We start from the raw sequence: 103016 nt of genomic DNA on the forward strand, positions 1-103016 counted from the left end.
TCCTCCCCAACCCCCCTCTCGCGGCTGTTCCCCCTCTCGGCTCGCCTCTTCCTCACCCGTCCCCCACCCCTAAATCTGGACCCTCCTCTCTACCTTAGGTGGCCCCCCAGAGCTGTCGAGTCCCAACCCCGAACAGTCCTTCGGACGAAGAAAAGGGGGACTTGTGGCACCTTAGAGACTAACCAATTTATTTGAGCATGAGCTTTCGTGAGCTACACCTCACTTCATCGGATGCATACCGTGGAAACTGCAGCAGACTTTATATATACACAGAGAATATGAAACAATACCTCCTCCCACCCCACTGTCCTGCTGGTAATAGCTTATCTAAAGTGATCATCAGGTGGGCCATTTCCAGCACAAATCCAGGTTTTCTCACCCTCCACCCCCCCACACAAATTCACTCTCCTGCTGGTGATAGCCCATCCAAAGTGACAACTCTTTACACAATGTGCATGATAATAAAGTTGGGCCATTTCCTGCACAAATCCAGGTTCTCTCACCCCCACCCCCATACACACACAAACTCACTCTCCTGCTGGTAATAGCTCATCCAAAGTGACCATTCTCCCTACAATGTGCATAAGGTGGGCCATTTCCAGCACAAATCCAGGTTTTCTCACAACCCCCCCACCCCCATACACACACAAACTCACTCTCCTGCTGGTAATAGCTCTCCAAGTTTAAATCCAAGTTAAGCCTCACCGCGCCCCCGCGAGACAGGCTGGTGCCATTATCCCTCTTGTACAGAGGGGGAACTGGGACACAAAGAGACTAAGGGCTGGAAATGTGAAGGTCTTCGGCTACCTAAAGAAATAAAAAGGCGTTGCTGAGAGAGGGGAGTGGGGGAGTATGGTGGGGGAGGAGGGTGTTGAGGATGGGAACCGAGAAGGTTATAGGGTCTTGTTGGGGACACTGGGCATGGCGACTAGGTAATTCGAGGGGATGGAAGGCCACGAGTGTCGATGAAGCCCCCTCACACTTGGCCCAAGTATCCTTGTCCCCCCCCGCCTCCGCCTCGAGGCACTCGCAGCAGTTATGCTGAGGATCTGCAACAATATGTTGCAGAGTCAGACTGCCTGAAACTAAACAAGGCCAAACAGGGCAGATATGGAAGAACAATGCTGAATAAAGCAGCTTTATGTATAGTTTAACAAATGATACAAAAAACAAGGGAACTAGCTGGTAACTGGATTGGCTGGCTATGTGGATACTTAGGGCTGCTTGCCATTGAATAAGTATGCTGAAGAAAGCATGTATAAAAACCTGTGTAACTTCTTGCTCTGGGTACAGGATTTGAGATTGTAATCTTCCTGTACCTTTTTGAAGCTTCAAATAAACTTTTCTGCTTCTCCACCCCGTTGTGATTATTGGGTGAAGCACACCGGGTAGCAAACCTCCTCCCTCCCCCCACCACTGTTGCTCGCCTCTGGCACTGGGTGCCGGCAACATTCTGATCCCAAACCCAGCAAAGTCAATGGCTTTTCTATAGGGAAGTGAAGGGAGCTTGAAAATCATCACTCCTGTTGGGCCTTATGGGCCTAGGCGCTTTTGAGAATCACACCAGGTGCCTATCTGCATCTGCAAGCACCTACATACCTTTACAAATCTGGCCCTAAATGACTTGCCCAGGGTCACACAGGAAGTCTACGGCAGAGCGGGAATTGCCACCGGGTCTCCCAGGCTAACATGCTAACCACTGGACCATCCTCCATGTCTTCCTTACTAATTCCCATTCAAGATCCCTCTGCTTCCCCCTCTCACTATGGGGCTGATCTAAAGTCCATTGACTTCACTGAGTTTGGGATCAGACCCTATAACCATCTCGCTTCCCATCCTCAACAATCCTCTTCCCCCACTCTAATCCCCCCACTCCCCTCTTTCAGGCACTCCCCTTCATTTTCCTAGTGTTGGAACAATGCTCTGGAAACGTAAAGGGCTATAAGACTGCTAAGCATCATTATTATTCCTTCCTCCATCTCTCTGCTGCTCTCCCACCACCAGACCCATCAGAGAGCAGTGTCCCCTTGTTGCTGAGGCCTCCAGCATTTCAAATCACTCACAAAAAAATACGTTTAGGCGACAGTATAAATGGTGTGATTTGCAGCACAAGAGGCTGCTGCACCCCGAAGCATTAGGAATAAGCCCCTTCCCCCACTTCCTGACTCCTACCAGTTCAGTGTCCCTGCAAAATGCACTGGGCGATCGTTCTGGTCACAAGAGATGACTATATATTTCCAGGCGCTCTTTTCCGCCATGTACTCGCAGTCATTAGGGTATTCCCCAGAGAGTCTGCAATTAGTGACCCTGAATTTATGAATACTTTTTTTATACTCCTGGCCCTTTATGACATGCACTTTCCCCATAGTGCATGTGGCATCGATAACCTCCTCGCGAGCATGAATGAATGTGTTGAGTTTTTTACAGCCATCTCTAGTCATTGCGATCCGCTTGTTTCTCATTTCACTGTTACATCTGTTGTGGTCTATAGTGTCCAGTAGGGTCAAATGTTTCCGTCTGAAGGCCAGGGGGTTCTGAGCGCGAGAGATGCTGATGACAGACGTAGCAATGAATAACAGACATATCAGAGACATTCCCTTCAAAGCCATGTTGCTTAGCTGGACCTAGGTTAAAAACAAAGACACAAAGGGATGGAGACCCAAGGAAGGACTCCATAGATTTATAGATTTTAAGGCCAGACGAGGCTGTCTTTCATCTAGTCTGACCTCCTGCATTGCAGAGGCCATACAATTTCACCCAGTGATTTTTGCATCAAACATTTAACTTGTCGTTAAACTAAAAGCTTATCTTTTGGAAATCTGATCTTGATGTAAAGATCTTAAGTGATACAGAATCTACCACATCCTTTGATAACTTGCCCCAAAGGTTAATTACCCTCCGTTAAAAATGTCCACCTTTGACTTCCCACTAGCCTTAAAATGTCTCGCTGCTGCTACACCAGTGCAGCTTCACTGGCAACAGCAGGGGCAGTAGACAAGGCCGTGGCAGCCACAGGCAAGTTGACCATGGCGTTATTGAGTACTGCTGTCGGCAAAGTTCGATGATAGAGTGGCAAAATCCCCAGCACCTTGTTCACACTCAGGCTCCCATCCATCACTGCTACCTGAAATAGTAGGAAATTCCTTGGATAAAAAGCCGAGTATTGTCCTAGCTGCAGAATATTATTTGCTGAGCACCAGTGCTTGGTGCTGTACATAGGAGACAGTCTATGCTCCACGTGGCTTACAGTCTGAGACTGGCATTGCTAATACAGTATTGCTGGCCATGTTAGTGCCTAAATAGAGAGACATAATACAGAGCAAACACAGCAATGGAGGCCGGGGATTCCTAACTCATGGGGACTAGTATCTGTTAGATATTTTTCTGGCTATGTCTTTCTAAGCAGCTCAGCTTTCCAAACTGCTACAACCAGACATAACTAGAACGTCTCATAGGGGGGTTATCCATAACTCTACTGTTTTTATGTCCCCATAGTTTTTTTTTTTCTGCTGTATGACAACTTTGTTTTGCAACTGCAAATGTTTGTATAATAAACGTGTATTTAAAGGCTCTCTGCCTGATGTCTAAAGGTGTACACGTCAGATTGCTTCCTGCAGGTGTATTATATCATCATCATCATTGCAAATCTCAAAGGAACACGGCCTGCTGGCAAATCGAGCACCACCCAGATTGATCTCTGGCAAGGTGCTCTGATTGCATATTCAGTTTGTTTATGTCCATCACTGGCAATCTTCTCCCACCACCAGGGCTGGGCTAAGTGTTAATTGCAGAACTGCCTGTGTCCTAAGCAGGGGAGCATTTATTAGTAGGGCTTCTGATTTTCAGACTTAACCGATAAACACCCCCATGCTAGATATACTGTATATGAAATCAGTGTTTATCCAATAAACACCAGAAATGGTTACTCAATGTGTGTTGACTTCACTCCTTTCCCCACCATGCAGTTTGTTTATACAGGTGAAGTCTCTGCTCCCTGGCTTGTATCTAATGGCTTGTCTACACAGAGCAGTAATGTGGACTACAGGGGTGTGATTTCCAAAGTGCACTGACATGTTGTGTATTAATTGGTCCATTTAGACTCTGCTGGTGCATACTAAAGGTTCCCTAGTGTACTTTAACCTTGTGCTATTTGAAACACTACTACGCATATATCCAAAAAGAAAGCCCTTAACTAAAATGCAGCCACCTCCAGCCTGAAGCATGGTAGCTACTTCACAGTGCACAACTCTATACAATGTACACAAGTCAAACCGCAGGGAGCAATTTAGGCCTCCATCCTGCAAAGGCTTAGGTCTGTCCTTAGCTGTTATGCACTCTGATGTGTTCCATCAACATCAGTGAGATTATTCACAGCATACAAAGTTAAGCACATGCATTTATCTTTGGAGCCTTAGGTTGGCAGTTTGGGATTATCTGAGCTGGAACTTGGCCATGGACACCCCTGTTCTTGTGACAAGTGAAACAGGATCTATGAAACGAGCACATATCCAGGACCTCTGTGTTGTATGAAAGTTAAAAGGATAATTGCTCTCACATTTAAATGGAATTTAGCTGAAAGAAATACAGTATATAACTTCCCAGGATACAATGTTTAGCAGGAAAAGGTAGAAATGGTTTGAACTATTTTAGACTTTTAGAGCCTGTCGGGCGAGATGAGCGGAGCATGGGGAACAGATTTTCAGAAGTTTCAAATTACTTTCTTCGTCTTCGTCTTCTTCTTCTTCAAAATTAGCTTTAAAATAAAGCAATTTTAGCTTTGGCACCTAGGGGCCAGACAGCATCAATGACTCAGGCCTCCTGAGTCTGTTCTATTTGCTAGAAGCACCTGGGGTTGTTTAAAGAGCAAAGACATGTAACTGACTGTGCGCCTGTATCCGAATTAGAACTCTTTTGCCCCGGTAACAGTGCAGGATTCTCTGACGGGTGCAGGGATTCTGAGTGGTGCTGGAGAGAGCTGTCTGAGAACTCCATAAGCTGCTGATTTTGATCTCTATCATCCTGCTGCTGGCTGCCGAGTGCTGTGTAAAATCTGGTCCTTACTTAGGTGCCTAAATGGGAGCTGAGCAGTTTGGAAAATCTGGCCCAATCCCAAGAGCATGTCACATGGAGAACTTCCAACGGACATGGACAATTCTTTGGGTAGAGTGCTTTGGTCCCAGCTTTACATAGTAAGGCTGGGAGCACAGAAGAAAATGCAGTTCACTGAGGGGAGAGAAAGTTGTCCAGACAGAGAGACAACACAAACCTCACTTTAATTAAATATTCTAGTCACTGCTTGTTCTACAGAAATGCTTTCACTTCCTTCTGGGCTGCGGCCATAGGATCTGCCTCCTGCTATGCCTCGAAGGAAAGAAACAACCCAACTTGTTTACCAGTCTCCTCAATCAGATCTGCTGCAATCAGAAAACTCTTTTCTTTCTCCATTTAAAAAACAGACAGAAACTCAAGTTACTTACAAGTTACGTTGTTCTTCTCCAGCTGTTGAGGGTGATCTGAAATAACAAACACATTAAGGTTTAAAAGAAAATTGTACAAACGGCTTATTTTTCCTCCAACTCATTATTTTTGAACTTGCTTTTATTTTGCTCTAGTCTTACATAGTCTTAAACTAAATCTTTGAAGTATTTTGAAGAGATCTAATCCTTAAGTTAATATATTCATAGTGATTTAAAAGAAATCAGAAACCCTTATTCCCAGTGGAGTGGGGTTTGCACTCTGAATCAATATTGTCCTAACCTTTAATTTATTAAAGATACAGATTGGGTACAGACTAAACTTCTTTGCTCAGTTTTTCTTTTAAAGTTCTCTTACCAGCTTTGAAATGGGACTTGAAATGGATTGACAGGCTTTTGTCTGTAGCGTCACACAAGCTTCTGCATCCTCTGCTGAAATGCTGTTTTGTAACTTCTGTGAGCAAAGTGAGTCAGTTAATTGGCACAGATATTCCTGTGCCCTCCGCTACAGAAGTATACTAAAAGGACTATATTTTCTCTTTCTCCAGCCGTGGAAGAACGCTACTCTTCCAAAGCTTTCATGAATCAGATCCTTGGTCCTTTTTATAGTTCACCCATTTAAAGTGCACTTTGGGAGGGACAGGAAGGGAATATAAAGTTAAATCTATGGTTAGAGGGATTTCCCTCAACCCTCCAACTTCCCTGGTTCTTGTCACGCAGACAGCAAGCAGCAAAAGACCAGAAGTCCAAAGTGCAGACAATGAGATCTTTATTGGGGTTAGTTTCCAAGCAAGCATGTTCTGAAGCCCTTCACACCAGTTGGGCTTATGTCTATATGCTGATAGAGTCTGTTCCCCAGTGTCGCCCTTCCCAGCTCTAATAGGGCAGAGCATTTACCCCGCCCATATCGCCCTTTCCAGCTCTGACGCCACAGAGCCTTGCCTATGTCCCTGTTCCCATTCCTGTTCCCCCGCCCCCTTAGCAAACATGATTCCAATTTCCCTTCCCTTCCACTTCCTGTTTGACCCCAGTTTATATAGTAATATTCTCAGCTATAACTTAACCAATCATTTTACTGAAATCTATCTAACCAGTCCTAACATATTGTAACATAATTCTCTAACCAATTATATCCCACTACCCTAATTAACTTACACCTAGCGAAATTAATTATACATTAGACAGAAATAATTAGAGAACCAGACAGATTAACAATAGAAAAATGGGGGCCATAAAGATAAAATATACAGAAATGAGGGTTTCACAACCACAACCATTGATAAGTGATTTCTTGCCAGACATAGGGTGACCAGATAGCAACTGTGAAAAAACAGGACAGGGGGTGGGGGTAATAGGTGCCTATATAAGAAAAAGTCCCCAAAAAACTGGACTGTCCCTTTAAAAACGGGACATCTGGTCACCCTAGCCAGACAGGATGCTATCAAATGAAGTTTTCTTTAACCATCTTTATCTGGTGGTGATGGGCACGATCAGGATTGTATTCCTAAGAGCCCAATACCACCTTATTTCAATGTGACTGGTTTGGGATGTAACCGTGCCCCTGCTGCTTAGCCAAAGGCCTTAGCCTAAGAACAAGGCCCCAGACTCTCCTAGTGAGAGAAGGCCCTTACACAGGCAGACTGCGATTTTGATTCTTTGTTTTATAGCGCTGTAACTAGCTAAGTGATAAAAATACACCTAAGTTCTTAAAGTATAGGCCTTTACAGGCAGGCCTGAATATCTGTATTCTAACATCTACAAAGATCAATCTAGGACCAAGAATCCAGATCCAATTTATAATATACAAATAGAGCAATGGCCACATTTTGACCCAGCCTTAATTGGACTTTCATTTCTTTGCCCACAAGTTTGCAAGTGCAAACTACTCAAAGAGAAGTTATCAATGGTTCACTGTCAAACTGGGGGGATGTATCTAATGGGGTCATGCAAGGATCTGTCCTGAGGCCGGTACTATTCAATATTTTCATTAATGACTTGGATAATGGAGTGGAGGGTATGCTTATAAAATTTGCAGGTGACACCAAGCTGGGAGGGGTTGCAAGCACTTTGGAGGACAGTGTTAGAATTCAAACCAACCTTGACAAATTGGAGAATTGGTCTGAAATAAAGAAGATGCAATTCAATAAAGACAAGCGCAAAATACTGTACGTTGCGGGGAAAAAGCAAATGCACAACTACAAAATGGGGAATAACTGGCTAGACGTAGTACTGCTGAAAAGGACCTGGGGCTGGATCACAAATGGAACAAGAGTCAACAGTGTGATGCAGTTGTAAAAAAGGCTAATATCATTCCCGGGTGTATTAATAGGAGTGTCATTTAAGACCTGGGAAGTAACTATCCCACTCTACTCAACACTGATGTGGCCTCAGCTGGAGGACTGTATCCACTTCTGGATGTCGCTTTAAGAAAAGATGTGAACAAATTGGAGAGTCCAGAGGAGAACAACAAAAATGAAAAAAGGTTTTGAAAACCTGACCTATGAGGAATGGTTTTAAAAACTGGCCATGTTTAGTTTTGAGAAAAGAAGACTGGGGGGACCTAAAAACAGTCTGCAAATACATTAGGGGCATGTTAAGAGGATGGTGATCAATTATTCTCCATGTCCACTGGAGGTCGGAGAAGAGGTAATGGGTTTAATCTGCAGCAAGGGAGATTTAGGTTAGATTTGGTGGGGGGGCGGGGGGGAGGGTTGGAAATTAACCATAAGGGTAGCTAGGCTCTGGAAGAGGCTTCCTATGGGGGGTGTGGAATCCGAGTTATTGGAGGATTCTAAGAACAGGTTGGACAAACACCTGTCAAGGATGGTCTAGGACCCTGCCCCAGTGCAAAGGGCTGAACTAGATGAGCTCTCAAGGCCCCTTCCAGCCCTGCATTGCTGTGATTCTAAACATCACTAGCTGAGGCTCCTGGGCAGTCCCAGGGGGAGCCTGGAGGTCCCAAAGGCCTGGATTGCCACAGGATGGTGCTACACTCCATGCACGCCCATACCTGCAGGTTAGTGCAGTCAGCTACCCCTTCCCCAGGATAGAGTCTTAAGCCTGGTCTACACCACAAAGCTGGGTCGACATTTGCTGCGTTAAGTCGAGTTAATAATGTATGTGTCTACACTTCCGAGTCGCTTCCGCCGACCTACAGGGCTTGTAGAGTTGACTTCTGTACTCCACCTCTGCGTGAGGCGTAGTGCTTCAGTTGACATCCATACATTGACATGGGGATAGTGTAGACACTGTGCTGTGTAATTCGAATCAAGTGGCCTCCAGGAGGTGTCCCACAGTGCTCCACTGTGACCACTCTGGAGACCACTTTCAATTCCACTGCACTTCAGCCAGGTACACAGGAAACAGCCGACCCCCTGTTAACGCCCCGGGAACTTTTGAACTTTCATGTCCTGTTTGATCAGTGTGGAGAGCTCAACAGCACAGCTGACCATGGATGCTCAAGGCCACAAACATCTCCAGCATGGAGCACCCAGGAGGTGGTGGATCTTATTGCTGCGTGGGGAGAAGAGTCTATGCAGGCAGAGTTCCGATCCTGCAGAAAAAACACGAACATTTATGCCAAAATCGCGCAGGGCATGGGGGAGAAGGGCTACACCAGGGACACACAGCAGTGCCACGTGACAATAAAGAAGCTTTCGGCAAGCGTACCAGAAGACTGAACAGTTGCTCTGGTTCTGAGCCACAGATATGTGGCTTCTATGAGGAGCTGCATGCGATTCTAGGTGGCAACCCCGCCACTATGCTCCGTGTATACCTCCCAGGGGCCCCAGGCGACCTCGGGCAACAAGGAGGAGGACATTGTTGGTGAGGAACAGCAGGAGGAGGAGGAGAATGCGTGTCAGGCAAGCAGAGGATCCATTTTCCCCAACATCCAAGAACTTTTTTTTAACTCTGGAGCCCATCCCCTCACAGGAGCAATTGTCGGCGGAGTGTGATGCCGGGGATACATGCTCTCATTTTTATTAACTCTTCTGGCATCATTGCGGCGCGCAGCATTGCAGCATAAGGACCAGATCTGTACCCAGACGCTTGCAGCATCTGCTCCCTTTCCACATCTGTTACCCTCAGGAGAGTGATACTGCATACGGTCACCTAGGGGAAATGAGGGGAGGTTTTAAATGCTAGTCCGTAAACCGCAATCAATTCAATAAATAATCCACCCGTTTGCTGAATTATGGGTCACACAACCACACTTTCCTGAGCGTGCCCTGGTCGTGGTTGGAAGGGATCACCCCATATTGCAGCCAGCATTTTAAAAAACCAGGGGCGACACTTCCTGTTCGTCTCCCTTCAATCCCAACCAGGTGCTGCTTCTGTAACAATCAAACTATTTGCGGGGCTTTATGCCGGTGCCTGTCCTCAAGCACCATCCCGGTTTCTATGGGAAAGGGGGCTGTGCTGAGGTTGGAACCATTGATCCCAAGGATGTCTTAACAAAAGCCGCTGCACAGGATCTCCCGTCCCTGCCTCGTGGCCTCACTTACCATGGTTGCAGCAACAAACTGACTCTTGCAGTAGCCAGGGGTTCTGCTTACGTTGTGGCTTGCAGGGAAATGCACTGAGCATGGGCAGTGGGTATCATAGGCAAGGGGAGGCTGTGCCGCCCCAAACAGCCTACCGTGGCCCTGCCCCCAGGCCAGCGTGCCTCCTGCGGGGACTCGGGGCCGTTGGTGCTGGGCCGCGTTGCCTGCCTGGTGTTCCGGGGCTGGCCACCCGAGCACCAGGACTGGGGGCCACCCGGAGCCCCGGGGCTGGTGGCGCAGTGACCGTGGTGCCTGGCCACCTGAGCACCAGGGCTGGGGGCGTAACGACTGTGCCGCCCAGCTGCCTGAGCCCCAGGGCTGGGGACCACCTAGGGCTGGGGGGGGCGCGGCGAGGGGGATCAGGGATGGGGCAGGGGTGTGGGAGGGGCTCAGCGGTGCTGGCTCTGGGCGGCGCTTACCTCAAGCAGCTCCCAGAAGCAGTGGCATGTCCCTCCTCCGGCTCCCACGCGGAGGTGTGGCGAGGCGGCCGTGCGCGCTGCCCCCGCAGCTCCCACTGGCTGCAGTTCCCGGCCAATGGGAGCTGCAGAACTGGGACGTATAGGAGCTGGAGGGGGGACATGCCATTGCTTCCGGGAGCTGCACGGAACCAGGGCAGGCAGGGAGCCTGCCTTAGCCCCGCTGCGCCACCAACCAGACTTTCAACGGTCAGCGGTGCCGATCAGCAGGACTGGCCAGGGTCTCTTTTGGACCGGGCGTTTCGGTCAAAAACCAGACACCTGGCAACCCTAGACGTAGGAAACAAGGGGTGCGAAAAAGGCTTGGTTTGTTTGCCGTTTATTTCAGGGAGGGAGGGAGGGCGGTGGGTGCATCGTGGCAGGCTAATGCCATGTTCCATTTCCACCTGTGCAAACGTTTTGGTCTCATGGGGCATTGCAAGCCCAACCCAACCTGGCACTTGGCTCCGGGCACTGTGGGCTACCTAGGGAGGATGCACTCTGCCGACGCAACGAGCATAATGGGGACGTGCAAAATCGACTTGCTTCCATCGGAGGCTCGATGTCGACTTAACTAAAATCGACCTAATGCTGTAGCGTGGAGTGGTAGAATCCGCGCCCCCCTCCTTTGCACAGTGGTAGAGTTCCACCAACCCTCGCCCCCTCCGAACGGCAACTACTTGGTACGTTCCCCATCCCCCCCCCCCAGTGCAGCCGGGTGGTAGGCGCTGCGCTCGCGGATTGGCAGCGCGGGCCCGCAGTCGGCGCGAGGGTTGTTCGGGCCTCGGCCTCCTTCCCTCTCGCGCCCCGGCAGCGGCGGCCGGGATGGCTTCCGGTAAGCGCCTCGCTCCGCGGGGGCGGGCCTGGCCGCCGCCAGGTTGGACTCGCCGCCCCCCGGGGCCTCATCTTCCCCCCTGGGAAGCCTTGGGGCAGCCCCGCCCCTCCGTGGGGGCCGCGTTGGGGGCAGCCCCCCCTGCGTCCTCCCCGTTGGGGGCAGCCCTACCCCCCTGCGTCGGGGAGAGGGGTTTGCCTCTCCCCTGGGGGCAGCCCCGCCCCCACCCCCCTGCGCCTACTCCCCTGGGGCAGCCCCGCCCCCACCCCCCCGCGTCCTCCCCTCTGGGGGCAGCGTTGGGGGCAGCCCCGCCCCCACCCCCCTGCGTCCTCCCCTCTGGGGGCAGCGTTGGGGGCAGCCCCGCCCCCACCCCCCTGCGTCCTCCCCTCTGGGGGCAGCGTTGGGGGCAGCCCCCCTGCGTCCTCCCCTCTGGGGGCAGCGTTGGGGGTAGCCCCACCCCCACCCCCCCGCGTCCTCCCCGTTGGGGGCAGCCCTACCCCCCTGCGTCGGGGAGAGGGGTTTGCCTCTCCCCTGGAGGCAGCGTTGGGGGCAGCCCCGCCCCCACCCCCCTGCGTCGTCCCCTCTGGGGGCAGCGTTGGGGGCAGCCCCGACCCCTCCTCCTGCGCCTCCCCCCTGGGGGCAGCGTTGGGGGCAGCCCTACCCCCCTGCGTCGGGGAGGGGGGGTTGCCTCTCTTCTCTCTAGGGAGTGTGGACATGGGGCGGCTCCCTGACTCATGGGGGCTCCTGTCTCCCATTCAGTGGGTGGGTGCCCCCGTGGTGGTGAGCAGGGGCCCCCTTATGTGCCGTCGCTGGACTAGGGCCCTGGGCACCCTTTGGGGGGTGATAGCGCAGCCCTGGAAGGTATATGTCCCCGTCAGTGGCCGTGAGGGTGTCCCTGGGGGTTGTATGGTTCCTGGCACCCACTGGAACAGGGTGGAAATGGCTCCTGCTTCTAGCTCTGATTGCGGCTGGGTGACCCTGGCATCTCGCTTTCCGTAGGTCTGCGGGCCTGCAGCCACCACATAGCCCAAGGGTCTGTTGCCTTTTCCTTGCCCCCAGCAGAAAGTTGAGAGAGGGGCCTTTATACCCTACATGGCGTGATATACAAAGAGCACCTGCCTCCACGTGGTGAGGCTCTTTGTAGATGGGGTGGGGAGTAGAGGCTGTGCTGTCACAGCATTAACTGGCCCATAGTCTCCATGGGGCTTCCTTGAGAACACACCAGTCCCTTTGCATCTGTCAGCGCGCAAATGTCTTTGACTTCTGGTACTGATCTCTTGGGAAAGTGTCCTGTCGTCACAGGATCCATGGTACCTAGAATGGATTGTAGATGGAGGGTTGTGGGGGTGGGGAGACAATGTGAAAATAACATTGCTGTTTCTGCTTGTTTATAAAAATCAACCCTATTTTAAGCTCTGCAGCAATAGCAGCTGAGGGAGAAGATAGAAGTCCTGTTGCAGGTGCTTCCGAGGGTCAGCCTTACTTTGTCAGGGTTGAGCTGTTACAGTGCTGTCTCAGGCTGTGACATTTTGGATGACAGAATGGCTAAGAAAGGCATGAGATGTTCAGTGTCTTGTGGAAAGGCACAGAGGACAGTCTTTCACCATAAAGAAAAGATTTCAAAAGCGGCCTAAAAATTGAGAATGAGATTGGTCTCAGGAGATTTGGCAGCAAAATTGTAGCAGTTTTCTTCTCACACCCCAAAAGGTTTAGCAGCTTGGAATTTGAGAATAGGCTTTTCCATTTTTTCCTGCGTTACTCAAACTCACGATTCTTCATATAAAAAGATAAAATTTAGAGGCAGAGATGTCTCATGCTAATAATTCAAGTAACTTGAATTCAAGGAAAACTGCTGAGGAAGCTGCTTTATTGATAGGCACTGCCTGTGTCCCAGCCAAAGCCCCTGGGGACTTCTTACAGGTTTTTTAAAAATAGCATATACAGTAACTCCCAAAATAACCATCTAAACTCTCCAAAAATACTCAAAAATATTAGTGCCTATCAAAGTAAACCACATAACTGATTAGTCTACAAATTTCATAAGTTTATGGAGGATAGGTCCATCAGTGGTTATTAGCCCAGACAGTCAGGGACACAATCCTGTGCTCCAGGTGTCCCTAAAACCTCTGACTGCCAGAAGCTGCGACTGGATCAGAGGAGATGGACCATTCAAACTTTCTCTGTTCTGTTCATTCCCTCTGAAGCCTCTGACACCAGCCACTATCAGAGAGAGGATACGGGGCTAGATGGACCATTGGTCTGACCCAGTATATCTATTTCTATTCAGTGTAAAAAAGGACACTCAAAACATTAGAAAAAGTATACAAAAATACTTTTCTTTTTTTTAAAAATGTATTCTCTTATCTTACATACTCCTTGTCCAGTTACCCTCAGTCTTTTTGGAAAAGTCCCACTTTTGCAGAAGCTCACAAGTGAAAAATTAGGAGGATAAAAGACAAGTTAATAACTTAAAGCTGGCTACGTTCTTAACTGATATGGTACTCTTTGGTTCAGTGCTTCAATTCATTTTGAAACTGATATCTCATGAAAGCTGTTAGACATTCAGGTTAAAAATTTATTAAAAATACCCTTACCTGTTTAATATTAACCTCTATTAAATCATTAAAACTAAAAAATCTTAAAATTGAATTAATCTTCACCTTTATGGTGATTGTTTCCCTTTTGCATTTGTCAGCTTGGACAAGAAAAGAAACATGCGAATTTCACTCTGTTTTAGGTCACAGTTTCAGAGAGGTAGTCATGTTAGTCTGTATCAGCAAAAACAACAAGGAGTCCTTGTGGCACCTTAGAGACTAACAAATTTATTTGGGCATAAGCTTTCATGGGCTATAACCCACTTTATCAGATGCATGGAGTGGAAAATACAGTAGGCAGGTATAAATATGCAGCATGTGAAAAGATGGGAGTTGCCTTACCAAGTGTGGGGGTCAGTGCTAATGAGGCCAATTCAATTAGGGTGGATGTGGCCCATTCACAACAGTTGACAAGAAGGTGTGAGTATCAACAGAGGGAAAAGTATTTTTTGTAGTGACCCAGCCACTCCCAGTCTTTATTCAGGCCTAATTCGATAGTGTCAAAACTTGACAAAGTTAATAGTGGACTGTGAAAGTAGGCCTGGCTGTGTAGGGCGATATAAATAGTTGTTGTTTTTTTAATATACACAGAAACCATAGTTATGTTCTAATTTTTCATCTCTGGAGACTTAAATTTGGGTTGGATTGCAGGTGAATTGAGGAAGTACTTAAAAAAAGTAATTACACAAATTATTAGAATTTTGGTTGTGACTGGTAGTGTAGTTTCTAAAGGGACCAAAGTTGGCATGGCAATGGGTAAGTGACTACTGGAACATATGTAGATGACTTGTAAAGTTCAGTCTCTAACTCCGTGGTGGGCAGCCTGTGGGCTGCATGCGGCCCATCAAGGTAATCTGATTGCGGGTGGCAAGACATTTTGCTGACGTTGACCGCGCGCAGGCACAGCCCACCGCAGCTCCCGATGACCGTAGTCACCATTGACCACCACTGCTCTAACAGATACCATTTCACCAGGTCTATGAAGAGTTTTTGACATTTACACATTGTAAATGGTATCAGCCATTAAAATGTAAAAAGCCAAGGAAATCCACCTTTATCTTTATTTGAGCTCATGCTCAAATAAATTGGTTAGTCTCTAAGGTGCCACAAGTACTCCTTTTCTTTTTGCCACCTTTATCCGTAACTGTTGTAGAGGAACATGGTAGGCCTAATCTATCAGGGAAAGGCAATTCACACTTCAGAATATTAAATCCCTGATACCTAGGCAATGGGCATGCTCACCCTAATGTTGCTCTCTGATAGCTTTTAAAGTCTAGATTCGTAGACCTGATGTGGTAATAGTATATTCTGGGGAGCTTCAGGTGCAGATTTTGCTGCTCAGGATCCTTACTAAGATGTCTTACAAAGTACAGGTTTAACTTGATCTTAATTACTGTGGTTCTGAGAAATTTTTTTCCCTCAAAAGCCACATTCTTTTAATGTACTTGTGTTGTCTGAATCTGTTTGCCTGCTATCAGAAAGATTCCATCATTTGTAAGTAGAGTAGTAAAGTCTTGACCTTTGTTCGGACAACTTGCATCCTTTGTAAATGAACAACCAAAACTGGGGTTTCTGTCTGGCTTGTGCTGGTGATTATAATTTTTCTGCCACTGCCAAAAGGCAGGGAAATGTCATGGGGGAAGGTGCGGGGGTCTTTCTTTCCACTAATGCTCCCCCAAATTCCACGTTACCCTCTGCTCCTTTGCCAAGAAAAGCTCTCTAACCTAACCCATTGTCTTAAAATGGACATCAGATAAAACTGACAGATTTGGCTTTGTCTGTTTACTTTATTTTAAGATGTTTATGATGTATTCTTAATTGATAATGGTATTTCGTTCTCTAGCCATCAGAGGGTGCCTGTTCATTAGTCATGTGATCCTTGAGACTTAAAGTGGTGTCAAAGTAAATCTATATTTCAAAACGCAAGATGAAAGTAGTTACAAGTGCTGCACTTGCCTGAGTCCCACTATTAGTTCTGCTGTTTTACAAACAGAGATTAAAAAATGATTTTCTCTCACCTGTTTTCTCTTGGAGACCAAAGGGGAAACAGGCTGACTATAAAACAAAAATACTAAACTGATAAATACTGTCCAATGCACAAAATAACCCGAGAAAATATTTTTTTTCTCTGTTTCATTTACAATAATTTTAGGAGCTACTTCTGAAAGTAATAGATAAAAGATTTTCAAAGAAATGTCTTTGTTTTTAAACTTGATGTCCTTTAATGACTTCAGTTTGACACATTACTGTTTTGGTGACTGTCCATTTTGACTACTCTAAAAACTGTGTAATAAACATATCATGCATTCATAGGTTGACTTTTTTTATGTAAAACTCATTTCTTTGAATTCATTGAAAATCTGTAAATGACTTAGAAGAAATTCTGGATTAACCGTTAACTTCTGCCTTTGGTTCTTACCATCTTAACTCTATTTACAAGACTTTTTCTTGTCAGTCTTTACCTAGGTGCTCTAGAATTGAGGTCTCATTTGGGTGAATCAGAAGCGCTCCGTGCTTCTTACTAAAATACCTTCTTTTTTTTTCTTGTTTTTTTTTTAAAATAGATTCTGGAAGTTACAGTCAATCTGGGGGCCAGCAGCAGAGGTATGTATGACATAACATATGAAGTACTTTTGAAAGTGTGTGTGGATGATGCCATAAATATACACAAGTATTTTTTTCTTTTTGTTACTTTCTTAAGGTGTTTGTGGGGTAGTCAGAGATATGGTAAGTAGTAAGACTTTGAGCAAAATAGGTAGTCAGAAGTGTCAAGTAAAATAAATGTTCTTCCCAAAACTAGTTGAAAGAAGTTAAAACCTACCTTTGTGCTCCCTGAAATTGATAAATTCATAGCTAAGAATGTTTAAAAGCTGATTCATAAAATAGCCACAGGTGTTTTCCATGTGACAATCTATCCCATGCATTTTAAATATACAGGGCTGCTTCACAATCTCTTGTATGTGTTTTGTTATTGGACAAGTGGCTCTTAAGCTCTTTTGTTCCCAGAATGCCTCTTCTAACCAATTGTAGGGATTTGTCTCTCTGCTGCACATAGAATGTAAATACAGTAGCTGGTTTGTGTGTTATAACTCTAAAACCCCAGTTCTACAATTGGATCTACACAGGCAGACCTTTATGCCCATACATAGTTCCAGTGAATTTGCTGGGGCTCTCCCCATGGAGATCAAATAGCAGGATATAGGTGTAAATCTGGTTTTCACCATGAGAAACTGATGTTTAAAAGTGTTGTATTGAAATAGGAAAAATGGACTACAACTGGGTTTATGCACATTTGCAGAAATTACATTAATTCTGGAATCTAGGCAGTATTACAATAATCTGAATTGTGAGAAAGATATTATCGATAATAGTATTCCTTCACAAAAGTATTCAAATCCTGGATACACCTGACTGTTTTAGTGAAAGTGTCTACAGTACGTGTGTGTACATTAACACATGGTTAAATAGGTCATAGCAATGTATGTTATACACAGCTGAACAGTACCTTATTTTAGTGCATAACTTGTCTGTGAAGTTCATGATGGATTCAGTAAAATGGGACAATATCAAGTAAATATAGTCTGAAGCTGGTGCAGTTTTTCATGAGGATGAACTACAATATTGTTAGACTCCTCAGCAAATTATCAGAGGAATAGTAATTGATTAAAAGGCAACTGACTTAAAATCTGTTAGTATGCTTTTTGTGTTTTTGTATTTGACCTTTTTAAGTGTTCTTTAATTTTGAATAATTTGGGTTCATATAAGATTCATTTTCATTATAGGATATTCTGGAAAATTACAATAAGGCTCAGCTCCTATATCCTAAAATCTATACTTGAAACAGAATCTGAGTTTAAATTCTCCAGCTTTTGTCTACCAAATCTTTCATCTTAGTCATCCATTATTTTATCTCTGCATTTCTAATCTGCTTATCACTGTAGGCACATAGGTTAAATACATAAAAAGACAAATATTTAAATTAGAAATATTCCCAAATCACAGTAAGTACAAGAAACTTGCAGTTTACATAGCATAGTTTACTATATACTTTTCCTTATACTGTGTATTTTATTTTATCTAATACTTGATACAAGTTTACTTAAAAAATTCTATATTTTACAGCTATTCATCATATGGCAGTCAAGGCAATCAAAATTATGGACAGGCACCACAGGTAGGTTGAAATACAATTTGTGCTTCTTAATTTTTTTTTTTTTTTCCCCCGAGTAAGAGATGATTGTTTTGTTGACTTGTCTGCATTAAGAAATAGCCCAATTTCAGTCATCAGTGGAATAGAGCTGCACTGATGCAGGCCCCCGGTCTAGACAAGGAAAGACATTATTTCCTCTAGTGGATCTGACCTCTGCTTGAAATCTTTCTCTAAATTACAGGGTTATTCTGGCTATGGGCAGAGTGGGGAGAGTTCCTCTTATGGACAGAACTATGGAAGTTATCAAGGAAACTATGGACAAAGTCAAACAGGTTGGCTAGCTTGCTGAATTTCCTGTCTAGTAAATATTCATGGTTTGATTACATAAAAAATTCTCCTGTTCAATTTTCAGGTTATGGACAAGCTTCACAACAAGGATATGGCAGAGGATCTGGTTATGAAAATAAGAATCAGAGCTCATATGGCCAACAGTCTTATGGCAATCAGGAGCAACAAAAAGAATCATCTGGAGGGTAAGGAAATAAAGTTAACCATGTAAGTTTCAAGCACTGTCTGCCATAGATACCTTGTTAAGTAGCTATATTTGGAAACTTATTAGAGCAATCTTTAAGAACATCCTCCAACTCCCAGCTCTGGAAGCTTTTAAATGGAAATGTAATTTTCTGATAAATGGGTTAAACAGTCATACTAGCAATTGTCTGGTCTTCTAACGATTCTCTGTCCTGATATTTGTGGCTTCCTTATTGCTTATATTGTTGACACCATGGATAGTGTTTAATTTAAACTAAAGATTATTTACCAATACAATATGATCTAAATACTCTACATAGAACATCAATAGACATTTGAGGTATTTGACTTTCTTAAAGGCTGCCTACTTTCACTGTAAAATACTTTGCACGACTCCTCTGGAGAGGAGCTGGAAGGTGTCACTAATCTTATAGTCACAGATACAAATGCTTGATTATACAGAATTGTATGTAAACCAATTCAGTGCCAGGACACTGTAGGACAATCTAGATATTTGACAACTGAAGACTTTAAATACCAATTGCCTGCTGTTTTTCCCTGTTCAGGCGGCTTGATTTAGGAATAAGGGAGGGAAAGCAGACTGCAGTAGGGGTCTGATGTTTGTCTCAACAGCAGGAAGCTTTAGCAATCATGAAGTGGATAAAGACCATCTTTTTGTTGTGGTTTAACTACTGTTTATTTACAAAAAGAAAAGGAGGACTTGTGGCACCTTAGAGACTAACCAATTTATTAGAGCATAAGCTTTCGTGAGCTACAGCTCACTTCCTCAGATGCATATCGTGGAAACTGCAGCAGGCTTTATATATACACAGAGAATATGAAACAATACCTATTCCCACCCCACTGTCCTGCTGGTAATAGCTTATCTATTACCAGCAGGACAGTGGGGTGGGAATAGGTATTGTTTCATATTCTCTGTGTATATATAAAGCCTGCTGCAGTTTCCACGATATGCATCTGAGGAAGTGAGCTGTAGCTCACGAAAGCTTATGCTCTAATAAATTGGTTAGTCTCTAAGGTGCCACAAGTCCTCCTTTTCTTTTTGCGAATATATACTGTTTATTTAGGAAGTTTTAACAGGTTTACAAATCTTTCACATGTAAATATCAGAAACAAAACCATTAAAGCTGACCTTTTTGTTTAAGGAGACACTATACAAATAATATACTCCTTAGAGCTCTCTGGTTACCAGGGTGTTGCCATATTACAGTGAGCATCATAACACCATTCAAGCCTGCTTGAACATGTTGTTTCTAGTGATTATTTTTTTATTAAAGTGATTGTTTAAATGTGTAATCAGGCATGCCTGTCAAATATAAATTTTCCAAAAAAACTGGACAAATGTGCTGTTTTCTGTACTGAATAGTCCCAGTCTTTAAACTTCTCTGGTTCATGATGTGGGTTAAGAGCTGGATTATTTGTAATTGGTGTAGTTGGCAAGGGAAAAGAACTTCTCTCTAGTTCTATTCCAGACTCATAGAGGAGCCTTTGCTAAAGGATGTGTGTACATTTCTGGAGGGTGTGAATTTTTTATTAATCCATGGTAGCCTAGCAGTATTTACACTGCCACAATTTTTTTTCTTCAGTAAAGACCCACTGTTGGCTGGGTTAGAGCACCTCTAATCTGCTACTGCTTTGAGCTGGCTGCTTAATGGATCTGTCCACGGTATCTGCACTCACTCTTGGTCTTTTCTTATTCCGTATAAATGCTAACATCCTCCATGGTATTTCTGCTACAGTTTTATCTGGAATGACTACAAGAAGATTTTGAAAGAAGAAAGAGATCCCTTTGCAAAATACTCATTTTGACTGTGGCTCTTCTCCCCAACTAAGAAATTGCATACTGCCCCCAGTACTCCAGATCTTTTCATTTGCTGAAATAGTGGTTTGACATTTAAGTGTCGAGTTCTTCTAGGGTGTTTGAGATTTGAATCCCCAGGTATCTTATAAAATTGGTTGCCCATTTGTACCCAGATGTTTTCTGGAAGAATGACTTTTCAGAGTTTGGGAAATTTATAGCTAGAACTTCATATTTGATATAATTTACTTTGTCTTTCTTTGGGAAAGCATCTGGATTCAATCTTCTTATCCCGAATAGCACGGAGGACCAAATTCATCCTCTGTGTAACTCTTTTGATTTTGATGGAGTTACTCTGAGGCTGATTGTGGTCCAGGATCTTGGTGGAAGTAGGTGTAAACCAGGCGGAACAGTCCTTGCATTCGCTGTCTGGATTTTCACTATGATTGCTAAAGTCATCAATAGAAAACAATAAAACAAAACCCATGTTTCCTATGGTGTTAATAGCATTTTCTGTTGGTTTGTTTCTGCTGTTAAACAGATGATGTGATGATAATACATGCGTTTCTGCTCCCCTGCATCTGAAGCCACACCTAGCGAAGTCAAACAGTGTGGTATTTCTGTATAAATAAAGGTGGTGGTTTGTGGGTTTGTATTTTGTTTTTGAGTCCTGAAGGAAATCAAGACTAGGAAGTCTGATCAGAATCATCATGCATTTTTAGCCATTATTCTGCTCTCTCTATACTGGGAATATAAACTCTCTTTACTGTCTAATAATTAAATTATTATTCCTCTTTATTTTCAGTGGAAGAGCCTCTTCATATGAACCCAAGTCAAGCTATGACCAGCAGTCGAGCTATGGTCAGCAGCAAGGATCGTATGACCAACAGTCAGACTATGGCCAGCAGCAGGGCTCATGTGACCAGCAGTCAAGCTATGATCAGCAACAAGGTTCATATGGTCAGCATCAGAAATCCTATCAATCACAGCAAAAGGAAAGCTACAGTCACAACATGCAAGGTAGAGCATGCAGAATGAGTATAGTAATCTTTAGCCAAGTTAAATTGAAGAACTTCGTTCTGTTTTGTGATATGAAATGTTTTGGGTTTCTGCATACAGATTATTATTTGGGGGAGATGGAAAGCAGTGAAAGTCTTTTTCTCCAATTTGGTGAGTGTTTCTTGTAGAATGATGGAGATGGAGAACTCTTACTACCTACTCATGACTTGGTGGGGTCAAAAATTGTGTCCGCATCTATGCATGAGTTTTCTGATCCCTGAAACTTTTTTCACCTTTTTCTTCCTTATGTGTGGGAAGAAAGGTTTTCACTTTAGATTTGAGGGTGGGTGCCCTGATCAACACTAATGTTGTAAGAATCTTCATCCCAAGCCTGCAGCTGCCTTAGTTAAATTAAACAATATCAGGTGATTGGCATGCCCTTTTTCAGCCCCCTTGATGTTTCTTTCCTTTGGAGTGTTTATATTTTTAAGAGGAGGGAGGGAAGTGAATGCCTATAAAGGAAAAAGAAAAGGAGTACTTGTGGCACCTTAGAGACTAACCAGTTTATTTGAGCATGAGCTCACGAAAGCTCATGCTCAAATAAATTGGTTAGTCTCTAAGGTACCACAAGTACTCCTTTTCTTTTTGCGAATACAGACTAACACAGCTGTTACTCTGAAACCTGCCTATAAAGGGTGAGTCCCACCAGAAAGGCTTTCCATCCTTTCCAATGTCTAGGAGCACAGTTGCCTTTTGAGGGGGAAAAAATGAAGATATTTAGAGAGAGTGCAGATTTGCTGCCCTGTGTCACTTCTTTGTTAAGACTGGCTGGATGTGGAGGTCTGGCTGTGTGCATGGAAGATCAAAGCTCTGTACAGGAAGTTGACAGGCAGATGAAATGACTTTCCCTGCATGTAAAGAATGTTTGTTGTCCCTCCTCTCCTTAAAGTATGTTTGAAAAGAAGAGAGGGGCTCTGAAAGGGAGCTGCGTCCTATGGGCAGAATCTATGAGAAGGAAGCTGTTCCTGTTCAAGTTCTGCCACTTTGTCAAAGCTGCTAAGGAAAAGGAACCTGTAGTTTCCTGAGGCTTTTGCTCCCTCTGTTTACTGTCTCCCATCAGCTTGCAGCAGCTTAGTTACATCCTTCTGCCCTGGTGGCTGTCACTGCAGGTTCTCTTCTTTACTACACTCTTTTCCAGATTAGATACAAGTGGGGAGTGAAGCAAGATGGTGAGTCTGAAGCAGCATGGGGGGAGGAGGAGAATAAGAGACTTTGCAGCTGCAGGTGGAGTAAAGGCAGAAAAAGTGAGAGACTTGATAGGGGGAGAAAGGCTTTCTCTCTCCTTCAGTGGTATTGTGGAAGCTGCAGGGCCAGAGCTGACTATCGCTGGTTCCATATTCCAGGGCTTTGTGGTCTTATTTGCCTACCTGTATTGGAGGGTTACTGGGAAGTGGAGGGAAGAAATATCTCCATATGCACAGGCACTAGGCACCTTGGAATCTGTCTTTACCTCCCTGGACAGTGGTCTGATCTGCTTTACTTATCTGTCACAGCACCAATGTCTCAGCTTCTGTCTTGACAAACAAGTGATGTGAAGATTAAAACGTAGCCTTTAACCGAACTATTTACATGTCTGTCTTTTTCAGGGTAGGAGAAACTCAGCTGGGATTTTAGGCGCTATGGATTTATTTTCTGCAAAATGTGATGTACCAGAATATGGTGGCATCCACATTCTAAGGAATATCACGTCCCATAGTAATCTAGGGAGATAAATCAGAACTTGATTTAGGCCTTGTGATTGTGTGGAACAGATGCAAGAAAAGAGCTTAAAACACGAAAGTCTTATTTTTTAATTGGAAAATTTAAGCAATGGGTTTAGTATAAACTTGCCATTCAATTTACACATACTTTGTGGTTCTCTAGATGGTCGACGTGAAAAGAGTAGGTATGGAGAAGATAATAGAGGATACGGCGGTTCACAGGGAGGAGGTAGAGGGGGATATGAAATGGATGGAAGAGGTCATATGTCTGGATTAACGTAAGTGATCTAATCCCAATACCTGCAAATGTATTTGTAATATCTTGCTATTTAGTTGCTTTGGTTTCAGTGTTTAAGATAACACAATTCAGATCTTTGAGCACAGAAAACAGAAGGTTGTTGCTTCCTAAAATTACGCTGATCAGCCTGCACTGAAATACTAAAGATTTAGCCCAGGGAACATTACTTATATTGGAATAGGACAAGACTTAAAGTGATGATCATAAAGACACTTGGCTACATTTTATATCTAATGGCTGTGATATAAGGCTTCTCAAAGAGACCACTCTTTGACATCAAGTATTTTACATGCTATAAACCAAGATTCTTTCTAGATGCCTTTAAAAAAAAAAAAAAAAAGAGAGAGAGGCTCAAAAATAGAATTTAGAGCCAAGGTTCTAATGGCAGATAACCCTCAGGCAGGAAAGCATTTTCCGTATATGGTGACTTATTACAGTAATATCACCAAGTCTTAGAGTGCTTTGTAAAGCACACTGAAATCTATTGATATAAAGAAGGCCAGTATTATTACAGATGATATGCAAGGTTTGGCTAATGTCTTTAATAAAGCAGAAAGACTCAGATTACTCGATCTTGACTACTTTTTCCCCCCAGTATTTCCTCTGAAGTAGTGACTGAATAAACAAACATGAACCTGAAGGAGTTCAACAGCTTAGCTACGTTTTTCTGTCACTGTTTTAGCTATCAAACTAAAACGATGATGGCCTTCTAATTCAGTTTATTTGCCTTTACTAGATGTCAGGTTTTTATACTTACTGTAAATGTTTCTACAGCTGATTTAGGCCTTGATCCTACAAAGACAGACTTATGAACATGCTTAACTGTATATATGTATAGCGTTCATGCACATGCATGAATTTGCAGGATTGGGGGCCTTTGTTTTAAAATCCATTTAAACTGCCCAAACTACATATAAAGTTAGCAAAGATGCAAAGAAGCTGTTAATTTATACCTGCTACCTACAGTTCTGAGTTGCAGTTCTACGGATGTAAAGCAAGACAGTGTCAAATAGAAATTAAAGCTGCCAGCAACCCATGAACTGTTGTTTATTAACACCACCATTCCACTGCCACATGGGGCTGCTTTGAGTTAGTGCTAGATCTGCTGAGGTGGAATGAGAAGTAGATATCCTATTGTTTGTGGGGAGCCGTCGAGGTTTAAGTAAAATAACCATGTCTCATAGTGACAGGTTTCAGAGTAGCAGCCGTGTTAGCCTGTATTCGCAAAAAGAAAAGGAGGATTTGTGGCACCTTAGAGACTAACCAATTTATTTGAGCATAAGCTTTCGTGAGCTACAGCTCACTCCGATGAAGTGAGGTGCCACAAGTACTCCTTTGCATGTCTCATAATGTTGTAGGACTGCCTTTCACATGCGAATTTAGTATTTCTCTGAATGGATATTTTGTAGAATGCTTTCCATAGATTCTCTTGTAATATTAGACTGTTAGTGCTCACTTTTATATTATGAAAATGATTCAGTGTTTCTCACAGTTGAAATAAAAATGAGATCATGTCATTTAACTTGGTTATAACATGGTTTACTCTGATCCCATCCATATAGGAATGTCCAAATCATGTTCTAACTAGGTTGGTCCTACATTATTCTTCTTTGTAACCAGTTCGATAACGTATATGGATCTTGAATATTTTGACTTGGTATATGGTATCAAAGTTACTAGAAACTCATTTTAGATGGATCTTAGAAGTGAGTGAACTCTGTGCTCCTTCATAATTGGCAGCTTTTGTATCGTGTAAGCTTCACAGGCAGCAAACCCTCTTCAGATGTTCAATTTCAGTTAGAATTGAGGTTTTTAAGAATATTGTAGCTGCTTCATTGTGGGTAAGGGTCTTTATAACTCCCGTGATAAAACCAGATTTTTTTGTCTTTGTCGTTGAGCCTCTTTTAGTGAAGAAATTTTAAAGTAAGCATCAAAAGACATACAACTGGTGGACAATGTCCATTCAAAACAAACTTGGTGTGTTTTTTGCAAGGTGGTGAAACAGAAGCCAGGAAAATAAATTTAAATAAATCACTCCCGCATTACTGCTGTTTCAACAGATGTGTAAATAATCATGTTGGCATGTAAATATAGTTGATCCCATTGCTTGACATCCACTTCCAGGAAAGGAAAAGAGTGTGGATGGGGGTTGAAAAATGTGAAGGAATGTATTAGTGGGAGGGGAATGGAGCCATTTTTAATGATTCTGTTTTCCTCTGTTCAGCACAGCACAGCGATGGTGTTTAAGCTTAATGACTCAAACTAAAATATGTCCTAGAATTTTTCAGCCTAGATACAGTTGTCTTCTATTTTGATTAAGGTTTCTACTCCTAAAAAGTCAATTTTTACTCCACATTCAAACGCTTCTTGACCAAGTTCTAACAAAAGCTTGAGTTGTTTGCAATCACAAAATTAATGTGGTGGAAGGAGAACAACTTTAATAAGGAAACAGATCCCTGCTTTTAGTCCTGAGAACAATATTTGCCGCCCCCCCCCCCCAAATCAGCCCAAACCTAAAAGCAACTTGTGCACATATGCTGAGGCTACTTCTGATGGTTATTTGTTACACAGTGTTTGACTGCGATAGTGTTTTTCACGGTAACACTTAAATGTGATATTTCCGGTAATATCAGGAAGTATTTAACTCTAAAGGCTTGTCTAAACACAGTTTTTGTACTGATATAACTATATAGGTTTAAACATTTGCAGTTAGTGGTCTAAAAAAAAGTTAGACCAGCCCTTAAGTTGCACTAAACATTTCCAGCTTAAAAATTTAAATATGTTTCTTTAAAGATGCTGTAACGTTTGTCTGAAGTGCCTTCTTTGCACTTTTCCTGGATGTTGCATGAAATCATTAGCTAATCTGAGACTACAATGGATGAATGTCCTTTGCATGTTAGCTGTTCATAAAGATGTTCTAGCTTCCCTGATGGTAACAGTGACAGGCGGGTGGTCCAGCCACGGGTGTTCTTACCACTTAGTCCAGGTCCGAATTTTTCGGTCAGGGTATAGTCAAGGTCCAGACTTCAGAGAAAATAATAAAAAAGTAATAATGATAAATAAAAAGATTTTGGGGTCTGTTCAAAGGGGTCTTGCGGTCCAGCTTTGGCCCATGGTCCACTCGTTGACTACCCCTGACTTAGTCTAACCCTACTGTGAGCCATGATGAGCAACAGAGTCGTTAAAATGCCAGCAACAGTTAGTGCCTTTGCTGGCACTGTCCTGACGTTCTTTGCTAGCATTTTTTTTAACAAGGGAGGATTGCTAGGTGTGGAGTCATCTGTATTTGTGTGATTCCAGGCTTTTGTATGGGACAAAACCAAATTATTTATTGTTTCCATAAGCATTTTGGACAAAAGTAGCTGAAAATATAGATGCTTCTTAAAATGTGTAATATTGTCCTGACACTTAATGAATGAATTAATTGCTTTCAAGATAATGTGCAGGGATTCCCAAAAATGTACCTTACTTAATGCCTACAGCATTCAGTTCACTTCCTGTGCATGTGCAGAGCCCAGCAGCTTTGGGGGAAAGTGCTTTATATGAAAATTGCTGCTCAAATCCAGTAACCCATATTCAAATTCAGTAGTTAACTTCTGCCCCAAATGCTTGCATCGTGGTAAGTAACCAGTGGTCTGATAATTGCTTTTTTTATTTTTAAAAATGGTTTTGAGCTGGATCTCTTGGAACTCTAGATGCAAAATAACAATCCATCCAAACTTCCATTTTTGTTGTTTTTTAAAATAGACTGCTGAGATCCTTTGTGCCAGACTTTAGCTAAGAACAAACGTTAAATCTATACTATAAAACCATTTAAAAAAAAAAAAGTTGACAACTGAAACCAAACAAAACCCTCACCTGTCGCTTGAGATGCACTGATTTGAGGGAGAGGTCACGCTGGCACTTGCGTAGTGACTGTTCTATATGCCCTTTCCCCTCCCGTCCACCCATTCTGTACTCTTACGGTTAGAACACAGCACTAGGACTGAGGAGTCCTGAGTTCTGTTTTCGGCTCTGCCTCCAGCTTGTTTTTCTTCTTTGAGCAAATCACTTTTCCTCTCTCTGGAAAATAGAGAATGTGTGTCTCAGGTTGTTGTGGTACTTAATCCTCTTCTGCAAAATGTCTCGAGCCCATTAGATGAAAGGTGCTATGAAAGTGTGTGTGTGTGGGGGGGTGTACCTAAAATCCAGAAAAAGTCACTCAATTAGTGCAGTGTCAGTGGAGCGACCATAATTGTTCTGTCCCCTTGTATCAGAATCTGTGGACTCAGTGGGTAAAGTTCTGCCTTCAGATTACACTGAAAATTGGGCTACACCCATGCAGCTTCTTCTGCAACGTAAAACAGAATTTGTTCCACTCAGTCATTGAGTTATCACACTGCTAAACATAGGATTTTCTTGGTTGTGTGTGATTAAATCTAAACCTGATTTTAACTTTATTATATTACAAGTGAAAAGTATGCATTGCTGCTTATTTGTTATATTTAGTTCCTTTGTGTGGGGACTCAGCCTAATCTAATACCAAGAAATTGTCATACAGCTAAAGTGGCTTGTATTATCATGCCATCTGTGTTTAGAATTGATATTACGTTATTAGGTTTCTGTACGTTCATGTTCAGGCTTTACAAAGTTTGGAAGAAAATAAACAGGGACACAGGTTTATGGAGTTCAGTGAATAAATAACTGTTTGTATGGAACTTCATAAGATAACAATAGTGATTTCTCATTTCTTTGTATCCCCATTACACTTCCAAGTAGGTCACTTCCTGCAGCTGTGTTTCTTTATACTAGCATAAATTTAATACTTTGATAAAAGTAAAATCCATAGTTAGCAGAATCTGTGTCTTTAGTACTGTGCTAAATAGTCAGTTCTCATTTCAGTTATATTTGGAAAGCTATGTCCTTGCATGTAACTCCCATTGTGCTCAATGAGAAGTCTAGGTGCATATTGGAGGGAAGAATTTGGCCTTTGGCTTTTAATGCTACTTGTTCCAATATCTGCAGCTTTTTTCTATTTGAAAGGAACATTTATAGCTTGAAGCCCTCTAAAGACAATACAAGTATGCATCATTGATAAAAAGGGAGTAGTAAAGCTATTTGAAGAATTTTAGCTGAAAGATGCTGCTTGCTTCAACCATGATCTTGGGAACACTGGTGATACCTGTACTCCTAAGATTCTAGCAGCTGTTATTCCTGATGTGACAGGTTTGGTCACAGAGACCCCCTTGGGACTCTCACCTGATGTGCTGAAATTACCTCTGAGCCCGGTTTCCCTGCCAGCCTGGGACTTCCAGAACCCTGCCTTGTTGAGCCAGACACACTAGCCTGCTGCAACACAGACCCAGGGTCTGGACCACGCCCCCAAAGCTGCAGACTTAACTGAAAACATCTCCAGCACCCAGACATCCAGTTCCCAATGGGATCCAAACCCCAAATAAATCTGTTTTACTCTGTATAAAGCTTATATAGGGTAAATTCATAAATTGTTCACCCTCTGTCACTGATAGAGATGCACAGCTGTTTGCTCCCCCAGCATTAATCACTTACTTTGGGTTTATTAATAAACAAAAGTGATATTAAGTATAAAAAATAGGATTTAAATGGTTTCAAGTAATAACAGACCAAAGTAAGTCACGAAGAGAAAATAAAACAAAACACACAAGTCTAAGCCTAATACATTAACTGATTACAGGTAATATCTCTCCCTCAAAGATGTTCCATATAAGCTTCTTTCACAGACTATACTCCTTCCTAGTTTGGGCCCAATCCTTTCACCTGGTACAGTCATTAGTTCCAGCAGACATTTGAGGTGGTAAGTAGGGGTTTTCTCATGACTGGCAGCCCACTTTGGCAGCCTGCTCCACCCCCTTTTATAGCTCTGTCACAAGGCGGGAATCTTTTCTCTCTGGGTCTCCACCCCTCTCAGGGCCAGATTAACATTTTGTGGGCCTGGTGCCAAACATATTTGTGGGCCCCGCTTAGGGTCAATCGAGCATGCGTGGGGCCAGGTCCCCAGAGCGAGGGACCAGCAAGAGGCAATGGGGCATGGCATGTCAGGGCTGCCCCACTCCGCCCAGCCCAGTGCGAGGGCACTATTTACAAACAGGCAGTTGCCAGATGCACAGTGGCCCACCCGGCCCTGTGCTGCCAGCATGCCCCCTTCCCCTCAGGGGTGGGCCCATGCCATGCCACGCAGCCCCGCTGCTGAACACCAGAATACCTTCCCCTCCACCCCCCGGATTCCCTATGGCCAGAGTATCCCCACCGCCCCAGACCCGGGGGCTCAGGGCACAGTGCAAGCAGAGCAGGCCAGGGCCCCTTCTGAGTATGAGCCCGGCTCCATGACGCTACTGCCCCTCCTTGTAAATGGAAAAGTACCAGATTTAAGATGGATTTCATTATCAGGTGACATGGTCACATGTCACTGTAAGACCCCTAGTCTCTATTCTTCCTTGGTTGGCCCACACGTACACAGGAAGGTTTGCAGATAAATAAACCATTTACAACCAATTGTCCTTAGTCAATGGGAGCCATCAAGGTTCTAAACCACCATTAATGGCCCACACTTTGCATAATGACAATAGGACCTCAGAGTTATACTTCATATTTCTAGCTTCAGATAGAAGAATGATACATGCATACAAATCGGAGGAATATATTTAGTAGTTTATAACCTTCATTATGATACCTTACAAGAGACCTTTTGCATAAAGCATATTCCGTTAAATCATATTCACACTCATAAGCATATTTCAATAAAACGTATGGAGTGCAATGTCACGCCAGTCTATGCCAATAGGTTTGAAAATAAATGAAGATGAGTGGATACCAGCTTACAAGAAAAATCTAATGACAGCATTTTTGTGGCATTAGGGTTAATTTTTGTGAATGGTGATTAGGATTCACTTTGGCTGCCTAGAATTCAATTTTTTGCATTGGTGATATGGCTGAATTTTTTGCTAGTTTTCTGACTGATTAAAGGATGTTTTAAAAACCGGAACTCAAGCCGATTATCTGTCATATTCAGTCTATATATAAAGCTTCTAAAAGGCAGTATACAGTGTGATACTAGTTATGTTACACACATCCCAGGACAGGGGTGTGTATTCTGTTGCATCCATGTATTGCCAAACAGTCCAGTTGCTGAGACTGTTTTCTTAACTAGGTCTTCATGGTAAATGTGAGGCTGCACAGCATCAGCTGTTTAGAGCAAACAGGTCTATGTGACTTTTCCCTCACTTAGTGCAGAATTTTGGATCGATATCCATGCGCCTCTTCTCTTTCTTAAGAAACCTAAACTCATGTTGGGAAGGTGAGAAATAAGATGTTTAAGTCTCTGGGTCCCCAGCAGCTATTTGCAACGATCTCAGGGGAAAATGTAATACTAAAGTACATGTGAAAGAGGAAAATCTGTCACTTACATTCATCCAAGAGGTCTGCCATCTAACTAATACAGATACATTAGTTCAGTTGGTCACATGAGACATAGCGGAGAATAACCAACACTGAAGCACATTAGGACAACAATACACTTCTACAGAATACACCTCTACCCCAATATAACGCGGTCCTCAGGAGACCAAAAAATCTTACCACGTTATAGGTGAGACCGTGTTATATCGAACTTGCTTTGCCCCCCCCCCCGGTTCCTTGTTCCCTGACTGCCCCCTCCAGAGACCCCTGTCCCTAATCACCCAAAGGACCCCACCCCCTACCCAACCCCCGGCTCCCTGTCCCCTGACTGCTCCGATCTCTAGCCACACACCCCCGCCCCCTGACAGGCACTTACTGGCAGTGGTGGGAAGCGGAGCAATGTGGCCCCTGGCCACTCCACTCCGCCACCTCCCAGCCACGGTGCTCCGCTTCCCGCCGCCGGTGAGTGTGGGGAGGTTGGGGAAAGGACGCCCTCCGCACTCACCAGAGGCGGGAAGCGGAGTGACGCGGCCACAGTCCGCTCCACTTTCTTTGCCCCAGCCCCAGCTGTGTCGCGGGAGGGCGGGGGGTTGGGGAAAGGTCTCGCACTCACCTGCGGCAGGAAGCAGAGCGCCGTGGCTGGGAGCTGGCGGAGTGGAGCGGGCTGGGGCCGGGCTGCTCCGCTTCTGCCGGTGAGTGTCGGGGGGGATCCCTTCCCCCAAAACCCCTCCCCCAAGTGACATGGCTGGGGCTGGGGCAAGGGAAGCTGAGCGGGCTGCTCCCAGCCCCCCAAAATCCCCTGGGCTACTCTGGGACTGCGGGGCCCAAAAGGGCCCCCCCCACAGCTTCTGACTCCCAGACCCTGCAGGGGGGAGCCCCTGACCGCCCCTGAGACCCTCTGCCCCTTATCCAACCGCTCGGCCCCGGCTCGGCACCCTTAATACGCTGCTCAGAGCAGTGTGTCGGAGCTTTACCGCGTTGTATGCGATGCCATGTTCTATCGGGTCACGTTATATTGGGGTAGAGGTGTATAGTAAAAATATAAACAGTCTATAAGTTGCAAAAAGTGATCTCTGTTGGGTAGTAATGCTTTCGGCCTGTGGCTTCAGGCATTACATATCCAGCTCAGTCACCTTGAATCCTGGGGCATACATTTTTTACTCACAGTGTTCATTTTCCATAACATCCTGATTGTTTACTGTAAATAAGTGTCTTATTTCTCTATCTACATCTTTCATGTTGTATATTTACAAACCAGAAAAAATGCACGTTCTGAATCGTGCAGTCCTGGTGAACTGGGGAAGGAATCCAGAGTTTGAAATCTTGAAGACAAAATTTGCGTGACTGATTCATTCACTATAAATCAGTGTACCTAGTTCTGAGCTAATATGCCAATGGGGCAAAGTTTTTAACTGACATTTAATAAGAAGGGTACAAGGAAACCTGTTGGTCGGTTCTTAGGGGATTGAAGTGAATTGTGGGTGGCAGAAGTGTGTTTGCAATAGAATTTTTGTGATCACCATTCTTGTTTTATCATCAGTCTTTAAAATTATCCATCCTTTAGCAGAGGCTACTGTAAATAGTGTTTGGAACCCATACATTTTTATCTTTCATGCAGCTGAATATAATTGCATATGAATGTCTGCCATTTAGTGTTTCAAATAACTTTGTGTATATATAACATTTGAAAGTCAACAGCAAGTTCATGAAAATAGATCCTAGCTGAAGGTAATATTCCATGAATGTAAATATAACAGCAGTTGCTGCAAGGTTTTGTCATGATATAACAGCTGTTTTCCTTGTATGGTAATAAGTCTTTAAAGCTAGCTTACATAATGATTAATGAAATCCTGGCCCTTGTTTTAGACAGACTTACCGTCACCTCACAGAAAACTTTTGACTTTTTAAAATTGTAAATTACATCTTGCATTCATGACTTCACATTTGTTGTAACAGAAAATGTATATACAGTATCCTAAAGAAATGAATCCCATATTGATGCTTCATAGCCTTGTGACGGGTTGGATCACAAACCCCCTGGGGGCTGCCAACTGATGTGCCAAGACTACTTCTGCCCCTGCTTTCCCTGCCAGCTTGGGACTCCAACACCCTGTCTTGTTGAGCCAGACACACCAGTCTGCTCCAACACAGACCCAGGTTCTGAACCATGTGCCCCAAAGCTGCAGACTTAACTGAAAGCAACTTAAGAAGTGTTCCTGTCTTTAACACTCAGATCTCAACTCTCAATGGGGTCCAAACCCCAAATAAATCCGTTTTACCCTGTATAAAGCTTATACAGGGTAAACTCATAAATTGTTTGCCCTCTATAACACTGATAGAGAGAGATCCACAGCTGTCGTTCCCCCCCCCCCGGCCCCCTGGCCCAGTATTAATACATACTCTGGGTTAATTAATAAGTAAAAAGTGATTTTATTAAATATAGAAAGTAGGATTTAAATGGTTACAAGTAGTAACAGACAGAACGAAGTGAATTACCAAGCAAAATAAAATAGAACACGCAAATCTATGTCTAAGAAAACTGAATACAGATAAAAACCTCACCCTTAGAGGAATTCCAGTAAACTTCCTTTTACAGACTAGTCTCCTTCTAGTCTGGGTCCAGCAATCTCTCACACTCCCTTTAGTTACTGTCTTTGTTCCAGTTTCTTCCAGGTATCCTTGGGGGTGGAGAGGTTATCTCTTTAGCCAGATGAAGACCAAAATGGAGGGGTCTCCCACGGGCTTAAATAGACTTTCTCTCTCTCTTCTACACCTGTGTAGAATCCAGCTACAAAATGGAGTTTTGGTGTCACATGGGCAAGTCACATGTACACGTATGACTGAGTTTCTTATCAGCCAAGCCACCTTCCTGGGAAAGCTCAGATGTGGATTGGCATTTTCAAGTTCATTGTTGGCTTAAGTGGTTCTTGATTGGGCATTTAACTTGCACATTCCTTTCTCAAGAAGCTGACCAAATGCTCTACTAAGGCTACTTAGAAATCAGGCAAGTATACAGCCAATATTCATAACTTCAAGTACAAAAATGATACATGCATACAAATAGGAGGAATGTATTCAGTAGATCATAACCTTTAGGGATGTTACATGGCATATGTAGCATAAAACATATTCCAGTTATGTCATATATACATTCATAAGCATATTTCCATTAAGCCTTATGGGGTGCAACGTCACAAGCCTATTTTACTAATGTCCCTTGTTTTGAGCTCTTGTCCCACACCTGGACTTTGACAAGTTGAGAGATTGGAGTTAATTAGGAGTCCCTCCAGATTTTAATCATAAACAAACTACTGCAGTGGCTGGTGCATTAGCTGTGGGGCAGAACCTCCAAGGGTTAGGCAAGGAGTGCTAGTTGAGGATTTTTACTTGTACTCTCTTTATCTTAGTTACTCTGCATAAGAGTTCCCACAATGAGAAATGAACTTTCCAGTTTACTGCTGGTAACTGCTGTGGAAAACCTGCGCTCCCACACAAGCCGGCAGTCTTGTAAACTTGGAAAGGCTTGGCTGTTAACTTTAAAAATGCTGCTGATCTTTTTCTAAAGGCCTTGAATATTGAGTGTTTTAATCCTTGCACCTGGATTTAGTTGTTAATGTTAAATGTGGGAAATATCAATACCATGAACCACACATTAAATAGAATAAGTGTGGGAGATATCAGGCTTTTACTTCCATTAAATTTGGAATGGGACTTCAAAACAACTAAACTCCCCTCATTCCCTGGCAATCTGTGTGTGTAAGCTATTAACTTGGTCTACGTTTTGTGCCACAGGTTTCAGAATGAATTAATTAAAAGTTCACGACCTCTGCTATTGAAGCTCATTCTCATACACACACTTTATCATTAATGTCAAATGCTAGCAGTACATTGTTGTACAGATTCCCAGATCCTCACACATCCTACTTCACAGTGTGCTTAGTAATACTAATTTATCCAAATTTACTTGAATGCATAAGAATAGAGATTAATTAATTTCAGTTCACAAGTGGTAATTAACTATCCATGCAGCTGCTAGATTGGAATAAAGCCCACTAATTTTTATAAAAAGTATGCCTCTGTTTTAAATCCCAGTTTTAAATAGCATTCGTTTGGCTTGTGAGCTGGAAAAGGGTTTTTTAATTAGTGTATACACCCACCTTTGTTTCAGCAATTCTTTTGGAGATTAGTTTCTGGGATTCTTACCCTAGGAGATTAGCTATCTGAAAGAATAATCTTTGAACACAAATAAATAGTGTGCAAAACATAGAGGTGATGCTTTAGCCAATAGACAATAACTTTTGATCAGATAAGTGTAGATTGAGCCTTAGGCTCAGCACGTAGAGACTTGAGGAAGAAATCATTTCTTCAATTTTTCCTCTGCAGTGGTGGTGACCGTGGTGGCTTCAAAAATTTTGGTGGTAAGTGCCAAGTATCCAAAATGTTTCAGTGGAAATTCTGTATAAATCTAAAAGCCACCAATATCTTATTACTATCCAGTAGAAGCATTCTAGCGTTTCTGTTTTTCTGGGGCTGGTGTGTTTGTGTGCTTTAAGTCAATCTTTTAACAATAAACTGGATTTCTACTCTGTCAAATTGCATGAAAGAAATTGTGGAGATTTACAACCTTCACCGGATTTTGGGTTTTTTGTTACAAATGCTGCTTTGAAAGGTACTAGTGACAAAATAATTGTGGAAAACTGCTTGGTCGTCTGACAACCAGCATTTGCAAGATAAACACCAGCATAATGCTAATGTGGCAGATGCCATATACTGCAAGCTAAAGAACGTGTTAACATTCTGCAGATGCCTGCTATTGAACATTTTAATCTAAATATTCTCCAGATCTCTGGTTAGTGACATAGATTTTAGATACATTGCATATGTAGCTTGAATATCTTCTTATCTTATTTAACAAGCTTTTTTAAAAGGCTGTTCTTGCTAAAGTAGCCTTTCTTTCATTTTTTTTACCCATTCTACAGGTCAAAGGGATTATGGACAGAAATCAGATGCTGGTAAGAAAACAAGCATTGTGTGGATTGCAGCTCTTCATCCTTCATAGCATTTGTAACATATGCCAGCACTTTGGAGAATCTTGACCAATTAGAGAACTGATCTGAAAACAACAAGATGACTTTCAATAAAGACAAGTGCAAAGTACTACACTTAGGAAGGAAAAATCAAATGTGCGCGTACAAAATGGGGAATAACTGGCTACAGGGTAGTATTGCTAAAAGGGATCTGGGGGTGATAGTGGAACACAAGTTGAACATGAGTTATCAATGTGATGCAGTTGTGAAAAATGCTAATATCATTGTGGAGTATATTAACAGGCGTGCCGAATGTAAGACATGAGGTAATTGTCTCCCTTTATTTGGCACTCATGAGGCTTCAGCTGGAGAACTGTGTCCAGTTCTGGGTGACACTTTAGGAAAGATATGGACAAATTGGGAATAGTCAGAGGAGAGCAATAAAAAGTTTAGGAAATCTGACCTATGAAGAAAGCAGGTCCCCCCAGTTTTTTTAACCTAAGTCTTCAAGTATGTTAAGGGACGTTATAAAGAGGATGGTAATCACTTGTTGCTCATGTTCACTGAATGTAGGACAAGAAGTAATGGGCTTAATTTGCAGCAAGGAACATTTTGGTTAGATATTAGGAAAAACTTTTTAACTGTTAGGGTAATTAGGCTTTAGAATGGGCTTCCGAGGGAGGTTGTGGAATCTTCCTCATTGGAGGTTTTTAAGAACAGGTTGGACAAACACCTGTCAGGATGATATAGGTTTACTTGGTCCTGCCTCAGTGCAGGGGGGTTGGACCTGTTGAGTTTTCTAGGTCCCTTGCAACCTTGCATTTCTATGATTTGATGTACTTCAAAATGCATGCCTGGAAAGAGGTGGGGTGGCTGGGATTTTTGTGTGATTCAGATGTAGTTTAACCAGGTGGGCTTTCTTCTGAGATAGATCAGCTCTGTTAAATACTGGTGCATGTCACTATACAAGCGTATTCTTTTAATGTTTAACGCATTGCTCAGCAAGTAAAAGTCAAGTTTTGTCTAGTGAATTCTGGATCGACTTGAGTCAAGTAACTGATGATGATCTTGTTTTCCTTGAAGATGCTGAATATAGATAATTTTCTGATTTAGATTATTTTGGCAACATTCTTTTAATTTGTATACTTGTTTCACCATAGTCCTTCACTAAAACTTGAAGGACTTTTCAAAAGCTGAATTACTCTTTACAATTGCTATTCACTTTTTGCACTCTGTCTTGGATATGAAAGTAGACTAATCTGTTTCACACTTATTTTTGGTTTCATTTTTCTGATTCTTTTATGCTGATACAGTGCTTTTGTGTCTTCCGTGGTATTTCAGTTAAATTTTATAGGTCTCTTTTTTATTTAAAATCTATGCATTTGGGGCCTACTCTACTTGAATGTCCTAGGTGCAGAGAAAAGTTGTCAGATAGTCAATGTAATCATTCTGTGACGTACTGTAGCATCCTAAGGCTATCTTTCTGTACTTCTGAAGCTGTTGGTGTTAGCGCTAACAGAACGACCTCAGACTTCTCTCCCTTCGTTAATATGAGAGCTCCCAATCCGCCAGGTATCCAAGGAAATGTTGCAGGACCACAGATATGAGTCTAAAATGATGCAGGTTTTCTCTGACCTCAGATGAAGTAACATTTTTAACGGCTGCAGCATGTAACATCTGCTTCTGGCTAATCCGTACAAAAGCATTTGGTAAAAAAACTTACTTTTTTTAATAGATACAGAATCTGACAACTCTGATAACAACACCATCTTTGTGCAAGGACTTGGAGAAGGTGTTTCGACAGATCAAGTGGCTGATTATTTCAAGCAAATAGGTATTATAAAGGTGTGTGTGGTGACAGATCATTCGGAAACCTGTTTCAGAGTAGCAGCCGTGTTAGTCTGTATTCACAAAAAGAAAAGGAGGACTTGTGGCACCTTAGAGACTAACCAATTTATTTGAGCATAAGCTTTCGTGAGCTACAGCATCCGATGAAGTGAGCTGTAGCTCACGAAAGCTTATGCTCAAATAAATTGGTTAGTCTCTAAGGTGCCACAAGTACTCTTTTTCTTATTAGGAAACCTGTAGATCGAATATGTTGGAAGTGTCTTGAATAGCAGCATGTTTCCTCCCTTTTATTTCCCAGAAATTGTAGATCTTTCTTTTATCCTACTGGGTCGCAGATGACAGTTTACAGAAAAAGAAATTGCTGGTCCTACCAACTTACTAGCACAGATGTCAGCTGCCGTTTCTCTTTTTTCTATTCCTAATTCTCTAATCAATTCCCTTACCACATATCCCTATCAGTAGAAAATCTCAAATGCTCCAACAAGTAATTATGCTCCATGACCCACTCACTCAGGGCTTTTCTTCCTATCCCCAGAAATCCAAATCAGAGCTCTCATTCACTGTACTTGACCTCAACTAATGTCCAAACAAGGCCTGGGGCCACTTCATTTTAAGGTTCATGCTGTGAGCTGGAGGGCAGTCAGTATTCTTCCATCAACCACTTTGTTTCTGTAAGCTAGCCCCCAGGAATCTCCTCTGTGAACACTAATTAATTATAATAGCTCTTACTGTTAACTGGCTCAAGCAGTTTTCTCCATTAACTGAATGTTGAGGAAATACACCTTTTTTTCCCCCCCCAGACTAACAAAAAGACTGGCAAGCTTATGATAAATCTATATACAGATAAGGATACAGGCAAACCAAAGGGAGAAGCAACAGTATCTTTTGATGACCCTCCTTCTGCTAAAGCAGCCATTGACTGGTTTGATGGTAAGATTGCCTGTTCTTCCTTTTGTGCGTGAAACTTAGCAATCAGTAGAGACTGCATATTAATGTTCACATGTAGACTGCATGCCACTCTTTAAATTCATTTCAAGCAGACTCCTGTTTTTTCTCTGATGTACTAGTTGCGACGAAAACCATTATTTATGGGGCTGCATGTCAGTTGTCCCTGTATCCAGTTTAGCTAATGTGAGGGTGGGTTTTTCTGATGTGATTCAAGACCATGCATCTTCATGTGCAGCCCATGAAACTAGAATATCGCAGTAAGCAGGAGAATACAAACTGATGTGTGGTGTGGGAGGTATCATGGTGTTGGTGGCAGTGCCTAGAAACCCCAGACAAGGTTAAGAGCTCATTGTGGTAGACACTCTACAAACACAGTGAAAGAAGTCTTGTGCACTAAAGAACTGACAAAGAGCAGGAGGGGAAGCAGAGGCACAGAACAGTGATCTGCCCAAAGCAAGACAGCCTGGAAGATGGAAATGGAACCCAGGTCTCCAGGCTTCCAGTTTTGTTGCCCTGTCCATTAGACCACACTGCCTCCAAAAGTACTTCAAACCAAATTAAATTGAGCCCTATCATGATTCTTTTTGTAACATCTTCCCTTCATTTATGCTCCTATTTTTCCTTCATGTGGATGTTTTCTTTAACATTTATCTGTGAGAACATAAACTTGGGCACTGCAGTAACCAATGTATATAGCTAGTTTGAGCATACAGCGTATGGTGCTAGCTTATTATTCCTTAAACGCTTTATAACGGGTGTTAATTGCATCTTACAATTAAAACCATATATTAGCAAAACAAGTCCTTCAAAATAAGATTTTGAAAAACAATATTTTGCCCCATAGCTAGAAATTATCGCATAGCCAGTTGAAAGCTTGATCAGAAGCTTTGGGCTGTGCCCTGAAGTTCTGAAAACTGTCTGTCTGTAATGGAGAGGGGGAGCAGGTTCCAAAAACATGCTTCTGTCAGTCTTGAAGAGTTCCACTGCAGAAAAAAGGACAGTTATACTGCTTTATCGTAACAACAAGTTTAAACAATATTAGTCCCCATTCTAATGGCTTTGTGTTTCCACTGACACTTGGCATACATAGACCTAAGCATCAAAGAGCGAGGGATGTGCTTAGGCTTGGAGTTCATGTAATGGTAAGCAAAAAGAAATTGACTAGCAAATTGTTTTTAATGCCTTATTTTTTGCTACTGTGTTTCAAATTGATTGATCTTAAGGACATTACTATGGTTGCTGTATGATGCACCCTAACAGTAATAGGCCCCATAGTGTCCTGTGATAAAACTTTAACTTTTTATAATACATGCTGGTTGCAACCTTACAATAAACACGTGCCTGTCTTTTTCCCACGTGGGGATATATTGGTTCCATACTATATATTGATATGGAAACTTGCTGTCTGATTGGCAGGATCAAGATTCTTACATATTTAAACTGCCCTGTAATAAGCTATACTGATGTCAAGCATAGCAGGGAAATGTGTTACGTGTTTGCATCATGTGACCTTAATTTAAATTGCAACTTGTAGATCATACTTTGATTTAAATACGCATCTCTTTGTGATAGCATATTATATCAAGAACAGATGTAAATACAAATCTGTATCTCCTTACAGTTTGCCATCTGTGCGTTGATGTGATACGATGCTACAACTCATATTTTCAAAAGCATTTTGATTTACCGGGATGTTTTTTCTCATACTGCTGGTGTTGAATTTAACAATGCAAGTTACGGTCCCTTTGGATCTTGCTGTTCATTATTGAGCTCCTGTGAGTTGTTCCTCTTTCTCTGTCCCCCTTTAGGAAAGGAATTCCATGGCAACGTTATCAAAGTTTCGTTTGCAACCAGGAGGCCTGAATTTCTGAGAGGAGGTGGAGCAGGTGGTGGTGGCAGCGGACGTCGAGGTGGTAGTAAAACTGAGAGGGTCTTTCCTTGTGCATGTTAAATGCTTTAGCTTGTGATCTCTCTTTTTTTTTTTAAATTATTATTAAGAGGACTAACCTTATGGCAGTAATTTGTTAAATAATGAAGTGTGGGCTCTGGGAAGGCATGGTGGAAGAGATTTCTGGCACTTAGGGGGTTAGTAGGGATGGCACCAGCATGTGGGAGTTCAGGAAAACTGAAGTCTGTAGTCCACTCTTCTGGACTGGACTATAACTAGTTCTATATGTTCCCAATGCGGAGATGCTCTCTGGTTCAGTGCTCATTCTGGCTTATAAAGAAATGGTGAAGTAGCAACTTCAAGGCTGGGCGTGTATAATTACACAACACTGCGTTCTCAGCGATTGTTTTAGGATGCATTGTCTGGGATTTGCAAAGGGAGTGCAGGGAGTTGGGCACCCAACTCCTGCTCAAAGTTAATGGAAGATGGGTGCCCAACTCCCATAGCCCTCTTTGAAAATCCCAGACCCTTCGCATAGTACAGCCTTATCAAATGAGTCTGCTGGATATTGATCTTACTACACTTCCTTTAACATGAGGGTTTTACACATTGTGACTCTTGTGAACAAACACTAGTTTTTAGGCCAAGAATTTTAGGTGGCTGATAAACAGATCATTTTTAAGAACTCCATTTTGTGTAAAAGGTCAGGACTCTGATGCCAAAAGCAAGGACAGAATCCTGATGCGTGTATTGGAATAACCCTGGTGTACATGGTCAGGGAGAGCATATATTTAGTTTATTCTGTGACTTGATCTGTTCATGTGTGGTTGGAGTTGGATGTGTATTAGAATTTCAATGAAACTTCAGTAATGCGTGTGACAGAGTTCAAGCTGATTAATTATAAATCTATCAGCTGGTAAAGTACTTGTAGTGCTGAAAAGGGAAGAAGTAGAAAATACATGGAGCGGACTTTCCTGGCCACCAGGTGCTGCTCCTGCACAATATTTCCCCTTCTGCGTGAGCTGAAATAAGCACATTCATACTTGAAGCTCTATAGCTGCCCAAATACATACACTGGGGGAGACTTGAGTCCTACAGTTCAGAGGTTTGACAGATGTTTAAACTCTAATAGAGCGTTTGCAGTACCTTTAAATATTAAATGTTTTCTCTTTTGGCTAATTACATTTTAGCATTTCATAAGAAATTCTAAAGTGCTCAGTTTGTAAATTACACTTTGTTGTTATTTACAGGCTGTCATCCATTTCCAGAGTTCCTAATTCACTGAAACTATAATCTTAGAAGGTGGCTGATTAAATCAACTATCTCTTATTGCTCTACCAAGAAACTGAGTCTGTCACTTGGGGCCTGAAGTCAGTGATAGTCTGCAAATAAATGTCTCGTGTGTAGATTACAGGAGCACTTCCCCTGCTTTATTCTAATTATAATTCTATCCACAGGTTCACGAGGTGGATTTGGAAGAGGTGGAGGCTTCCAGGGTAGAAGTGGGGATCCCAAAAATGGTGATTGGATTTGTCCTAACCCGTAAGTGTTGTTTTAGTTTGGTAGCAGTGTTTCATGTATGTACATTCAGTTGTTGAGAAAACTCCGTCTGAGGAATTTTTGTCTCTTTCAGGAGCTGTGGTAATATGAACTTCGCTCGCAGGAATTCCTGCAATCAGTGCAATGAGCCCAGACCGGAAGATTCACGTCCATCAGGAGGAGGTGTGTAAGAGATCAGCACAAGTGTAATGAGTTGCTTCTGACGGTTTTAGTTACATTTGTGGCCTTTTAACAACATGGTTTTGATCTTGCATTTCTCCCTTGCAGACTTTCGTGGGAGAGGTGGTTTTGGAGGTGAAAGAGGATACAGAGGGCGCGGTAGCAGAGGGGGTGACCGAGGTGGTGGCTATGGTGGTAAAATGGGAGGAAGGTAAGCATTATCTTTGCTACTTTGTCAGTACGTGTGGGATGTAGATTTTAGGAGTGTGGGCTTTTCTTTGACTAATAGAACATGTGATTGGCTGGAACAGTCCGGGGGGAGTCATGGATCATGAAGTAACAGTATTAAGCACATGTATTTTTCGTAGTATAACTGTGTGTTCATAATGTAGATTCCTTTTGCTAAAGGACATACAAACACAGGTCACTAATAATAATTTCTGCTAGGCAGATGTCAGCTATCAGCAGTTGGCAATGCGCACAGTAGAAGGGGAGGGTAAAGAAGGAATTTGCACAAGTTGGTGTGGGGAAGTAACAGTATTAAGCACATGTATTTTTCGTAGTATAACTGTGTGTTCATAATGTAGATTCCTTTTGCTAAAGGACATACAAACACAGGTCACTAATAATAATTTCTGCTAGGCAGATGTCAGCTATCAGCAGTTGGCAATGCGCACAGTAGAAGGGGAGGGTAAAGAAGGAATTTGCACAAGTTGGTGTGGGGAAGGATGGAGTTTTACTGTGACTCACTAGACTCTCAGATTTTTTTCTTTCAGAAATGACTTCAGAAATGACCAGCGCAACAGGCCATATTAGAGACCCTTGTGAATGTTCTTTTTGTCTCTTTGATGCAGTCAGTAGTGAAATTGCCGGAGTTTTGCCTGCTGCTTTACCCATGGCCGCTTTTGGATGGCGAATGACATGAAATTGGATTTTTATTTTGGTGGGAGGGACTGGGGAAGTTTTTTTGTTTGTTTTTTTTTTGGGGTTTTTTTATTTTTTTATTTTTTTTAGCAAGTCCACTGAAATTTCATCTTTAATTTCCAACATTCTCCTGTTTTCTCCCCCTGAGCTCTTCAGCCGGCTATAAGAAGGAACAGAAGGAACTGTAAAATATTGCCAATATCGAAAGTGTTTTGTAATACAACAATAAAAGCTGATTGTTTTATTTGTGAAATCTTACATTGTTTTTCCAATTACTTCATAACTTTAAGCCCCATCCTTTCTCTCCACATTCCCCGTCTTTTTGTGGTGCAACCTGTGTAACAAATAAGAGTCTTGCTTACAAATGACGTTACGCTTTATGTTCCTAGCTCCATGAAGTGCTCTTAGAACCTCTTTGGTTTAGTCCAAAGGTGGGCAAATTTTTTGGCCCAAGGGACACATCTGGATATGGAAATTGTATGGCAGGCCATGAATGCTCACGAAATTGGGGGTTGGGGTGCGGAAGGGGGTGAGGGCTCTGGCTGGGGGTGTGGGCTCTGGGGTGGGGCCAGAAATGAGGAGTTCAAGGTGTAGGAGAGGGTTCCAGGCTGGGGCAGGGGATTGGGGTGAGGGAGATGAGGGCTCTGGGGTGGGGCTAGGGATGAGGGACTGGGGGTACAGGAGGGTGCTCTGGACTGGGACCGAAGGGTTTGGCCGGTTGGAGGGGGATCAGGGATGGGGCAGGGGGTTGGGGTGCAGGAGGGGGTCAGGGGTGCAGGCTCCAGGTACTTACTTACTTGGCACTTACCTCAATCAGCTCCCAGAAGCAGCAGCATGTCTCCCGTCTGGCTCCTAGGCAGAGGCGCGGCCAGGCAGCTCTGCTTTGCCCTATCCTCAGGTGCTGCCCCTGCAGCTCCCGTTGGCCGTGGTTCCTGGCCAGTGGGAGCTGTGGGGGCGGTGTGTGGAGCCCCTTGGCTGCTCCTACACATAGGAGCCGGAGTGGGGACATGCCACTGCTTCTGGGAGCCATGCGGAGTGGGGCAAGCCCCCAACCCTGCTCCCCGGCTGTAGCTCGAGGGCCAGATTAAAACATCTGGAGGGCCGGATGCGGCCCCCGGGCCGTAGTTTGCCCTCCCCTGGTTTAGTCCTGGAGAAGCTACTTGCCATCCATGTCTTTGGCCCCAGAGCTAGCAGCGTAGCTCAGTGGCAGATCCACAACTCCCCTACTTTGCACTTTCCTTCCCTCCTTGCTGAGCAGAAGCTCAAGTCAGCCCTCACCTGGGAGCGTCTGCTACTCTTCGGAATTCACTGCGGTCCCTCTGGGAAACCGTAAGGTGCCAGTGTGTCCCCATGCTGTTTGGGACTTGATCAAACTAAGGGAATGTTAAGTCAAAAGCTGGGACAGGATGGCTCAAAAGAGAAGTAAATAGCTACGTACCGCTTCACCTCTGAGTCACTGCTGTTGAAACCAATGCGGTGGTGAACAAAAGTAAAGAGGCAGATATTCCATAGCCTCTTTAAGGATGAGTTGGGCTCTCAGCCCACCTAGTAGAGGGGTAACCCAGATAATTCAAGCCACAGCGGGCACTCAGCAGGGAAGCCATCGTTTGAAGGAGCAAGGGAGAAAGCCTCCTAAAGGTGGTCCCTCCAAATCAAGGCTGCAGCAGATTGGTGGGTTGCTGAGAGAGTCTTGCACTGCTGCTTTGTGAATAACATTCCTGATCTTTAGTGCTCATCTTACACCAGCATTACATCCAGCATCCTAAAGTAAAGGTAGGACAGCTGATAGTCTAAGGCCTCCTGCAGGGCAAAATATTATCACTGTGGGCTATGAGGGCCAGTTTTGATCCTAATAACTGGATGGGTGGCTGATCCGTGTCTGTAGTCAGTTTGCCTTGTTCAATTCTGCATGGACTTGGGAAAAACAACAAAAGGCTTTTAGTTAGTTTAGTAAACACTGACATATGGCATGGTGCACATTCTGTGTTTGTAATCTTAGGATAACCTCCCAGTAACAGTAGAATATTGACAGGATCAGCCTCCTCGTCTTGTAGATCAATTGGGTATGATGCAGTTTTGCTGTGTGAGGATCTTTGAGGCATCATCTCAAAAACAGACCTCTTGTCAATTCTGCATGGGTACTAAAGATACCACGACTCTTAGATCTAACCGATGCCTTTCAGTGTCCGTTTTTAGAGCAGAATGGTTGCTGGACATTTTCTATGTCCCCAAGGGATGTGTCCCCAAGCCTCTGTTTGCCAGAAGGTAGGAATGGGTGACAGGGGATGGATCACTTGATGATGACCTGTTCTGTTCATTCCCTCTGGGGCACCTGGCACTGGCCACTGCCAGAAGAGAGGCTTCAGAGTAGCAGCTGTGTTGGTCTGTATCCGCAAAAAGAACAGGAGGACTTGTGGCACCTTCGAGACTAACAAATGTATTAGAGCATAAGTTTTCGTGGGCTACAGCCCACTTGATCGGATGCATGGAATGGAACATATATATTGTGGAGGGGGAGGTAACGTAAAACTAAATGAGCGCTTCCCATTTTCACCCCTTTAGGTGTTACGTATTTCCCCTGAACCACATCAAGACTGGAGCCGGTGAGCACCAATCTGCTTTGGTGTTTCTGTGCAGGCGGCGTTGCCATGTTAGTCAAACAGACGTTTGCTCTATGGCTTCTTGTAGATTGTAGATGTACTTTTTTGGTTTAGGCCTTAAGTATGCAACACCATTCAGCTAGGCAGTCTGTATTGTAAATTCCTATGCTCATGTGATTGCAATCTTGTTGCAGCATAACCGCCCCCCCCCTTAAAAAAAAAATACCCTGAACAAACTGAGGTTTCCTAGTTTGTAAATTGCCTTGGCTTTGACTGGCGAGGGCCAGTCCAAAATACACAGGCAGAGTTGTTTATTACCCACAGAGCTCCATAGCTGTGCACTGTGATTTTGCCTTCCTGATAGATGGAATCCTGGTCGCAGAGAGCTTACCATCTCAAGCCCTCGGGCTCTATGTGGATGCATGGATCCACGTGCACAATTCTCCATGCAGGATTGGGGCCTCAAATGAACACGAGCCGAGGCTGATGAGCAGCTGGATTAGTGGGAGGACAACATAATTATAAAGTCACGCGGAAGGTGAGTTCACATATCTAGAGTTTAGCGAGAAGTTTGTCACGTCAAATAAAACCCCCCTTCGGTATAGAATGGCTTGAATCAAGTCAAATACGCCACTAGCAAGAATAAAACTTAAATCTTCCCCTTCTCCCCACCGCACATGCTCACCTGGCTAGGCAGTGCTGTTTGCCCCTTGGGCTAGTTTAGGGGCAAGCAGCACACCTGGCCAAGGGGAGCAATGGGGAGGAAAATAGAATATCAGGGCTGACGGAGAAGATGGAGGAAGATTGATCTCTGCACCAGCACCTCCTCACTCAGGTAGAAAGTGCTGCCTTGGAAGAGCCAAAGCAAGGACAGTGAATTGCAGGAAGTGGCACAAAGGGCCTTGGTCACTTATCTAAGCAGGGGAAACTGAACAGGGTGTTAGTTCTTTGGGCATAAAAACGCTTCCAAATTGCATGAGTGTATCTTAATAGCCACCCTCCCCCGCACCACCTTTTGAGATTTAAAACCACTGCTACCTGCCTTTTTCATTTCAAATCAGGTGCAGTCTCAATAGCTCCCACTGAGACCTAAGCGCTTTCCCTTAGTTAAGAGCATCTGTGCTTTCAAATGGCCTGATGCTGTGTATGCAGGATGATGAATCTTAATGCTGCCTTGGGTGCCTGAAGTCCATCTGTCTTACTAAGCAGGTAAATGACCAATTAAACTGGCCAGGCCAACCACTGGAGCTTTATTCTTCCCACTGTTGCAATGAAAACTTCATGTCGCTTGGGTTGGGTTTAGCATTGCTGGCTGCACCACTAATTTTGCTACCAATGTTTTGCACCTTTCTCATGAAATGAATGACACTTTTTGCTGAATGCTGTGTCTTGTGGGAAACTTGCTGGCCAGCCAGGGAAGGGTAGCATTAGCCCTAATGACAGATCCACTCTCTTAGCTGGTCTTACTTAGATACAGCATTAAAGACAGTGGCGTGTTTGTTTTTTATTGTGGTGTTTTTGGGTCTTGTAACCAGTGCAAAAGCCCAGATGAAAGTTTAAGTATGACAGCACTCCTACCAGGTCCATCAGTGGATACTGGATGAAGATCAGTGGAACAAGATTTAATGAGGCAGGAATTGGCATCTGGTTTTTGAGCTAAAAGGAAAATGAATAGCTGGGAGCTGCCCAGGAGCTGTGTCCAGACTTGTGCTTTCCAGACAAGGTAAGGACAGCTGCTAACTCTTTGCCTTCCAATTAAGCAGGTTACTGCTCTTTGACCCTATAGTGTCTTGCACTTAGGCTAGAAAGCTGCCTGCATTTACTCCCAGAATTACGGCGCAGTTGCAAATCTAAATCAGTGCAACTCCTAAAGTGTTCAGTGGAGGGTTTCTGGTTTTATATGGACTTATGTAAATAAAGATAAGATGCTTTTATAATACCCTGCCTTCCTGTAGCAATTTTCATCAGTAGACTTCACAGCAACTTTACAAAGGAGATTAGTATATTATCACCATTTTACAGCTGAGGAAACTGATGTACTGAGAGGAGACCTGACTTGGCCGAAGTGACCCAACAAGTGACTAGCTGAGCCAGGAATAGAGTACAGGTCTCCTGAGTTCTAGTTGGCTGTGCTGTCCGTTAGGCCAGCCTGCTGTAAGATGGAAAGCTTTCTGTCCTGGCAAGTTTATAATTAATGCAGCCAAAAGGAGAAACAGGCCAACAGCTCCTGTACAGATCATGTAGGGAAAGACTGGCGGAATAAATGGGTTTGAGGGCTGTGGGGTAAGGATTAATTCTTCCCCCTTCATTCCCCCAATCCCTACATGTACAGCACCTAACACAAGAGATGTAAAGACTTTGCCATTTTTAAAAAGGCCAGCAGGGGTGTTGTTTCGGAAGGTCTTGTTATGAAACAGTGACAAATTATTTATAAAAATGCATCTGGCACTTGCCAGGAGGAATAACAAGTTTATAAAATAACTACATACCACAGAGAGATGCCAGCACAGAAAGCGGGGATGCAGTAATTCCAGAATTTGTAATGCCACAAAAATAGCTAAGAATTCAACACAAGGCCAAGCAATTTCAGTGCTGTCTCCCGCTGGTAATAGCTTATCTAAAGTGATCACTCTCCTTACAATGTGTATGATAATCAAGTTGGGCCATTTCCAGCTATGGCCCAACTTGATTATCATACACATTGTAAGGAGAGTGATCACTTTAGATAAGCTATTACCAGTGGGAGAGTGGGGTGGGAGGAGGTATTGTTTCATGGTCTCTGTGTATATAATGTCTTCTGCAGTTTCCACTTTATGCATCCGATGAAGTGAGCTGTAGTTCACGAAAGCTTATGCTCAAATAAATTGGTTAGTCTCTAAGGTGCCACACGTCCTCCTTTTCTTTTTGACTTCAGTGTAGCTAGGATTGCATCCAGTAGAAACACCAAGATTAGCCCAGACACAGGTATCTATTATGTTTCCACCAGTAGGCGGCACCTGCTCCTGCCCCAATTTTGGTTGCCCTCAGTTTCATTATACAAGCTTGGCAACAACACAGCAGTCCAAATTCACTCTCGGGTGCGAGCAGGCTTTTTTTTAAAAAAAAAAAACCAACTCCTCAATTTTTAGTTCTGACACCCTTCTGTAATTCAAACAAGGCCCTGATCCCGCATAACTGCAGGCCCGCCGAAAAGTTCCTTTGGCTCCAAGGAAGTGAGACTCAGCGCGTAAAGTGAAGCATGCGTATAAACCCTTGCAGGATCAGGGGCCTAAGCTTGCGATGTGTTTTACTTATTTTTACGCACGCATAACTCAAATAGCTTTAATTTAAAAATAGTCTTCTGGGAACTGTGTGGTTCAGGAGATGGAAGATACACACTGTCTTTCCCACTCAGCTCGATGGGTCAACTCAAGCCATGTCAGTGCTAACCCAAGGTTACACTGGGTATGGGTAAGGCCCCTCGTTTTTGGGTTACCAATTTTTACCTTGGGTTTTACAAAACCCGCTATTGGGTTGTACTGATTTCCCCCTGAATTTTGGCCACTCAAGTACATGGAAAATACTGATCACGTTAAGGAAATCCAATCCATTACATTAGGTAGGTGTGCTTATGTTAATAAATTAGTCTAAGTACAAATGCAAGGTTGTCTGTTAAAGTAAGGTACGGTAGTGGAAGATACGCACCTGTGCAGGTGGGTACTTGAGTCATAAAAACAGAAGTGCAGTAACTCCCTGGAGCCGGCTATCCGCTGTGGAAGGAGAGATGGGGGCTCAGTAACCTGGTCAGGTTGCTGAACTGAAGTGGGCCCAGAAATGGAAGAGTTGGAGGAGGTAGCATGAGGAGATGACTCCCTTTCTGCTTCTGGGCCCACTTGTCTCTCTTTGTTGTTTTTCTTCTGGCCTCCCATCCCCCAGTGTTAATCCTGATATTTACCCAGAGAACTATGCAGTTAATTTTGTCCTGTTTTTAAAAAAAATTTATGATAAACACTGATAAATTCCTGGGAAATTTTAAGCAAAATAAAGCCTGAAAATGACCTCCTGAGCTCCCTTACAACCCTGATATTCTATGATTCTATGAACACCTTCCACTTGATTTTTTTTTTAATTGCATTAAAATTGCCTTGAACCTTTCCTATTGCTAAACAGCTGTTAACCATTCTGTTGGTGGATGGGAGAAAGGCCAGCTTTGAAAAGCGGCTGCTATGTAGGAGCTCCTTTTCATCAAGATTTTTCTTATGTGCATGAGACCAATGGGAAAACGTTATCACAATGCAACGGGAAGTTACATATCTAATCCCTGCGCATCAATTCCATCTGCCAGAAGGCCCGGCAAAGAGTAATTCTTGTTGTCATTTTGTTATCAAGATAACAAACAGAGGAGCCTGGAATGCTTGGCCGATAGTGATTCATAATGTTGGTTTATAAACTTTTCCTGAACTCACCTCCGCCGGAAACAGACGATGATTTATTTGCTGCTCGGCACTGCTACGCCATCACCCCCCGTATATTTTCATAAACCTTTACGGCTGCAGAGCTGCTGCTGTAGTGATGTATTTTACCCTCCATTACGTTTTTTAGGCTACAATTACAATACTCGAGGCTGCAGTTCAGGCTAAGCACTGGGATGCGAGCCACCTTAGAATCAGAGGTTCAAATTCTGGAAGTCTCATCACCTGCTGGGGGAGAAAAGGAGAATTTGAAGTCCCTGCAGTTACGATCTTCCAGAAACAAGGCCCTGTATGGATGTTCAAGAAGTTGTGGTGCTGTTGTACGGTGTCTGTGGCCAAACTTCCCCTCCCGGTGCTGCTCTATAGCGTGTTGGTTGCCTGGCTGCTGTTCTCCTCCCAAGAGGTGGCTGCATTTCCATGCTAGGTTAATTGCAATACTCTTTGGGATTTTGTGTGATGAAAACGGTTTAAAGCCTTGAACCTGAGTCTCTCTCAGTTTGGGGAAGAAGGAAAAGTGGCAGGGTTCAAATTCCTGGATGTAATTCCCACCCTACATTGCAGTTCTGAGTTTGATCCTGAACCTGAAAGGGTCTTTAGTTCAGGTCTAAGTTCAGCTGTGTCCAAATTCTTGAAAGAACTATCGCTCTCACAGGAGCGGCTGAACTCACGTTTCTGGTTTTAGGGGCCAAAATCTCTTGAGCAGCAGCTTTTCAGACCTGGGCTTTCTAGAATCCAGACTTGAGCCTGGGCCCTGACTCAGCCTTGAGCTCAAGGCCGGCTCCTTGACCCAGCTTCGGCATGGGTCAGACACCAGCCTCCTAAAAATCACAAAAAGAAAAGGAGTACTTGTGGCACCTTAGAGACTAACCAATTTGTGCCACAAGTCCTCCTTTTCTTTTTGCGAATACAGACTAACACGGCTGTTACTCTGAAACCTAAAAATCACAGAAAGGAAACTCAGGAAATGCAGTTAGAAGGTTCAAACATTTCTTGAGTCATTAGGGGGCCCTGGTTCAGGTGCTTTTCCAGACACCTCTGCGCAGCGGGGTAATGTGAGGATGGAGTTTCCTGCTTTGTTTGGACCTAAGCCAGTCACTTTCCCATAGTTGTATTCTCAAGTGAAACAGCAGATGGACGGTTACTTCCTCAAGCCATCTCACACACTGATGCGTGTGTAGGAGACTTTTTTTTTCCTGCTAAAGGGACTGTTGCTTAGAAGTGCCCTGAGGAACATTCTCATCTTGTATCCGCTTGGCTGTGCCGGTAAACGGACACCAAATATTCCACTGAACCACCCCCTCCCGCATCTTGGCCCCGGTCTCTTATGATATCCCACCTCGCCCCTCCAGGCATTCAGGCTCATTGCCCTGATATCTGAGCATCTGCCCCAACTCCAGCCTTGCCACTCCCTTCGTTTCCTGTCTTTGGGCCGGCTATCGCTCAGCCTCCAATATCCTGCAGCACCAGGGTCTCCCCTCTCTCTTCCTTTAAATCACTTCTGTAGCCTGCAAGCTGGCAATCTGTATGACAGACAAACATCAGGCAAGGCGTGCTGGGAGAATCAGAGGCTGGCTATTGTTTTCAGTTGGGATGGGCGTTGATGTGGCCTATATAAACTGGTGCTACTTTGGCATCAATCGTAGGTGGCCTAACTCTGAGTCCTTCTCCTGAGACTGACTTATGGGCCTTGGAACCCCTTCAAACTGAGCTGGGCCTCCCTGTATTCTCCATCCAAATGAGTTTCTAGGAGCTGCAATTGTGCAGAAATCTTGGGAAGCGAGCCCACTGTCTGCAGGGCGGGACGGGGTACATGGGAGCAGGACAGGCTCAGCGGGAGTCAGCATGGGGAGGACTGGAAAAGGGGGGAAAAGAAAAAATTTGAGTGAGTTAGTTGCAATGAGCCTGTGGGTTCGTCTACACTGCAGCCGGGCACAGGGGGCCACAATGGGGTAACCGCCCCCAGGATGGACCTAGGGTTTCAAACAGGATTGGCCTCAGGGTGGTTAGCCCCTCTGGCTCCCTGTGCAGCTGTTACCATGCTGTGATTTTTAGCATGCTGGCTTAGTCAGACCTAACTCAGAGTATGTCTCTCCAAGGGGGGCGTGACACCCCCAGCTGCGGTGTAGACATACTCTGAGTTGCAAAAGACACACAAGAGTTAGACTTTTGATCAGGGCTTCTTAACCCCATGTCGCTGTTGTTCCCGGGTTACTAGTCCGTGGTGGATAAAAGTCGGAACAAAGGGCTGGGTAAAGTCTTGAAAGCAGGTTAGGAATTCCTTGAGATGAAGGATGGTCTCATGGGTAAGAGACTCAATGGACTGCATTCAACTTTCAGCTCTGACCTCCTTGGGCTGGTCATTAAAAAATAATAATTTCCCGGTGCCTCAGTTTCCCCATCTGTAAAAGGGGCTGATAAAACTTCCTCTTCCTCTTTATACTGTAAATGCATCAGGATTGTCTCCTGCTATACGTGTGTACAGCACGTACTGCAAGGGGGTCTCAGCGTCAGAGACTTCAGCTGCTATAGAAATACACAAATAATAATGATGTAAGGCTGGAGCGTGGTGTGAATTCCGGTAGCTTGCTACTAGCTCTCTGCAGTGCCCCTAGGTCTGGAGGGGCCGGGATTGGGTCTGGTTTTATTTAACATCTTCATTAATGAGCTGGAAGGGGTTGGAGCCATGCCTAGCTTAAATGAACACATCTGCAGATGAGCCACGTGGGCCAGAGCAATACACCAAAATCTTGGTGCAAACTGCCCTGGAAAGGGGCTGCCTGGAGGGGGAGCGTCTGCCAGACTGTTCTGTTGAGGAAGTGGGGGGCAAGGTGAAATGGGCACAGTGTTGCTCCCCCACAAAGCTCGTGGCTGTCTGCAGAGCCAGGGCAGGGCCCTGTGCCACCAGAGGAGAGCTAGGCCATGTTTTTAGCCCAAAGCTTTTTGCAGATTCACCTACCCCACAGTGTGTTGTGAATTTGTGTCCATGGTGCCCAATTGTTTTCCGTGCCCCCCCCCCCACCTTGAAAGAAAGAAAAGAAAACCGCTCAAGGGTTTGATTTTGCCATTCAAAATGTCTCTCTATTTCAAAATTTCCTTTAATTTTGTTAAAGGATCACGATTGAAAGTCACCACGCAACATTCCGGTTGATCTCAAACAAAATGTGTCAACCTTTTGATTCAAAAATATCCCTGCTTGGGTTTGACCTCAAACCATGTATAATATATATATATTTGTTTAAAATTTCAGAATTGCCAGGGACCCAAAACATCCCTTCTTGGCCCAGCTCTGTTCCGGGTCCATCCTGTCTCCTTTTATCCCCCAGAGACCAGGCGGCCGGGGCAATATCTTGGACTGGGCCAACAAAGACAGGCTGGCCAGCTCACACCCAGCTCTTCTTCGGGTCTAGACTGGGAAGCTGGGGGGAAAGGGGTTGGCAGAACTAACCAGCCGCTTGAGGACAAGTGCCCTGCAGAGGAGCTGGGTGCATCGGCCAGCAGGGGCCGGGCCGGGCCGGGCCCTGGCACCTTCCAGAGGTCGCCTCTCATCCCCTTCCGTTCATCCCAGCTCCGAGGAGCCCGGCGGGGCACCGGGGGGGCTGCCAGGACGGGGGAGCGGGGCCCCCAGAGCGGCGAGGCGGGTTTATGGGGCGCAGCGGCTGAAGCCGGGGGGAACTCGGCCAAAGTTTGGGGGCACAGACCCAGCAGAATCGTGGCCAGCGGAGAGTTTCCAGCTGGTCCCCGCAAGCTGCTGCCGGCGGATCTGCCGGAGCCCCGGGGCCGGGACCAGCCCCCAGCGGGGGCGGCGAGCCGAGCGCCCCGCCCAGGCAGCTCGCCTCGGCCGGGCGTGCCGAGCCCTGCCCCAGCTGGCGAGCCCGGCCGGGCTGCTCCCGGGGCCAGGCGCCAGAGCGGCCGGCGGAGCGCACGGGGATGGAGGCGGCGGCTGCCGCCCTGGCCGCCCTGGCCCTGGGGCTCCTGCTGCTGGCGGCGCCCGGCCCGGGGGCCAGCCTGGAGCGGGGGGCCGCCGAGGTGAGGGGCTGGGGCGAGGCGGGGGGAGCTGCCCAGCCCGGGGGGAACTCCGGGGTGCGCGGGGCAGGGCGCCCTGGGGAGGGGCAGAGGGATCCCGGGGGGCTGCAGGGATCCCGGGGGGCTCTGGGGGGGGGGCTGCGGGGATCCCGGGGGGCTCTGGGGGGCTGTGGGGATCCCGGGGGGCCCATGGGGAGATCCCGCTATCCCTCGCCCTAGAACAACACGGGGCTACGTGAGAGACCGACTGAAATCGGCTCTAAGGGAAATGGGGGGATTCCTTTATCTGGGTCATTTTGCCATTTTATTTGGGTTTCAGTTTATTTTTGTCTTTATGGCACTGAAGGGGGGTCTCCCCTCCTGTTCATTCTGGAGAATTTAGGTGTCAGATTTTGGCACAGAACAAAGGGAGCCTTTAGGGCTTTGAGGTTCCTCTCATGGGGGCTCTGATTCAGTGAAGATTTACACAGATGCATAATTTTCAAACCATGGGTAGAGTGCCATTGGGTTAACTGGGATTGCTCATGGTTATAAAAAATCAAGCACGTGCATAAAACCAGGCAGCAGCATGGTTTTAAAGTATAACCTACAAGATCTGGGAGAAGCTGTTTCCACCCCCACCCCGTTCCCCCCAATTATTATCTGCATTCCCAACCCCAACTGCTCCAGAACCCTGAGCCCAGCTCTTAAAATTGTGAGACTGGCATAAAATCATGAGATTTACAAATAAATAAATAATTTTGGATTCTTTTTATTCCCCTCTGGGTTTTGAGCCTTAAGGTGTGTGTGTGTGTGTGTGTGACATTTTTAAGCACCTCCCCTCAGTCCTGAGGGTTAGAAAAACAGGAAGGATGGACCAGTGTTTAGGGCCTGGGACTTGGGAATCCTCTATTCAAATCCCTGCTCTGCCACTGACTTCCTGTGTGGCCTTGGGCATGTAGTTGCTCTCTGCCTCAGTTCCGCATCTGTAAAATGGGGATAATAGCACTGCGTCACGGCAGGTTGGAAGGATGAATATGTTCAAGTGTGACATGCTCAGATACTACAGTCCCACAGGCCACGTAAGTACTGTCAACGTTTATTTTTGTTTTTACATGAAAGTGGAGATGAGCGCTTTGAGATCTGCTGATGAAATGTGTTATCTAAGAGCTAGGTGGTGGTGGTATCAATAATAATAATTATCCTGAATTAATCACGACTCTAGAAGCTGAAGTTTTAAGAAAAAACATCGAATTTGGCGAGACTTGTCATTAAAACCACAGGAGTAGGTAACACTGGACTACATAAACTAGACGCACGAGTTTGTGTGCAAATTGCTAATTGTTTTATTCCCTGGCTTGGCCTTTGGTTTTCTTTGTGTTAGTGGTGACTGTGATGGCAATAAAAAATAAAGTTGAAAAGCTACATCTGAAATATCTGAATGTTGAACCATTATTATCCCCTCTATGCACATGGAGAAAAGGAGGGTGTGGATTCAGATTGGATTCGAATTTGGGAGAGTTGGCTCCCAGTCCCATGCTGAGGGCACTGGCCAACGTTTAGCTGATTCAGGGAAGCACTTTGCCAATTCTCCTTGCAGTCAGCGGGACTTTCTTAAAACAGTGGGGTGTGTGCTTCGGTCCCATTGGCATCAATTAAAGTTAAGCACATGCTTAAAGGTAAGCACGTGCGGAAGTGTTTTCCGGAATCTGGCTCTCTGTGTACAATACATTAAATGACAAAATCCCTGTAGCTTGATGAAGGAAATACCATGAAGCCATTAGAAATAGGCAGAAAGATTGTTTAGAAAAGAAAGACAGAGAAAGGGTTGGAATACTTGTGGCACCTTAGAGACTAACCAATTTATTTGAGCATAAGCTTTCGTGAGCTACAGCTCACTTCATCGGATGCATAAAGGGTTGTTGGAGAAGTGAGAGAGAATGTAAGGCATAGCTGAAACCTCACTGAGGAATTTTTTATACCTCCTCCCCCCATATCACTGTGGTGTCTGGCTCCCATTTCTCTCCCCCTTCACATGCTCATTCTTGAGCACAAACTGAATGTACTTCCCTAGGAGTATTTATATGTGCTGAGAAATCCACCAAAATATTCCTAAATCTGCCTTCACTTGGTATAGTAGCTCCTCCAACGTAGCCACTCAGTCTGTGTGTGTAAAATTGAGCTTGCCAGCACGGGCAGGAGTGAATTTTGTATTTTTGTTTATCGAGTGCTGGGATTAGCCTGCTGTGTTGTGAGAGGTAGTGTGCATTCCCTCTCCCTTGTTGTATTGTGCGGCTTCAGCGGAATTGGTGCTGCCTTTAAAGGAACTAAACACGAGGGCTGTCCACTAATCGCAGTTAATGCCAGCGATTAACGCAAAACAAATTAACGAGATTTAAAAAATAAATAGCAGTTTTAATCGCACTGTTAAAGAGTAATAGAATACCAATTTAAATGTATTGTAAATGTTTCTGGATGTTTTTCTACCTTTTCAAATGTATTGATTTCAATTACAACACAGAATGTGAAGTGTACAGTGCCCACTTTATATTGGGTGACCAGACAGCAACTGTGGAAAAAACGGGATGGGGTGGGGGGCAATAGATGGCTATATAAGAAAAAGTCCCAAAAAAACAGGACTGTTCCTTTAAAAATGGGACATCTGGTCACCCTAACTTTATATTATTATTTTTTTATTACAAATATTTGCACGGTAAAAAAGATAATGATGCAAAGCCGTGTAAACTGACGCACCTTCATTTTCATCATCTGACTTAGATGCTGCCAACAGAAATTAACTCTCTTTTTTTTAACAAGCATCATCAGCATGGAAGTGTGTCCTCTGGAATGGTGATTGAAGCATGAAGGGGCATGCAAATGTTTAGCATATCTGGCATGTAAATACCTTGCAATGCCGTCTACAATAGTGCCATGTGAATGCCTGTTCTCTTTTTCAGGTGAAATTGTAAATAAGAAGCAGGCAGCATTATCTCCCGTAAAAATGTAAAGAAACTTGTTTGTCTTAGTGATTGGCTGAACAAGTAGTAGGACTGAGTGGACTTGTAGGCTCTAAAGTTTTACATTGTTTTGTTTTTGAGCGCAGTTAGGTAAAAAACCAGTTACATTTGTCAGTTTCAGTTTCACTTTCACAATAAAGAGATTGCACTACAGTACTTGTATGAGGTGAACTGAAAAATATTATTTCAGTAGTTTATCTTTTTCACAGTGCAAATATTTGTCATCAGTAAGAATAATATAAAGTGAACACAGCATACTTTGCATTCTGTGTTGTAATCAATTTATTTGAAAACGGAGGAAAAACATCCAAAATATTTATCATAAATTTAAATTGGTATTCTGCTATTGTTTAAAACTGTGATTAATCATGACTTTTTTTAATCTTACAATTAATTGTGATTTTTTTTTAAAAATTGTTTGGCAACCCTACCCAAAACCTCACTCTTGTGGGGCTAACCTCGCACTCCTACCACAGCAGGAAATAGGTGATGTTGGAGTGGCAGAAATCAAATATGTCCCACTTTAGTGAACTGTGGATCTATCACGTTGCCCACATCAGAGACTTTTCATCAGAGCAAGGCTGGGAAGGGTTAGGTTTTATCAGCACACGTCAATAAATGTCAATTTCAGCATATACACCCAAAGGGAGGGGGAAAATGCTTGGATGATATTTGAAATTTACAGATAGGCAAAGAAAGAAAAATGCTGCTTGAAAACTAAGACCTTCTGGGGAAAGCACTGGATTTGGATGCATTAGTTTACACTCCCAGCTTGGCCACCGACTGTCCTTGTGCAAATCACTTAGGCCTGCTCTCCGTTTAAAGATTAGATGGATTTAGCTCCACGCTCTGAGAAATTTCACACCCTGAGTCCTAATCCATGGGGAAAGACACAACTAGGTCGGTGGAAGAATTCTTCTGTAAATCTAGCTACCGCCTCGCAGTGGTGGAATAACGACCTCAACGGGAAAACCCCTTCTGTCGCTGTCGGAAACATCTACACCATGGCAGCCCAGCTGCAGCCCCGTAGCTGTCCAGACATGGGCTCTCTGGGCCAGGGACTATCTCTTGCCAAGTATCTACGCAGGGTCTCGCCCAGTGGGATGCTGGTCTGTAGGTGCTATTGTATTTCTGCTAAGAGTGACACCCCCACAAACTTTCCTTGTGAAAGATTTAAATTAAACTGTTTTTAAAAATTCTGCTGCTGGAATAATTCCTTCAATTTGGCTCCAGTATATTTCCCCCCTTAACAGGAGGAAAAGCAGCACTGGGGTGGAGGGAGAGGTCATGAGTCGATTTCCTGTAAGGAATAACCGTCATCATTTTATTGATCCTGTAATCTAAGGAGGAATAAAAGGCTCATTAGATCATAGCTGCTAACAATGGCTAGTGATCACACCAAGGTGTCAAAGTTCAAAGATTTTAAGTGGGGGGGGGGGAGGAGGGATAGCTCGGTGGTTTGAGCGTTGGCTTGCTAAACCCAGGGTTGTGAGTTCAATCCCTGAGGGGGCCATTTAGGGATCTGGGGCAAAAATTGGGGATCGGTCCTGCTTTGAGCAGGGGGTGGGACTAGTTGACCTCCTGAGGTCCCTTCCAACCCTGATGTTCTACGATTCTACGAACGTGAACCTCCATGTGGATAATTGCGACGCAATTACATGAGTCACAGATGTGAATGTGCAGCGTGAACAATCAAACTTTCTTTACAGCTGGGTCATGAAACAATCATTGCTTGTTGCTGAAAAGAACGCCCTGGAGTCAAATGTTTGAAAGCTTCTGGGACCAGTCAGATTTCGCTTTCCTGACTTTTATTCTGACTAATGGTGACGGATTCTATTTTTTCCCTCTCTTGATATCCCTTTAAAAACAAAACCAAGCCCCCCCTTCCCCCAAACATTAATACTTTTTAAAAAGAGCAGCGGGTGAAAACTGGTTCGGCAGGTATTTGGGTGTTTGTTGGGTCAGAGCCTCATTCTGAACGCTGGCAAAACTCCCCCAGGCTCCTTAACCCATCTGGTTTCACTTGCACCACAGCGACTCCTGCCTCTCCCGGGGGCGAGCGAGATGACCATTGGGCCACCGAGCGGGGAATGCAGGCTCAGTCCCAAGTCTTTGCAGTCGCTCAGGGCAAAGCCGAGAAGGCTGTCTGCGTTTACAACGGCAGTTATTTTCCCAGCATCTGTGCTGAGTGAAGGGAGTCTACGGTAGCCAGAACGTGGAGGCCAGAAGACGAAAGGAGGGGGGAGGCATACAGTTCACGAGCAAAGGGGAAATTCTAGTTTATGCTGATGTGAAATTTATTTATTTAATATTGAAGCAACTGAGAAGAATCTCTTTGATTGCTCAGTGGAAAATAACACGGCACAGATGAGACACAGGTCTGAAACTGTGTGCATTTCAAGCTCCTCGTGGTGGTTAGATGTATCTAATTTTTATAGGGATATACTATGTATTATTGGTGTTCCAGCACCACCCGGGCTCTGCTTGGCGCTTTCCAAACAAGCAGGAAGCCACTGGGCCAGGTTGGTATAATGCCGTTGCAGGTCTGGTCCACTGAAATTGATGAAGATACTCCATTTACACCAGCTGAAGATCTAGCCCACAGTCCCTGCCCAGAAAAGGCAGGTCAAGAAGACAAACAAAGCATGAAGAGCTTGGAAAAGGCTTAAAATATACAGTCAAAATGTAAACAGCTTACATGTTCTATCTTTGTTCCAATCATTCTGTTGTCTGTTGGTTAATTTCATGTTGGAGTGGGTCTTGAGGGACATGCAGGAGAGGGCATTCCTTATGGAGGAATTTCATATGCAGGGGTGGCATGGGAGGAAGAGTAAAGCAGGGTGTTGGTTTAACCGATCTCGGACCTCGTTTTCCGTTGAACTTGGTTCGTGTACCTTTTCAGTGATGGAGGAAACTAGGGCTGTACTTGAAGTATCGTATGTGTGTTTGAAAAAAGATCCATGAGGACTCACTCCAAGAGGTTGTGCCATCCAGAGTGCAGCTTGGGAGTGTGGGAAATAGACAAACAAGAAGTCTTTGCATCCCCCTAGACCACATGTTTAGAAAGCAGTGAATAGTTTAGGGTGATGCAGGTAGCATGGATCCTACCATCACAGTGTTTATCCTCCTATAGCGCTCTTCACCCAAGCATCTTGCCATGCTTTGTAAACGTTAATTAAATCCTTATCAGTTCTGTGAAGTAGGTAAGTATCGTTATCCCTGTTGGAGGGAAACTGAGGCATGGGAGTTAAGGGCCTTCATTTCAGAGGTGATGAGCACCTGCAGCTCCCATTGACTTTCAGTGATGCTATTGGCCCTCTGCGTGTCTTCGCAACCCCTAAGCAGGGGTGCTGGAAGTAGGGGTGCTGGGGGGGCTGCCGCACCCCCTGGCTTGAAGAGGTTTCCATCATATCCAGGGTTTACAGATGGGTTCAATGGCTCTCAGCCCCACCCCCCACTGTACAAATTGTTTACTGTGCTAGCCATTGGTAATGCTGACCTTGCAGGAAGGAACTTATTGGTTTAACTGCTGAATTGGAATGCATGTGGATTTGCTTGCGTGGCAGCCACTTTATCCACTGTGACGGGGAAAGGGAGATACAAAAATAGGTTCTTTGTAGATTTCTGAGTTGTGCCAGGTGGGACCGATAGCCGGAGAGAGGCTGAGGTCCAAAGGACGTGGCATCCAGCTGAAACTATCATTCAAATGAGGGAGAAGGGCCTTCGAAGTGTTTCTGATCTAAAACAATTATGGTCTGCCTGAAGTCCCGCTGTCTTGGGGTTAAGGATTCAACCTGCAACTAAAATCTGTTGCTTCTAATTGTGGTTTCCAAGGGGAGGAAATTCAAACGGTGTTTGGTTCTTGCCTATGGACACTTTCAAGTGAGGAAACACCTTGCCCTCGGCCTGAAGTGTCCATAGGGATGTTTTCCCCGGCGGGAACTCTTGCTCTCTTGGAGTGTTATCCGAAGCGAGGCCAGGACGTTGCAGCTTTGTCTTCCCTTCCAGCTGCAGGCAACCAGGGCCAAGCTTCATGCAAGTCATTCATGGGAACAGCAGTGGGTGGGCTGTCTGCTCCAGGGCTGAAGCCTCTGCCATAAAGCCCTAATTGGCTTCAATGGGCTTTGGGTCAGGTCCTGACCAGGAAAGCAGGATCTGTATCATAGGTACTTACAAGGCCCCCATTGCCTTAGTACTCGAGTCTCCAGATCCTCAAAGGTATGAAAGTGCCAACTGCCAAGTTCCCATTGAAATCAATGGTCGTTAGGTGCCTATATACCTTTGAGGATCTGGGCCTGAGTGCTTCATGCTCTTCGGTGTATTTATCTTCACAGCACCCCTGTGGGGCAGGGCAGGGCTGTTCTCCTTGTCCTATGGATAAGGAACCGAGGCACAGAGAGGCTACACCATTTCACTTCCCTGCCTCAGTTTCCCTGTCTGCCAAATGGGATAATACAGGCCACCTTTTAGGGGTGTGCTCCTTTGTCAGTGAGCATCCGTGTCAGGGCCCGAAAGGGTCAAATACCTTTGCCACTTTCACCCAATGAATCCCTTCCCCCACAGCATCCTCAGCCCTGTGCATAGTAAGTCCTTCCTGCCCTGGCTTGACCTGCTCCCTGGGGCACTTGCTGCCTTCTGTGAGTCTGGCTTTGAACCAGCCAGAAGAATTTCCCTCTTGTTTTGCTCCATTCTCCGGTGCAGAGGGAGTGCTGGGCATGTTTTCCTTTAATGCTCAACTATTCATTTCCTGCTGCTTTTTATATTGCATGGAAAATAGAATTTTCCCTTCTGTGGCAGCGGACGGGGTGGGGTGGGGGCTAAAACTTTCCTAGCATTGCGAAACTTTTAATGATGGCTTCTAGCTCTGCCTAGTAACTTTAAACTGTAGCTGTAATGAGATTTAATCATCTTGTTTTGATCAAGTGACATAAAATCCCCCTATTTGTATTCTCCGGGGTGGGGGTTCAGAGCTGTGGCAATTCTAGAGGCTGTGTTGTCTATTGGTTAGAGCAGAGGTGGCTGAGAGTCAGGATTCTTGGTTCCATTGTTATAGTCAAAGGTCTCTGGTGCAGGGACCTTGCCCCCAATCCCAAAGGTATTTAGGCACCTGCATTCCATTGATTTCAGTGGGAATTAGGTGCCTAAATACCTTTGGGGACCTGGATCCTTGTCGTGTTCAATATCTATAATTGCCATGCAGAGCCAGAGAACTATACACGCAAAGCAGAACTCACCCCTTTGTGGATGGCCAGCATAAAACCTATATCCATTTCACTACTAGAGGTTTGTATCTGCATCTGATCCATGATCCGCGAAAAAGGTCCGCAAATATCTGTGGATTTGCAGGGCTGTATTCGCTACCTCTCCGCGCAGGAGTGAATGTCACCCACAAGGAATAATCATGCTCTATTCAGGGTCTGTGCAATTGATTACATAACTGGTCCCCAGAGTAATAATGGAAACCATTAAAAAAAAATACCCAAATAAACATTCCCCTGCTGTGTTTACAACCCAAATATTGCCTCCCATGAGAGCTGGCAAGTGAAACTGGCCAGAAACTAAAGGCAAGGTGACAAGCCTAGTTTCATTTTCAAAGCGGAGTGAAATCCAGAACATTTTAAGGGCTTGTATGTGCTGGGAAGCTAATTCAGATTAGGCACAGTATGAATTTAAAGCAGCACAGCTATTCCTGATTAACCCCACTTTGTGGATTAAACTGATTTGGAATATGGCACTCTGGAATAAAAGCATCCAAACCGAGAGTTAATCAGGAATAGCGATTCCGGAGTAACTCTCCATAGAGACAAGCGCTTCACACACAGCATGAGACCTTGTTGACACACACAATTACTCCAGAATAGTGACTGTGCTTTAAATTCACACCCTACCTAAATTGCAGTTAACTTTCAACAACAGACAAGCCCTTTGTAGAGAAAAATACATTAGATTTCCCCCCCTCCCCGTTTTAAGAATTTGAGGTATTATTAAAGCACACACACGGGAATGTGCTTAAAACGTGACTTTTTTTTAAAACTGAGTTTCCCTTTGAATGTTTGTAAAGGGCTTTTAGACTCTCTGATTGGAAATATGTTGTGGCATAACAATATTGTAATAAGACCGTGCACTTTTTGTATCGGGGGCGTCGGCTTTCCATTTGTGCTGCATTGCACCTTTGGGTGCAATGAAACAGTTGGAAATAAGACCAGCAAGCACCATACAAGTAACTGGTGGTGATCTAAGTTCATCTGTGGAGTAACAAACACAAAGGCATAGGTGTTAAAGAGGGGAGGGGAGGGGAGAGAAACAGTCTTATTCCTCAGACATTTTTTTTTTCTATGCTGTGTGGTTTTAGCCGTGTCAGTCCTAGGATCTTAGAGAGACAAGGTGAGTGAGGTGATGGTTTTGTTGGACCAACTTCTGTTGCTGAGAGAGAGAAGCTTTCCAGCGAGACAGATCTCTTCTTGAAGCTCGGCTCTCTCACCAACAGAAGTTGGGCCAATAAAAGAGATCACCGCGTTGTGTCTCTAACGTTTTGTGTGTGTTTGGCTATACCAGGTGTTGTATATCACAGCTGGAAAGACACAGTCTCTGGCAGGGCTATATGATGAAATCTGTGGTCCGCCTGCATTCCCCCCCCCCTCAACTCAGGTGTATTTACTCCAGGAATGCTGATAAGGAAAGGGGAGTACCGGAGAGAACAGAGATGGAACAGTGCAGTGCCTCTGGGGGTCTGCTGGTCTCTGCTGAGTCTTGGCTAGAAGCTGGATTAATGAGAAATGAGCTCTCTTTGTAGCATGCTAGGATAGCATGCTAACGGAAACGGCTTGGCTTTCCCTGAAAGCAATTGCTCACAAAGACCGAGCCAAACAGCAAAGTCACCCGAATTAATCAGAAGCGCGAGGGCTGCGTGCAGTGAGATGAGATTCAGTGCTAATGAATTTAAAGTCAGACACCTAGGAACAATAATTGGAAACCTTAGGACCTGAGTGCCTCACTACCATGGATGGATTTGTCCTCACAACCTCCCTGGGAGGCCGGGCAGGATGCCCATTGTACAGATGGTGAATTGAGGCACGGGGACACCATGGTCTTGTCTACACTGAAAAATGTTTCTGTTTCAGGTATGCTGGTATAGTTAAAGGGGCAAAAACCCTGAGGCTAGATGCACTTGTGGTCTAAAAGCTTTTGTATCCGTATAGCCTTTTCTGATTCAGCAGAGCAAAATGATCGATTCTGGTATAACTGGGTCTGTGCAAAGGCTTTTAGTGACGTAACTCTGTCCGCAACAGACTCTGTTTAAGTCAGATTTGAGTTAATGGTAGTATCAGTCAAGTTGCTGTGTTAATCACCCCCCCCCACCCTGTAAGTCCGTGGCAGAGCTGAGAATTGAACCCAGATCTCGTGGCGAAAGCTCTAGCCTGTCTTAGACACGCTGTAGTGAAGGACAGTGCTGGAGAAGAAGGCCTCCGAGAAGACAGTCTGAAGGAATTGAGATTATAGCCTGGGAAGGAGAAGACTGAAGGAAGGCAGCTATAAACAATTCTGAGGAGTGAAGGGAGGGAACTGTTCGTCTCACAGAATAATAGAAGCAGCAGGCTAAATGTGATGGAGGAAGAAATCCCAGATCTGCTGGTAGCCATAGCAACTGGAGCCTGGAATGGACTCGCCAAAGGGAGTTGCGACAACTAGGCCCTGATCCTGCTCACCTTGAATTCAGTGTCAAAGCTCCCATTGCGGGTGCAGGGTTATGGCCTGTCATGGCAGACACCAAAAAGGATGGGATGTTAATGCAACAGAGTGTAACTTGCCTGTGCAGGAACTGTGGAGGTGTAAGGTAAAATAGTAGTTAAAAGCCATTGTTATGTTTGACAGCATACACATAAAGAAGTGAGATAAAACCGTAAATACTCTGCTGAAAGGTTGCAATGTAACATAACTTTATTTCTCAGAATTCAGAGAGAACTACATAAGAACCCAAAAATAGGAGAGACAAAACAGGCTGCTCCCTGGGGGCAGGGAGGCATAACTTTCCAGCCTGACTCTCATCACAAGCTTCACTGCAGAGCCCTCTAGCCTGCAAGCAAGACCAGGAGCCCCTTCTCCCCTTAAAATGATAGCTTGCAAATCCAACATGGTCCTCAGGACACCACAAATATATAGTTTAAAACAAAATATCTACATCCACCCTGCTTAACCCACCCACCCAAATGTATTGGTGACACCTTGGATCATGAAAACAGCCCAGTTGGTCTCACTTCAGTTTCCCATCAGTTACGCTCTCTGGTTCTCATTGCTAGCCGGGGAGGTTGGTTGTCGAATGAAACTGTTTCCACTGGGATGGGAGACAATTTCCTGAGAACTTTTCTATGCATCTTGTATGTTGGACCAAGTCTGACCTGACGAGGTCCCTTTATTTAAATAATTAATAATTAAAGAACAATCTGGAAAACAGAACTCCCTGCTGCAGAGCAGAGAATGCCATGAGATCATGTTCCCTCTCCAGTGATGCACCCAGTTCCTTTGCAGCAGAAGACCTTGCGCACACAACTTTACTGTGGCCACAAATCTCTCCTGTGCTCGATCCTTTCCCCCACTGAAGGCCATGGGAGTCTTGCCATTGACTTTGTAGGGCGCAGAATGGAGCTGATCAACATCCAGCGTCTTTCTCGTCCCTCAGAGGCTTAGAACCATTTCAGGACGCTTGGTGAACTTTGGCTGTGGGCTGTGTGGTCGGCAGGCTATGCCCAGAGCTCTCTGTTTGAGAGGCACGTCGCAGTGTTTCCAAAAACTCAGTGACTCTCAAAAATGTGTATTGTATTGGCAGTGTATTGTAACAAACGGGCGCATGTATGTGACAGTGCAAAAACTACTGCCCTCTGCTGGCTGGAATCAGAATGGCCCAATAATGTCATGAGGCCTATATGCCAGCAGAGAAAGAAGAGTCCCTTTTAGCTCAAAGTGGTAGAGGCTGATGCTTTTGGGATGGGAAGATCTCAGTTCTGTGACTTCTGTCCCCACGAAAATCACAAGTAAGCAACATCCACGCAACTGTGTACTCCTAGGTGGGCCTGGTTTTGCTGCACTATTTCCAGACGTGAACGTTGTGTCCCAAGCAATCAAGTGCAGATGAGCGACTGTTAATATTTTCAGGCTTTTTTTTCCCCCCAGTTGGGCTTCAGCTATGACTTAGTTTTCTCTCTTCCTGTTTTTCCTTTGATGGCAGATGTTCCTGGAGAAGTATGGCTACTTTGATGAGCCAGCTCCTAGTGGACCCACATCTGCACAGTTCGCAGAAGCAATGAGGTAAGAATCTTCCTTCGTGTAGAAATTTCAAATGCAGCAGACCAAGATCCCCATCCAGCCCCCGGCTTCTGGGTTGTGTGAGCTGCCCCCTGACCTTAGATGGGGTTGCCAACTTTCTACTCGCACAAAACTGAACATCCTGGCCCCACCCCTTTTCCGAGGCCCCACCCCCCGCTCACTCCACCCCCACACCCTGCTGTCGCTTGCTCTCCTCTCCCTCAATCACTCGCTCATTTTCACCGGGCTGGCTCAGGGGGCTCGGGTGCGGGAGGGGTTGAGGGCTCCGGCTGGGGGGTGCGGGCTCCGGAGCGGGGCCAGAAATGAGTTCAGAGTGCGGGAGGGGGCTCCAGGCTGAGGCAGTGGGTTAGGGTATGGGGGGGCATGAGGGCTCCAGCTGGGGGTGCAGACTCTGGGGTGGGGCTGGGGATGAAGGATTTCCAGTGTAGGAGAGTGCTCTGGGCTGGGACCGACAGGTTCAGAGGGCAGGAGGGGGCTCTGGGCTGGGGCAGGGGGCTGGAGTGTGGGGGGTGTGAGGGTTCCAGCTGGGGGTGCAGGCTCTGGGGTGGGACTGGGGTTGAGGGGTTTGGAGGGCAGGAGGGGGATGAGGGCTGAGGCAGGGGGTTGGGGCACGGGGTGGGTATCAGGCATGCAAGCTCTGGGCGGCACTTACCTCAAGCAGCCGCCAAGTCCCCCCACTTCCATCTCCTACGCGGAGGCGCTGCCAGGTGGTTCTCTGCGCTGCCCCGTCCACAGGTGCTGCCCCCGCAGTTCCCATTGGGGGGACAACATGGCAGCTGCTTCCCAGGAGCCGCGCGGCGTGGAGGTTAGCAGGGAGGCCACCAACTGGAAAAGTCGTTGATCGGAGCTGCCAGGATCCCTTTTTGACCGGGTGAAAATCGGACACCTAACCTTAAAGTCTCTTCCCAGCAAAGGTCTTTTGCTATGCTCTGTCTCTCTTATGAGCAGACAAAAGCACAGCTGGTTGTTCTAAAATACACAGTCGCATGCCCAGCGCCATTCAGCCCAGTATCTCACTGCACTGATTAGTTTTCCTTTTATGGCCTGGTTAGAATAATATCTGCAGCAATGCTGCAGTTCATGGCTGGCTGGAAGATTTCATGAATGCCTGGGATGACAGCCACACTTATAACAACAACACCACCGGGTCCTTCTATGGTGCTTTTCATCAGTGGATCTCAAAGCACATTACAAAGGAGGCCCCCTTTGTATCATCACCCCCATTTTGCAAATGGGTAAACTGAGGCACGAGACATGAGTTGCCCAAGGTCACCCAGAAGGTCAGGGATAGAACCCAGGTCTCCTGAGCGCTAGTCAGGTGCTCTGTTCCCTAGGACGCACCGTCTATGTTCTCTCCTACGCTGGCGTAGAGGGGCCATAGATTTCGAGGCCGGAAGGCCCATCGTGATTGAAGGGTATCATAGAATCATAGAAGATCGGGGTTGGAAGGGACCTCAGGAGGTCATCTAGTCCCACCCCCTGCTCAGAGCAGGACCAGTCCCCAACAAAAAGATTGTTGTCTCCAGGAAGCTGTGCTCCTCCTGGGGCTTTAGTTAACTGATTAATGCCAGGGGTGGGCCTCCCACCCCAGTGCATCCTCATGGATTGCGTTTGGTGCCGTGGAGATTTGCCCTTTCCGAGGGAGCCTGGCTCCGGAGAGTTTACCCTCCCTTCCCCAAGTGCCCAGCCTATGAGCATCGGCGAGAGGGGAGTTTCACACTGGTAAAATGGCACATGTTAGAGGAGGGATCGCGTGGCCACCAGTGGCCAAAGCAAACGCTATATCGACCCCTGGCTGTATTACGTTAACAGCCCCAGGAGCCTGTAGTGCAGCAGAGACCGCAGGAGTGCTGGGAGTTGTATGTGCCAGGGCCCAATGCCCTGACAGGGGACAGGGCTACAAAAGGTTCATGCCCCGTCACACGGCAGACTCCTGTTCCAGCTCCCCTGGGCCACGCTCTGATCTCAGAGACACCTGTGTGCACTCGGGTGACTGCACTGACTTCAATGCGTGTACCCCCGTCTAATTAAGGTCCAATCAATCCTGGGCCTCCCCTGCTAAGACTGCCCGCCAGAGCCAGGTGTGCTTCTCGTCTGTCTGCTGGGAGCTGAATGTGGAGACCTGCCTGTGAGAAACTGAACTGGGATGCACTGACTCATCTTAGCAAGGCAGGCAGTGTGGTGCAGCGGTTAGAGCACAGGCCTGGGAGTCAGGAGGCCTGGGTTCTAGTCCAGGCTCTGCTGTTGTGTTCCCTGCTCTGTGCCTCAGTTTCCCATCTGTGCAGTGTGGGTAACCACATCTATAAACAGCTTTCAGATCTGTGGATGACACGTGCTGCATCCTGCTCGCAGTACAACGAGAGCTTTGCCGTGGGACTGGGATCTGGTCCTAGAGGTGTAGAGTACTATCATTTCCCATAATGCACCAATGCCAGTGGCTATTCCGTGTGAACCAGTGATTGAGGGCTGGTCGTGCTATCATCCTGCGTGGCCATTCAGTTCCCCACCGTCTGCGCTGCCTCCGATGTTTCCCCTTCTTTCCCAGGGAGTTCCAGTGGGTGACCCACCTGCCTCTCAGCGGGGTCCTGGATACTTCCACGGTCCGCCAGATGAACCTGCCACGGTGTGGTGTGAGTGATGCAGAAAGCCACGCTGCCTGGGCTGAGCGGGTACATGCCCTGCTCTCCGGCAGACGGGCCAAGACGAGACGCGGGAAGCGCTACGCACAGCAGGGTAGGTGCTTTCACTGGTCACGGAGATTTTCATGGGCTGAGCGCAATAATGCAGGCTGCTGGCCAATTCAACCTGGCTACATGCTTCTGAACTTTTACATACTGTGACTTGATTCCCAGCACTCCCATCACTTGGCTGAGGCGCTGGTAGCTAATCCAAGGAAAACAAGAGCAGGAGAAGACCTAGTAAGTTACCTCGTCCTGCTGCTGCCTAGGATGGATTGTTCCTAGAAGCTGCCTGAAGATGGGCCCTTCTGCTGAGTTTTACCCATTCTTTTGCACAATCTGACCTCAGCAACAATTAGAGCCGATTGGAAACTGAAATTTCTGTTCCACTGGAAATTCTGAAATTTAGATTCTTTTTAGGGCTGTCAAGCGAATAAAAAAATTAATCGCGCTGTTAAACAATAACAGAATACCATTTATTTAAACATTTTTGAATGTTTTCTACATTTTCAAATATATTGATTTCAATTACAACACAGAATACAAAGTGTACGTGCTCACTTTATATTTATTTTTGATGACAAATATTTGCCCTATAAAAAACAAACAGTATTTTTCAATTCACCTCATACAAGTACGGAAGTGCCATCTCTTTCTCATGAAAGTGGAACTTACATACAAGTACGGAAGTGCCATCTCTTTCTCATGAAAGTGGAACTTACAAATGTAGAATTATGTCCAAAAAAACCCCCCTGCATTCAAAAATAAAACAATGTAAAACTTTAGAACCTACAAGTCCACTCAGTCCTACTTCAGCCAGTCGCTCAGACAAACAAATTTGGTTACAATTTGCAGGAGATAATGCTTCCTGCTTCTTGTTTACAGTGTCACCTGAAAGTGAGAACAGGCTCATGGCACTGTTGTAGCCGGCATCGCAAGATATTTACGTGCCAGACACCCTAAAGATTCATATGTCCCTTCATGCTTCAACCACTATTCCAGAAGACATGTGTCCATGCTGATGACGGGTTCTGCTCGATAACGATCCAAAGCAGTGCGGACCGACGCATGTTCATTTTCATCATCTGAGTCAGATGCCACCAGTAGAAGGTTGATTTTCTTTTTTGGTGGTTTGGGTTCTGCAGTTTCTGCATCTGAGTGTTGCTCTTTTAAGACTTCTGAAAGCATGCTCCTCACCTCGTCCTTCTCAGATTTTGGAAGGCACTTTAGATTCTTAAACCTTGGGTCGAGTGCTGTAGCTATTTTTATACATCTCGCATTGGTACCGTCTTTGCGTTTTGTCAAATCTGCTGTGAAAGTGTTCTTAAAATGACCGTGTGCTGGGTCATCATCCGAGATGGCTAGAACATGAACTATATGGCAGAATGTGGGTAAAACAGAGCAGGGGACACACAATTCTCCCCCAAGGAGTTCAGTCACAAATGTAATTAACGCATTATTTGTTTAACGAGCATCATCAGCATGGAAACATGTCCTCTGGAATGGTGGCCGAAGCATGAAGAAGCACATGAATGTTTATCATATCTGGCACGTAGATACCTTGCAACGCCAGTTACAAAAGTGCCGTGCGAATGCCTGTTCTCACTTTCAGGTGACATAGTAAATAAGAAGCGGGCAGCATTATCTACTGTAAATGTAAACTAACTTGTTTGTCTTAGTGATTGGCTGCACAGGAAGTAGGCCTGAGTGGACTTGTAGGCTCTGAAGTTTTACGTTGTTTTGTTTTTGAGCGCAGTTATGTAACAACAACAAAAATCTACCCTTGTAAGTTGCGCTTTCATGATCAAGAGATGACACTATAGTACTTGTATGACGTGAACTGAAAAATACTATTTCTTTTGTTTATCATTTTTACAGTCAAATATTTGTCATTAAAAATAACATAAAGTGAGCACTGTATACTTTGTATTCTGTGTTGTAATAGAAATCAATGTATTTGAAAATGTAGAAAAACATCCAAAAATATTTAATAAATATCAATTGGTATTCTACTGTTTAACAGTGCGCTTAATCGTGATTAATTTTTTTGAGTTAATTGTGTGAGTTAACTGTGATTAATCAACAGCCCAAATTCTTTTTTTCATTGTCCTGAATCATAATGAAAAGCCAAACTTTCCCATGGAACAAAAATTCCAAAAAATTTCTATTTGGGAGCATCAAATTCTTCCATTTCACTGATGTTGAAACACTTCATTTTGGTAGTGTCCAAATGTTATAATGTAATTAAAAGTATTATAATAAATACTGTATATATTATAGTATTAAAAGAATATTTAATGCAATATAAATGTCTAAACAAATCGAAATGATAAATCTTAAATGAAACTTTTGCATCTTATCAAAATGCAACATTTTGACTTTCTCGAAATGAGAGCCCATAAGAATTTGTTTCAACATATTCCTTATTGAAATGGACATGGTCCCATGAAATATTTTGATTTTGACAAAGCTGCATTTTCCAATAGAAAACTCTTCTGTTGGAAATATTTTAACCAGGTCTAGCAACCCTGAGATCCTGTTATTTATTCCAGATCATCTCCGCATGTCCTGCTAGGTCTGTTTTAAATTACTTTGGCAGCCACTACAAGCGTCCAGCTCTAGGCGTGGCCAGGGCAGTTGGATGTATCTTTTATTTAGTTCTTTTCCTGGCTTTACTGCAGTAATGTTATCCTTGGAGAAGATGGGGCAAGAAGATAGAATTATCTTTTCTCCCTTTCAAGGACATTTGAATGCATCTGTCTGTTTAAACATAATTTCACCCATTGGAACTTAACGTCTCTGATCAACATCAAGGAAATAGCTGCCCGAAATTAAAATTGTGTGACTGGGATCCAGGCTTGTTAGTGAGAAGGAAATTTTGGAAAACATGTATCTGCCTGTTCCAGCCTTTTGGAGGTTAATGGCTGAGCCACTGCTGAGTTGATCCCAGCACTAGGATTGTTTGGAAGGAATCGCACTGAACGTTGATTCTGAAAATTGTCCCAAGTTTCTCTCCACAGACAATAGCTTGCAAAGACACTGCTGTAAATGACTCTTATTCGGCATTGCTCTCAGTATTGCAAGTTCATGCTGTGCGGGTTCTATTCTATTCTCTCTCTTTTACTGTTGTATCTGAGCATCTTCCAATTGTGCATTAAGTAACATGGGCAACCTCTGGCATGCGTAGTTCATTCCTCCCTGGGGGAGCCGTGTGTGTGCTGTGGAGTGTCTTGTTTGGATAGGGTTTGGTTTTGCTTTAAATGTCCAAGCAAATGTGTTTGTACCTGAGAAGATAGGTCAGAGGAGTGTGCCTGGCACTTGGAGTGGAAGCTGGTAAAGTTTGTGAGGGTCCTGTGGGAGTTAGGATTTAAAATTTTTATTAAAGCTAATGTTAAAAGAAATTAGATAGTACATTAGTTGGGAAAAGAGTGTCTGTACATCTGGGTATAGTGCTTAGATTATTCACAAATACAAAGTTAGTTTTTTGAATGTCATATGCTACGTAGAGTACATAATCAGCAATAACCCAAATTTAGGTGAATAGATTTAACAATACAGTTTAGATATTAGCATCCGAATACTCAGGTACATCACTCATGAAAAGGTGCACAGAGATTTGGTTGCGCAAAGCAAAATATATCAGTGAGTGGAGATTGTCCCTCAGTAATTTGAGAATTAGGTTGGTTGTCCATTTAGAAAATACAATCCATGGGGAAAGTCTTTGTTACTTTCCTGACCGTGCTTCTCATTGGCACTCTGGCTCATCCCTCCTGGTATTGCTGATGTCCAGTGATGTGTTCTATGTAGATGTCCACCTGATGGCATCTGACACCATGAGTTGCCGTATTGGCCGAGTGTAGCGTGGACCGATTCCGCATTCTCTCAGCACTTGTTTGTTACCGGGGGTCCCATGTGCCTAAGGCTCCGAGTGTGTGTCTCAACCTGGTAACCCTTAGCTCTCAAGGTTTTGGCCAGAGGGGAATATTTCTCTACCTTTCGAGCTCGGGCATCGTCCTGTTCTCAAAGGGCACTGTGGTGTCCACCAGGGGGGAGGGATAGCTCAGTGGTTTGAGCATTGGCCTGCTAAACCCAGGGTTGTGAGTTCAATCCTTGAGGGGGCTGTTTAGGGATCTGGAGCAAAAATTGGGGATTGGTCCTGCTTCAAGCAGGGGATTGGACTAGATGACCTCCTGAGGTCCCTTCCAACCCTAACCTTCTATGAATCTATTCTATGAATCTATGATGATCTTCTTCTGGTCCTCATTGGTGATGACGCTGTCCGGTCGCAGTTGGCTGTCGGTTCTGGGGATATACTCTTACACTGGCCCCTGAGGATGCTCTGTCTCCTGCACATGTGAGTTTGACCCTTATAACAGAAAGTCCCTCGGTGCTTGAGGCATGGAGCTGTCGACTCTGGACCCCGTCCTGAAGTTTGGTGATTCTTTTTTTTTTTAAAGCAAGATAACTAATGCACTGGTGCCATCTCATCGTGAAATCCAAGTGGAGCTAAGGCACAGGTAGATTTCCCCACAGTGTAGCTTTCAAGATCAACACCCAGAGATGACCTTGCTGGGCTACATCACAATGGCCTTATCTGCGTTAGGATTATGATGGCCTATTTATCTCACTGTAACATAAACATCTTTTCTGGCAGGGAAGACAGAGCACCTTGGTCCAGGTCATTGAGTGCCTTGAAGATAAGGACCAAGACCTCTTATTGTTTCTAGCTTGCTCAGGGAAGATTGCTTGGAGGAGGGGAAATTAAGGCAGGCTGGACACCTCTCTGGGACTGACGGCTACTTAGGCCAGGTTAGGAGGCTCTCTTTTAGGGCAGCTTATAACAAAACCACGTTCCTTAAAACTGGACACATGACCCTGCCAGTAATAACAATGGGCACAATTTGCAAATTAAGGGTCGGGCAGCTCCATCCGTATTTGGGCACCTAAATCAAAGTGCCTTGATTTTCAAAGTTGCTGAACAACTGCAGTTCCCGTTGAAATTAGCGGGCGTTCCAGATTGGCATCGGCTCTGAAACTCAGGATGCTTTGCCCTAGGTGCCTGTGTTCGAACGTAGGGGTTTGCACCTTGGTAGTGCCTCCCATTGGAGACTCTCAAAGCGCCTTGCGAGGAGGAAAGCGTGATCACCAGTCTGGGTGTATATCTGTCCATTGAGTCAATTGCTTCAGACTTTCTCGTCATAGATTTGTTGCTACAGGGCCGGATTTGCCTCTGAGCTGGGCACGCCTAATGCCAGGCTAGTCAGCACCGTCACACCCATTTACCCGGCCCCTCAGCTGCCTTCCAAATATGCCGGTCAGTAACGTGCTTTGTGGTGAGAGCGGGCTGGGCGCAGCTGTGCCTGGGACATGGGAAAAGTTAATGAGCGATTAGGTAAGTGCCAGTGACAAGTCTGCATCTGTTTTAGCGGCTGAGGTTGGTGGCGGGGTGGGGAATGTTCCCCAGAGTCAGCACTTCCCCCCCCCGGGCCGCGCAGGATTGTTACACGCAGCTGGTTTCCCTCCAACAAAAACGGGACTCTTCTTCGCATCTTTCCTACAAACTCTACCTTGGCAGGGCTCCAGGGAGATAAGACCCAGCGTTTGTAGGCGGGGGGCGGGGAAGCGAACAGGATATATAGGCAAAGCAGGTTTACAGAGGAGACCGAGGCAGGCAGGGCCACATGGGCTGCGGAGGAGAAGGTGCTGGAACTGGTGGAGCAGAAGGGAGGGAGTGCTAAAGATTAGGGAGCAGGGAGAGCTGTAGAGAGACCAGGAGATAGACAAGAGCAGCCCCCTGCGGTCGAGGGGGGTGATTTGGAACAGGATCCTGGACTGACTCGAGAGCCACGGGGTTGGTCTGGGGAGGGTGCTGTGTGCTGGGCTACTCTGCCCGCATCGGAAGCAGAGCAGCAGCGTTCTGCCAGAGGCCGGAGAGCAGGGGCTCGGGGAGGCTGCGGAGAATCCCGACCCTCGGTCCCCTGCTCTAAGCCTTGCTTAATGCACCCTCCCTGTTCTGGCTCGCCCAGCCCTGTTCTGTCCCAGGAAACCTGGGCCGGGCGTCCTTGCTGCCGGGATGAGGCAGCAAGACCTGGTGGAACTGGATAAGGTTCAGAGAAGGGCAAGAAAGATGATCAAGGCTATGGAATGGCTTCTGTAGGAGGAGAGACTAAAAAGATGAAGGCTCTTCACCTTGGAAAAGCGGTGGCCACAGGGGGGAGATGTTCGAGGTCTATAAATCCACGAACGGTGTAGAAAAAGTATATGGAGAAGTGTTATTTACCCCTTCACCCAGTGCAAAAACCAGGGGGCACCTGATGAAATTAATAGGCCGCAGATTTAATGCAAACGAGAAGTACTTGTTCACACAAGGCACAACTAACCTGTGGAACTCCTTGCCAGGGGATGTTGTGAAGGCCACAAGAATAACTGTGTTCAAAAAAGAACTGGATACGTTCATGGAGGATAGGTCCATCAATAGCCATGGTGATCAGGGACAGAACCCCATGCTCAAGGTGACCCTAAGCCTCTGACTGCCAGAAACAGGGAGTGGAAGATGGTGGATCACTCCAGAATTGCCCTGTTCGGTGCGCTCCCCCTGAAGCTGTGGCATGGGACACGGTCAGAGACAGGACACTGGGCTAGGCAGAACATGGTCTGACCCAGTATGGCAACTCTTATGTTCTTATGATGCCCCTTGCACTGTTTTACGTGACTTCTCTCCCTTTGTCTTCCTTGGGCAGGGTCAATGTTCAGTGACAGAGCCCTCGCAGCATTCACAACAGTGCCTCTCTCTGGTACAGACACCCAGGGTTAATCTGGGCATCCTGAAGCTGTACGTGGCAGCTGTTGATCCTTTCCTGATGCTGGTTTCCAGTGCATCTATTTCTACCCTATCCATGGTGATGACAAGCTGAAGTGACATATGATGTGTGTGCATGCATGTGAAATGTCCAGTCCGGTGACAGGTTAAATCATTTTGTCTGGCCAGAGTGTTGGCAGCAGGACTCACTGCGGCTGGGAAGTGGTCTCTTGCATCCTCAAAAGTCTTGGGACACTTTACAGATCATGTATAACAATCTTTCCATTCTTCACTGAAATGCAGCCACCTCTGGGGTGAAAGGCAGCAGCCATCATGGTGTGCAGGGAGAGGAAGGATTGGCAGGGAACCCTTACACGTATGAGATCTTCAGTGTACATGGAGACTAGAGAGGAGCTTATCTGACCGACCCACGCGCAGGGAGCTGCAGGGAATCCCAGTGTATCTGCCTTGTAGTGATGAACGTGCCAGGCACTTCTAGGCACTTCACATCTGGAGCTAAGCCCCCCAGCCCCGATGTGGATCGGGAATTGGAAGGCTGCAGAATCCATGGTGCCTTGAGAGGAAAACCTGGCACAGAGAGGTGCGTTCTTCCCTTGCCAAAGGGCGTGTGAACCCGGTTGGCCTGGCGGGGGCGATGTAAATGAGAGGCTTTTTGGTTGCTGGGAGCTGTGTCTCTCTGTGTCTGGGGACAGCTGGGCCCTGCTGGCTCCAGAGCGAAGCCAGCAGGATGGGCTGTGAATTGTGCAAACATCACATAACCTGCTGGGCTCTGTGAGTGCCCCAGAAACTTGGGGCCTGATCCTGCCTGGTGCTGGCCGCCCCGTGGACTTTGCAGTGGTGAAAGCAGAGTAAAAGAGGAGGGGTGTGGGTGGGTCACTGCTCCCCCAAGCCAGGGAGAGGCTACTGCTGTTAGCTGGGCCTCCCCCTACTCCTGCTTACTCTAACCCCTGCTGCAGCGGTGGCCCCGAGGATCAAATTCTGCCCTTGGTGGTGCACATGGAGTCAATGGGCGTGAGGGGTGTGCATCTGAGACCAGAGTCTGACCGCTGGGGTCTAATCCATCCACTGAAGCCAGTGGCCTCTCTCCAGGGATGGACTTGGCCCAGGGACATCTAAGGGCGCAACGGAGATGAAACCCACAAGAGAAGAGAAATGCAGCTCGGGAGAAATCATCTCTCTGAAGCCATAAACCATCTTCCCTTCCCACCCCCGTATGAGTCATTCCAGGGAGAGGGGGTTGGGGAGGAAGAGTCCCTAAGCGAGGCAGTCCAAGTTTGAGGGGGTGAAGCTTCCAGCGTGCCTGGGAATGGAGGAAGTGGGCAAGGGGAGACATGGATTCCTCAGCTGGCTCTTCACGTCCTGTCAGGCCAGCTTCCCCGAGGGGGCGAATTGGGTAGAATGGACCAAAGCCAGGGAGGATGCTCTAGTTCCAACAGTTAGTTTGGGGCAGTTCTTCTGGCCTGTGTTATACAGGCCTGATGGTCAAGTGGTCCCTTCTGGCTTTAGAATCTACGAAATATGCTGACGTGTGGGCGGGGAAGGGGAAGAGAAGCTGAACACTCCTGCCACGTGATCGTCCCAGGGGAAATGCCGAGAGTGGCTGTGGCAGGACAAAGAGCGATTAGGCCCAGTGGCTGGGAAGCCAGACCCTTCAGAAGCTTTCTGCTGAGCTCATTGTTTATCCTGCTTTCAACAGGAAGCAATCTGTCTGAGCCGGGGTGAGCTTTGTTGGAAAAAGGGGAATAGCCGTGATGGGATCTTCTATTAGGTGACAGTCTCACCCGTGTGCTCTGCAATGCGAGCTCCCGACTACAACATGCTAGTTCCCTGCTGTGGATAAAACACTGTTGCATATTGTAGTGTAGACTGGACCTAACCACGTTTTAACCCCAGTCCAAACTGGGGTCAGACCAGGGTTGGTTCTATGCAGCAAGATGGAGCCATGTTTTGATCATGGCAGGGGACGAGCATGCTGCTGCTTGTGGCCATGCTAATTTAGGCACCGGATGATCATAGAGGCAAGCACGCTGCAGACTGCATCTGCCCCTGAATCCTTCCCTGCTTTTTTCCGCCCCTGCCTCTAGCCCTATAGAATCCTTACCCTGCTGAGTTGGGGCTGGCAGTGAGGGAAACGTAACTGAGCCACTGTTCACTTCAGACAGGCTGCAGCATCTGTAGGTCCTGGCTTGGCTGCTGCAATGAGAACAGGGCCGCATCTTCCAGGCACTTCCCCATAGTGTTCCCTGATGTCTGGTGCAGTGTTCCTTGATGTTTTGAGCCCCAGCCATGGTTTGCCTTTACAATAGGGGACTGAGCTTGTTAGAAAGACATGTCCTGTCACCTGCTTTAATCGCCAGCCCCAGACGTTTATCTGGCTGTGCCCAGGACAGGAGAAGAGTGTGCCTCGAGGTATCTGCAACGAAGCCCTGAAACAGCCTCTGCAGGCTTTGGAAACGCTGGCCCATCAATGGGGATTAGCTGCGAAAAAGCCCTGCAAAAGCAGAGCCGAGCCAGGATAAACAGCAGGAAATGGGCACCCCACCGGGGAAAGACCCATCCGTCCAGGCTGCAGTTGCCTTTTCCTAGACCCCAGCGCTCGCTCTGCTTTAGCTGCGGGCTGCTCTGGCCCCAGAATGTGCAGATGCAGGGCCTGGTTCAGATTTTATTCTGCTGAACTCATTGGCTTCACTGGAGTCTCTCCTGATTCGCACCAGTGCAAGTGAGATCCAAATCGTGCCTGCAGCCTTTAGGAGCAAGAGGGGGCCTCATCGATGTGCCTGGTGTCTGCGCAGTTGGAAGGGGCTGATGCTAAGGGATGAGAGGGACATATTCCCCACCACAGGCTGAACTGGCTGCTTCCACCCTGCAGGGCCGGGGAGTGAACAACCGGACTCGGAATCTGGTTAACACTCTCTGGTTAAATGCCAGGGGCCTGATCAGCTGTTGCCCTGCACCCTTGCATTGTCACTTACCCCAGGGAGTGTAAAATGCTACCACTCTGATCTGGTATGTTGCATGCACTTCACACTCACTTTGGACCAGCGCAGATGAAGACACAAAGTGCAGGGCCCCTGGAAAATTGAGCCCTATGTCTTTTTAAAAGGTCCTTCCCTACATCACAGACACTGCCTGGGGTTAGACCAAGTGAACAACGGTTTAAATGCTTTGTCCCGTTTGTTCCCTTTGTACATTTAACTCTCCTGGGCCAACGAAATCCAGCCCCAGCTGGTTTAATTTTAGTGTTGAGTCAGTTACACTTTCTGGTTCTCAGTACCAGCATCTTGTTGCAACCATGGGTTACAAATGCTGCAGGGCAAGATTTAAATCTGGATTTAAAATCTTCAAGGATCAAGGCCCAGATCCTCAAACTCCCATGGGAGTTAGGTGCCTAAAATACCTCTGAGGACTGAGCCCCAGTTCCCATTGTTGTACCAAGGTGAATAATAAGCTGTTCCACTAAGGGAATTTCTCTGGCTGTGACTGGGGCAGATTCAGCCCAATGTTGCAAACGTCTCTAACTTATGGTTTTGTAAGCTTCTTTCCCTGTCCTTCCCCACCCTTGAGCATTTGGATTAAACTCTCTGCTGATGTCTCTTTACAGTATCTTCTCAGGGTTATACAATCCATCAGAGTCCTGCATGACGTCTGTTCTCAGCCCGAAGGCTCAGGAAAGTCCACTTCAGTGTTTAAAAATCCCTTGCTCTCAATTGCATTTGACAATTTATACCAGGTGTGAAATGCTTTGTGCCTATGTCCGCTTTCCAACCATTAGAGGTGCAGCCATTCCCCTGGGTGATGCCCCATAAGGCAGAGTTATGTGAAGCATTTCCAAATGCACGGTTCCCATGTCCTGCATCCAGCTGGCCGGCTGGTTATTAGTGCTGGCACATGTTATAGCCTAGGCCACTCGGACCTTATGTAAATCACATGAGGAACCAGAAATTTCTTTTTCCTCCCCCCCATAACTGCCAGTAAATGCTTCTCATCCTTTGGCTTTTGCGTGTGTGTGTGCAGAACTCCTCGGTTGTCTGGGAGTAATGAGCCAGACCCGCAGCTGGTGCAGCAGGCTGGCTCCATTGATGTTCATAGGTCCATTTACTTAATGGTGCTACACTGCTTTTCTGAGAGGAAGGATGGCCTAGTGGTTAGGGAACTAGCCTAGAATTTGGGAGACCTAGGTTCAGTTCTCTATCCTGCTACAGACTTCGTGTGTGACCTTGGGCCAATCATTTACCCTCTCTGTGTCAGTTCCCCATGGATAAAATGGTGATTCTCGCACTGCTGTCCCTCATGGGTGGGTTGTGAAGATAAATGTATTGTGAGATGCTCAACCACTACAGTACAGGGTGGCTGGCTCAATGGCTCAGTATGTGGATAAAACACTATGAAACAACGTTGCAATGGACAATGTAAAGTGTCTTGTAATCGAACCAGAAGAACTCCTGGTGCCAAATTTAGAACATGCTCATAGATTCCAAGGCCAGAAAGGACCATTGTGATCATCTAGTCTGACCACCCATATAACCCAGGCCAGAGGACGGCCCCAGAATTATTCCTACAGCAGATCTCTTAGAAAAACATCCAATCTTGATTTAAAAATTTGCAGTGATGGAGAATCCACCACAACCCTTCGTAAATGGATCCTGTGGTTAATTCCCCTCACTGCTAAAAATTGACACCTTATTTCCAGTCTGAATTTGTCTAGCTTCAACTTCTAGCCGTTGGATAGTTTTGTATCTTTCTCTGCTAGGTTGACAAGCTCAAGAATTGTAGTTCTAAGTATAACGAGAATGTGGAACCGCTGAGGTTCCAGGTCCACCTGGTGCTGGCAAAAAGCAAGTTTGAGCCTGCTGAATGCTTTAGCTATTTCTTACCCACAGCCATCCTAGTATTGTAATAGGGCAAGGAGAATAGCGTTCACATAGGCCTCTTTGGGCCACATCCCCTGCTGCTGTAAATCACTGAAGCTCCTCTACAATCTAGTTTATTTAGCACAGTTTCCACTATGTTAGAAATGTAATAAAAAAAAATCCCTTAGAAAAACAAAGGTTAAAACTCAGCGTGGGGGCGGAGGAATGTTCATGAGACTGCCCAAAACGTCAGGCAATGTGTCTTCATGGAAATCTGAACCCCAGTAGGACTCCCCCACTCCAATGCCACTTTCCCCCAGAGATCCTGGTCACTACAGCTGGTGGTTCGGATACTAAACGGCTCTGTTTTCCCCACAATGGAGTGGAAACATGGAGGTTACCGAGTGCTTTATGTTGGATATGTAGAAACCAATGCCCCTAAAATTAGCATTGACTTTTGAAATAATAGCAACCCTTAGCTCTTATCGAGAGCTTTGCACCAGTAGATCTCAAAGGGCTTCACTAAGGAGGTGAGTCTCATTGTCCCCACTGTACAGATATCAGCCGTAACTTATCACTTGTATGAGGGTAGCTCGGGGAGGTCCTGGTCAGGGATCAGGGCCCCAGTGTACTGCACAGGTGTATAATGAAAAGATAGTCCCTGCCCCGAGGAGTTTACGGTCTAAGCATGTATCAAGCGACAAAGGGTAAACACAGAAGAGGAGGAGAAGGCGAGGTGATGGTGAAAGGATCCTGTCTGATATAACAGGGCAGCGGTTGGACCACTCTCTGCCTCGGTAAAGGGGCTGGGCAATGATACTTACCTGCCTTGGAAAGCACTGTTGGATCCGTGGTTTAAACACGTTACACGAGTGCTCGTGCGCTGGTGGTGGATGGGTGTAAACGCTCCCCTGCTGCTTCTCAGCCTCAGCCAGCCGTCTGGGTTTGAAAAGCAGCATTGTAGCCTTATGACACCGGAGCCGATCTTCGCCACGTGGCCCGGCGGGGGGTGCAAGGGGAAACCCGCTCTGCAGAATTGGGTTTCAGCTCCACCGGTCAATCCCAAGAGCTGCCACTCCCAGCCTCCGTGACCTGAGCTCAGCGGCTGCTGGTTCACCTTTTCACATTGTTCCTTCCTGGGGACGCATTTCAACCCCACCCACGTGCTGCCCAGGAGCGTTGCCACCGAAGCCTGGCTTTCCGTGTGGACAGTTCAGCGACGTGTGCCTGAAATCTTGCATTCCTTTTGGGCTGCCTTACCAGCCACCCCCAGCCTTGCCCCTGTGTTTGAGGTCATTCCCCTTCCCACATCTTTGCTATTTCTTTCCGCCTGCAGGGCAGTTGTTTTCAGCAGCAACCTTGTTTTCATTCACTGAAACCCACAGGTAGTAAAGCTAGTTATGGGGCAAGATCGGCAGCTCGTGCAAATCGGTATAGATCCATTGACTTCAACAGAGCTGCACCCATCCACACCAGCTGAGGATCTGGCCCTCTACGTGCATTTACTCCGCTTGGCTCTGGGGGGGAAACGCCCTCCTTCAGGCTGTGGGTCCCACTTTCTTTCCTAACTAGATCAAAACACCCCTTGGCTTCAAAATGCTCAGCTCTCCAGCAATTCAGTGGTGGTGATTGTTCCCTTGTCTGGCAAACCTTTGTGGGTGGTAGGCAATGGAGATCCTTGCTGCCGAGAAGAGATTCAGTGGGCCAAATCCTGCTGTCAGTTTTACTGGTGTAAATTCAGAGTAACTCCATTCAAGGCAGTGGAATTATTCCAGATTTTTTCTTCTCGTCACTGAGATTTGAATTTTGCCTGGTGTGTGAACTGGAGGAGGTGTGTTGAGCTGAAAGAACCTTCAGATCAACAGGGCTGGATTCTGATCTCATTTACACCAATGCGAAACCAGAGTCACTCCATTAAAGGAACCTACTCCAGATTAACTCTGTTGTACCTGAGATCAGGATCTGTAGGATTTCTGAATGCACTGTTCAGTGGAGGTGAAGTATAGCCCATTGGATAGGGTGTTGGGTCAGGAGACAGGACACTTGCTTCTATTCCTAGCTCTAACATGGCCAGATCACTTTTCTTCTCAGTGCATCCGTTTCCCCATGTGTAAAATGGGTATAATGATCCCAGCCTTCCTTTGGAAGGTGCAGTGAGATCTGTGGATGGGAAGCACAATGGAGGCATAAAACAAAACCCTCCCTCTTTCAGGTGGAAAGTGGTACAAGCGGCACCTGACCTACCGGATCGTGAACTGGCCTTGGTATCTGCCCCAGCGCCAGGTGCGGCTGGCGGTGAAGGCAGCTTTCGATCTCTGGAGCAACGTCTCATCCTTGGTATTCTGGGAGGTGCTGGACAGCCCTGCTGACATCCGCCTGGCTTTCTTCCACGGCGACCACAACGATGGACTCAGCAACGCCTTCGATGGGCCAGGTGCTAATCGCTCCCTCATCGTAAGCTTCTCTTTTACACCGGGGGCTCTTACCAGGCAGCAAGCAAGGGAGGGAGGGGTAGGAAGGGGAAGAGGCTTGTGATGCTCCAGTACCACCCCCATGAGCAGATCGGCTTAGTGTCGTTGGCCAGGAATAGCACACGATGGCTGAAGGGGAAGGATGGGCCTGACTAATATCATTCTGGGCTGTCCTATGTAAGACGTGGGTGGTCATTGTCCTTCTATGCTTGGTACTGGTGAGGCCTCAGCTGGACCACTGTGTCCAATTCTGAGTGCTGCACTTCATGATAGATGGGGACAAATTGGAGAGAGTCCAGAGGAGAGCAACAAACATGATCAAAGGTTTAGAAAACCTGACTTGTGAGCAAAGGCTAAAATAACTGGGCATGTTTAGTCTTGAGAAAAGACTGACCTGATAACAGTCTTCACATATGTTAAGGGCTGTTATAAACAGAACTGTGATCAATTGTTCTCCTTAGCACAATGGAACAAACAGCCTAGGGAAGTCATGGAAGTTCCTACACTGGAGGTTTTCAAAAGGAGGCTGGATAGCCATCTGTCTTGAATGGTTTAGTCACAACAAATCCTGCATCTTGGCAGAAGGTTAGACTAGATGACCCTTGCAGTTCCTCCTAACCCTCTGGCTCTATGATTCAGTGTCTACTGGAGACTGGACATGAAGTTATGGGCTCGATCTGCAGCAAGGGAGACTTAGGTTAGCTATTAGGAAAAATCTTCTAACTCTAAGGTGAGTTTAGCTCTGGAACAGGCTTCCATGGAAGGTTGTGGAATCCCTATCATTAGAGGTTGCACAAACACCTGTCAGGGCTGGTCTAGCTTTACTTGGTCCTACCTCGACACAGGGGCCTGGACTTGATCGTGCGTTCAGGTCCCTTCCAGCTCTGCATTTATGATTCTGTGTCTCTGATCTCACTCTGGTGCCAGCTCCATTCCTTGGAGGGAGTTCGTCCTGGTTTACACAGGTGTAAGTGAGAGCAGAATTGGGGCCAGGCCGTCCAATGGAGACTGAGGCAGGGATTTAGGGGGGTAGAATGTAATTGTTACTTAGCTGGAGTTTGGGTAGGACACTGGGACTAACTACGCAAGTGCCTTTGTCTCACTCCTGTCTACGTACTGAACAACACTAGTCCTGTAAAGCATGCCCTGAGATCTTTCCTAGACACAGCTGTGCTCCCAAGGACTTGGGACAGATCCTCATGTGGTGTAAATTAATGTTGCTCCATTGATGGATCTAGGCACTAGACATTAGGCATGGATCTGTGCCCTACTTTTTATTTCTCCTCCGAAGCTGGTTAGTGGTTGTCAAGGTTCCTTCCCCACTCTGAACGCTAGGGTACAGATGTGGGGACCTGCATGAAAAACCTCCTAAGCTTCTCTTTACCAGCTTAGGTCAAAACTTCCCCAAGGTACAAAATATTCCACCCGTTGTCCTTGGATTGGCCGCTACCACCACCAAACAAATACTGGTCACTGGGGAAGAGCTGTTTGGACATGTCTTTCCCCCCAAAATACTTCCCAAAACCTTGCACCCCACTTTCTGGACAAGGTTTGGTAAAAAGCCTCATCAATTTGCCTAGGTGACTACAGACCCAGACCCTTGGATCTTAAGAACAATGAACAATCCTCCCAACACTTGCACCCCCCCTTTCCAGGGAAATGTTGAATAAAAAGCCTCACCAATTTGCATAGGTGACCACAGACCCAAACCCTTGGATCTGAGAACAATGAAAAAGCATTCAGTTTTCTTACAAGAAGACTTTTAATAGAAATAAATAGAAATCCCCCCTGTAAAATCAGGATGGTAGATACCTTACAGGGTAACTAGATTCAAAACATAGAGAACCCCTCTAGGCAAAACCTTAAGTTACAAAAAAGATAGACAGAAATAGTTATTCTATTCAGGACAATTCTTTTCTCAGTCATTTAAAGAAATCATAATCTAACACATACCTAGCTAGATTACTTACTAAAAGTTCTAAGACTACATTCCTGGTCTATCCCCGGCAGAAACCAGCATATAGACAGACCCACAGACCCTTTGTTTCTCTCCCTCCTCCCAGCTTTTGAAAGTATCTTGTCTCCTCATTGGTCATTTTGGTCAGGTGCCAGTGAGGTTACCTTTAGCTTCTTAACCCTTTACAGGTGAGAGGATTTTTTTCTCTGGCCAGGAGTGATTTTAAAGGGGTTTACCCTTCCCTTTATATTTATGACAGTGGTAAAATGTGGGCCTCTCGATTCTGGGGTGACGGCTACAAATTCCACACCTTCGAAACCTGAGGTTAGTTGCAGATATTTATTCCTAATGTCCTGGCTTTAAGGAATTTGTGATTCCTTAGAATTTGTTATTATTAGGCAGCATGTTTAAAAAAAACACAAGGAACTTCTTCACGCAATGCACAGTCAACCTGTGGAACTCCTTGCCAGAGTATGTTGTGAAGGCCAAGAGTATAACAGGGTTCAAAAAAGGATTAGCTAAGTTCCTGGAGGATAGGTCCATGAATGGCTATTAGCCAAGATGGTCAGGGATGCGACCCCATGCTCCGGGTGTGCCTAATCCTCCAACTGCTTTAAGCATTTGACACCGGCCACTCTCAGAGCCAGAATACTGGGCTAGATGGGCCATTGGTCTGACCTGCTATGGCTGTTCTTATGTTCTTGTGTGTTGAATTTGTGATGTCAGTTGGTAAACTGTGCTGTGGACTTTCACACAAATCCAGGACCACAAACTTTTCACAGCTTGGACTGTTTCCTTCCAAGTCCATCACATCCCTTGCTAAGCCATTCTGCTATGTCAGGGGCATTTCAATCCCCGTAGCCTTCAGCCAATGCAGCATAGTAGCTCGTACTGAGTTACTGCAGAGTGACTACTCCCACGCCCAAGCGATTAACCCATGTGATAAAGATCTTCATGCCAATTTCAATGGAACAACACACTCTACAGATAAAATCGCCCGTATTTAGAAATGAATAACAGAAATCATTTTAATCTCACTATTGCTAAAGAGATTAGTCCACAATATCCAACCGCCGGCCTTTTTTCTTTCTTTTTTTTTTTTTTTTAAGGCCTGGTTTTAATTCACATTTTAAGAATGTATTTTTGGGACAATCATATCCAAATGACCAATGCATTTGGTTTTAAAAGAACGGTTGCTTTTGGGCTGAGCCCTTTTTAAATTATCCCTGCAAATAAGGGATTCGATTTAAATGCTGTCAGACCTGTAGTGCCCCTGATACAGACATCACTTCTCGGTGCCTTAGATTCCATGGGTTTCAGAGGGGTAGCCGTGTTAGTCTGTATCAGCAAAAACAACGAGGAGTCCGTGTGGCACCTTAAAGACTAACAAATTTATTTGGGCATAAGCTTTCGTGGGCTAAAACCCACTTCATCAGATGCATGGAGTGGAAATACAGTAACAGGTATATATACACAGCATATGAAAAGATGGGAGTTGCCTTACCAAGTGGGGGGTCAGTGCTAACGAGCCAATTCAATTAAGGTGGAAGTGCGCTATTCTCAACAGTTGAGAAGAAGGGGGAAATCACTTTTGTAGTGCTAATGAGGCCAATGTAATCAAGGTGGCCCATTTCAAACAGTTGACAAGAAGGTCTGAGTATCAGCAGGGGGAAATTAGTTTTTGTAGTGATTCCACAGTGAATGTTTGTGGCGTGTGAAAGGAGATGAATAGCTAGTGAAAGGGAGCCAGCGAGGATTTATCTGAAGGTGAGTGGTTCAAATCCAGCCAAGATCAGCTGTAAACAAAATGTCTTCTTAGCTGGGATTAGATGCCAGTTCCTATTGGGCTGATTTCCATTTCCCAAACCCACTGGCAGAGTCAGTGGAGAGGTTAAGGACAGAACAGGACATTTGGCATGAATTGTTCGTAGATTCTCCCCACCACTGAGGAAGCAAATTTTCCCTGCCCATATACTCCCTGATCTGGGAATAAAACAGGGCTTCTACCTTTGGGGTTGTCAATCTCCCATCAGTGTTGTATTCACGCACATTGACTTAGCTGCCACTGTATCCAGAGCCAGTGCTAGCCCATTGGGGGGCCCTAAACAGGAATGTTTTTGCCGCCCCCCGTATAGCTCAACCACCCCCTAAAAATACTAATTGCATTATTTCCACAAACCAAAACATTTACCAGCACAGCCCGTACTAATATACTTGTTAAAAAGTCCGCATTAAATAAGATGATGGATATTTTAGGGGTAATACTAAATCTAAGCAATTGCTCAATCTATATATACACCTAGTGCCCCCATGGACAGCATCCTTTGCCCTTTTGTGCCCAGACGTCCCTCACCATTGTAGAAGAGGACCGGCACGTGCATGTGACCTTTGTGTCAGTTGTAACCGCCTCCGCTCCTCTCTTTCCACCAGGGGGCGCCCTGGCGCATGCGTTCTTCCCCCGCCGGGGGGAGGCGCACTTCGACAGCGATGAGCGATGGTCCCTGCACAGCGGCAAGGGTCGCAACCTCTTTGTGGTGGTAGCACACGAGATCGGGCACACCCTGGGGCTGGAGCACTCGCCCGTCAGGAGCGCCCTGATGTCTCCCTATTATAAGAAGCTGGGCAAGGACTTTGTGCTGAGCTGGGATGACATCCTTGCTGTCCAGAACCTGTACGGTGAGCACAGGTCTCCTGGATCCCCTCTATCATCTGTTGGCTTGTGTGTATGTTCTCTCCACGCGCTGCCCCAGCTCTGCACGGGTAGCTGACCCTGCAGGCATCGATAGTGCTACCCAGAGGGACCCCAGACGCAGGTTGGCGGTGAAGGCGCTCGGCCAGGTTTCTTGTCAACGAAGTACAGTACTAGGGCCCCGCAGATTCTGCAGGTACACGAACACATGCGTGCCCATTACGACGGACCGGCTTCGTCAGCAGTGGACTTTCTACTGCCCCCTAAGCCGGACAAAGGGTTAAGACAAGGTACCCTGAGGTTTTTCATGGAGACAAACAACTGGGATAAACAACTTACGTGCCACCTTACGTGTTTCATGACATCTATTTGTTACCTTCTCTTGTTCCTTATATCTTGGACAAAACATCCCTATTGTCAAACCAGCTTCTCTTGAACTAGGCTGGGGTGTACCCAGAGGTGAAAGTAACTTAAGGGACTTATCGGTACGCAGGGCTGGGGTCCTGAGCAGGCGGCGGTGTGTGACCCTCGGGCGGAAGGGGCAGGGCCTCAGGCAGAAGGGGTGGGGCCTTTAAATCCCCGGGCCCTTTAAATCGCTGCTGCTACCCCGGGGCTCCTGGGTGATTTAAAGGGCCTGGGGCTCCGGCTCCGGTAGCAGCCATGGTAGCGTTAGCTGCAGCGGCGGGCGGGAGCCACTGGGCTCTGGCAGTGATTTAAAGGACCCGAGGCTCCCGGCCACCACCGCTACCCTGGGGCTCTGGCAGCAGGGAGGCAATTTAAAGGGCCAGGGCTCCGGCTGCGGTACCGGTGGCTGGGAGCCTCGAGACCTTTAAATCGCCGCTGGAGCCCTATGGTAGCTGCAGCGGCAGCCAGGAGCCCTGGGGCTCTGGTGGTGATTTAAAGGGCCCAGGCCCTTTAAATGGCTGCCAGAGCCTGGGGCTCCCAGCCATCGCTGCTACCCCAGGGCTCCGGCAGCGGGGCTCTGGCGGCAATTTAAAGGGCCAGGGGCTCCAGCCGCTGACGGGAGCCCAGGGCCCTTTTAAATTGCCCGCCTGGGGAAGCTGCCCCCTGCCAGTATGGTCGGCTGTGTACCGGCTCTTGCCAGTACGCTGCACCATACTGTACCAGCTTACTTTCACCTCTGGGCTTATCTGTACTAGCTGGAATATCTTTATGTAAATATCTAGTGCCTCGTCAACTAGCAACAACTTTGCCAAGTTCATGTACTGGATAACGAACTTGTGAGCATCTGCTTTAATCCATGGCCTGACTTTGGTTCACGGCCTCTGGTTCAGGCCTCAGATCTTGCACCAGGCCCAGTGCCCCAGGCTCTGACTCTCCCTCTATTATACCCTCTTGTTTCAGCTAGAACCGGGTGAATGATGGATCTTCTGGTTCTCTGGCAATTCTGAAATGTCGGGGGAGAGGGCGGGGTGGGTGGGCAGGGAATCGTTGTCTGATCAAAACCAAAACCAGTCAGAATTTCAGGTGAATTGAAAAGTAACCAAAAAAATTGTTTCAGCAACATTGAAAAGTTTCATTTAGATTTTGATCATCTGAAAATGTTTCTGAACAATTCAGTGAAATTGACGTGAATTCCCAAACCGGTTCAGGGTAGCCAAATCTGCATCTTTTGCTGAAAAAAATGTTTCAGCTGAAAAGGTTCACCCAGCTTGGGTCCCTTGGTCGTAACCTCGCATCCAGATAAAAGGCTTGCGTGATGTCTAAGTGCATCTACAGACCCCCGCTTTCCCTGGGTTTGCCGAAGCCCTGGGGGGACTCTTTGCCAGAGGATGTTGCGAAGGCCAAGACTATACAAGGGTTAAAAAAGAACTATATAAATTCATGGAGGCTCGGTCCATCAATGGTTATTAGCCAGGATGAGCAGGGGTGGTGTCCCGAGCTTCTGTTTGCCAGAAGCTGGGAACGGGCAACACAGGATGGATCACTTGCTGATGACCTGTTCTGTTCATTCCCTCTGGGGCACCTGGCACTGGCCACTGTCGGAAGACAGGACACTGGGCTAGATGGACCTTTGGTCTGACCCAGTCTGGCCCTGTGCAGCCACTCTACACATCTCATGGTTTCCCTTTCCATCACAGGAAAGCCTTTGAGGGGCTCCGCTGTGCGGCTTCCTGGGAAGTTATTTGCTCATTTCCAGAACTGGAGCCCTGATTTTCCAGGTGACAATCAGCTGCAGGGGAGCCTCGGCTCTTATTACTGCCAGTCCTTCTTCGATGCTATCACCATCGGTGAGTCTCCCAGACGCCAACGCGCAGCTGGAGCCCTCTCCCGGCTGCTCCGTCCAGCCCGCCCTCTCTTGTTGCTTGTCATTTGTAGACGTTCGAGATGGAAAAGACAGATTTATTAGATCAGGGGTTCTCAGACTGGGGGTCGGGAGCGCTCAGGGGGTCATGAGGTTATTATGTGGGGGGTCACGAGCTGTCAACCTCCACCCCAAACTTCACTTTACCTCGAGCATTTATAATGCTGTTAAATATATAAAAAAGTGTTTTTAATCCCTCAGGGGGGTCGCACTCAGAGGCTTGCTGTGCGAAAGGGGGTCACCAGTACAAAAGTCCAAGAAGCACTGTATTAGATCCACTGGCCCATTTCCCCTCCAGCTGCTGATGGCGGAGGCAGTGTTAATAACCCCCTGGGGGATCAAGTCTAGGGTACCACTGAAAGAGCTGAGGAAGTAGCACGTGTGTCCTGAGGAGAGGTGTGCAGGGAAAGAGAAAGACATGCCAAGTGGGAGAGCTGCTGTGTTGGCCAACACACCAAGGATTGAACTGGGGACCTCCAGAACTAAAAGCAGGAGCCAAGTGTCCCAGGGTGGGACTGTGACAGACTCCTATCCTCGGCAGATCAGGCACAGAGGGGTAGACCTGTAACATGCTCCCCAGGGGGGTAGCTAAGTACACATGGTAGCGAGGAAGAAGGTGCGAGGAGGCTTGAGGGAGGAGTACAGAGGAGGAAGGCATAGCGGATGTAGTAGGAAATGAACTCAGCGATGCAGAGCCTTGAAGGGGAGGGCGAAGAATGAACTTGATGCAGGAGGAGATAGACGAGGTGGGTGAGATGGTATCTTTTATTGGGCTGACTTCTGTTGGCGAAAGGCAGGCGAGGAAGGGGAGTAACCTAGATGGAGCGACGGGGAGGAAGACGCCTTCCACAATAGCAGTGTCTATGGATTGAGAGGAGAAGCTGGGAGGCCATGGAGGGGCGGGCGGCTGCAGGGGTCGGGGGAGAGAGGACCGAAGGGTCAGTGCTGTTGGGTAGGGATGGGGCTTAGAGATGGCTTAGCAGAGGAGCTGGTAGGGCTTGCACAGACCCTGAATGTAGGGAGAGGAGAGGTGAGTCAAAGATGGCCTTGTGGTGAGGAGATGGGCAGGTGGGGTTGTGAATGGACGGGCAGCGGGGGGCTTGGGAGGAAGTGGCGGGTTTGCCATAGCGTGTTCAAGGTGCCTGCAGGGCCCCCAGGTGGAGATGTTGGGGCAGAAAGGTGGAGCTGACACACACGGGGATGGGGCTGGCCCTGGAGAAGATGAGCTCCCCCAGGGTGAGTGAGGAGCCTGAGCGTGGATTCCTGGGGGAAGAGGCAGAGATGTTGGATGGGCAGGAGAGAGGCCCTTGCTGTAGTGGATTTGCACATGCTGCTTTCTGTTCTGGGTGGGGCGCAGAGGGGGACCGGTTGGCTTGCAGAGATAGGACCCCCTGCTCAGGTTTGCAAGGCCACGCTCCCTCTAACTCGGTTTCCCCTTCTGCACAGATGCAGATCACAACCTTTACATCTTCAAAGGCCACCACTACTGGGTTGTGGCGAAGGGAGGCAACGCCACCGACCCGCAGCTGCTCCAGACCCAATGGGCAGAGCTCCCAGCTGGCATTGACGCGGCTGCTGTGTCGGAGGCAGACGGCAAATTCTACTTCTTCAAAGGTAGCCAGACCCAGATGGGGAGGAGCAAAAATCTCCCCCTTGTGGCTGTGTCCTTGATCTGTCTGTCCGTCCGGAGCATCGGGCTCTAGACTGGGAGTTGGGACTCTGGATTCTGTTCCTGGCTTCGCTGTTGACCTTGGGCAGGTCCCCTTTGCTTTGTTGTGCCTCAGTTTCCCCATCTGTAAAATTGGGAGAAAGACGCTCCCCCTTTTTTGTGAAACTCTTTGGGACGAAGGGGTGGAAAGCACTTTCCAAGCGCTAAGTGTTGTTGATTAGCAAGAGGCCAGTGCAGCGCTCTGAGCCCCGAGTGTTACAGGGGCTGTGGCCATGGTGTTTGGGACCCCAATGGCTAAGACGATGTAGTCCCCCATCTGACTGGGAACTGCTGCAGTGGGCTGACTTACTGGCCATTTAAAGGTTTCAGAGTAACAGCCGTGTTAGTCTGTATTCGCAAAAAGAAAAGGAGTACTTGTGGCACCTTAGAGACTAACCAATTTATTTGAGCATAAGCTTTCGTGAGCTACAGCTCACTTCATCGGATGCATATTGTGGAAAGTGTAGAAGATCTTTTTATATACACACAAAGCATGAAGAAATACCTCCTCCCACCCCACTCTCCTGCTGGTAATAGCTTATCTAAAGTGATCACTCTCCTTACAATGTGTATGATAATCAAGTTGGGCCATTTCCAGCATTTAAAGGGGCAGCTCAGGGTCATTAGGGCAGGCCCAGGCACTCGGCTGCAAAGGAGAATGGATGTCAGTGACACATTGGCTTGTAATTGTAACAGCTTGGAGGCTGTTCAGAATGGGGGCTTTGTTCCTACAGCAGGGTGGAGCCCAGCAGTCCCTCTTCCCTCCCGCCCCTGGCTTCCGCCCCCCGCCCCTCCTGCAGGGCTAGGATCAGAAACAGCCTGGGAGCGGGGGAGGCTCTTTGAAAAGAGTTTTTGTTTTTCTTCCCTTGCCATAACCCATAGTCCAGTAACCGAGTGCCCAGCCGGCGCTGAGGCTGATGGGGCAGTGGGAAATCAGCCCATGTGCCGAGGGCCTGCGGTTGCAGGGGAAGGAGTTGCTGCTGTTCTGGCTGTTTCATTTGTTTTGCCATAACCCCCAGGGAGGGATCAGGGCCCCAGCTCTGTCTGCCGATGTGGTTGTACAGCGCCGAGCACAAGGGGGCCCAGCCATAATACAAACTAATAACACTAACCCGCCAGCCGTAGGCACGCTCATTTAGGCATGGCTTCGCAGTGGAAAAGAAGAGAGGCGCAAAGGCAGGGCACGGTTACAAGGATTGTCAGGGCGGCTCTCCCAGTGTACGAGCACCCTTGCAAGGAAGGATGGTCTAGCGGTTCGGGCACTAGAGTGGGTGGTGGAAGAACTGGCTTCAATTCCTGCATTACCACAGATTCCTTGCATGGCCCGGGACAAGTTACTTAGCCTCTCCGTGCCTCGGCTCCTCATCTGTACCATGGGGATAACAGCCCAGCTCGACCTCACAGAGGTGTGGGGAGGAGAAAGACATTAGAGATTGTGGGACGCTCGGACACAACGGTAACGGGTCCATAGTAGACAGCCAGAGTCCGGGGCCTTTAGCCAGCAATTGCAGAGATCTCAGTTTACAGCCCAAAATGCCAGCTGGGGACGTTTCCCTTTGATCTCCGGGGTCCCTGGGCAAGGCCATCCCTAGCTATTCGGGGGGCCCTACGCAGCCCCCCCACGCAGGGGTGGTGTGGGGCCCCAGGCCTCCACAGGGCGGGAGGCTGGCTTGGGGAAGAGGGTGAGTGCAGGCCCAGCCCTGCTGCAGAGCCCAGGGGGCTGGGGTGGGAAGAGCCGGGGCGGGGGCTGGAGCAACACGCAACCCCAAATTTCCTGGTGCCCGACGCGGCTGCGTACTTTGCGTATGGGTAAGGACGGCCCTGACCCCGGGACTTCACTGCACCGCTCGGGGCTCGCCAGCAGGAGGAGGTGCACTCAGTGGCAATGGAGGGTCCTCGGTGTGGAGGATCCCAGTAAGGGCTGGTCTGTGCACTCCCCGCTGGTTGCATCTGTCCTGAGATCCTTGGTTTTGCTCTGGAGTGACTGGCTTGGCATTGAGGCGCTGCGCACCAGCGGCCCCTATGGGAAGCAGTGGGAATAGCAAGTGCTCAGCTGGTTGTGTATTGTGTTGGTTTTTGCACAACTTGTGGCAGCCCTCGGGCAGCAGGAACAGGAAGAGCAGGGTGATCTTGCCTCACCCCTGCCCTGGAGGGATCGCCTCACAAGGGCTGAGAGGGGAGATTAGCCAGCAGCCCATTCAGTCCATCTCTAAGGAGGCCAGTTTCGCTGCTTTCATCCACTAGTGCCTGCCTCATTTAGGCTGCATGCCCTTTGGGAGAGGGACTGAGCACTCCTCCATCTCCTGGGTAGCACAAAGCGCTCCATAAATCCTGCTCGGAGACAGGCTCTTCTCACAGGGGTTTCAGTCCGTGCCCTGGAAGAGGTGAATGGCCCTGTATCCCATTGCCAGTCTCTTCAGCCAGCCTCTCCCACTTCCAGTTCCTGAACAGAAGGGGGCGAAGACCTAGAGCAGGGGTTCTCAAACTGGGGGTTGGGGCTATGTGAAAGGAGCCAAGAAGTTTGAGAATCACTGACCTAGAGTTTATCGAGCTGCTTGGCGTGTCTGGCACGGAGTAAATATAATCGGAATAAGACAGGTGTTTGTAGCCTTGGACTTGAGAGACCTGGCTTCGGTTCTCTGCTCTGCTACAGACTTCCTGAGAGGCCTTGGGCAAGTCACTTAGCCTTTCTGCACCTCAGTTCCCCAGCTGTGCCATGGAGATAACAGCCCTACCCTGCCCTGTCTCACCAGGGTGTTGGGAGGAGAAAAGCGTGAAAGAAATTGTGAGGTGCTTAGGTATTACAGTGCTGGTCACCCTATAAGTACCTTAGGTAGGATATCCCGTGCAGGTGAGTTCCCCCTTGTGAGCCCGGAGCTGGGTTTGATCACAGGTTTCCTGAGCGCATCTAGGCCTCTTTGCAGTCCACGTTAGCCCTTTACGATCCTCTGTTGTTGCGCGTCGATCTGTGAAGGGGGCATTAATTGGGCTGTTGTCTTTTAATAATAAACCCCAAACCTGGTAAGTATCCCTCTTCCCCCTGGGAATCGCTCAGGGATTCTGATGTAGGGCTGGGGAACCTATCATAAATTGGACCACACTGACACCTGCTGGTTGTTTGTCATTAAGAAATCTACACCCATCTCCCTCTGAGTCAGCCTTTTGTAGCCATGGCCTTGATTCCCCCCCGCCAGTCCTTTTGTTTTCATTTGATGGACAGCCATCAGTGGTGCAGCAGGCATGTGTGACCAGCACTGGGGAGCATGTATAGATGGATGGTCCAAGGACACAGCAGCTGGCTATGGGAACTAATAATATTCCTGTGGAAACCATCTTCCCCAGGTCTGCCCATGATCTCAGAGCGGCTGGGTGTGTCTGCGGAAAGAGTCTGCTACCAAATGCAGGCATTAGGATTCAGGGTCCATGCCCATGGAGGTGAATGAGGGCGGGCAGGTCTGACCTCTCGTAGCTATGGTTTGCAAACTAAGGTGGGCAGTGCTGGGTATGGGCACCATCCAGAAGATGTTCATCCTTCCAAGGCAGTTTGTCTGAGTTCTGTGCAATTCACCACGGGTGAGCTGGCCCCAGATCTGAATCACAGCCCAGGGCGTGGGACCTCCCGCAGCGTGGTACTGGGCCACAGACGAGCCTGTTGCAGCCTTGGGTCATTTAGGTTGGCAGGAAAGGCTCCTGCTTTTAGATCCAGATCCCTCCTGCCGGCAGCCCACGTGGGGTGCAGTGTTACACTTGAACCACAACACCATCTGTCCTCCTCCAAGTGCTTATTTGACCTGCCCATGTGGCCTAGTGGATAGAGCACTGGACTGGGACTCGGGAGACCTGGGTTCTATTCCCAGCTCTGCTACGGGCCTGCTGGGTGACCTTGAACAAAATTGCATTGCCTTTCTGTGCCTCAGTTTCCCCATCTGTAAAATTGCAGGAATGGTGCTGTGCTCCTTTGTAAAGCGCTTTGAGATCTGCTGATGAAACGTGCTGTCTAGTATTTAGTACCTACACACCTTTGAGAAACCAGCTCCCTGTCTCTCTCTTGTCATTGTCAAAATGCTGTCGATAGATCATGGCTCTTGACTTCCCCTCTGTGTGTCCTGGCCCCTACACGGCCTCCCCCCCCCCCCCCCCCGCAGTGATCCTAACCAGCTTTGTCTCCGGCTTCTCCCCAGGCGGCCGATGCTGGCGATACAAAGGGTCCGCCCTGGAGGCGGGATTCCCCCAGAAGTGCAGCACCAGCAACCTCCCTCGCCACCTCGACGCGGCCCTCTATTTCCAGCAGCTCCGCCACCTGGTGCTCTTCAAGGGCCCCAAGTACTACGTGCTGAGCGAGGAGTCCCTGCGGGTGGAGCGCTACTACCCCAGGAGCCTGAGGGACTGGAACGGGGTCCCGGCCGGGGCGAACGGCGCTCTGACGCAGCAGGATGGCTTCGTGTACTTCTTCAGGGACGACCAATACTGGAAGTTCGACCAGGCCAAGCTGCAGGTGGTGGTGACTGGGAAATGGGCCGTCCAGCTGCCGTGGATTGGCTGCTCGGGCAGGAATTCCAGTCAGACTCTCTTGTGATCTCCCACACGATCGGACATGACCGGGGCCATGCTGTGCCTTCCGTCCCCCTCCACGCATTGATGCCCTGGGCACAGACAAGGGCAAAATCCGGCCCTGAACATGGCATCAAAAAGATGGCGGCTGATCCCCATGGGGAGGGCTTTTAATTAGATACATGTTTAGCTTCCCAGGTCGGTCCTTCACCCAGGTACCTCTTGCCAATGATCTACTTGAACTTCTGTCTCAGGAGCCATCCCAATGACTGGCACAGGCGAGCAGGGATAGTCGCTACCTTGAGATGAACAGTGGGCAGATCTCTCCGGCCTGCGTGTTCTTCAGTGGGTTAGCCCATGGCCCCCCCTAAGCAGAAGCGCTAAAATGGGCATTTTACAGAGCTCTAGAGAAGACAAGACCAGCTTCTCAGTTCAAAGACATCTCCACTTGCAAACAGGAGGAGACTGGCCCTTTAGCCTGGCAGGGTTGGATAATCCCAGAACTACCACCCTGACATGCCAGGGTCCAGATGGCTGAAACTTTAAACATATTTGGAAGGGATTTTTTGGTCCAAAGATGCCAACATATTTCCCGTAAGATGAAAAGTTTTGGGCGGGGGAGACTCTAAAAACTAAAACCCTGTTGACTTTTTCCACATACTTTTTATGTTGTTTTTCACAATATTTTTAATGGGAATTTTTATCAAACCTGCTATTGCCATTTTTCGTTTACCCCAAACTGGGGTTTCCACTGGACCGTTTACCGAGAAAAAGGGGGGAGCTGACAAATGCAGATTGAACGTTTTCAATTAAAACAAACAAACCAAGGGAGAATGGGCCCATGTTGAACCTGCGAAGCGGAATGTAATTTCCAAATGACTGGCGAATTTTTCCTCCGTTTTTCCAGTGGCTCTAATCTTGCTGTGTTCATTTGGTGACAAATGAGAACAACTCTGATCATTCTCCAGGCCAAATTCAGGGGTTAGCGTAGGCTACTGTAACTTGCTGAGAGATCCAGAAGAAGTAAATTACAGCAGTTTAGACTGGCATCTGTTTGCTTGGTGGAGGAGGTGGTCTGTGTAGCCATGAAAGTATCCTTACTGTAAACACAAAACACTGCACACGCCAATTAAAACCCTTTGAAACATCGTCGGCTTGTGCTTCTGAATTATCTGGGAGCATCTGAAAAAAAGCATAATCTCCTAAGGGCAATGGTGAAAGCTACGCTCCTGGAAACTGAAATCTAGACTGGGCAAATAGACAAAATAGCAGGGGTGGGAGGGTGGGGGTGGTTTGGACTCATGGGACATAATAACTCTGCTCCATCTGTGGCTCCTGGCCGATTCAGTGATTGTGTATTGATTTCCCAGGTAATGCCGTAGACTGGGCTGTGATGTGGTGCTCAGTGGTGGGGCCACATCACGCAGATGGATCAGCTAGGGAATTTCTCTGCCTGGTCTCTGGGGATTGTATTTACGACATTCTCTCCATCTTCCTGGAGATGTGTCTCTTCTGGATGCCTCAGCAGGAGCTGGCCTGGGTAGCCCAGGAAATCAAGAAACCAGAGTGGTAACCCTACGCTCGCATCCTGCCCACGCTGCAGAAGTTGCCCAGCAGGGTTTGTTCCTGTGCGGGGAGAGGGGCCTGCAGAGACGTTGCCCTGTTTTTTTTTCAAGAACACTTCGGACTCTCAACTCCTGAGCCCCCGGGAAAGTGAGTGAATGTCTCGGAAGTAGAAGGGGACACATGTTTTGCTGGAGTCTGCCATCAAAAGCGTTTGAATCCTTGTCTAAAGCTGCCTCCTCACCAGCAGCTGTCCCGGCTCACACCCTCTTTGGAGGTCTCCTGGCTTCCAGCTCCCTTTACATCCTGCTTCTCCGGCTTTCTCTCGCAGTGTGTGTGGCTCTCCAGTTTTGCTGATTTAAGCAGCTCTTAAAGTAGCCTGGCCTCCTGGTTTGGTCCAGCAGAGGGCACTCCTGGGCAGGAATTAAAGGATTTGATAACAATGTAGGGTAAGGCCTTTCCCATATAAAACCCAAATCCCAGTTCCTTGGCCCTTTCTCCAAAGCCTCTCAAACCGGCATCTTCCACTGTGTGCCCAGAAGACCATCGAATTGGGCTGGGTTGACTCTGGTAGGAGAGCAATTTCCAGAGTCCTCCAGCCTTCGCAGAGAATGCTGTACCAGTCACCCCTTCACATTTATCATGCCAGCTTGAGCCCTCTGCTGAAGCATGGGGAACCAGGTGATACCTCAGGTATCTCTGTTGTGAACCCTGCTAACTGACAGTGACTGTACTCCCTCAATCAGAGGGACTATTGCAATGAATGGGATCTGGGTATCCCATCGCTTAGGCAGCTCCGGGCATCTCACCCTTAGCTCACAATATTGCCAGGTCTCACACCGTCCGATGTTTTTTCTTAAAGCCCCCTGCTCCCGGAGGCATGTGATATTTGTGAGAAATTCAGCTTTCATGTAAAAACAAGTGCAAGTTTCTAGCCTTTCTTGCTGCAGAGAAAAGCTTGAGAATGTGACCGCAGTGAACTCTAAAAAGCTCAAAATGCAAATAAAAGGAATCTCTTGATTTTTAAGCCAATCTCAAGATTTATTTGGGAGGCGTATGGCTTGTTGGTTTCTTTCGAATGTTTGTGGTTGGCATTGCTGAGTTTATTTTAACAGATTAGCTGCCAGCAAGGGAATGGAGTGGGCTGGCTTTGTTAGTGGAATCCTGGAGACTGTTTTGGACCAAAGTAGGATGAAATGCAGTGTTCCCAATAAAGGCACAAAGTGGGTTATTTTCCAGGGGTGGGGAAAAGTTTCCCTCAGATCTGATTGCCGCAGGCACCTGTCAGAAGCTTTTCATCCGTAGCTGTCGAAACCAGCTTTGATTGTTCAAATTGCGACTGGCACAACAACAGATCATGCAGATTTCCCAGGGGCTTTTTTTCACCCCGGCCAGCAACTGCTCAGCTGCCTCTTCCCTGTACTAAAACCCAGTCCCTGCAATGAAGAGCTGCTTTAACTGTGTAAGCATTTCGGGCTACGGTGTGTATGAAGGGCATTATACTAAATAAGGGCCTGCTCCTGCCTTGGGATGCGATCCTTCACTGAGGATTAAAGGGCCTCACCTCACAAGAGCAGGCCCCCGATTAGCAAGGATTTCTTCCAGCATTGTGATTCGTTAATTTCGTTTTCCTCCAGAGCTGAAATAAGGAGCACGGAGGATGAACTCGTGGCTGTCCATAGCGGCAGTGCATGGGTGATGCCAGTTCTGTTTGGGGATGAGATGGTGAGACACAATATTGACCACTTCCTAGCCCACACCGGCGCTGGCTAAGGAGTCACTCCTCCCCCATCGCTGAAGAGACAAAGGGGCATCTGCCCCGGTTTGTTTTTCTTCGTGTTGTAACATGCCAGTGGTGTGTTTTGTTTGCTGCCTACTGACACCCAGGTATGTTGGCGGGGGACAGGATATAAAGCACAGAACAACGCGGAAGATGTCGCAATACGTGCGGAGGGCAGGGTGGGCCGAGTTCATTCCTGCTCCAACTCCACAGAGCTCAAACAACTTACCCCGCAGAGGGATCTGGCCCCCTAGCCTAACCTCCACCAGCTCCCAGTGGCCGTGGGGGAGATAGATAGGGGGAAAGAACAGAACAATCACAGGTCTATGAAAGGGCTGGGAAGGAATTTCTTCTTCAGATAAGAGAGGCTGGGAAGAAAGCCCAAGCATGTTAATCATAAAGGATGGCAGCTCCTCGGACTTCAGGGAAATCAGACGTGGAATTGCTAACGAAAGGGCATGTTCCCGGAGGTGGCATGGATTCGCCTCATTTGATGAAGGACAAATAGGATCTCTCGCAGTGTTGGAATTAGGCCAAGGCTGAGCTACAGACACTCCCCATCTCCATCCAAGGACCGCAGAGCACCTGATACATCTTAGTGTCTGAATCCTACAAGGCCCCCCAATCCCAGGAGGGAGGTGGGTATTGCTAGGCGCATTCTAGAAAAGGGGAAACGGGGCGCCCAAAGGTAAGGTGACCTGACCAAGGCCACACAAGAAGTCTGTGGCAGGAGTAGAACCAAAACCCAAGCCCCTGCGCTAACTATTAAACAATGTGTCCTCTTCTCCAGTCACTGGAGGTACTTAGCATGGCAGGAGGCAAGATGTTGATAGTAAAGGGTGCTGATTCACCTGATTGGAGGTGAGCCTGCCCCTAGCTGTATGTTTCAGGGGTTCTGGTAATACTTTATTTGTATTATCATAGCACTTGGGAGCCTCCATCATGGACCGCAACCCCATTGTGCCAGGCGCTGTACAAACGCAAGGCACTGCCAGACTCTTAACCGCTTCTGTAAGGGCTGACACTTGGATGGGAGTCGTTTGTGAAGGGGTTTTTCCCTAGCACTCGATCTGTGATTGTATCTATGACCTTGCGGTCAGGCTGTGCCATTCACCTCCATGCAGGTCCCACTGTCTAGTGAGAAACGTGCTTATCCTTTCCCATAGATGGGCTCCAATTGTGTTAACGCGGGCGGCGCAATGAGCGGAGCTCGCTGTTCCTCGCCTGTCACTTGCTTTTACAGCAAGGACCCATTCCTTCGTCAGGGAGCGCTGTTAGGATGCTGTGATTACAGCAAGATGGTGCTAGATAAACATCTAGGCTCAAGGGAGAATGGGATCTTGCTAACTGCAGAGCTAAAAGGCTGCTGAGCTATATAAGATCTTTTCTACAGAGCATGTTCTTCCACTATAACTAAAGCAGAATAACCGCAGCCGAAGGGTGTCTCCCCGTTCTTTGTTTATGCTGGTTTAAGGCACTTCCCTGTGAATCAGGCATCCACAAAGCACTGTGCTTTTTCCAGATAACCATAAGAATGGCCACACTGGGTCAGACCAAAGGTCCATCTAGCCCAATGTCCTGTCTTCAGACAGTGGCCAGTGCCAGGTGTCCCAGAGGGAATGAACAGAACAGGTCATCATCAAGTGATCCATCCCCTGTCGTCCATTCCCAGCTTCTGGCAAACAGAGGCTATGGACACCATCCCTTCCTATCCTGGCTAATAGCCATTGATGGACCTATCCTCCATGAACTTATCTAGTTCTTTTATGAACTCTGTTATAGTCTTGGCCTTTACAACATCCTCTGGCAAAGAATTCCACAGGTTGACTGTGCATTGTGTGAAGAAATACTTCCTTTTGTTTGTTTTAAACCTGCTGCCTATTAATTTCATTTGGTGACCCCTAGTTCTTGTGTTATGAGAAGGAGTAAATAACACGTCCTTATTTACTTTCTCCTCACCAGTCATGATTTTATAGACCTCTATCATATACCCCCCTTAGTCATCTCTTTTCCAAGCTGAAAAGTCCCAGTCTCATATGGAAGCCGTTCCATACCCCTCATCATTTTAGTTGCCCTTTTCTGAACCTCTTCCAATTCCAATAAATCTTTTTTGAGATGGGGTGACCACATCTGCACACAATATTCAAGATGTGAGCCTACCATGGATTTATATAGAGGTAAGAGGATATTTTCTGTCTTATTATCTATCCCTTTCTTAATGATTCCCAACGTTCTGTTGGCTTTTTTGACTGCTGCTGCACATTGAGTGGATGATTTCAGAGAATGATCCACAATGACTCCCAGATCTCTTTCGTGAGCGGCAACAGCTAATTTAGACCCCCATCATTTTATATGTATAGTTGGGATTATGTTTTCCAATGTGCATTACTTTGCATTTGTCAATATTGAATTTCATCTGTCATTTTGTTGCCCAGTCACCCAGTCTTGTGAGATCCTTTTATAGCTCTTCGCAGTCTGCCTGGGACTTAACTATCTTGAGTAGTTTTGTATCATCTGCAAATTTTGCCACCTCACTGTTTACCCCCTTTTCCAGATCATTTATGAATATGTTGAACAGGACTGGGCCCAGTACAGACCAGACTGCTTTCTGGGAAGGCATCCCATGGTGCAATGTTCTGCGGTCAGGCTCTGTGCATTCTGGGATTGTTCGCATGGCAGCACACTGTCTGCAGCTGTGCACATCCTTACTTGTAAAATCATCTCAAGAACAAACATTGTGGAATGTCCAAAACGGCTGCTGAGAAATGAAGGGATTTCTGAGCTTCAGTGGGGAGTAGGGAGGGGTCTAATTCAGAGCATGTGGTTCTGATGAAGGCGGGTTTTCAGGCCGTTTTCCCCATTTTTCCACTCTGTCACTCACAATAACTCCCTGGAGCTTAAAATGGAAGTCTCTTCCCGAGCTGAAATATTGTTACTCCATTGCATGTAATGATTTTTTTATTGTATGGTTATGCAAGAGTGCTGGGCCGCACACACTGGTTTGTTATC

General features: G+C 46.4%; 2 protein-coding genes and 1 long non-coding RNA gene across 7 annotated transcripts; 2 read left to right on the forward strand and 1 right to left on the reverse strand.

Moving 5' to 3' along the window:
* Positions 1-2648: 2648 nt before the first annotated feature.
* On the reverse strand, positions 2649-10272 carry LOC311532396. Of its 2 annotated transcripts, XR_014714378.1 has the most exons (6): positions 9980-10272; positions 9144-9587; positions 8485-9027; positions 5833-5928; positions 5478-5513; positions 2649-3124 (listed from the first exon to the last, which is right to left on the reverse strand). It is a non-coding gene; the product is annotated as an uncharacterized lncRNA (long non-coding RNA). The 2 variants fall into 2 exon arrangements; XR_014714379.1 differs by lacking the exons at positions 8485-9027; positions 9144-9587; positions 9980-10272 and having other exon boundaries at positions 5833-6406.
* Positions 10273-11186: 914 nt separating this feature from the next.
* TAF15 (TATA-box binding protein associated factor 15) lies at positions 11187-43476 on the forward strand. Of its 3 annotated transcripts, none has more exons than XM_084651111.1 (16): positions 11187-11308; positions 16464-16503; positions 18022-18073; positions 18291-18381; positions 18462-18582; positions 21205-21419; positions 23322-23436; positions 35253-35287; positions 35849-35881; positions 37632-37741; positions 38545-38674; positions 40501-40605; positions 42038-42122; positions 42214-42302; positions 42408-42510; positions 43076-43476. In XM_084651111.1, the coding sequence occupies exons 1-16, from the start codon at positions 11299-11301 to the stop codon at positions 43113-43115; spliced, it is 1374 nt and encodes a 457-aa protein (XP_084507237.1). In that variant the 5' UTR covers positions 11187-11298; the 3' UTR covers positions 43116-43476. The 3 variants fall into 3 exon arrangements, with proteins under 3 accessions (XP_084507237.1, XP_084507238.1, XP_084507239.1); XM_084651112.1 differs by having other exon boundaries at positions 40501-40602; XM_084651113.1 differs by lacking the exons at positions 23322-23436; positions 35253-35287.
* Positions 43477-54121: 10645 nt separating this feature from the next.
* On the forward strand, positions 54122-97813 carry MMP28 (matrix metallopeptidase 28). 2 transcript variants are annotated; one of them, XM_084651278.1, is made up of 8 exons: positions 54122-54300; positions 66517-66596; positions 69160-69347; positions 83175-83396; positions 87821-88066; positions 90182-90331; positions 91852-92019; positions 96295-97813. In XM_084651278.1, the coding sequence occupies exons 1-8, from the start codon at positions 54202-54204 to the stop codon at positions 96687-96689; spliced, it is 1548 nt and encodes a 515-aa protein (XP_084507404.1). In that variant the 5' UTR covers positions 54122-54201; the 3' UTR covers positions 96690-97813. The 2 variants fall into 2 exon arrangements, with proteins under 2 accessions (XP_084507404.1, XP_084507405.1); XM_084651279.1 differs by lacking the exon at positions 54122-54300 and having other exon boundaries at positions 66554-66596; positions 67350-69347.
* The last annotated feature ends 5203 nt before the right edge of the window (positions 97814-103016 follow it).

This window comes from Lepidochelys olivacea, assembly GCF_965140295.1.
Source record: "Lepidochelys olivacea isolate rLepOli2 genome assembly, chromosome: 17".
In the NCBI taxonomy this organism is placed as follows: domain Eukaryota; kingdom Metazoa; phylum Chordata; order Testudines; family Cheloniidae; genus Lepidochelys; species Lepidochelys olivacea.

Excerpts from the sequence above, each read along its gene's own strand:
- TAF15 (XM_084651111.1), top strand. Across the intron at positions 18,583-21,204 it reads CAAAAAGAATCATCTGGAGG|TGGAAGAGCCTCTTCATATG; the intron begins GTAAGGAAATAA and ends CTTTATTTTCAG. Across the intron at positions 42,511-43,075 it reads GGTGGTAAAATGGGAGGAAG|AAATGACTTCAGAAATGACC; the intron begins GTAAGCATTATC and ends TTTTTCTTTCAG.
- MMP28 (XM_084651278.1), top strand. The coding sequence starts at position 54,202 with ATGGAGGCGGCGGCTGCCGCCCTGGCCGCCCTGGCCCTGGGGCTCCTG. Across the intron at positions 54,301-66,516 it reads TGGAGCGGGGGGCCGCCGAG|ATGTTCCTGGAGAAGTATGG; the intron begins GTGAGGGGCTGG and ends CTTTGATGGCAG. Across the intron at positions 66,597-69,159 it reads CAGTTCGCAGAAGCAATGAG|GGAGTTCCAGTGGGTGACCC; the intron begins GTAAGAATCTTC and ends CTTCTTTCCCAG.